Below are 139,614 nucleotides of genomic sequence, written 5' to 3' on the forward strand. Positions count from 1 at the left end.
AAATATGTTAAAGCTTTTGGCAATAGATAAGACTGCTTCTTTCTTTCATGTGCATAAAGCCCACAAATTGTCATATCAGATGTGAGGCATGACAAGAGTCTTCTGTGTAAATAAGAGAGAATGAAAACACAGAAACTCCCTCCATACTTTCTGGAAAATTCAGTATTAAGCTGCCTTGAGACCCAAAACCTAGTGGCTTCTTAGTGCAGGAATTACCTGTATGCAGGTTCAGCAGCTTGCTACCAGGCAAGCAAGTGCTTCCATAAAGACAGATTCTCAGACCCTTATAGATGATATTTACATATTCAATGAACAGATGTGAATTTTAAGTTCACAAATACTCTGTACATTGTCCAGTCATGGGTAATTGAAGTTAGGACTGCCAGCCATCGCTCTTACTGCTCTCCCATTTCTCAATAACCTAATTTGACTAGAACTACCAGTCATCACAGCTGAACTCCAGCCTTATTTTGCCTGAATCTGACAGTCACAGCCCCCTGGAAGTGTTTATAGCTTTGAAAGATCACTTTAGCACATCAGCAGCTGAAGTAGCTCCCTTTCTCCCGACATACTCTGACAGCAGCACCTGAGCTGGAACAGGAGTACTTGGGTAGCCACATGGAGATACCATTTCACATTGCCAGCATTGTCAGAGCAGTGTGGAGAATCTGGAAGTGGTGAAGAAAGGGACACCAGCCAAGGAAGTTGTGATGTTTTTAAGTCATTTGCACAAAATCCAGCACAAAGCTGTAGACAGTGATGTTCCATCCAAATACATCATCCCTTGATGTCCTTCTTCTCTGAACTCCTTTCTGTGGCTGGGAAGACACCAGGTGGGAAACTAAATTAAAATTATCTTTTTCATTTGTCCTCAGAAATTCTCTTTTATATTAAGGCTATTTGAACTTCTTGAGGTACTGTTTCATCAACAGAGCAACAAACCTGGTTCTCTTTAGGTGCACATAGGAGATTGATGCAGTTTTATTGGATTCAGCTTTTAGTTCTTCAAAGCAGTGATATCCAGAGCCTGGTACTCTCTTAGGCATCAACCAAAACCAAAACATCAGCTTCTTCTGCTCTTTCCCTGCTGAGTTATCCCTCGAGATCTGTGACCCATTCTGCCATTTAGCAGGAGGACTCCCATTTCTGGAGTATTTCTATTGTGCCTCTAAGTTCTCCTGGTACTTCTGAGAGGAGACTTGCTCCAGTGTCTATTGTTGGTTCTGGAAGCACCTGGTGGCTTTTCACTGCATCTCCAGCAACAGCTGAGACAGAGGCACTGAACAACACTGGCTTGGAAGTAGTCGTTGTTTTAAGGCATTCCCTTTGGGATAAGGCAGTGGGGAAGTTGAATGGAGAAAACAAGAGGAAGAGGAGAAGAAGAGGAGAAAAATAGAGAAAAGAGAAAGAAAAAAAAGAGAAAAAAGAGACAAAAGAAACAGGGAAAAAGAGAAAAAGAGAAAAAGAAAGAGAAAAAGAGAAAAAGAGAAAAAGAAAGAGAAAAAGAGAAAAAGAGAAAAAGAGAAAAAGAGAAAAAGAGAAAAAGAGAAAAAGAGAAAAAGAGAAAAAGAGAAAAAGAGAAAAAGAGAAAAAGAGAAAAAGAGAAAAAGAGAAAGGAAAAGCCCCCTTTGGTCATTTGACTTTTGGTCATTAAATACTACTTGCATTTTTAAAAATCCTGAATAAATGAAGTCCTGGAACCAGATGGGTAGTGCATTTTCCTCTTCCACACACATAGCTATTTCTTCACTGCCTGATGTGCATGTGCATATGGTTCTGCTGATACTGCAACATGTAGGGATTTGTCAACTTTTTTTCCCTCAAACACATGACAAAACTAAGAGGGTAATCAAACAAACAATCAAGAGGAAAGGAGAGTTTATTTTTAATAATTTTTCATCCTATCCAAACAAAAATCTGCTTGGCTTATTTTGGTTCTCTTCTGTAGTGTGTTGTTTTGTTCTTCAAAATGTTCTGCAAGAATGAGAACAAGAAAACCAAACCAAAGCAAGAAACTGCACAGACCTTCTCCTTGATAGATCTCAGTGTCACAAGGAAGTAAAAATTGCCAGCAGTTCCTTTTCAGCCATGAGCTATGTACCTGCAGAGCATAGCTAAATCTCAGATAGGGCTTATTGGTCTATAGTGTCTCCAACACAGAAAGAAACAAGTGGTGCTTTCTTTCCAGACTTTGAACATCTCACTGCCTGGCAGCAGAATGCACCCAAGCCTGCATCCAGGTCAGGAAAAAAGAAATCTAGAAATATAGACTAAAATAGACTAATTTCTGCAGTTAAATTTGAATCTGAAAAAGTGAACAAGCAAGGGGAAAGGATGAAGTACTGGGATCCATTTCTTTAGATGATGTACGTGGTATGTCTTTGGTGAGCTTACATCAATTTCCTGATATCCAAGTGATGAATAGGTCATTTGTTTAATTGGATGACCGTGTTCAGAATATTTTTTGTTAAAAGAGAGAATATGTACATAGTTCTGCCTGGCACACACTACAACAGAGACTTTGATCCTGCTGTTCTTTTTACATCCTTAGTAAAATGTCTGTTGACTTCTGGGCAGAGCATCTGTATGCAGTACAGTAGATCTTACATGAAGTTCCTCTCATTCTGTTTCACTTCAACAGCTTTTCCACCTCACCTTTTGCAAATTGCCTTTTTTTCCCCTGCCCCCATTAAGCTAAGCCGTATAAAGCAATACAGAACCTGCCTCTAAACTGTGATCTCACTGAGATACATATGAAGACCTTCCTCAGTGGAACTGTGCTGTAATTTGCAATGACCCTCCATTACACCACTCAGAAGTTGTATTTTTTGCAACTTCAAAGTTCTTTCCCTGTGCTCCTTCAAGCTTACCTCCCCCTCACCTAAAATTCCTCCTTAAAAGCATATAACTGCTTCAAGTGGAAACTATGTATCTTTAATTAACTGCCCTATTCATTTATCTTCTGAGTAGCTTCTTCATTCCTCTCCAGCTGCACTGCTGCAATTTAAAGATTAGTAATTGTAAAACATCCATCACATGCAAAGGGAGCTGTCCCTAACTGTTAACAAGAACAAAGTGGCCACAGCCTGTCCTTTTTTCAGAGCTAAGAACCAAAATTATTGTGCCAAGATAAACAGAGAGAAAGGTCAGGAGGGAGTTATCCCTCCCTTATGGTTTCAGTGGTCTGGGCAGCAATATGCTGTTTAGGGTCTGGTTTTCACACTGGGATGGGCAGAACAGGTCCTCTCCATCCAGGACCTGCCCTACTACCTCCTGTCTTGCCTGCCCTGGGGAGGCCCCACTTTTCCCGGGACATCTGGCTCACACTGTGCCCTGACAATATCCAAGCTGACATTTTTGCCTGCTTTTTCTTCAGTTTCAAGTGTAACAGTCTAAAATCATTCATCCAGTTAAATAAATTGCCCACTGGGCATTTTTACAACAAGGATACAAAAGCAGAGTCAGCAAAGACATGTCACAGGGCAAAGTATGTCACTGGAAGAATTGATTTGTTTCCCCGCATCTCATCCTCCCTTTTGTCTCTCTTCTGCCTTTTCTTTGGCTCTTGCAATTCAAAATCATCTTTGTTCTAGATAAATCACAGTGGAAACTACTAGAGAAACAACATTACTTTGATGTTGCAAGCACTGAAGGAAAATGGTAATACAATTTCCGTTTCTTCACATGCCAGTCAATCCTTTTTAGATCTCTAATGACACTTCAGTGAATAGCAGCTGTGAGCACTGTACTCACCCAAGCCCACCATCCCCACTGTCTGCTGATCAGCTGGTGATGGGCAACAGAGAGACTTCTCTGAAATGACTCAGCCAGCAAAAGTTGGAGACCAATCAGACAAAGAAGCACAAAACACCATTTCAAGATCCGTGGTTGAATGTGCCATTACAGTACCATATAATGAATAGGTAGTCTTTCTGTGAAACCATTTCACTGTTTAATTCACTACATGGGATTTGTTATATTTAACCATTATCCAGAACATGTCAGTGTAAGTTTTACAATATTGCAGGTAATAGCTATACTAGGCACAACTCAGGATAGTGCAAACTCAACACTGCTACTCAGGTAGGGAAGTTTCTCATTCAGCTTTCTTGTTCCAAGCGTGCAGGTACAATCTTATGTTGTATGCTTTTATGTTGTTGTTATGTTATGTTGTATGTTATGTTATATGCTTTTAAGGCATACATCCTTCCCATCACAGGATGCCACTGAGCTCCCTGGCTGTGCAAGTGAAGCACAGCCACAAAAGCACCTTTCCCACTTCCGAATTGTTTTAACTTAGTTATGAGAAAACCAGATTATGGTGCTCTTCCCCGTGAATCTTTCTGTACAGACACAGCCAGAGTTAACTCTCAGCAGCTCTCAGCCTTAGAGCAGGTTGCAAAGCCTGGACCTTTACATGTTTTCTAGGCACCAAAGGCACGTTTGTTCTGCAGGCTTGTTGAAGTGAGTTGGGGGAAGCCTTGCTAGAGCAGAGCTACTCAAGAAAGTGTTTAAGTACTTCCATTGCTGCTTTTACTTCAGGTTCTAAAAGGTTATGCTTCCCTTTGGTCTGGCATTACAATGAATTATACTAATCAGCATACTATTCATTTTACTTAAAGCAGTAATATTTTAACAGAGGCAGTTATTTTAATTAGTGAGGGAGAGCTATCTTAAAGCACATAGTGTAAAAATAAATGGCATTATAAATGTAAAGAGCAGTTAGTAATGAGCAACAGAATATGAGCTATAGATTAAAAAAAAAAAAGCCCATGCACAGAAAGAACAGATAATGCAAACACAGTGCCAAGTAAGGTTCAAACTTTGTCCTCATTTTTAAAATGATAATGGGGTAGCTCAGTGTGTGGAAGGAGCCTTTTATGGTTCCTGCTCTAGGTCTTACAAAATTAGATCACATTTTTCCGCTAGTGTTTTTTTACAGTTGCAGCACAGAATAAAATATCACAATAAACGTTCAGGTTAAACATCCTGTATTGGTTTAGAGAATGCATATATATAATTATTACATAGTTGGTTGTACCACAGTTATGACACTAATAGCTTAGTAAGAAACATTTCCTTTTGCTTCCAGCCAGGCACACATCTGGTAGATTCTTTAATGTTTTCTCTTCTACTTACATATGCTTTTGTGTGGCAAAAAGATACTACAGAGCATAAAGCCAAAAAAAGCCTTTTCTTCTCAGGAGAACAGTTGGACATTCAGAGGGTAAACAAAAGCATTGCTAAAGACTTATTTTGGTGTGCCACAGGATTGTGTTTTCTGTTAAGACAACTTTGGGACTCCAGTCAATGAGAATAAAGTGACAAAAGGTGTAGCACTGCTGAGTCAGGAAGGATCACTCTTCTTAAAGAACTATTACTGAATCTCAGCAGCTCCAGGAGACAATATACCATTTTTATACGTGGCATGTTTCCACGGCTTCTGTCTCACTGGGGTCATTGAGCTGCTGCAGCACACTTCAGAGGAGACTGGTCATCATCCCCACTGTCTTAAAACATAAATCCAGAAGGCAGCCGGGATGACAGGGCAGGGTGACAAAGTTGTGTTTGCTCCATGCTGCCTGATCAGGAGGAGGAAGTGGGATCTTCTACAGGCAGCTTAAAGCATCTTCACAGTCACAGGCATTGGTCATTGTGGGCAAATTCAACTACCATGACCTCTGCCGGAGAAGCAATACAATTAAACACGAGCAGTCCAGGTGTTTCATGGAAAGCACTGATGGCAACTTCCTGACACAGGTGGCAGGGGATCCCACAAGGAATGGTGTGCTGTTTGACCTTATTCTAGCAAAAAGGCTAGGCCTTGGAGGTGTGGGGGCTGGGGGAAGCCTTGGGTGCAGTGTCCATGAGCTTGTGGAGCTCAGTATCAAGCAAGGAGGAAATAACAGTGAGTCAGATTTCAGCATGGATTTCAGGAGAAATAAATGGGGATCTTCTTGGAAGAATTCCATGGGAACCTGCCCAGTGTGAAAGAGGGGTTCAAGAAAGCAGGGTGGTATTCAAGACTCAGTTCCTTCAGGGTAAGAACAATGTACCTCGATGAGCAAAAAGTCAGGGAAATGGGGCAAGACCCCTGCTTGGATTATCATGAAAATCCTGTCATTACTCAAGCATAAGCAGGAAATGCAACAGAGGTGGAAGCTATGGGACAAGTAACACAATTTGTGACACCAAGCATTAAGGAGTCCCAGTGATAAATCATGAAATTCTAGATTGCTTCAAGTTCTTGAACATCTTGAACTTCTCTAAAACACCCCCAAAAGAACCCCAAACAAACAACAGCATAATCTTTCCCCAGAAAAACTCCACAAAATCCAAACCACAAAACGACCATCTAATTAAACATCCAACAATGAAACACATAAACAAACAAACACACCAAAAACCAAACCCAGAAACCCTGGGAACTCTCAGTCCCATAGTCCTTCCCATCTGATTCATCTGCAGGCTCCAGAACTGTCTCAAATCCCTTTGTACTGTCACAAGCTCTCAGAACTATTACATCTTTTTCCCTTCTGAAGGAAAGGCTAAGCCTCAGCACTGTTAGCTACCACATGGATTTCTGTTCATAAACATGACAGTGCTTGGGGGATAGCAGGCTGCACACAACAGCTGCTACCTGACTTGCCCCATCTGTCTTAATGATTCCCTACCCTGGACCTGTCAGGACCCAACTGCATAGCATCTGTTCTGGGCTCCCAAAAAGGATCAAGCTGAACCTTCTTCCAGGTAGCCTTTCTTCTTAAAGGACATCACCAGGTATTCCTGTTATTTCTTCCCTTTCCTTCAAGGCACCCATAGTTTAATACAAAATAATAATAAAATACAAAATAAAGCTGTTTTTAATCAGATGAGGCTTTCACACAGTGATGGGCAGTGACACATATGCAACTCCTAGATGATTTCACCCCATCCTGCAGGCCCACCTCTGCCTCCCACCTTCTATGTGGTTATGCTGTTGAACTCCTTGAACCCAGTGAACTCTCCTCCCAGACAGAAAACCACAATTCTCCACCTGGGAAAATCACAGCCCTCCTCCCTTCCAGGCTCATAAGGCTTACTCTCAGCTTGTTCATTTTCACAATGACCTGACTTTGTTGCTGTAGTGAGTTGTTTTTCAAGGACCACGAAGTTCAAAGCTAGATGCCTTCTCTTAGGCAGCTTTTCCCTCCACATAGCACAGACCTAACACATGTAACATTACAACATAGTTACTTACCTTAAAGGCTGGCAGCTTTGCTTATTTCTGAGCTGTGCTAACAAGCCCTCTAATAAAATCATCAGCAGTTGTGAAGTCCCAGGTGGATAATCACACATATCTCTCTTAATATAAAATTATACAGAAAGAAGAGATTTGTTGATTTTTAAGATTGTATGATTTACGCACGTGAAATCTCTTCATCACACTGCTTTAAGGAAAAAAATCAATATTGTACAACACTTCCAAGATTTTATAGACTTGTTGAGGAAGCAGTGCCTACAGCCTTCTTGGTTACTGTGAAATAGTATCTTCAGTTTACAGAGTCAATCTTGCTATCCTTGCATCTTTTATCATTTATACATAAACAAAACTGTCTGAGTGTGAACAAATCTGTGAGACTGGCTTGTGCCACTCTCAAAAGTGGTTGCTGTTAAGGCAGTTCCAAACAAAATTTTTCTGTGGTAATTAACTTCCAGGACAACATAAATCTATCAGCAGATACAAGAGACCATATGGGTCTAAGAATAGACTTTATTTCTCCTGTCCAGGATATGTAGGACATAATTTTTGAAATTTTATGCCTCCATGAATATGCACCAAAAGGAAAAAATAACTATGCCAAATTTGAAAATGAAATTTCATCTGTTTTTTAATATTTATGCTAGACATTATGAAAAACTAGAAAACAGTCATGACAAAAGTAATGTTTAATTTATAGTAGATAAACAGTAAAAGTAATTTAATCTAGAAATCTCATTACAATATACATATTAAAGTATCAATTTATGTTATTATTATTATTAACATAATTTTGAATATAGTACTATATAATAATACACTATAATTTATAATAATATATAAATTAATACTGAGGCTAATTATTATTAATATATTTTTGAATATTAATTTAGTGATTATTTCCTTTTGGCTGAAGTATGTATATCTTGAGGTGATTTCACACCCTTTCAACCTTATCTGAAGGAACACGAAGAACAGTTTCTCCTTTCCTTCCAGCAAAAGAATTTGCACCACTAGATGGCCACCTAAAGCAATCCTCTATGAAAATGACACTATGCATGGCGTCTGCTTGGAAATGCCTTCAAAACATTTATTTTAAATCCATGCTATGAATCTGAACCCATCATGGTTCTTTTAAACAAACATGTCAACACCTGAAAACTATTACATATATTTTGATTTAGAAAAAGAATTCAAAACTATAGCTGTTTCTAAAGTTCTCAACACAGCAGTTGAATTTTTTCTAAAGACAAATACCCTTAGAACTGTCTGAATACAAAGAAATGATTTAAGAAAGAGAAACTGAAAAAATACTAGTATGGAAAAACATCTATTTTTTTTAGAGTTGCAATAATATCTGTAATTGAAATATCCAGGGAGATATGTCACAAAATGAGTGTGACTTGAATTCTCCAGTGAACATTTGCAGTTTCCTGGCAATTAACTTAGTAGTTATTGTTTTATATGATTCAGAACTAATGCAAAACTCCTAATAATGCCAAAAAATGTCATTTTTCCAGTGTGCGTTTTTACACCAATTTAGACTTATTGTAATTTCCATAAAAGATTATAAACAATTATATCCACTGGAAACCCTAATATACGATCCATTTCAATGTGAAATAGAGCTAAGGTGTCATACACTGCTTCAGTATTTACATTTGTCTTTATCTCAATAGGAGATTTTGATTACTATGTGATTATTGTAGTTCAAATGAGTGGTTCATGGAGGGAAGCAGGCTAATAGCAAATGAATTCAGATTGTTCTCAAAATTCTACATCTGAGAGCAACTTCAGGTGTTTTTACTTCAGACCTACACATATAACTATAACTAAAGTAGTGAAGCACTAATAACAGTTCTTAGAACTGGGCATTCAGTACTAGGAGAGGGTGAATACATCCCTAATATAAACTGAAAACTTGCTACATTTATTTGTGCCTGTGATTGTATCCCTTGTGACCACCAAAGCATATATTTACAAATAATCAGACCACAGAATTGTACAGAAAAATTATAACTGTATGCAAACATTGGGAAACAAATCATAAGTGTCCAATATGGATGCTGCAATAGCTGTGAATATTTTCAGTATGATGTTAGACAGTAGGAGCTGTATTTAGTAAAGGAAGAGAATCAGAAGTCTTGCCATCTTAACAGGAAGTTTTATGCAGTAAGAACTAAACCACAGAATTTAAAACTAGGAAAGGCTCACAAAAAGCATGCTGCTGTACAGCCTGCACACAACAAGCATAACAACAAATTAAGCAAAATAATTTGGAACAACCCCCCATATATATTGACAAATCATTCTTCTGAATACTGAGAGTAGGAAACAGAATAGAAAAGAAAGTCCTTGCTTATTCAAACTAGTTATTTTTACAAGAAATTTACTCAGCAAAATGAGTACATTTTAAACTAGTTTTAAGTAAACATTTTATGAATGAGAAAGTATATAGAGTCAAGCTGATAACAGAGAGCAGAGCTCAGAAATCTCCAGGCCTCTGTCTATAACAGTATTGTCACATATTTTATCTATCTGAACGCTACTCTAATTTTTAGGATGGAATATCCATTGTTCATAAACCATTATATATTTTTTACAAGATAAGAAATTATGTCAGGCATATGATATTTTAGACTCAAATTTCCAGTGGATAGTGTACATATGTTTTAGCTTACTTTAAATAGATGGATAGATTGTAAATAACTTAAAAACTCATTTGCCTTGTTACATTTCTACACTATTCCTTGAGGCATATGAGAACTCAAAGGAAAGACAAAGTCACCAAGGCTTCCTCAGTATTTTCCCACTAGACTGATTGAGAACTTAACAAGTACTCAGCTACTCCCCTTTCTGCTATCTTATTCAAAGCTATGTGATTCCATGAAATATTAGAGATGAGTACATGATAATTTATTAGGGACATATTTCAGGGAAGTTAGGCAAACAGCCATCCCCTCAAAAGTCAGCAAAATAATGCAAATCCAGGAGTCCCAAGGCCTTGGAGTGAGACATGTTTGTCACAGTGGAGTTCCGGGACCTCTCGTCCGGATTGGCTGAGTCGAGCATGGTGGAATAAATAGGGAAAGGTACATTGGAGTGCCCAAAGATAGATTTTAATGTTCACAGAGACCTCATGGTCTGAGGGGCTGCTTCCAAAGCCCTGGGGCCATGGTTAACTTCACAATGTGTAGGGGTACCTGAGGGCAGAGGTACAATTGCGAATGAGGACCAGGGACATGACCTATCATGGAGTGACTCCACCAGCATCCCTCCAGCACCCTGCCTCCCAAGGCCTCAGGTTTATTACCTCCGTGTCAGGAGCCCAGTCCAAGGTATTACCCATCCCAGCTAATTCAGTTCCCACACAAATTAGCAGGGAAAGAGATGGAAAATAAGATATTCCGCTATACAGGATGTAAAAAGATCTTGTCTGAGTGCTCTTGCAGGGTGGAAATCCTGCTGGTGCACTCAACAGGCATAGACCTTGGAGACACAGGCCAAGGGCTGTGTCAGGAAGACAGACTGATTTGAGCCAAATTATAAATGTAAGACCTGGGGCAGGCTCTCTGCCCTTGTATGAGTTTTAGGACTAAAGTACAAATGGAAGAGGTAAAGCACGACAGATGAAGCTCTTCCTCTCATGTCCTGAAGAGGCAAGTGATGAAAAAGAATGACCAAATCTCTCCTCTTTCTACACACCTGCCAATAGAAGTGTGATGCTCATTAACTCAGCAGGTGTAAAATTTGTTAATGAACAACCCCACCCTGAACATTTGCCACTAGACAGACAGCCTCTACCTGCTCTGCCAAAAGTCCTTCCCCTGGTAATGCAGATAAGAGCTTTAGAAGAAAGAAAGCCCGTGAATACAGAATTTTCAAGCCAGTTTTACACATTTAGGTGGAGGTGATGTGATATCTAGGAGCTAAAGATAAGTATTAAAGTCCTGCCTGTAGCATCTCATGTACAGAATGAAAACAACTGTTTCATGAGATAATAAGGCATTAGCAGTTGCAGGGTACACAGATTTCAAGAGCACATTAAAGAGCTATCTTAAAAGAAACCATATGAGAATAGTCAAGTATAAAATATGTTAGAATTGACAAAGATTGGGCATTTGTGTTGAAAGCAAATTGGTTAAAGAAATTTTACCATTTTCTATTTTCTATAGTCTGTCTATAAAAAAATGCTTTTTTTTTTCTTATCTTTTCCTTTCATTGCTACAAACCCATAAAGTGTCTGAAGCTACAGAGTCTGTCACTGTAGGTATGTATCTCTTTCTCACTCTCTCCCTCTCTCCATATAAATGTGTGTGTGCAATCACAAGTATCAAACTAAATACTTAAACATACAATGATGAAATATGTGCAGTTATTTACATAAGCACTACTGCCCACATATTTAGAAATAAATTTTACTTGGCACATCTTTGGGAAGTTAAACCATCCAGAAAGCAGGGTGATTTCAGCTGTATTGTTACAAAGAAATTTCCTGTTTACTGCTGAATGTACAGACCTCTTCAGTTCATCATGAGCACTACCTGGCCAATTTACCATAGTATCAGTACTTTAGTAAATTTTTTTTTCAGGAAATTTCAGTGGTAATTCAAAGAGAATAATGTTCATGACAAAAATGCAAATACAGGCTTATACAGCATAGATTCCTGTTTCTCTCCTATTGGTTCCTTGATTTATGAGATTGCATGCGTGCATCCATCAGTTTTCGCAGTCCAGTTTACTGAGGAGAAAAAACCTTCCCTCCTTATCCAAAAACATTAATACCTAAGCCTCCCACCAACTCCAGTGTTGAAATTCTACCACCCTAGAGGAGTGTTGAGCTCACACAGTCTAAGTTGCTAATTTTCCCCCACAGTGAATATGGTGCATGACCCCTTTATTCTCACATCATCACCTGTAAAACGGGATGATATGTAAATTTATGGCTGCTCTTGAACTAATGCATTCTTACTGTGATGGAAAGGGAACACTAAATTTAACATTTTCTTTTGCTACCAAGACTTTAAAATATGCCAGGAAGGGAATTTTCCTTGAGGAGTGAAAGAAGGGATCTTACATTCATATAGACTTTTCTAAAATACAGATGGTGAATTCCACTTGGCAAATGTAAAATAAGCTGCATGGCTGCATAAACTTGTGTATGACAGTCAGATAAAAGAGAATATTTGTGGAGCTGACTTTGATTGCTTATACTGTTAAATTGCATGTCTGTCCTCTGTAAGATAATATTTTTCAGTAAATAACTGCAAAGTAAACTTATCTTCATCCTTCAGAATGTGCTTTAAAATTTTCCTTTGTTACAAGAAGCTTGACGACAGTTGTTAGGATGCTGATGATCTGAGACTATTGACTGTCAGGCTGACTGGCATTGTCAAAGTGTTCCTCATTCCACCAGTCTGTCCTTTTCCATCTGCTGCATCTCACTTCCTATGGCACTCCTAAGAGCAGGGACAGATTCTATATTTTCAGACATACAGCACTGAGAACAATTGTAGCTACTAAAGAAAAGCAGGAAAAGAAGGGGGGAAAAAGGTATATCAGCTAAAATCCAAGAAATCTTTGTGGGACAAAAAAAAATTAAAAAATTTTACACTAAGTCAACAGAGAGACAGGGACATCATCATTCTTGGAATAGCAGAGAAAAATAACTACCTGGCTGATTTTTTTTGTGAAATATTTAGTTCACTTACATAAAGAGAAACTTCTTTTTGTGTCACTTATTTGAGAGTGTTTGAGGCCAGCGTGACCCCTGGTAATATCTTCATTCTCCATCAGCAGAGAAGGATGACCAAGCACTTGACTGGGATAAGTAACTATTAACCTGCTAGGAAGAAAGCACTGACAAGCAAAGTGCAGCACTGTAACTGCCTTGTTTGCAATCTCTAATACAGGAGTGGGAGGCTGAAGCTGACATTCCAGTGCAGAAACATTGCTTGTCTTTGCAAAGCAGAAACTCATTTCATGTGTTGGATCCATCCTATGGATCCATCCTGTTAGGTCTTTCTTCTCACTGAGGAGAAACGGATAAGAAACATGACTGAGATAATATTGCTTCTGAAAATATCTTTGCAACTGTCCTCTGTGAAAACATCTGTGAAAACATGTGTCCTCCTCTGATTCAAATCCACACTACAAGCAGCTCAGTTCAGATGCTGGCACGGTAGAGGCCAGACTGCCAGTCCTTCCAAAGGCACAGGGGCATCATGTGCAGAAACATGACATTTTTCCTACTGACCTTTCTGCAAAGCAAAAAGCACCATGGGACTACACCTTGACTGTCAAATCCATTGTAACTTGATCAGTTAAATCAAATTTAAATCAAAATTAAATCAAACAAATAAAGATGGAAATGAAGAACACATTTGCATGGCAAGTGATACTCCATTAATGTGAACACTATTTAAAAATTAAGACAATGACAATTTGTTAAAGCTTTTGTTGAGAGATAAACCCTACCCTCAAACCTTTGATTTTGACATTCTACTTACCTGAAACCATTTATTCATGGGCATATGATATTGACTCTGACTTTTAACTTACTTCAGTGCTATTAGTACTGTAAGGAGCCCTTTGGGTTAGTGTTCCTTTAATTGTCAATTCACAATTTTTTCTCAAATAATAGGGCTCCTTTTTATTACTGGACATAAGAGGATGATTTCTTTGTTGCTAGACAACTGATGTAAAATAATTACTTTTTAATTGGCTAATTGGATTCTTGTTGATGAATTATTATGGCAGTAGTAGAGGATTTTTTTTTTTAGCAGCAAAACAACATATTTTTGCTTTCATTTAGATGTGAGAAATGAGGAATATAAGGTGTCTTGTAAACATTTGAAATGGTGGCAGTGAGGTCAGTGTTTGAGGCAGTGTAAATTATTAATTATTAATGTGTAGGGTCTGACTCTGCCTCTCAAACTGTAGACAGATCTAGTTACTTTGACAATAATTCACAAGCAAGATTCCCATCCTACTTTGCCATAATACATGATATTTTGAGATTCTACAACACTCCGAAAGATTATTTGAAACTTCCCAAGATAAATGAAACTGCACCATGGTTTATCCCCAGCATGTTCCCCAGAATGTATTCCCTCATTCCCCCACCTGCAGGATCAGGGAGAAATCAGCAGTGGAAGAGCTGCAGATCTCATGGGTTGAGATAGACAGTTTATATTATGGAAAGCAAAAGCCTCGCACACAAGCAAAGCAACGCAAGGAATGAATTCACTGCTTCCCGCGGCTGAGCAGGTGTTCAGCCATTTCCAGCAGAGCAGGGCCCCATCCACTAATGGTGACTTGGGAGGTCAAACCCCATCAGTCCAAACATTCCCCCTTTGCTTGCTCTTCCCCCAATTTTATACACTGGCATTACACTGTAATGCCACATGGGCTGGACTATCCCTCTGGTCAGCTTGGGGCCACCTGTCCTGGCTGTGTCCAGCCTCTGCCACCACAAGGCTGGCAGTGTAAAAATCAGGAAAGGCCTTGGGTCTGTGCAATCCCAGTTTAACAACAACAACAACAATAAAAACAACCTCTTTATAATATGAATTCTGTGTTCAGAAAAAATCTGAAACACAACCTGTACCTGCCACTCTGAATAAAATTATATCTACCCCAGCTAAAACCAATAAAAATTGTTAACTCCCGACCCATTTCCCTGATAAGTAATATTTTCAAAAATCTACATAATTATGGGGGTTGACTCCTGAATTTTCAAGAAGAGATAACTTGCCTAAAGCACAAAATAAAGATGCAATTTTATTTATTTATGATAAAATATAGCTAAATGTGCAAAGAAAGCAAATAAATTTCTACCTGATTATTACTATGTCAAAACACTCGATTCAATTTTGTGACAAAAGACAATTTGATTTTCACAGTTTTGGGAACCAAATTTTTTGCCATGTCTGTCTTGAAAAATGGTATTATCATATTAATTTAATTTAAGTCATAAGACAAGCAAAGAGGACAGAAGGCAGGTATGGGGAACTTGCTGTGGAACCTGAGGAAAAAGAAATCGTATAATCTCAGAAAGTGAGGTCAGGCTTCATGGGAAGATGATGGAGCCATTCAACTTGATGGCATTTTCAACTTGGGTGAAACGATGGCAGTTATCAAAACAGTAAAGTCAACAGAAGTAATTTCTGAAACTAAGAAGTAACAGCTCAACTCATTCATAGTTTAACATGAAAAGTTTTTATGGGTGGGATCCAGCTATAATAACCCAGTGATGAGAAGACTGAGGAAGCAATATTTATGAGGAAACCAGGAGAAAACCAGGAAACATGCAAAATAATCATTCATTAACAGTAAAAAGACCGATTCAAAGAGAGTGTACACAGTTCTTTTATAGACATAACTTTGGAAGAAAAACAAAACAAATGCTGTAAGAAAAATTACTAAGGTGTAAGAAAAAAATGAAACAGGCAGCTGGAAATTCAAGAACTAAATTTCATACTTTCACAGTATGAAATTTCTTCCAATTACTTGATCAAAAATTATGAGGTAGCTACCAAGACACTAACTGTATGTGAGTAGAGTATTTTACCTCCCAAAGACTCAAAAACCAGGCCAGATTCTCTCTTGCATTACACCTCGTTTACAACATCCAAGTTGCTGAAAGCTTCCACTATATCAGCTTCTAGAAATACTCTGAAAGAGAAGGAATATATGTAATGGTACTGAGGCATTCTAAGGGCTTCTTGTCACCTCAGCTCATGGGCTGTAACTTGTGAAGGAAGGAATATGTAATATCTTGGTGCAAGAGACAGCCTTGGACCATCAGCTCCAAAAATTATCTTCTCTTACTGCTGCAGGTGACTGATCATATTTTTCTGTTTTCCCAAGAACACAGAAGTCTTCATGACATCCTTTTAGATGAAAAAAAATATTAGTATTTCAGGTGAATGCCTTTGGCTGAAGTTATAAATAGAAATCAGAGAAAATAAAGAAGGAAAAATATCTTAGTAACACTGCTTTATTATAGGAATAGAATAAATGAAATGCCTATCTATATGTGGAAAGAGCACATTATAATTCAGGAAGGGACATTACAAAGTACTGCTATAACACTTTGGCTTCCCTAGAGCTTCAGTAAGGGCATTGCCACAATATTTTCCTCCTGGGCAAAGCATGAATTTTGTTTCAAATCTTTTTGCACACTATGTCCCACTCTAAAAATCTTTCTTCTTCAATCAGTTGGGTGTGTTTGAGGGCTGCTGAATAATTTTGGCATCAGAAAAAGTTTACAGGGCCACAAACAGAGGTGGAAGACAATATTCAGATGAAAGGTGTCTACACTTACACAATACTATTCAGCATGCCTTCATGATTTTGCTCTGCTCACTCAAAGGATGATTCTAAACCAGTAGTAAAGTTCTATTTTCAAACTGCTATGAACCATTCCATGGAGGTGTTTAGAAGAATTCACCCACTCATAATACAAGAGTCTGATTAAGAAGCAACAGATTAATTATAACAATTCATTCCAATCTGACTTGGAGACCTAAGAAATCATAACAGTATCACAAAGATTCATAAGTAAAATTAATAAGGCAGGTTGGCAACACTTGCTTTTTATATTAGTTTTAATTTTATTACTTCAAATATAATGACCATATAGAATGCATTAACAATATCAGAACAGCTAGGATGCTTCAGTTTATCTGTATTTGAATATTAAATATTATTCACTATGATGGGAACAGCTTGGTTTTGGTAATAAATCAATAGGGTTTCAGTGAGGCAGCTTAAGCTCATTTACTAAGTGAGCAGTAAATTCCCTCAGATTGTTGCTTTGGCTTCCTGTGTGAAGTTAGACTGGTTTGACATTAGAGAACCATTAAACCACAACCTCCTGTTTGTACAGAGAGTCCCTACCATGGACTCCTGTTGGGCAGCTGGACTATTCACTATGCCAGCTGACTCAAGATACTGTAGTTGCACCAATGCACTCAGGTGCTGCATCAAACCCTTTTGAGGCAGTAATTTCACTTCCCCTATTCAAAGTGTGAGAACGTGTAACCACAAAGTAAATCAAAAGTCTAATTTGCAAACATCAGCTCTTCGCTATTCCTCAGATACCTCTGGGGCTGCTGCAGCTTCTCGGTGTTAGAGGGCTGGTGACTATCAGAAGGTGGTAAACTTCTGGAACTGTTGTTTTCATGGGAGCCATCCTCTTATGTGTAAGAAAGAATTGTTTTTCCCTCTTAACATTTGACAACCCCAAGAAAAGGTTTCGGAATGATTGAATTCGGGTTATGTCATCCATCCCATGGAAAGAGGAATGAATACATAAATCAACATCTACTTTCACCAGAATCTGTATTACCTTTTTCAGTTATGGGTCAGTCACTGTGTTCTAAATTGACCTACTGAGATCATGTCCATCTTTCACTGATTTTGGGGCACCTACTGAGCAACTGAGCTATGTGCCACTTCTGTTTTAGGTGCTACAAAATCCTGGGAGAATAGAAGGAATTTGTACTGTTTCTTTAAATTAGGTTGTGCTATGTTGCATAGAATGAAATTCAGGAGGAGGTGACATAGAACTAAGGAGAGAGAAGTGTAACCAATCATCTTGTCATAGATGCTACTGACTTGCAGCAATGCTAAATATATGTCTCAGTCATCTGGGTTCTAGATCTAATTATATACTCCATCCAAAAATTGCAGCCTTTTTATCTGGACTAAAAGGGCTAGACTGACAAAGTTAGAAAAAGCTTTTAAGGAATAACAGCAAAAAAACCCCAAACAACAAAACAAAAAACCTTCCACCCAAAACAACAAAAAACCTACACTCCCCCTCCCCCAACCAACCAACTATATAAACCCTAAAAATCCACCAAGACCCTCATCAAAACCAAAAAACCATTATAGAATTCTCTCTTCCCTTTAATGATTGACAGCAATATGACCAATATATTAAAAATAGAATTGATCTTCTACAATAAAGACAATTGTATTTTTCTACGGTTACTATTTGGGAAGGCAAAATAATGACATGAGGATAAAATAAAGATATGAGACTCTGAGCCTTCAGGGGAGGGCATATAGCAAAGATTCATTAGAAACACACTCCTTTTATACAGCACTTTGGTACAATGAGTATGATTGGCCATTTAGAGCAATACCCCTTGACTTGTTACTTCCAAGGAAATAACAAGGTGGAAAAACACCACCTTTTGCTAATAGTTTTTCACCTTTTGAGGATTGTTTGGATTCTTCCTTATGATTTCCCAGGCCAGAGTGAGAAACTTGTGTACTTGACTTTCCCACAGGCTCAAGCTAGTGCCAGAATCCTGAAAATCTCTTATTTCACCACATTTCACCACAAATGTTCCCACATTTTCCTCTTGTAAAATTTTAACTTTTTTCATCTAAATAGAATGTCGATCTGTACCAGTCTTCAGTCACATTGGTAGTTTTCCTAGAGTGCAGTGGAAATTCTTAACTTTTTCAAGTTGACAATTATTTACACACCAAGAACAGAAGGAAAAGGGAGGAAAAAATCTTTCTGCATGAAAGACACTAATATGGCACTATTTAAATGAGTAACATAGAGTACATAGGTTTTTACCAGCAAGATATAAAAGGTTTATTATTACACTTCTATTCTTGTCAGATAAGTGATACTGTTTAATTTACAAAGACACATTTCAGAGATAGCACATTGAGCATTAAAAAATAGATTAATCATCACTGACGTGACAGAGGCAGCCAATTAATTTTTGGAGATTTTTAATACTTTGAAGTTTGGGAAAGAAGCCTCTGCTCAAAGAAGCAAGCAAACAAGGTAAATGATTTATATTTAACTAAAAATTCTTAAAAGGCTATATAGCTATATAGGTTAGATTTCTCACACCCTTCAAGCACTACTCTCATGGATACTCAGGATGCAGGAAACAGTTCAACTTTCCCAAAGTGAAGGTGGTCAATCTTACTTAATTCTTACTAGAAATTTTCCATTTTTCTACAGCACAACACATATCTCATCATATGGATCGTGGTGTTCACCCTTCATTGGCTGCTTTCCCTTGGGCAGCTTATTGCTAGACTGGATATAAGCATCTACCTTTTTAATGAGAAAAAAATAATCTTAATATCTATAAATAATTTATCTGCATCCGACCAAAAGAACACAATGTCTCTAATGTACATCTGCTTTCAGATCAACTGGTAGAGCTGGCATACAGTCAAGCCTTTTTTCCTTGGTTGGACAGTTAGTTCAAACAAATTGCTAGTTCATGTAAAGGCACTCCAAGGCTTTAATATTCATGGTCTTTCTATGCACTGGGTGTGGTGATGTCAGTATAAAACATGTTTAACAATCAACAGGCAATCCATTCTGTACCAGGTTTTTGTATGGAAAGGTACCTATTGAAGAACTGAGAGGAAATAGGATTTAATAATAAAGGAAACCTGTAGCAATGTGCTACGACCAGGTCCCTAAGGCTGCCTGTGTGTTCAGGTCTGGGGCACGATGCCACTAGAAAGCTGACGAGAAGGATGTCATTGGGACGGGTTCTTGTTTGGGTATCCAAAAGCTTTATTGCCTCCAGCGGGGTTTAGGGACAACGACAAGGATAGGCTGAGGGTCCAGGGTTGTATACGGGTAAGAAGGGGAGGATCAGCTGGTGAAGGTCCAATGGGAATAGGTAAAAGTGGTGCAGAGGTGGGGTTAGGGCCAGGAACAACCAATAGGAAAGCAGGGACACCAAACAAGGACCAGAAGGAATCAGAGGAAGGGAGAACATCCTGGGGATTAACTATAAATGGCAAACAGGGGTAGAAGAGGGATTACATCAATTTGGTGAAACAACAGAACATCGAACCTTGAGAACTCTTTACATGTGTCAGCAAAGGTCCATGGGAAGAAGGCTCTTCTCACCACAACATCGAGGGGTGTCTCTCCTTTCCTGCTTCGGCCCCTCCAGGGCAGAGGTCTCTGTATAGCAGACCCATGGGCCTCCATAGAAATCCTGTAGTGAAGAGAGTTACTGCTGGAACAATTCGTCTTTAGCACCACTGAGAATTTCAGCTCTATCAAAAGTTCACTATCGCACTAAACTCACATGACTTTGTGAAAAGATCTGGTCAAAAATGAGGATTCAAAAAGAAAACAACTCTTTCATTGTCTGAAAAATTTCTGACTGTTTATATTGAAGTCTTATGACAACTTTGAAAGCCAAGAAAAAAAGCCTTTTTTATTTCAGACATTTTTCTTTCAGCTGTCTCAAAGCAAAGACTATGTTAATAGCTGATCTACCAGCACTGACTGCCTGAATATACACTTTCTGTGAGAGTTTGTAATCTCTTGAGGGTAATTTATACAGAAGGCTTGCCAGAAATCCTTATGACTATCTTCTTTGTGTTTACATCATTTTGAGTTATTATTCTTATACCTTTGCTCCCTCTAGCAGGCAAGCAATACACCATAGAGATGTTTAAGCACCACCTGTCTTTCTAGGTTCAGTGTTCATTATTTACTGCAGGCTTCCAAAGTACAAAGCAATGTGGGCATAATTATAGAGAAATATCTATTAAATGTCAAACTTCTTTGACAGATACAACAAAAAATAAAAATAAAGGTGTTTAGGGTGTGAGAGAAAGAGAAGAAAGCATTTTTATTGACATAGGAAATGTTGAAAGAGCTGGTCAGTATTTATACTTGCCATGGTCATTCTCTTCCTGTCTTTTTTATGCTTCTTCATTCCTTTGATCAGCCTCTCACATTTGTTTATCTGTGTGTAATCACACTGTATACTTTCAAACGAAATTTGTGTGAACCACACATTTGCTTTGGGAGAAACACAGGGAACTGTGTCAGGGTTTAGGAATGGTATTCCCAAATTTACTACTCTAAAACCACACTGCTTGCTCACTTCTTCCCTCTGCAACTGGAAGTGCAATGGTCAAAGACAATATTGAGATAAGAGCAATTTCCTGGAAACAGCAGTGAGATAACAGTACCAGAAAAAATGTCAACAAAAAACGGTATAAGACATAGAAGTTATGCACAGAGAAATCCCCTGAGAATAAACAAATACCACATGGCTTTGTATGCTATGGTATTTTCCCCACCAGAAGGAGCACTCTCCTTTGAAGGTGGGTGAGAGTTCCCTGGGTTTGTCTTTGCTTGAGGCAGGACTAATCCAAACCGTCCTCCCTAACACATTTCTCACCACAGGGACTTTATCCTCTTCTGCAGCCTATGGAGGTTTTGACTGGGAAGTGTCAACTCATTTGATGTTGACCAGCAAGGCAGCCTTTGCTAAATGTACATCCCATTGCTTTCAAGGTGGTTTTCCATTGTTTTTCAACAGTCCATTCAATTTTCCTAGAGACTGGTGCTGGATAGGGAATAATATAAACCCTGTATCATACTTAATCCTGTGCTCTCTGGCCCAGGTGTCTATGGGCTGTTTTTGAAATGAGTTCCACTGTCAGAATCAATTCTCTTGGGGGAGCCATGTCTCCAGAAGACTTGCTTCTCAAGGCATAGCATGGTGTTCCAGGCAGTGGTGTGAGGCACAGGGTTTGTCTTCAGCCATCCAGTGCTTGTTTTCCCACTGTCAACACATTTACACTTTCCTTGGCAGGTCTGCAGAGTGTGATGTGACCAATCTGCCAGGACTCCCTTATTCATGTTTCAACCATCATCTCCCATACCACAGAGGCTTTAATCACTTGGTGTACTTGATTGCAGCACATGTTTTACAGTTATGAAGAACTAAGAGATGATGTCCCTGGTTAAGCCCACCCCTCGATCAGAAGCCCACTGAATGTTGTATCTCTTCCCTGAAGATCAGAGGGTTCATGGGCTCACTTAGTGAAAAATAATTCATCACTTTGCTGCCAGGCCGGGTCCTCATGTTAATCTTGGCAGCCCAACCTACCTGTCCAGTGCTACAATGTTCTTCAGTAGCCCAGTTCTAAAGTGAATCTATATGATGTACTTTTACAGCCAGATTCTCTACCAAGGCAGCATTGTCTTGCCACAATCCACCAGCCCAGACGGGTTCCCTCTGCACTGCCACCCCAAATGCACAGAACATTTCCCATCATACACAGGTCAGTGTAGAGGTAGAGTTCAGGCATTTCCTTTGTCCACCTATATTCAAAACCAGCTTTTACCTCTGAACCTGATTCTATCAACCTTTTCTCTTGGTAGGTTCTGTGACTCATCATGTAGGACTCCCTACAGCAGCTTTCCACTTTTTATATAGCCCTATAATTTGGCAGAAAATGACAGTGAAGAGAGGCTATCACTTTTCATTTTCTGGTAGCTGGTTATATGGTGGGGCCCCTCAGTACATGTCACCCTCCTCCTCCTGTGATGATGATAGTCCAAATCTTTGCCATTGGACCAGTTTGTGGTGTCTTCCAAGCTCCCTGCATGATTGAGATTTCCTGTCCAGGTTTGCTCTGTGATCAGAGTGTTCCACTTACTGCACATCTCATCAGTGGTGTGGTGTATAGAGAGCACTTTCTCTTTGAACAATCACCCCAGCACTGGTAGTTAGGGTGCCAGGAGGAGCTGTGCTTCAGTGCCAATCACTTCTGAGGCAGTTTGAGCCCTTTCATAGGCTGCCAGGATCTCTTTTTCAGTCAGGGTATAGCTGACTTCAGATCCTCTGTAAGGCCAACTCCAGAACCCCAGGAGTCATTATCGGTGATGAAGGGAGACAGGGACAACTGACTCAGTGATTGATCAGAATCTAATTTTACTGTGGGCTACATGAGCTTATATACCATTCTAGGAAAGCTAATAATTTTTACTAAAATGGTTGAGTTAAACATCTGTCGTGGTTTTAAAGCAGTAACTAAAAAAAATTACTTATTTCTTGCTGTGAGATATGGATTAGAACAAGAGCAAAACAGGGTTAAAACTTAAAAGGAATAAAGAAAGTTTATTAACAAAACTACAAGAATAAAAACACCAGAATAAACTTTCAGAATACTCTTTTATCCCCCACTACCTGACTATTCTTTGGTACATGTGACAACATAGAGACAGAAAAACTTTAGAACTTTGGTGGTTAAAACAGTCCTAATTCTTGCTAGAGTCTTTTCATCAGCTTTTGCAGAGAAACAGAAGTCTTCTCCTGATAATTTATGGAGTTTCTCACGAGAAAACTATTTTTGTTATAGTTTTCTATTTTTCTGATGCCAGCTGCCTGGAAATTCTGTCATCAGAGTTCACTCCTCTCATTTCACATCACTCTGATGTGTCTATGGGCCATGAGTCTAGGGATGTCATTTTAAGGATGAGTTATTCAAAGGCAAAAGTTCTCTTCATCTGCCTCTGTGAGCTTCGCTAGAAAACAGTTTTCTCATTGCCCCCCAAGGCTTCAAATCTTCGCTTCACTCTGTTCCAGCACTTCACTGTATTACAATTACTCTCTTTTTTGCTCAAAATCCACACTTTGAACACACTATTCTTCCCAATATACTCTGTCATGAATTAAAGGAGTTTTTTCAAGACATTATTGTCCATCTCCATAGCTTTAACAGAAAAGTATTTCAGCTTATTAAAGCATCTCCCTATTCTCTATCTTTTCTGAAGCTTAATTCTTTTCTTTACTGTCTCTGATAGTTTATAAAATCTCTTTACATGTTGATTACTCTCTCTTTCTCTCTCTGGAAAAAAGGATTAATCTGCAAGTCTCATCTGGGTAATGAAAGGGTTAAAATCTGGCCCAGCCTTTGTAGATGGTTCTGTGATCTCTGCTGGAGCAGCAGCTGGAGTTGTCTGCGATGGAAGATTCTTCATGGCTGCTCTACAGAGTGTGGTCGCTGTCTCAGCCCGCCGCAGGTCAAGAGCTTTTTTCCTTTCTTTACTTGGCAGTCTCTGGTGAATTCTGTCACAGCAAAAACTGCAGCCAAGCCAGGGACTGGCCTGGCCTGGCCAGAGCCCAGGGTGAAGCCCCGCAGGCCCCATCTCCCGGCCGGGAGCCACAGCAGGCCCAGCCCAGCCCCTGCCCGGGCCACATGGTCTGGGCAGGGGAACGGGAGGCCAGCTGGAGCTCTGTTACCTTTCACAGCCAGGAAACAAAGAGACAAAGAAATTCCCAGGCTTAGGTCTTAATGTGGTGTTCACAGGTTGATCTCACTTTTCAATGGTCAAAACTGCTGTCAGTTCTTAGAAATGACCGATAATTGGTCAGGAGAAAAGACTCCCATCAGTCACCAGCAGCTTCAACTTCCATAGCTCTCAAAAATATCTTAAAGGTAAAGTCACCCCATGACAACATCATACAAACATACAAGCATATGTGCATATTTCAACACTGATTCAATCTTCTCCCTGCAGCCAGGCTTGATTCAATCTCCTTAGCTCTATTAGTTCCTGCCAAGGCATCCTGGCTATCAGATCTCTTAGTCCAAGGTGCTTTCTGATTTCACCATAAGTCATCCTCAAGGTACATCTTTCCAGAGTGTCCAGGAAGGACCATTCTTCCTGGCTGCAGCACAGAGCAAATTTTTCACAACTTGTCCTGTCCTGACTGGCCCAAGTGATACAGTTTGAACAACTTCCTCTTTAATTTGTTCAAAAGCTTATTGTTGTTCAAGACCCCACCCAAAATAATTCTTCTTTCAGTCAGTCTTTCAGGTCACTTTATGTGGTTTACCATCTACCTGTATTCTGGAATATGCATCCTCCAAGTCTAAGGATTCCATTAAATCATCATAAATTTGAAAGCTTTGATAAGTAAGCATTGTTTATATGTCTTCCATACCCAAGGTTATTTTATCCTTTTGAAACAGTGGTGATTTTGTTTTGAAGACTTGGTTAATATAAAGTATTGAAGTCTCATACTTCTTTTGTATATTTTTAAATCAGGACAGCAGGCAAAGAAAGGTTTTGGTGTGAAACTGTTAAGCTTACCCAGAAGATCTAGTGTTATGATAGGACTAAGTCATTTAAACCTTTGATTGTGGCAGAGTGGGTCTTTTCCTGAGTATTCCAAAACCAGAAGAGTTTTTATAGTAATACATCATATTTTACTTCAATAGATATTAAAATAGTAATTTTTTTTAGTCTACAGAAAATAGTGTAAGTATAAAAAAGGATTTAAAATTGTCTTACTGCTACCACTATTTCATTGCAAGGCACTTACATTTTTCAAGATTCTTTTTCTCAGTCTCTGCTCACTGACTGTAAATTGTAACTCAGGTTATTGCCAAACTTGTTGTTTCTTCAAGTCCCTAGGAAACATCTCTCTTTTAACATTACAGAATGTTCATACTGGGTCATGCTCAAAGCATGTTTTTATTTTACTTGCCTAAAGGCAATAGGCTTAGAAAAAATATTCAAGAATAGGGGAAGCATGTGGTGGTATTTACCCCATATGCAACCCAAGCTCCAGTCACATGTAATACTGGGACTTCCAGAAATAACTTCTCTATATTCAGCAACTCTCAAATGACTTTTCTGCTATGCATTTGAACTCTTGAACCCCATTGTAAACTGCCAGCATCTACAGCTTCCTGCAAGAAAAGAATTCCTCAGGTTCACCATAACTGTGAAGATCTGTGTCCTGTGTTTAGTTTCCCACAAATTGCAGGCTCTATTTAGTATTGTCTGTGAGAATAGAATACTGGAAAAGGATTGTGTCCTATTCTTCTTCACTTGCCCCTTTAAAAATTGATAGTCCTAGTGTACTTTGTTGCTCCTCATGAAGACATTATTCCAAACCTTTGCTTATTCTTGCTGATTTTTGCTGATTTTTTCAGTTCTGTTACACAGTTTCTAAGGGAACAACATACAAGATGGAGTAAACTATAGATTTTCACGGTAACTTACATTCCCTTCTAGTTTGTTTCTTTTCTTGAGTAATTCCTGGCATTATTTTTGTTTTTCTCCTGCTGATTAAGCACTAAGTTGAGTTTGTAATAGTTGCTTGAAAATACCAAGGTTTCACACAAGCAGTTATGGTTTGCTCAGATAATGTTAAATAGGAAATTCAGGCTGTTTTTATCTGCGTGAATCAGTTCTCAATTACCTATGTTAAATTTAATCTATTTTGTTGCCTTCTGAAATCCACATGTTTTTCATAAGTTTGTCCCCACATACAATTACAAATCAGCTTGTCATTCTTTGGTTTTTCTAGGTCAGTTGTGACTCAGCTAAGCAGCACAGAAAAGTCTGGAGCTGCTTACAGGCTTTAAGAGTCCTTGTTGAACTAACTTATACCTTTCATGTGCTGAGGTTGACTTCATTAACCAGATATCCTTTCTTCATTTCATAATTAGGCTCCATCAGCAAAAGAGTCAGACTAACCAAAACCATTCCATAGATTCACATGACAAATTACAAAGCGATGTTGGCTCTTTTCCTAAATATTCGACTCCATGTACATTACTTCTATCCTTCATCCAATGTGGATATCAGGGCATCTACAGCTTAACTATAGATGAGATCCCTTCAATCTCTCCAATAACCCTTTCAAAAATTGCCAGCACTTCAGCCTCATTCCCTTCCTTGAGTACGAAAGGAGTTTAGCACAAGACTGCATCACTCACAGTCATCACTCACTTCTCCTTCCCCCCACTCTTCTGTAAATCTATTGAGCAATTTGCGTGTTCTCCAGTGAAAATTGCTGGCATTTACCTTGGCCATGTACTGCTCCAAATCAGTCATGCAGCATCAGGCTGTCCAAGCAATAGCCATCCTTCTCTGCCTGTTGGCACTGCCTTTCTCTCTGGAAGCTTCTCTTCCCCTCAGGCGTACTCAGGTAATCACTGGGAATGAGGAATCATCTCCCTGGCCAGGAACACCCATGTGCTCTAATGATGCTGAGCTTGGCCTTGCAAACTGTCTACATAAAATAAATCAGAAGCAAACGGTTTGCTGCCCAATTACAGGTGCTGTTTGGTGTTCTTAATCATTCAAGCCAGCTCCTTGGGAAGGAATACAATAGAGTATGTAAGTCATGTGAGGCTCACCTGATTGATTTATATCTGTCTAACAACCTGAACAGGAATTCAGAGGAACAAGAACAATGTCCAATCCTTTCTAAGATGAGGCATTTCTCTTCTATGTTTTTTTTGGTTGTCTTTCTACTCTTCAAGTACAACCTCCTATTGGCAGTGTGTTTTACCTTCCAGGCCTTTGGAAATGTTCTCAGGTATTCAAATGACACTTGAAATTTCTGTGCACAAGTCTGAATCAAAACACAAGGAAAATGACGCAAGGATTAAGTGGCAATGTGTGTTTTTGAGGCTATCCAAAACAGCTGTTACTTTGTTGTTAGTTAGATGTCCTGGTTTAGGGCAAATCTGGGTGAAAACCTTCAAATGGGGTCCCTCCAGAAAGCAAATTCAAGCAGCTCCTCCCTCAGCTGGTTCAGGAAAATATTTCCTTGGAGAAAAGTGGAAAAGATTGTTTATTTAACTAGCAAAGTATCCACAAGCATAAAAAAATGAATAATACTAAACAATAAAACCTCTCACTGTTCGATGAGATGGCAAATCCAGAAAAGTCCTTTCCATGGGGTGTAGCTGGGCTCACTCCGGTTCTCATCAGTCCCTCCGGTGCTGGAAAGTGCCGAGGCCCAGGCCCCGGTGGGCCACAGGCGTGAGCTCCTGGGGTTTGGCTGGGTGTTCAGTCCAGAGCAGGTTTGAACACATCCAAGGAAAAAGGGGAAAAAACAGTCCAGGGAACTTCCCTGCCTCAGCGAGCTAAAAACTAACTAAGAGCAGAGGAGAGCTCTGTCCTGCTGTCTGTCCATGCTGCAGACACCACAGCCCAGGAGCAGGATGGGGGACAGTGAGGGCTCTTTCTGAACACAAACTGTGGCTTCTTCTTCCCCCCTTCCCTCTCAGAGCTGGTCTTAGAGGTGCAGAACTTAATGTGTCACATAAACAAGGTGACTGGGGATACAAGCATCATAAAGTCACCTCAGGACATTAGGACAACAAAATAGTAAATTTAGACAATACAGATACAAATTTACTTAGCAAATTTATAGATAATACCTGTCTCTGCTTTTAGTGGAGGGATTGTTTTCTGGGGGACAAACTATAATTCAGGATGGTACTTAATATCTTCAGTCTGAAGATGAGATGGAAAAAAATGGATCTTTCATCCACAGAGAAAAACTAAATCCATCAGAAGTGCTGAACTACACAAATACAGAATATTGAATATCTGAGGCAGCTGCTTGTGGGAATGAGTCATGAGGTATCCTGTGGGATACACAGTGAAGGAATGCTCAAGAGATGTGGCATGAGTTATGTGGTGCAGGGATTACTGGGGCCATGATGTCCTGCTGCTGGGGGGACAGGTAATCAGGCAGGGGCTGGCTGACCCTTAGCGCTGCGATCACACAGGTGGAAGAGGGCGTGGTGCTAAGGTGCCACGGTTCTGTCCCATCCTTGTGCAAGACCTACTGCTTTGTAATGTCTCCTTGTGTTACTTTTGATGTCCAACATTTATAGGTGCAGTGGCTGCTCTCCAACACTTATGGCATCATTAACAGTATACCTGTCTATAGTCTCACCTTCACTTCTCCCGAAAGTATGAATCAGTATTTGAGATCCTTCATGGCAAAGGATAAGACTACAGCCACTTTGCAGACAAGTCAATGGCCTTGGTCCTCTTTCAGCTAAGCAGGGACACTTCTTTGGTAAGATTTGCATCCCTGGCTGAGAGAAAACTCAGGATCACTCCTACATAGTGCTATCTAACAAGGTGATCTAGCAAGACTTTATTATCTACTAGTTCATTAAACTTCAGTATTTGTGTATTTATCATTGTAAAAGATCTTGAAATCCAACAGAGTTAGACTGTCATAAAACCACAGACAGTCAGTTAGACAGATAAACCACACTACTGGTGAGTCTGGGAGTGTGAATGTGACCAGCCTGGTAGTGTGACACACTATTGGTGCATCTGAGATCTTGTTGGACCTGAGCAGATTTACAGTGCCAAACTCTAAACTGATTAGTCATTATCAAAGATTAATCCCAGCTGCACCCAGTCATTCTGATCTCTGAGATCACTTAGAACACTGGGGGTTGTTATTCTGCCATATTCCTATACCTTTTAGAGAACTATTGGTCCTCTATTGCCTGTAGCATTTAGTATTACTTTTAGAGGAGTATTGCAAACATGATGAGGATGCAATATCCTCCTGATGCAAAAGATGCAAGGTATACTCTGGAAGGCAGAATCAAAAGCAGAGATATTAATATTAAGCAATCATTTCGCTGTGCTGCCTTAGCTATAATACTTTATTTTGGCATGAGTTCCACACTTCCAGAAAGATTGTGGACCAGCTGAAGAGAGTGCAGGGGAAACAAGAGGCATGATATTAGATCTAAAATAGGATTGAGCAAATTCTGGCTGTTTAACCTGGAAGGGAAGACTTCTAGGAGAAGAGTGGTAACAATATTCAGATTCATAAGAAGTCATTGCAAGAAGGAAGGGGATTTTTTACCTATTTCTTCCTGTCAATGCTGTATAAGACAAACATAATAAGGTTAAATCACAAAAAGTCAGATTCATGTCAGATGTTATGAAACATTTTTAGGAACAAGGGTGGTGAAGGACTGTAACTGATTGCCTAGAGAAGTTTAGAGAAATTCAGGAAGAACCTTTCAGAGGGATAGAATGGATGACCTCTTAAGATCCCTTCAAACTTGCAAGTTCCTCATTTACTTTCCTAAAGACAATGAGTTCTGCTAGGGATGAACATAGGATACCATTGATTCACTGACATAAATCTTTACACAATTTGATTTTTTATCTGTATTTTGAATTTCTAGGTCAAGATTCTACCTCCAGTTCTCTCAAAGAAAAATAGTCAATAAATATAATTCTTTCCAGTGCCAGTCAAAAAACCTTTTTGTTTATTTTGAGTTGCTAGCCCTAAAGTTCTTCCTGTATCCTTACTTCCTCCCTTCACCTTACTGTAAGAAATTTTAAAACTTCTTACACTTTTTAAAAAAAAAAAATTAAAAATTTTAAATGTGTTCCATGTGATTCACCTTATTTGCTGACCTCATTATTATTGACTTCATAAAAAAAGCTTTGATGATGAAAAAGAAAAGGACCTGCATTATATCCAAATGAAATGGTGTATCTACTCCTGTGTTACTCAGGCCTGGATTTTAATGTGTGCCTTAATCTGTACTTGCAGGACTTTCAATATAACAGAAATAACACTACTGAAATAAAATAGGAGAGTGCAAACTTCCGCTTCTTCATTGCAGCATTCTGCCTTTTTAGATTTTCATCCCAATAACTTTAATTGAACATTCCCTATGAAGACTGAGAAAGTGAATACCTTCCATACACAGGTTTTGTTGGTTTGTCAGCACACAAACAGTATGATGTCTAATTTAGACTTCAGCAGGAATTGAAAGGTGTTCTACAACAGCAGTACTTGCTGTCTTCCAGGTTCATGTGTTTCTTTTCTGTGTCATCAGCATGAAAGAAACCTCTGACTGCAAATTCATCAGCTTTCTATCAACATGCTAAATTATTATGTCTAAATACTGCAAACATCAGAATAAGTTCCTTGGAAAAAAAATTGCTTGTGCTGAGTTGATGTATCTACTTCTGTTTAATTTCTATATAATTTTATATATAGATTTTAAAACCAAGTTATTTTCTAAACAGTACAGGAAGAGCTTTAGATAGAACATAATGAACTGGACAAACTCCTAGAAGAAGAGAGAAAGAGCACTTCAGAGAAATGATGAAAAGATAAGACAAAAAAATTCTGCAAGAAAACCAAATGCTATGAGTTGCCTCTCAAAAATAAAGATGAAGATCTCATAAATCAAGAGCAGCCAACCATTATATTTTGCCACAGGCAGCATTCTAATGCCTATGTTTAATTTGATTCTGGTATTTTCAGTGTATGTGAAAAAAAGCAAATCTGTTTTTTTTTGTTTTGTTTCTTTTTTTGCAACCAGTGCCTGGTTGTACTTTCTTTGTAAACCTACAGCAAGAGACTTGTAGTGTGAGACCACTGGCCATGAGGAGGCCTTTTGTTCAAGGCCTGGAGCAACAGCAGGTGTTGCTGAACTGGCAATACAGATGCCAGTCATTTCCTTTCATAGTCTAAATCCAGATCCTTTTGGTATGATGGAATGTATTTGTAGTGCCCTCCAGAAATCCACACTCCAAAACAGCTCTAAAAGTTATGGGCAGCCCCAACAGCTGTGAAATAATGCAGGGATTTATATTATCTTCTTCTGTGAGTCCTGAGAAACTATTGTCATGGCCCTGTGGAAAGTGTAAATCATGCCTCAGTTGTACTCTAGATCTTGGCTGTAAAGTTCTTGTTCACTGTCTCAACATGTGCAGGAATACAGTTCTTAGTTCTTGTGAAAATCAAAGCTTCCAATTCCAGCATCCTCAAGTGCAAAATAAAGCCTCCATCCATCACCTGCCTTTTGGTCCAACAAAATAGAAATTGTTAATATTTTCCTCATTTGCTCTCAGAACAATGAACCAAGGCAATTTGTTAATCTTCCATATTTATTTTGGGCTTGCTGAGGTTTGTGTACCTAGGCCTCATTTGGATTCTAAGCTAAGCTTGGCAAGAGTTCATTTAAAGGTCTACAGCATCAGTTATTATCTAATCACAAAAAAATGTTGATGCAATCACCAATTTTTTTCCTACTTTCTTCAGAAGGGTCTGTAAGAGCCTGAGACGAGAGATGTGGGACATCAGGTGGCTCTTCAAAATGCTGTTTGTTGTCTAGAGGGTTTCACAGCATTCATGGATTGTGGGTAACAGAGCCACACCTAAAGCTGCCAGCTCCAGCTTATAGGCAAACCTGAAGCCCCTCTAGTTCTGGTTACAATGCATTATATATTTTCCTTTGCTGAGCATCCTAATATATAACAACCAATCGGCATCACACACAATACTTTTACTATTACCTATAGCTTATCATAACTACTATCATTACCATATTATGGTCATTACTATCCAGCCACATGAGTTAGTGTGTTACAGTTTAAGCTTAAAGTGTTTTTTTCTGTTTTCTTGCAGTGGAAAATTCTTAGACCTTTTTTCTGCTTGCTACATTGGCATGTTTGTTTGCCTGTGGTATCCTCTGCTTTTCCTAAGACCCATTTCTGCTTGGTAAAAACATATTTTTGTTTGTGGTCAACATATAGCCATAAAACCTCCTTCCAATTCAACTTAACCTTTGCTTTCATGGTTGTCCAGTTGTCCAGTAATGACTGGCTCAGTAATTCATAATTTAGACATCTATTATTATTCTATATAAAAATTTGCTTTCATCTCTATTCCACTTTCAGGTTCTGCTTTCAGAGAGCTTTCTGCCAAGCATTCATATCTGTGAAACTTTCTTGCCAAACTTTAATCTTTCCCAAAAAGGGTCAATAAAGCTACCTCAACAAGAGATCTGGCTAGAGTGCATTTTCCCCTGTTTTCCTGTACTATAGTTAGTATTTCTTGCAGTTAACTTTTGACTTACGATCACACAGTGTACTTAATTTCATAATTTATAAATAGAAGTAGTTTTTGCTCATTACTAAACAATTAAACATTAATGAGTTGTAAATCATTTATAAAAAGCATTTAAGAGATATGTCATACAAAGAGCAGAAATGTCAGTTAAACCCCCTCTTTATCACAGGAAATTTTAGAAATGAAGCTGACTTTAATATCTGTCAAGTACTCTAGAAATTAATTCAAACATCAGCAGTTCTTGAAAGGATGACATTCTTAGGTCTTCGCTATAGTGAACTAGAGATGTAAGATTCTTCAAATCTGATCAGTTTCTCCCTGACAGCAAGTGGCCTTACTTCCTCAAGCTGAATGCCACTGCAAATTTTGTATGTGATCACACTCTTTCATTACTTGATGATCCAGTTTTCTCCCAGCATGGGGCATCTGAGATAAATGAAGTGGTTTATACTTTCCTAATAAACTTCCTGTATTTCCTAACATATTTCACGTGACTCAACATAATGCTACCCTGGTACCTTGCAGAGATTCATATCCTGCAGTAGGAGAATTATTTTCACAGGTCTGTGCAATCTAAGGTGCTCTCAAAGGCTGTGAGGAAAGCCTAGGAATTATTATAAACCAGGCAAGGTGCAGCAACTTTGCAGCATTCACAGTGCTCCTGTCACCATCTGCTTCCATTGTTACAGCACAGCACGACTCTGGCAGAAGTCAGTCCATGTCATACACTAACACTAGCAGCTGTCCCAAGCTTTGTCTTGAGGCACAGAGCGAAAATCTTCTGTGGCCAGGATGAGCACAAAGGACTTCATGCTGACTGATTCAATTATTATAACACCAATCCCTCTGTGAAAATCCCAGCGGGACATGTTTGTAATGCTACGAAACACAGCTAACACATTCACCTAGTTTTTTCCAATCCTGCAATTTTCCTTCCTCAGAGCCCTGGCCACCAGAATTATATTAAAACAATGTCTAAGGGGTGAGAGAAAATAAACTTTTACACCACAGTGCCACCACAGTGACAGAGACAGTGGCATTTGGTTTGGTCTTAGAGGAAAACTCATGTCCTCTGATAAGAGTTCTCCTTGTTAGTATCAATCAGCATTACATCAAAACAATCAACCCTTTAGAAAATTGCCATCAGCAATTCTGCTTCTGTTATGCATAGCATAACATGCATATGCTGTGCATGTTATGCATAGTAGGAGTGCCACTTAACAAGAACTGAGTGCTTCACCTTGGTGCTGCTCCTGCACTGATACACCTTATCATCTTTGCTCTCAGGGATGAAGGGGAAATATTTGTTTGTCACGTTCTGAATCTCAGTGTTGAGAAGGTTCTTTTTCTTATGTATTCAGTTCCGATTCACTCTATAAATAACAGACAGAGCACCTGAGGTTTAAAGCACTTTTGAAAACTCGGGATTATAATGTTAGTGGTTTTAAGTTCTGGCAGAGTATGCACTTTTGCATTCTTGTTTATTAACATCAAAGCTAACTTTGAAATGTCAAATTCCTTACTAGAAATTCAAGATATTCATTGAGTTTTACAAATGCCACCGGTGATTTTCTTACTTCTGAGCAGGCTGCAATTTTCTTAGTGAGGTATCAGATTTGAAGGATCATTTAGCTTCAGTATTATTTACGAGCACTTATAAAGCTCCTAGCTAAGGAAAAAAAAACCAATCTGTATTTCTTTCTGCTGTACTCCTTCCGTATTTCCTCTCATTATCTGGGAAAAAAACAAAACAACAGACAACAATATTTTAACTGTCAGTTAAAAAAGGGATAAATATGTTCTGTGGAAGCTGGTATGGTCTGTTTGTTTTCTTGGCTACATATCCAGACACATCTACAGCTATGGAGCTTTCCCTTTGTGATGAATATCTATAGATGTGCTGTTCTTCTGTTCTCGCAAGTTACCCCAGAAGATCTCATCATTTCAGTAAGTCTACTTCAGCAATATGAAGAAGCCACAAAATCTGAAATTTTACTCCTGTAGAATTAAAATGGACAGGCCTTTTACTTTTCAAATATTTCTCAGAGGCCTACTTTTCTTCATTTTTTCTCACTTCTAACATGGCTGGAGCAACTACTCTGCTCATGTTTCAGACTGAAATGAAAATGAACTGGCCCAAAATCAGCTGTGCAGCCCTTTGGTTGCAGCACCTGCTGGGAAAAGAGGTCATTAAGTCTCCTGAAGGGACAATCGAACTCTAACCCCTGTCACTTTAATCCCCACTTTAGCCTGACTTTAGCCATCATGGTACTTAAGGCTCAGAAGCCTCACAGTTTTGACTAAAAACTATGTCCCAGGTCCAGGAAAGTTTTCAAGCAAATGTTTTTTATAAACTCTGTCTGCGAAGAGTTGAGGACCTAGCAACCTCTTTGACTGTGATGGAAGATCCACTTGGGAAAAGCTCTCCAGCATTGAGAGCTTCCATGTATTTATAGCAGATCACACAGAAACAACTGTGTTACAGTTCAAATCTGCTTCCCGGCCTCCCTTGTTAGCTATATTGTTCTGGACACATTGGAGACAACTGCTGTAGAGTAATCCATTATATGTAGTGATTATATGACTTTAACAACCAGCAGGAATTACACATTCACAGTGGTTCAGACTCACAGGAGAGCTCTTGATGAGGGCTGTGGTTTGGGAGACTCAGAGCCCCAAATGAGTGGAGTAAGGCAATTCTCTTGGAAATGGAACAACAGCTCCATTGTATTAGCAGCTTGCTGTGATAAAACAAAACTAAATCAAAAACTAGCAATAACATCAAGGGCACAAACACTAGTTCAGCATTTCTGCCCACGTGACTTTCTGTTCCCTGGAAAGGCACAGTGTCATCTGGTGGTAGCAGGTTGGAGATTATCTACTGTGAAACACCATATCTTTTATGTGCTCTCTGGCATTTCTCTTTGACTCACTCGAAGTCACAGTGACTCAAATATATTTGCTTTTATTATCCTTGCTTCCCCAGCTTTAGTGCCATTCAATACTCCATCTCTCTTAACTGTTGGCCTCAAACACAAACACGAATTTGTTCTACCACAGTTCATCATGCTCATACTTGTTTCCCAACAAACTTCCTACAGGCTTCAAAATCTCTGTTGAAATACTGCATTTTGGGAAATAGGTAATTCAGTATTTTATCTGGTGAACCTGTGGTCACTTATACAAAATTTTAACAGGCTTGTATCAACCTCCAACCTTATTTTAAGCCAGATTCTGTTCTACCATCAGTGTTTTCAGTCTTCAAGTGTTCATTGCTCTGCAGGAAAGCCATTTTTCTGCAGCTGCCACTAAAGAAAATAAAGGTTTTGCTTAAATCTGTGTAAGGAATACACTCCCCCAAAAAATTGTCTTATATGATATAGCTTTTTGAAACCCTCTTCATGGATTACAGCACTTACTTATAGAGCTGTTCACGAAAAAAGGCCAGTATTATTTTGAGGAAGAACTTGAAGGCTTAATGAAATACCTAATACTTCTTTATTTTCAAGCTTACTCTACAGTCTTGATTTCCTTTTTGTTTTTAGAAAAATCAGCCCATTTCATGAAAAGTTTTTAATGAACAAAAATAACATATTCATGGGGAAAGATACTTGCTTTTACTTGGTGCCCATCATCTGGTATTTTTATTGTTGATACATATAGTTTTTGTTCCCAACTGTAGATAAACATCTCCGGCACTTTCAAGCTAACTATTTGCATGTATAACCACAAAATCACTCATTTTGCATGTTTAAAAGTAGATTTAATGTCTATAAAGTTCATAGAATTATTTAAAAACAAATTATATATAATGTATAAGATATATGGTATGACTATAAATAAAAAGAACAAATTTGCAAGGTATTTCTACATAAACATTCCTTTTAATATATTATACATTAAATTAACATTTATGTATATATATATATGAATATGTTCCATTATTGCTTTTTTGGTATCTGAAGAATTGATCTAAGGCTGTCTAAAATTATGCTTTAAAACATTTAATCCATATAAAGGCTGTCCAAATTGTCATTTTGGTACTAGTAAGTAACTCATTTTTTTTAAGCACTTGGAATGTCTTCAGTCGGACAGGCTCAATATAAAACCAAATTCAATTCAATTTAATTTTTAATATATCTGTATAAATCCCTGTGAGGTCCTATTATAATTCTTTCCTCCAGCATAAATTCTTCCTCCTCCTTAGAAAGGTCTGCAACTGTATTACAAAGTCACATATTTTAAGTACTGTCTCATGGCACAGTTTTAAAGTCTATTGGGTGACTGACTGTTCCTCTCTCCCAGCTGCAACACTGACATTATAAACGTTGACATTTCAGTGATAGATGAATCTGCACAGATCAAAACACAAATATGGGGCATTTCCAGTTAGCCTGCTAAATCCCAATAAAAGCAATTTTCTGTATCTGGAGGCACAGTTGTGGATTAGTAGCTCATGGAGAAATGTAAAAGGTGAATTTTACATAGAGGATGACTACAGACTGCTGGGAACAGGTCATTCACCTTTTCCAGGGATTTACCGATATGCTTACTAATTATCAAATAAATGTGGTTTTTAAGTGTAAGTTTTCTTCAGTGATGTTTTTATGCTAGATAAGTAGCATTTTATCTGCTACAGAGCCTTTACTACACTGCAGAGAGAAATTAAATAAGAGTTGGTGCCTTCATTCTAGGAATGCTGTTAATCTATCTTTGTATATAAATACAAACATTCACTTGAAAATCTTAGTGCTTTAAGGTTTTTAAAATGAAAAGTGTCAATCAGTATGACATACCATGAGAAGTATTTTGCTTTTATTTATAGCATACTTTGAAACAAATCATCTGCAGGTGTAAATATGTCAGTGCAGTCAATGGAGCTATATGGATTTACAGTCCCTGATGATCTGTCCCTGTGATTTGAAATCACTTCTAGCGAAGAATAACTAGAGAGTCTGGGTTAAAAAGTAAGAGGAGGGTTTCTTTAGTAGTGACAACTGGCTGTAACTTGTCAAATTCATATGGATTCTGCTGAAGTGTAAGAACAGCAGGACATAATAAATTGTTCAAAAAAAACCCCAGAAAAAAATCCGTTTGACTTTGTACAGGTTGCAAGATGGAAGAATCTTATTCTGCATTTTTTAAAAAAAATTATTCAAGTTTGGATAATGTTGCACAAGAACTGAGGACTAGAGAAGAGATATATATCATTTTTCATACACTGGAAGGTCTGAGTATGTCAGGAGTATTCACAGCAGCGTTGTGAGAAGTCAGATTATTCTGCTAAGAAATAAACTGTTGAAATATTTTCCAAATCTCTTTCCAATACTCAGTCTTTTAAGAAGGAGAGCATGCTTGTTTCACTCTCCTTCATCATTGATAATAAAAATCTGTCTTTAGATTTATGTTACAAACAAAGGAATAATTTCTTGACTTTATCTGCAACATATCGGTTCATAAGGTATATTGCCTGGAGTAGACAACTAACAAAAGGTAATTTTCATGGCATTCAAAACGTTCTCATCAGTCTCTCAACTTGAGAAGATTTCTGTTTTATGTGTAAGTTTTAAAGAGCTTTCAAGACAGTATTCAATAATTTAGTCTCTAGCACTTCATAAAAGATTAAGCAACAAAGTTTCTGTACTGTCTCACTAGAGCTACAACAGCATTGTAAGTGTCAAAAGAAATGTTTTTATAGATTCAAAATATTGTCTATAAAGCACATCAGACCCTATATCATTCACACACAGTAAATTGGAGAAAAATGGCTGCAACCATGTGGTTGCATAACTTATTCCAGTTAGCTAGTTATCTTACTTATTTCAGCAGAGAATTTATTACTTACTCTAATTTTAAGGAGTAAACTTCCCAGAGGAGTTGCTTCAGTAAACAGATTAAGCATCAAAGCAGAAAGGGCAAAGCTGATACAATTTTTCACAACCTAGATTAGAGTATTTGAGATAAAAGTTCTGATAATCAACACTATGGATTGTAGTACATAATCAATATTTGTGTCTTACTCTAATAGTGAAAAAGACAATGCAATTAGATAAGAATTAGGGACGCAGGAGCAAGAAGGTATAGATGGAATGTGAAATTGTTAGAGGAAAGCAAACATTTAAGAAGGCATTTTTTTCTGCAAGGATGATCATGATGTAATTCATTGTTAATCTGTTATTATTACAGCTTTCTATTTCTATTACTATTCTTTTTCTATTACTAACAGGATAAAGGCAAAAATTTTGATCGTATCAGTTTAATGCCATGAATCTCATTTATCAATTTTAAATTAGTTAGTCTTTTATTTCTAACTGAATAACAAAATACAATTTCCCCCAGTAAGCAGGGCAGTAGGAAGCAGGGACAGATGGAAGAAGCAGAGATTCTCTCTCACAAGACACTGGAAAGAGTAACGATATGCACAAAAGGAGTTGCAGAGGGATACAGCCAAAGTGAAGAGATATTTTTACTCGTTTCAGTTTAAGACCCTATTTTTGTGTGGATGCTTGATCTGTGGTCCTTTTATTGTGGCACCAGTCACAATCCTGTCCCCATGGTGTTAGTACAAGGTAGGTCTCAGGTAAGCATAGAAAATCATGAGTGTTTATGTCGATGAGGTGCATTTTGGACACTGCAGACAGAACATAGTGATTATATTTACACCAAATGGCAAAAAAAACATTAGACACATTTTTTTATCCCAGTTCACAAAAAGCAGTGCAGTGGTAAGTGCATCCACTCAACCCACCCACAGCAGACTACAAATCAATAGAAATCTTAAACCAGCCGTGATGGTGTAATCAGTGCCCAGGGTGTTGTCCATCAGCAGCTTTGTGTCAATAGGTGTGAATTACCTGGTTTCTTCTGCACTATATGGCCTCTTGAAAAGGTGATTCCTAGAAGATATCTTTGGGGAAAGACATTTTAGAAATCTAATTTAATTTCAGATCCTAAAGGTAGTCAAGTTCACTGCAGATAGCTTTCTCCATTGGAGATGTACCTTGTAAAAAATTGCTATTGCTTTTAGTATTTGGTGTCCAGATTCACGAGTTGTCTCATGTTCATCCATTGCACAACATAAAAGAAACATTAAAAACAGTGCTACAAATACTATATCAAAATAAACTGTTCACAGCAAAACTAATTCATAACTAAGTCTTTAAAACAGAAAATCCTAAATTACTCTTCTATCCCTCCAAAACCCAGAATTACTTGGAATTAATGAAGGTAGAGGGTGGTGCTAATTTGTGGGTTTTGGGGTTTTTTTGTTTTTTTTGTTTTTTTGGGTTTTTTTTTTTTTTGCTTTGACATAATGCAAACAAAGCCCAGGCTAGTGTATGTTCTCCTAAACCTTCTCTTTACAAATAGCCCAGGCTGCTTGAATGACATATAAAATAACCAGCTGGCATACAAAGGTATTTCAAGCCTTAAAATTTGTATCTCACTGGAATAAACACACTGAGGTGCTGAGCATGCCCAGAGAAGGGAAACAGAGCTGGGGAAGGGTCTGGAGCATAAGTCTGATGAGGAGTTGCTGTGGCAGCTGTGGGGGCTCAGCCTGGAGAAAAGGAGGCTCAGGCTTGACCTTATTGCCCTCTACAGCTGCCTGAGAGGAGGTTGGAGTGAGGCTGGGTCAGACTCTTCTTTCAAGTAACAAATGGCAGGAAAAACACAAAAGGCCTCAAGTTGTACCAGAGGAAGTTTACAGCAGGTATTAGGCAAATTTTTCTTTACAGAAAGGTGGTCAAGCCCAGAAACAGGCTGCCCAGGGAAATGACAGAGTTGCTGTCCCTTGAGGGACTTACGAGATGCATGGATGTGGTTCACAGGGATATGGTCCAGTGGAAGAACTTGCAGTGTCACATTTTATGGCTGAGTTCAATAGTCCTAAGGTCCTTTTGAACATAAATTATTTTATGATTCTATGATTTGATGATTTTAGCTTAATATCTAAAAATAGAAAAAATACTGAACTACTGAGACAGTTTGGGATAAATTAACAGCAGATATAAACTTTGTAGGCCTCTATATTTATAATTAACGTTTTGACTTGAAGGAAGTGATGAGATTTATATATCTGCCTTGGATACATCAGAGGGAGATTGTCTTCCTGACCAAGGATCATATGGCTTGTTTCACTGAACATTGGTTTATTTTTCCTCACCATAAATATTGACTTTGTCTTCCCCTTGTTCCACATTAATGTATTCCATCAATAAATAATGATATGCATCTCAAAAGAAGTCAACATCTACTTACTAAAATTGTTTTCCTTGTACCATAATAATCAAAAATACTTTTTATTCAGGATGAAAACAACATGATTATGGCTCTTCATAGGACAATAAAAGATTCTTTTTATTTCCTATTCCACTTTACTATGACTACTGGTCAGAGCTTTTCTGGTAAAAGGAATGTAATAAAAAGAGACAAATCCTTTTCACAGTTCTTTGTTCAAAACTTATCAGAGCTGCTTTGGGCTACCATATAAGTATTCATTGTATAAAGATGAAGCCAGTGGAAAAGAAGGGGAAAAGATGGGTCTCAGTTCTTTTCAACATAAATTAGCAGAGAATTTATTCATTTATAGAACTCAGTATCTAGTTTTCATTGCCTAATTCATGTTATATATGTGGAGGTTGGAACAAAGCCACTCTAAATAAACAGAATTTGGATGTATAATTCAGCGATCATGTGTAAAGTGCATGAGGAGGAAGCAACAGCCTGAGGAGAGCTCAGATTGATATTTTAGGCACTTATTAAGTAACAATAGATGCAGTCTGGTTACGCTATTTTTAGACTGTAATCTGAGCTTTGAGCTATAAGTGCTACCAACCACTGGAAAATAAACTGTAATGAAAAATGTCACCTTGCAGAAGAGAGGTGGAATGGCATAAAAAAGATGCAGGCAGTTAGCTGGCACATTTAAATAATTTTATTTGCAGCAGCATATAATCTAAGAGAATGGATCATCTGCAAAATACACATAGTAATGCTACTGATGTGGAAAACCAAATACTGTAGACCATATCACGACAGAAGGGCCTAATGAAACAGATGATAATAACAGAATAAGTAGGTTAAAGAATGTATTTTTGCACTGAATTACATGGATATGGAAAGAAAGATAAACTTAATAAACTTAATATACTAGTTCTTTTTCTTTAAATGGTATTCAAGAGATGTACCTACATTTTATCTTCTTTTGTTTTTTCAGTATTCAGAAATAAATCCTTTGGTTTAATATTTTACCAAATCCAGCTAATTACTTTCTGTAGCACTTACAAGACTTTTGTCCTTCATATTAGACTCTCTTTATCAGAAGAGAACTCTGGATCAGATTTTTAGGACAGAGTAATTTCTGTGTCTGGTGTGACAGGCTGTTTCGTTTCAAATCTAACTATATTGTTTGGAGATACAAGGAGTGTGACTGCAGTAGTGCTTCAGTCCTTGTGGATACCTTGTTCAAATAATCTTCCAATTGCAACAGGTAGAAATACAGTTTTTTGGAAAACTTCACCCTGTATTTCAGTTGCTGGGGAGTTTGTGTGTGTCAGTGTCATTTCGGTATCTAAAAAAAACCCAACAAAATCTCAAAAGAGAAAGCTCAACAACAAAAACAACAACAACAACAAAAAACCCTCAATAACAATAATTTTTAATTTAACAGAGAAAAAGGAACACAAAGAGTACCACTCTTATTCATACAAATGGTTGGTTTAACACACATTGAACAAATAGATACATAAACTGGCTATGATAAATGCTTGTGCTGTATGCGGTTATTTATTATGTGTTCCATTACATAAATTGGTTGCAGAATTATAACAAATGTTCTTTATTAATCTTACCTTCCCTGTGGCTGGAGAATGACTTCAGGCAATTATCTTCAGTGTGGAACTCAATTCCATTATTGTTGACAGGCAGAAGAGGCTGAGCAGCTTCCTCATCCAGCACAGACAGCTCAAGTCCTCCTGCTTCTGCTTTTTGGCATCCTGCATCTCATCTTGCCTTTGTGTGTTGGCATGGTGTACCAAAGCATTTCTTTATCATACTACTGCCTCTAGTTCAGACATTTTTGAGAATGCAGATTCAAGATAAAACAGTCAGAAATTAAAGAACTTAATAGTCCTTATTTTTACAATATATAAATTACAAGACAAAAGAAAATTTGCTTTGTGACAGAACTTTCACCATGTCTTGAATGTGGCTGAGTTTTCAGTTGTATTTTTTGTCCCTATTTCACTTTAAATTTCCCTGTGGAAATCCTTTATTAGAAGAAATCTGGACTGAAGGAGTGGGGTGCAGTGTGCATAAAAGATAAACCTCTCAGAACTTCCATTCCTATTTGCATTGGTTAGATAAGAACTAAGGTAAGACCACAATGCTATTCTATATTATTTGGATGTGTAAATTATGTGGTTAAAGATATAATAGCCCTGCTTCACAGGCCCTAAACCTGTGCCAAGCTTACTGAATGCAATTCCACGGACATGAATGAATTTCTGATTAAGGCTTTGTGAGAAGAAGATATTTTTCTGCAACTTTAACCTGGTCTAGAAGGGTGAGACTGTCACAAATTCTCAATGTTCAATTCTCAACTCACAAGGATAATACAAATTAAAATCCTGGGGATTTCCTCCCCTTTTTCTCTGAAGAATTTATTAGAACAAGTTCCATGGCCACTGTTGTCAGGCTACAAGAAGGACCACTTACCTGCTTTTTTCTTCCATAATAATATTTGGTATTTTTCTGAGGTAAATAACTATGAAAGCAAATTAATTTTGCAATTGCAAGAGGAAAGAAGATGAAACTGCTAAGGAAGACCTATTTTCTAAGTGAAGAAAAATGTAACTGGAAACTGGCACATGCTTAGCACACTTTTTAAAATGCCATTTTTAATGCTGCTGCTGTTTCTTTTGAGCTGCGCAGCTCTGCGAGTGCAAGCAAGCTGCAACCTCTGTGTCACCCTTGGTGCTGCCTAAAGCAAAGAGGCTCTTCCTGCTCCCAGATGCCAGCCTGAGAGACACAGCCAAAGGACACTCCAAGGCATGGCTCACACCCGTGCTGAAAACACAGCTAAGGACTCTGTGGTAAGAGCTCCAGCAGCTGGGCATTGAAGTTCTGTGCAGGGGAAATACCTCTTAAGATAACCAGCTCTGTTGCCTCCCCAGTGAAAGGACACAAGAATGGCAGTGCTTGGTACTTTTACCAAGATGGCAACCAGCTTGTTTGATGGAATTTTAAAATAAAATTAACTCTTGGTACAGAAGTATTGTGGGAAAAGCAATTAAGCCCACACATTGTCTTAGAGATGAGTGAAATTTCACTCTCAGGGGATACAAAATCCCAATATATAATAAAATCCAACAGATGCTTCATACATTCTTTTGCTTATATGTTTTTTCATTTATGATAGAATGTTTTACTTTATGGTAATGTTTTCTACCTGATCATGTAGAAGGTGTCCATGCTCATTGGTAGATGATCTTTAAGGTCTCTTCCTACCTAAACCATTTTATGTTTCTATCATTTATATTATAGAAAGATAAAAAAATGGAAAACTTTAGACACCTGATGGTTTAGTAGACAGTTTTGTGTACACCCCTCTGACTCATTTTCTAACCTTTTTCTTGTAACTGTAATTGAAAATTCAATATTAAACATATCCAGCAGTGCATTCTTTTGAAATGCCACTTGTCTCATGGCCTCTTGGCTTAAAGAAGACTAGAAGCCCTCAAATACTGGGTAACATTTAGTAGTGCCACTGCGTTCTCACACTTCTGTTGCAGTGTGACAGTGTAGGAACTTCAGTGGCAAAGTAACCTTGAGTATCTCCAATATATTCTACAGTATTCTACAGATCAATATATATATATTTATACATGTATATATTATATGTATATTATTGTAGTGGTTTAGATTTGCCAATTTCATTTCTTGGCTAATGCACTAAATAAATGTTGTGGTTTTAAAGCAGCAAGTAAAAAATCGCTAGAAAACTTATTTTTTTGCTGGGAGATGTGGATTAGAACAAGAGCAAAACAGGTTTAAATTTTAAAAGGAATAAAGAAAGTTTATTAACAAAAACTACAAGAATAAGAAACTAGAATAAAACTTCTAGAACAACCCTTCTCTCCCTCACTGTCTAACTATTTCTTTATTCACATGACAACTAGAGACAAAAAAAATCTTTGGTAGTTAAAACAGTCTCAATTTTTGCTATAATCTTTTCATCAGTTTTTGTAGAGAAACAGAAGTCTTCTTCTAATTTATGGAGTTTTTCACAAGAAAAATGATTTCTTTTATAGTTTTTTTATTTCTCTGATGCCAGCTGCCTGGAAATTTTGCTATCAGTTCACTCTTCTTATTTTACATCACTTTGAGGTGTATTATGGGTCAAATGAGTCTGGGGATGTAATTTTTAAGGATGAGTTATTTAAAGGCAAAAGTTTTCTTCATTTGTTTTTGTGAACCTCTCTGGAAACAGAAGGTTTTTCTTTGCCTTTTAAAGGCCACAAATCTTCAACTATTACTTTTTTCTCTCTGTTCCAGTATCTCACAGTATCACAACCACTTCTCTATTTGTTCAAAATCTACACTTTGAAACACTTTATTCTTCTTAATATACTCTGTCATGAATTAAAGCAGTTTCTTTTTAGAACACTATTGTCTATCTTCATAGCTTTAACAGAAAAATATTTCAGCTTATTAAAGTATCTTCTTATTCTCTTTTCTCTTTCTAACACTTAATTCTTTTTACTGTCTTTGATGGGTTTATGGTGTTTTCTTACATGTTGATAATTTTTTCTCTCTCTCTGGGAAAAAAGAATTCATCTACAAGTCTCATTTAGGTAGTAAAAGAGTTAAAGTCTTGGAAAGCTGCAGATGTTCATGGAGTCAGGTTTCAGTTCAGCAGTAAAAACTACAGACCAAGCCAGGTTTCTCCCCCCTCACTTTCTGCAGCCTTGTCTGGCCTGGCTGGGGGGAGGAGGAGACCTAGACAGAGCCAGTTACCTCATCAGAAGCTGGAAACCAAAGAGAACAAGAAATTCCTGGACTTACATCTTAAAGTAGGTTTTCACAGGTTGATCTCACTTTTCAATAGTTAAAATTACTGCCAGTTCTTAGAAATGGCTATTAATTAGTCAAGAGAAAAAACTCTCATCAGCCTCCAGCAGTTTTAATTTCCCTAGCTCTCAAAGCTAACCTTAAAAGTATAAAACTTGATATATATATATATAAAGCAGAAGATTAAGAATACTGGTATCATAAAGTCTCTTAAGGACAATTATACATATTGATTATACATATTGATATTCTACAATATCAACATATCTGTCTATTCCAGGTGTCTGCAATTAATATCTTAAAATACTTAACTACCAGAATGTAGTTATTTAGTTAGTTATATATATATGTATCTATATATGTATCTATATATATCTATAACTATACTATATGTTAGTATATATATATGTATCTTACCTTATGTTTCCTTGTTCAGGCATAGTGAATGCCATTTGTATTTTATGTAGTTGTAAAAGATCAGCTAAGTGAATATATGTCAGTAAATGGAGGGAAATGAGGAGATTCCAGAAGTTAGTTTTTATAGATTCAAAGCAATGAGATATTTATGTGACACTGACCTATGAGGTAGAAGAGTCTGAAGTGGAAGTGGTGCAAATATACAAGGAGTACCTCTGGAAAGAGAAAGGCCCTTTCAGTAGCACCAGTTCTGTGTTCCATCCTTTCAGTCTGCTCCTCCTGCTTATCCAACAATCTCATTTCAGGTACATTTTATTTTTTTTTTCCACTAGAGTTTTCCTTTGGACCATCTCTATTCCACAGGACAATCACCATGGCCTCGCCATTATATATGGCAGCATGGAAAAAATTAATAGTAGGAATGTTAAAGAGGTGAAATGACAGGGGAAAATAGATAATTTAATGTTACCTTCTGCCATGATTTATCCTTCAAAATTCCCTAGTTAAAAAAGGAATACCAGTACAACTGTGAAGCTGACCAAAGTCAGCTTTGCAGGAGAATAGCCTAAGAACACAAACCATTCATTCTAGGTAAGGTGAGTCTTAGAAACCTGTTAATTTCTTCAGATAAGGAGATGGTAAAATTTACTTAAGAATTATCCCTCAGTTTTTCTGTTCTTCATTATGTTGTAACTAAAAACATTACAAAACTCTATTACAAAATGTGTAATTTATTTACATAAAAATATATAGAATAAACTGCCTCATATCAATGAATTTCAGTGGGAACACCAAGAGATAAAATAAATTCTGTAAAAATAAATTAAAAAGTTGTGTTCAGAATCACATGACATGGTTACCTTGAGGCGAGCTGGTGTTTGAATTTAGAGCATATCACTTATTTCACTAATATCACCTGGACATACATTCACCATGTAAGAGGAAGAGGGTGGATTGCAAAACTCAGTGGAAACGGTGTCTACCCAAATGAGCTTACTGCCAGGCTCAAGCCAATGGTATTGCCTGTCTGAATTCTTTGGTCTGAATGGATACTGCACTGAGCTTAAAGTTATTAGGTTTTAATATTCATGATGCATTGAAGGGAGAAAATCAAAGCCTAGCAGCTGTTAGATGTCCAACACATGCAGATGGATCCAGTGTGGTAGTGAAGAAAGGTACAGAGCCATGTGCACAGCCTCTAACTCCTCAGTGGAGCTCCTTCAGCACCTGGAATTTTGACAAGGCTTTGAAAAGTGATATCAGTTCCAGTTCACATAATTGAAAACAGCAATTCTGAAAAGTGGCAGGTGACCATAGGAGCTTAGAGGCAACCACTAAGAAATAAAAGCTTGTCTGGTTCCTCTAAAATCCTGCCCCCGGGCAGTCATTTATTATAAGTTCACTTCCCTATACAGGAGACTCAAATCAGAAATTTGTATGATCAGGAATGCAAAGCAAGAAATTGGAGCCATGCTTGGCAATTGTGAGATCTGAGGAATGGTAAAATGTGCATCTTTGCTTAAACAGATACATTTGTCATGTACTGTTAAGCAGCTTATCACTGCTGGCTCACCTTTCATCAGATATCTCTATTGTTTACCCAGCACATGTAATTTTGCCTTACTTTTATTTCGTCAGTTGATTCTTTTTTTTAAAAGGGTCCTTTTTCTTTTTTTTGTGTAGTCACAAGCTGGATTCAATTGGTGTACACACTCTGGTCTTCATCCCACATAGTCTTAAATCCACCAGTGTGTCTTCAGGCAGAGAATGGTGGGTGCCTGCATGAGAAGCTGCTTTCCCTCAAGGTAAATTAACAAGAAGTGCAGTGACCCCTGTAATGTTTTACCTTTAGACCATATCTTTAAATGCAACGTTTTTCCAAATACCACAGCTGATTCTCCTTTTCTGCTAAAGAAAACTCCAACATTAATTCTGGCATTGAGATTTCTTACCTCAAAAGAACCAAAAAAGGACACTTTATCTACTTCCTGCTCTGTGAAGACTAAAGTGACTGCAGCTGAGGGCTCTGTCCCCTCTTCATGCAGGTAGCCCCCCTAATCTGGGGGCTGAATGCTGTCACAGGTTACTCCAGGCCTCCTGAGCTGAAGAGTCCTCTGGGAAGAAGACATTCCCAGTGAAGGATTATATCCATTTTATGATCTCCATGGCACAAGAAAATACATCTGTGAAACCAGTTTGATTCTCAGTCCTGCACTGTTATTCTCTATATTTTATGGTTTGCTTTTATAAAATGCATTTACAGACCTTGTTATGTACAAATAATGAATTCTCTGATATACACTTTTTCTACCACGAGGGAAGCAGATACTCCTCTTAGGATTATGGGTATATCTGCTCAGTTTTCTAGAAAGAGGTTTTAGTTCATAATAACTCCACTTTGTCAATATTACCCTAGAGCCCAGACTTGCACTTTAAATTGAGCACTTTATCCTGTAGTGAAATGATATTTTACTCATATCCAGGCAATTTCAGGGATATTTGGTGAGCCATACTCCATGCTTTTAGTGGGTTCACATGAAAGGATAAGTCTGATGTATAAACCTTTTCTGCGTGCTTCTCAGTGCAGCTCTATATATTATATTCCTGAAGTGCTCATAGAAAAGGGAAATCACATTTCCAGACTTTAAAGAAACTACACTTGTTCTTTTATAAACAATTTTGTATCATGTTTTAAGAGAAATTCAGCTTTAACATCAGAGCAAAAAATTAAAATACACTTTCCAGAGGATTGTACTGATCTTTTTATTTTCAGGATGCATTTAATTTATTATTTTTTCTATGATGTCAAAGTACAGAGGAAGGATTAAGAAGGTAAAGAGAGCAAAAATTTATTAAATACCTGAGGAAGACATGGACAAACTTGTGTTGCAGACAACAGAACATAAGGGAGACAAGAGGAAAATAAAGTTAATACCTCTGAAGAATTCTGTAAAAGAACACCTTCATGTTAGCATTGTTATAAAAAATCTCTTCTATCATTAGGAAAACTTTTGGGCTGTTAGTTTTTGATAAACACACAGATGCTACAGGAAAGGAGCCATGTACATATATTTTTTATTCTCAGTCTAATATGTGATTAAAACGTACTCAAATACCAGTCAAGACCAAAAGCACATTACCTCTGAAGTAATGTTCTTTTTCATCCACAATTTTAAGCATTAGGCCTTTCCAATTTACTTGAGGTATTTCCAAGTTATCTACCGCTATGCTGCTTAAGTGCCAATATCTGATGTTTCCTTTTGCTGTAAATTGATTCTTTGTACCTAGTCAGATGTGTGAACCTTCCCACTGTGCTTCTAAATACACTGAGAAATCACGTGAGCACTCATGACTGGCACAGGCAGCAAAAAATGTCAATCACTCTCAAAATGTAAGGAAGCAAACTGGTGCCTCCATTTTTGCTCTTCAGTCTCTGCAGGAAGATTAGATGGGGACTGCTGCTCAGCCCTGAAAACATCCACACTGCTCAGATGAAGCAAAAAAAGGCCTGTTCCGCTTAGCTTTAACCTTCTCGTCATTTGCCCCACTTTTTCCCATTCTGTCTTCTTCTTATAAAGGCATTTTTTTATTGCATCTTGAAAAATGCCAGGTCTTTAGGGGATGTTGCTTATTTGTGCTCAGATTTGAAGGAGGGTTTTCTTTACTTTCACTACCTCTTAGTAGGACTGATTTTGAAATATTACCGGTATTGTGACAGTTTACTTACGTAAATACAATCTTCTGAAAAATCACTATTTCTTCTCATTGAAGGTAACATTTTAGATTAATAAGAAATTACAATCTCTGAGTAATAAACTCAAGGTTAATTCTGCTATCCACTATTATCATCTGAAGCATGGTGATAATTCTTAATTTTGAGGACTTACAGGGGTTATTTTTTTGTTTGTTTGTTTGTTTGTTTGTTTGGTACTGTATAGAGAGTTATGTGATAAATTTGGCTGATTTATTTTACTGGGTGGACTTGGAGCCCCTAATTAATACAAAATATCCTTGTAGTCTATAGTTTTCTAAGAAGTTATTTAGAATGAGGAACTGCTGAAATAGGCTTTTTCTAGCCAAACTCTGATAGGGTAGAGACACCATAAGCAATAATATTCTCTAAAAATAAAAACAATGTTATAGTCACAATGAATATATTTGACATGACAAGCAGTCTGAGATTGTCACAGTATAAATTACATATATATGTGTATAATATATATTTATATATTTAAATGATATTTTATATATATATTATATATATATAAACAAGCATTTGTACTATTACTGCTACTTTTTCTGGAAAAAATAATTTTCTGAAATAAAAAGACAAATTATTTTTCCTGCACTGAAACTTTAGGAACCCAAGGAATATGCCAGGTTTTCTCAGATTTCAGTCCTAGCAATTCAACATTTGGGCCTCCATGCTGTAAGCTTACATCTCTTAAGACTCAATGGCAAGAATTATTTTAGCTCATGATTGACACTTTGCTTTAATTTTTTTAATTTTTTAATTAAATTGCCAAGATATGGGAGAAACCAGGCAATGGGGTATTTTTAGAGCTGAGGAGAACCCACCTTTGTTTAGTACAAATGGATCAGTTAGAGGGAGCAATAACTGAGTGTACAAACAGGCTTTTTTATGGGATGCTTGACAAATCTTCTGCCAAATTGGATAAATGTGATCAAAAGAAATAATCTTTGCTGACTAAGAAACTCTCAAGTTTTGAAAATTATAAAACTGAGACTAAAAACAGAGATGTGGAAAGTTCTGTGGCATTCCACAAAAGCCAGCCTTCAGTGCCAGAAAGAATGGATCAGACATCACTTTGCTAGATATAATAGCTCTTCTTTTTATTTTCAGGGTCTGTACTGAGGTGAACTGGAAATTTTGCCTGAATATTCATAACTGTGGCATATTGGAAAAAATAATTCAATAGCCTTCAGAAAGTTTCAACCACTCAAGGTATTAAATGTCCAGAGAGTGAACTAGAACAGAACATGAAGGTTAAAAGAAACAATGAAATAAATTACCAACAATGGCTTTTGGGATTCAGTTCTACTTGTGAGATAGGATGGTGGTTTACAACCAGCTGAACAGGTCAGCTCAGGTTTCTTCTCTTGTGTGGACACAGAAAGAAGTCAAGTTTATGGATTAGGATTTCCTGGTGGATAAACAGAACAAAAGCACACTTTGGCCCTCAGAAGGCTACAGCTTTAAACCTACATGCATGACCTGCTGTGAATCTTTTCGATAGAAAACTTTCCATGGCTGTGGTGTCATCCAGTAAAAATGTGTTTCTGTATGCATCTCCTTTTTTTATTAAACCAAATCAGGAGTTTTGAATTTGTTTTGTGATGTCAGGTCTACTTCTGGGTTTGTGAATGTCTGCACATGAATGCATTTCTTTGTGTACCTGTATCCATGAGCTCTTCCAGGTTTGCACATGAACAGATCTATGATTAAAATCTTTTTTCTCACAGAAACTAAAAAAAAATAATAAAATAATAATATTAATAATAATAATAATTATCCCACAATTATATATTTTACCCTGATTAATATCTGTGCTCTCTGAAGCAAATAATTTGACCACATTTTTATCTTCTAATTTCTCTAAATATATAATTGTTTGAGTCAGTAACAGAAGAAAAATTAAAGCATTTGGAATCAGATGTATTTCAGACTGAACAGAATAGAATAGATAGACAGATTTCTGACTACTACATGGAGGGTGTTAGCCATGCAGTCACCTTTAAGTAGATATTAATTCAAATTTTCCACCCTAAAGAAATATTACCAGCCAGATGCCACATAACTCTGAACAAGGGAATTGCTCATTTACACAGTAACATCAAAACTGAAAGAAAAAAGTAGTAATTTTCATATGCAATACTCAGTATCATCTTTGATTAAAATTGATCTTCGTTTAAATTATTTAAATAAGGTAGCTGTACTTTGATCATGAAAGCTCATTTTCAGAGTGAAGACTGCATTCCAGTCTTGATGCCCTAATTAAATATGATGGCCTGAATTAGCATTCATCTATTCACTGTATTTGTCACATCTCAACCAAAAATATATCACACCTTAAACCACCCTGACCTCTCACTCCTAGAGCTGGGAAGTCTCACAGGAGTTCAGAAAGAGAATTCAACAGTTCAACCACAACTTATTTGTGATAAAGCCTGCAATATTTGTATGAAAAGCACCAGCAATACCAGAACAGGGTATAACACATATATATCACAACGTTTAATTTTGAAACCTTAAGTGCAAGTGCACATGAACTTCCACAGCAGAGTGGAGTTTAAGGACTGTCTGTTCAGTATGCAGTGCTGGCAGTCAGTTTTTCTTGAAAAACTACTTCTAGAGTTTAGCTGGAACTTGGCTGTTAGATTCCACTGAAGCTTGTGTCAGTGAATCCTGAGTGGTTAACAGGCCATGGAAAAGCCTGCCATCTCTTTTACTCTTTAGTTTTACTAACTTAGCTCTTACTGAGTAACACCTGGCCCCAGAAAAAACTCTCTGGCAAGAAACTCAGCAGATATGCAAAAGACCACGGGAGAATACCAAGTCAGAGTATCAAGGGCCACAAAATAGTACTTAGTTCTGAAAAATATCTGATTTTGAAATAAAATAATTTTCATGCAATGCAGTAGACTATCAACCTGCAATAAAAACATACATAAAAAATAAGGCAGAAACACTAATTATAAAACAATATGCTAAAACATTATTTAAGGCTTTATAGTGATTGATTTTGGAATTTGTTATAGAGATACAGGCATGGTGACAAATAGGTTTTGTTCCACTGAATAGTGAGTTCACATGACTGCCCTGGCAGCAGGAGAATGTGTGAAGTTACCATTATCAGCACGTGTGCTGTGACTGCTGTCTAATATACTGCTTCCCCCAACAGCTTCATTTAAGCAGGTGAAAATGCAAGCTGGCAATAAAAGACATGAAATTCAAATAATTTCAAAGTCCCAAATCTGAAAACAGAAGAAGATGTGGGGAATATTTGTCTTCCTAAGAGCTCATGAAGAAGAAAGATGGAGGAATATACTTATGTCTGATCTTGAACCACTTTCTCAGATAATGGGTATTCTTTAATTTCATGAGCGAATAAAGAGAATTCTTTTCTCATATGGAAAGCTAGAAAGGTGTTAAGCACTTCTTCCCAACAGTGTGGAGGAAAAACTGTCATTCTGTGAAAAACTTGGGGTTTGTTTTCACTGAAAAATAAACACAGAAACAAAATCCCCTGCAAATAATATCTAATGAATTCATTAAAAGAAAAAATTAAAAGCATTAATTTGTATTTGCTATAAAAAAATCTCATCATAAACACTGGAGCATCAAGTTTTAATTTTTAATAACTACCTGAGATTTTTCTCCTACCAGAAAAAGTTTTGAAAGTATTTAGGGGTTTTAGCTTTATGTGAAACAATCAGGATGAAATACTATATATACTATTCGTGATATAAACTATAGCTTCAATGTATCTGAAAAATAAATACAAAAAAAGTAACATTATTCTGCACATATTGATCCCAAATGCATGAAAGTTCTGAGACTGAGCCATTATTTCCTTAGGTTAAATCTGGCTGTACATTCTTCCTGAACTCCACAAGTCTTTGGGCTGTGAGACTCTAAATTCTATTTAATCTCTTCTATAGACAGCAGAGCAGTGGTAATGATGCCACAGGTAACATATCCATTCAGATACCTAGGAAAAACACCAAGTGAGAATCATACTTGATTTAGAATCAAGAAATGTACAATGCAGGATATTATCTTCTGTAAATTGACATCCAAGATCTGCCACAGCTCCAGTTCTATTCCACTCCTGAAAAAAATTAGATAATACTGCACACTATGTGAATCTTGTCAGAATTTGGATTTGCAGAAGTGGGAGCAGAGGAGGATGGAAACATTTATCTCATTATCTTTAAGGGGTAACCCTGGAAAAGACCAATAGTATTGAGCATTCCTGGTAGGGAATCCTTTATGTTATACAACCAGTATCTCAGAACAACATATTAATACAAATTCTAGAAAACAAATTGACAAGGTGAGTTCATCTTGTTGTCAGTTGTTTTAGCAATTGGTCATCTTATAAACATTATATATGAAAGCTACTGATACAGCAAGACTTCAAAAATGTATTAGAAAAAAAGGAATTTTACTATGTTCTTACAAAAGCTTGATAATTAAATGCAGTAGGTTCATCCAGAAGAAATTTGGCAGATGATATTGGAATCTTCCCAGCCTTGATACCATGCAGAGATTCATGATACCTAACAGTGAAAAAAGATAGAGCACCTAATTAGAAGACATTACAGTAGACATACTGTGTATGAATTTTATGTCATTTTTGATGTTTGGGACCCTGGAAGTGCTCTACTGTACCTATATTTATAGGTTTCATTTACTTCCCTGGCATTTACCCAGTAAGAGCAGTATTCGATTTAAGAGATTTCTTACAGACAAGAGCAGCTTTTTCTTCAAAGTTAAATGCCAGAACCTACCTGCCCATAAAGAGCTTTGGGTTCAGCCAGTCAGGCCATGTATAATTTTCCATCAATGCTACCCTCTTCTGGAGTTTGTACACTGAGAAAACACAGATCTAAGAAAGTCTACGTTGCAACAACTTTACACCACAGTCACACTATCCTTTTGATGATTCTGATATCCTTTTGATGATTCTGACACCAGGTGCTGTCACCACCTAGATGAAATCAAGCCCTGTTCATATCGTAATGATTTTGAGTGTTGGAATTAATTTTTGGTTTGCACATTCAAGAAGAATTTATGATTTACATCTAAACTAAACTACTAATGTCTTCTAATGCCATTTTATTGCATTTTGTGCTTTGGTTAAAATTGGGCATTAAGGATATTTTTCTGATTTATAATTTTTTTTTCTGTAGATTTTCTACAGAACTTCTAAAAATTGTAAGATATTTTTTCCCTCTTATTTGCTATAAAGTTGTAAGGTGAAACACTGAACAAGTTCACACATTAGGAGCATCTAGAGGTCTGAATATTTTGGTTACTGAGATTTGAAGGGAAGAAATAATTTGACTCCCATACTCATTTGTTAAGAGAATTAAAACATGTAGAAATTCATGCATGATTGATAGAAACCAGAGGGTAATCTGTGAGAAGGATTGTCAAAGGAGGGAAGGGGAAGGGAGGGGAGGGGAGTAAATCTCTCTCAAGTGATAAGTGCAAGTTCACTATTGCATATGTCTGCAGTACACAAAATCATAGAGCATTAGATGATGATTAGAACATCATTTAAATGTACCAGCTCTTCTCCACTTGTTCCTACCTACAAATATATGTGGCTATTAATCCTTTATCAATCTTTCTGTATCAGTAATTACATGAAAATGAAGAAAGTTATTTTTGCTGTAGATTCTCTTTTCTCTTCTTTGGCCATGTTTATCAATGAGAAAATGGAACAATAAGATGACTTTTTATAAGTCAGTGTCCTAGCTTCAATATACCAGTGGTGAAAGTGACAAGAATCTTCCTTGAGATTAAGGCATAAAATGCCAGCTGGTGGCTTACAATATTTCTCCATAAATTCAGTTTCCATTGGCAGTTCAGTTTTTGACATCTTTTTATGCTATCAGAATGAAAGTCAGTGGACAATAAAGGCAGAGCCAGAAGGTCACAAGCAAACTTCTCAGCAGCACTGAGAAGAGAATAGCATTAGTTGATTTCAGATGAGTATCTTACTCCTGTGCTTTCAATGTGTCTCTAATATAATTTCAAACCTGAATTCTTCATCTGAAAATAGATCTTTGGGGTGAATTTGGAATTAACCTGTTTAAAGACCTAGACTTCTACTGAACACCAATGTGGATTTATTAGCTTTGTTCAGGCAGAAACCTTAACATTTTATGTAACAGTTTTTCTTTTTCCTGGGACAATGGGCCTTAACTGAATTAATCAAAGCTAATCATCACTAAAGGTGATGAAAAATGAAATCATAGCATCGAAGGCATATACCAACAGAAACGCATAGTCCTGCCCAGAGACAGGGAGAGAGTGAATGTAAAAATCAATGGCTGGATTATACCTGGTTCTATCACCAGTCAATGTGGCTTCAGAGGAAAGCAGAAGATTCATAAGCTTCTTGTAAAAAGGACTGTTACTATTTCTATCAAAGCTCCTCTAGCATTCACCAGGCAATCAACACAGAAGCAGGATAGGATTATAAAGGGGGCATCCCTTTATAAACCCCAGAAGAGCTGCCTGGAGAATGGACAGTGAAGCATACTGTCCAGTAATCCTCTGCACATTGCACACTGGACTTCCTTTTAGTACAAAAGGGTGTTTACAAGAAAGATGGGGACAAACTCTTTATCAGAAACTCTTTATTCTAACAAGAAGCAATGGTTTTAAGTTACAAGTGTTTAGATTCCAACTTGCTATAAGGAATACCTTTTTTTACAATGGGGTGAAACATTAGCACTGGATGCCCAGAGAACTGGCAAATGCCCCATTCCTGGAGACATTCAAGGTCACAGGAGAGGGGAACACTGAGCAATCTGATCTGGTTGAAGCTGATGGATGACCTTTAAAGGTCTCTTCAAGCCAAACCACTCCACAGATCCCTAACGAGATACAATATTTCTCTGAAATGGCTTGGTGCAGTGAGGCGTCATATTACCCTTTACTATTAAAGATTATTCAACCTGTCTCTAAGTTTGGGTATTTGGGAGACAACACATTATCGCTTTAATTTTTGCATTGCTATCAGGAAAACACTGTGGTATTTTAAAATATGTCTGCATTTTGTATATGGCAAATTGTCAACTTTGTAAGTGACAGCACACCAATGTAGTCAGTGTGAACCTCAGAACAAAATTGCTGGTAAGCATCCACGCAGAGATGAACTCTTTCTTGAGACACTAAATTGGCTGTGTTTCAGATAAATTATTTGAGGATGTGCTTAGGCTAAAACATTATCTAGCTTGGAGAGCCTCTTGTCATTGAGCCCATGTGCAAACACAACCTCTTTCCAGATAAAATAGGTGAGATTTCAAGGTGAGATTCCATTAATTCAAGGTTATGCCAATCTCAAAAGCTTTCTTTTCACACCACTCAGTTGGGAATGGTAGGAATTTATAATCCTTTTTATTCATGTATTTCCTCTCTCCTCATATAATGACTAAATAGTTAATTCAGATTAAATTAAACATAATTCAAATAAAGCTTTAAAAATTGGAGTTAACATTTGGTCAACATATAGAAGGTTAATGGTATTTTGACATGAAATGATGCAGTGCAAGGTAAGCCTCCCTAAATATATTCAGCACAGCGAGTCTCTTTAGACTTGGTGGGAAGAAGGTGGTAGTGCAATAAGCATGGGGTGAGGTAGGAGAGCATCTGACACTGTAGCCTGGCACAAAATGTAGCAGAGACTCCATTCCCTTGTTCTGGGGAAGATCTCACAGATTTATAACAAAATCTTGAGTAAACACCAGGGACATTTTGTGCCAAATCCCAGCATTCCAAAGCAGGGCACTCCTCAAGCAATGAGCAGAGGGTCAGGAATCTTCACTCTTTTTCCACTGAGTTCCATTATTCATGTACTCCTTTCAGTTGAGAGCCTTGTCTTGATGAGAGTAATCCAGCCCTGAGACTGGTATCCAAAATATTACAGAGACTCAATGATTTGGAGGTAAATTCCTTCCTCACCCTCCTGCATGAAGATGACAGAGACAGGCTTCCTACCTGAGGGCTTGAGCTAGAGTATTATACTAAAATCAGAAGAACCCAGCCTCCTCTTCCAGCTGTGAAAGTGATAAGGACTGCTCTATTTGATGCCCACAATGCTGTGTGTAACAGATTATCCTGAATACAATTAACAAGTAAGGTACTTCTAGAGACTTCCGTGTGTGCTTGTTCTTTTCCCTCAGAGAAGTGGGATCCCACCTCATCAGTGGAATATTTCTGAGCTTGAGCCCCAGGCCATCCTAAAGCAAGTAGGGACAATGGTTGATTTGAAGTATCTTGGGCCAGGAGAAGGAGATTGCACAAAACCAAGCTATTTTGATTGAGAATTTCATCAAATTATTGAATTGATGTGGTGATTTGGAAGCTGCTACTCGTCAACAGGTATCTGTCTATAGCGTGTTACAAATAATAACAGGACCAGAGAGAATGACATAAAAAACAGCCATAAAAACTGGTGTTCAAGTCACCTATTATTTGCCTGGCACAATGCTGAAAGGTTAGCTTCCATTTTAAGCAACCTGAAACTTTGATGAAACATGTATGAGTTATCCCACACGATGCATATTTTATAACAACAATATAATTTAATTAAGGTGTCATGAGATGACTATTCAGATGCCACAAAGGATGAGAGAAATGCAGGTATAGCCTGTATTTTTCAGTACTGAACACACAAATTTACACTCATCTTTATTCTTCATTTTTGTGTAGCTTCAACAAGACGTAACTACAAAATGAAAACCAGAATGAAAATATATACCCATAAAATAGAAATAAAAATTAAGTGTGCCAAAATTTAGGGGTCATACCACATTACAAATAAAATTCATCTAATGGTCAATGCTTCTTGTTGCTGTAAGGTGTTTATATACTATAACAAGCAAGCAGAAGGATCATGTTTCTTGCCTACACTTGGAAATTTCTCTTTAACGTGTAGACATTCACCAGACCTGTGTTGAATTTTCTAGATGTGCTGCACTCAGATGTTCCTTCTCTCTATCAGATAACTCTGCACTGGGGTATTTGGATGTTTTCATGGCTCACCAGATCAAAGTGGCATATAGAAGCCTCCAATGGGGCAAAATCATTATCTGCAAAGTTTACACTAAACAGAGGTTTTCATTTCTTTAGCCACCAGGCAAGTGCTGTTTGATCAGCTCAGATGTAGTGAAAATGGCTCCTGCCAATGAACTAAACCGCTGTGGGATTGCCCCAGTTTACAGACTGTGATTAATCTTGATCTTTGATAAAAATCTGATCGTTTCCATGAAAGCATGCTAAGCTTGTTCACTGTTTGTATGAAGAATGTAGGATTTTTTTTTTATTGATTAAATACAGAGGAAGTAACTTTATTGATCTGAGAGAGTTTACATCTAAGAACAATGGCCCTCACTCCCTGTGGCCTCTTCCCTACAACTGAACTAACTGCTCAGGAGATTATTTCAATTTTTGCCTTCCAGCAGAAGGATTCTATGGAGTTAAATTAAGTCTTCCTGACTTTCCTAAAGAAAACAGCATCTTTGGTGAATTTTCTTCCTGTAAATTTCACAGCAGTCATCAAAGCTGGCTACTGCTTGTGCTTTGCCTAGTTATTCAGAATTGTGTTCACTAGGCACACTGAAGGACATGAGGCTTTATTTTTGTTCCACTGCTACTGATCACTGAAGATAGGTAATAATTAGCTGAATTAACCTAGTGGGCATACAAATGTGGATGGCTAGCTTTCATTCCATGATAAGAATTGAAGAGTGGATTTGCTATACTAAACAGAGTATAATGTTGAAATTTAAATAGAGTTGTCCACTAATAGCTCCTCTAAGAAAACTCTGATTCCTTGAACATTTAAATATTTGCACTTCAATGTGAAGTATTCACCACATTAAAACTAACAGAACTATGCTTTGAAGACTTTGAAGAGAATTACTTTTCATGTGCCAATAAAAGTCTGATGCATATTCTGATTTTAAATAAAACAAATAAATAAAATAAATTAATAATAAATTAAATAAACAAATAAATAAAAACAAAGTATTGATATCTTAGTGCCTAGAACTTTCTGTTGTGTAGTTGGTATTAATCTCTATGAGACATTACCAGCTCTCAGGATTGTTTTTAGAAAGGTGGATTAAAAAAAGTGAAAAGTGGCAGGGAACATGTACTGAAATTATCTTAGTGTTGTCTCTGCCATTAAATTTCAGCCTTTGTGAAATGATAAGTTTATAATCAGCTCTATGTAAAATTAGTTTATCTGATTTATATGATTCCTATCACAAACAGAAGTGTGTTGTGCTTATCACCAAATCTGTTGTCTGCCCAATACTCACACAGCAGAAAATTATTGGAAGAACATCCCTGTATGCAAGCTCCTACATATGAAATACTGGTTTGCAATGAGAAAAACTGTCAAATACACAGTCATCCAGACATACTCTCTATTTCAATTCCAAATATATTAAAGAAGCGTATTCAGAAGAAACAACGAGAGCATTTGGAGCATCACCTGGGACTATAAGAATTCTCCCTATGAGAAACCCAAACCAGATTTTTGTATTAGATGGTTTTCAGCAGTTAAGTGTATTTATACTGTAAATAGTCATCATATGTGGGTAAAAGATTCCCCCTCAATATGAAGTACCAGCACAAAAACCTCACAGTGTCAGGCTTCGTTGATGAAAACAAAATTTTTGTTGTGCTTTGGCATGAATTACAGTAAGATAGGTTATCTTGTAAATATAAAGACATGCAGTATTTTATTAAAAAACCAATAATTAAAAGGGCCTCCTTGTAGGGCCCTCAGGCTTCTGTTTTTGTCAGCAGTTTTTTAAGATATACAGAAGAAAGTTCTTAGCAAGCACCTGCTACTTGCTTGGGCATCCTGTCAACTCTTTTTCTTGAGCCATTGTACAACTAGAAGTTAATAAGCATGCTGAGACACATAGCTTATTTTAAACTTAATACATTCATTAAGTATGTCAAGGAAGAGGAGGGAGCTTGTGTGATGTTACCTCCTGCAAGAAAGATCAGAACCTTAATGAAAGAAAACTTTGACATAACTTACCTGATACTTGGAAAGCAATAAATAACAGACTGTATTGTGCAAAAATCATGTTTTTGCTTTGAGTAAGCTTTCTGTACTTAGCAGTAACAATTTTTTCCCTGTGTTCTCCTATGGTGCAATTGCTGGCCCTAGAGTGGTCATTTTCCATATAGTAAATGACACTAAATTCCTTTTTTAACTTTTCAATAGAAAGTGAAAATTTCTAATTGATTGAGGTACAAATCTGATGTCCTGCAAAAAGGAGTAATTTCTTTATTTGACATGTAAGAATTAAAGGGAAGTGCAAGTCCTAGCAGTGCAACATTGAATCTATCATTCCCCAGTCCTAGGATACCATTTCTAGCTAGTAATCTGTAAAGCTGCTTTGCATTCCAGACCTGATCTTTAGCTCAACTGAAAAGCTATTATTCTTCACTTGCTTTCCATCATATTTTCACAAGATAACAAAATTCAAACAAGATAACAAAATTTAATATGATTATCATAATTTACACGTGTACTTCAGATTCTATCATTACATTTACATTTTTGTTTTAATGTAATTAAATACATCTTAAACAGCTTGGAAATAAATTAATTTCCCTCTTTCCCTTAAAAGGATTGCTATTCTGCCTAACAGTGCCAGGTGTTTTATTTATACATTGTAGACAATTTATGCTTTAAACTACCAAGTTTTAAGAGGGTTAGCTTCTTAGTTGTTACAGGCTTTGACCCTTGACGGATTCATTTTTCTTAGATTCATTTCTTGACTCATTTCTCTTTGCTGACTGTGATATTTTTGGGACTAGAGGCGATATCTTCACATCAAGCATTACGACAAGACATTCTGTGAAACTGACTCATAATTCAGACGTAACTAATCATACATTTGATTTCACTTTTGGAACCCTCCCCAGTAGCATTAGTGATTTTAACAGTCAGAACAGCTTTACTGTAAGGCTGATGCTCTCAACTGTGATAGAGTGACAGCTGAATTCTGGGACATTTGTGTATCTAAATGGAAAGGGTAGGTACCCGTCTTCTTCTAACAAGACTGGTATATACAAACTGAGTGGGGTGGTGGACGTGCTGGAGGAAGGGGATGTCACCCAGAGGAACAGTGACAGGGCTGAGAGGGACCTGTGTGAATTTCATGAAGTTCAGCAGGTCCATGTTCAAGGTCCTGGACCTGGATCACTTTTGTTAAGGTTCAGGTTTACAGCTGGGTTTGATCTTAAGGGTTTTTCCCAACCTAAATGAGTCTGTGACTCTATGATACGATTTGTCTCTTTTGTCCTAATTCCAAACTGTATTTGTACTGTTGTTTTGCCAGAGTTTTTATATTTTTTTTCTGATCAATTTGGAGAGCTACATCTTCAGCTCTACACTAACCACTAGTTCTAAAATCTATTTAGATTTTGGCAGAGAACCTGCTGTGGGACTGTGTGTCCACAGAAAGATTCTGTATTCATTTCCCAAGTCATTTACATACCATGTATTAGTATGCTGCAATGCTTGAATAGCTTCAGGTAAATCTGTCTGTGCATTTTGGCAATGTATACAGTTGATTATTTCACCAGACTCTCCATTAGAGTATGGTTTTCAAGCTTTCATAGTGGTAAAAATACTTAAAAAATCCAAGTGTCAAAGTATTGCCAGAGTCTACAGTAACCATTATCCATTTTCAGTAATAATATCACACTCTCAGTTCAAAATTGTCTTTTATGTCCAGACCTTTTGCTATTTCCTTAATTCCTAATGAGAAAACTAGAAATGTTTACTTTCTAAATTGTGTCTTAAATTCAACTATATATATTTTTAGAGGCAGAAAACTGGCAGAGAGTCCACGGGCTATTATTTAGGTTTGAATTGGGGTTTTTGTTTAGATTTCAGAAGCAGGCAGAAGATAATTTGTCTGAGTCCTTGTTCAGTGCTAAAGCATAAAAGAGAATGAGTCAAAACAGCTAAAATGTCCCTTTTTGTCTCTCTGCTATGCAGCACATTTTTTCATCATTCATGAGACCTTCTCCCTTCTTCCTAAGAAAGTTCTTCACAGCTCAAGTGGCCTTTCAGAGCATGGTTCCTCATCCAGCCCCTTGCATTTTTGTCACTTTATACTTTTCATCCCCCTTTTGCAGTTCTGCAAAGAAAGCAGCAACAGAGTTGAAGCAACAACTTCAAGCACACGCTTGAGCTAGGAGGAACTTCAGTCATGAGCAACACTGCTCCAGGAGGATGTGATCTGGAGAATCAGGAGCTACACCAGCACAGAATGAAAAATGAGGTTCACTCTCCTGGTAAAATTCAAAAGTTTAATAAAGGACAATAGGAGACAAAGGTAATAAAGCAAAGTTTAGTGGCTGGGTGTTTGGCACTCAGCCAAGAGCACACCTGCTACTTCTGGGACACCCTTTACACACCTTTTCTGTTGCATCAGCCTACTGCATATTCATAAACAATCATGCACATTTAAACTTTTCTCCAAACTAGTTTATATGTTCCAAGAACTGTTTAGCATGGCTCCTCCTCATTTAGAGCATGCACATTTCTTGGCTGTGGTTTTAGTCTGTTCTTATTATCACCTCCAGCCTGGGTTTTGGTCCATGTTTTTTTCAGATGGTAGGTGCTGATAGTTGGCATATCAGTAGCAGGGTCTTCATCACACGTTCATTGGATGTTATCCAAGCAAGCAGGCAGTTCAATTACCACAGGTATAACTATATCAGCCATTTCACTAGAATGTCTAAGTTTAGTTAACAGAAATAAAAACTATATCTTTATAGCAAGGTTACTTTAACATTATACATATAGCATCCATTTTAATAATTGCAAAAAGCCAATATTATAATATTGTATTATTATAATATAACAGGAAGGCACCTGAGGTCACAGTCTCCAGCTTAACCATAGCTTATCTGTAAGCGCACGAAATCCACTCTCAAACTCGAGGTGTGAGCATGTTAAAATCCTTTCATGCAGCTCCAGGCAGGCACCTGTGTCAGAAGCCAGGCTACAACAGCTACAGCTGACAAGTAATGGTTTCTTACAGTGTCTCTCAGCTGACTCCAGCTGTGAGTGCAGCTCCTTCTGCTTCCATCCCTTTCAGCGCCAATTCTGACTCGTTAACTTCAAATGAGCAGTGTTTTGTGCTATACTGGAGCACAGCACCTTTGTTGCTGTTAATCACAGACCCTGAGCAGAGCATAGGACTGGGTCCTTCCCTCTGTCTCAGGCCAAAACACTGTGACTTTAAGCTGAGTTGTTAACTCTTCACAGAGGCTGAAAGGAAGGAGCACTCACGTCCCATCAGGTCTGAGGTATGTCAGCTTCTGTGTCTCTCTTTCAATTACAGGAGAGACACAGAACCACTGTTCCCACCGAGGATGGGGCAGGTGAGAAGCTGTGTTTGCCAGCTTCAGCCAGGATCAGTGATAGAGTACATGGATGACCTTAAGTGAGTGGCTAAAATGTTTTTTTTCAACACTACTGTGAGGGATAATAAACGGGCAGCACTTATGCAATCAGGTCACTACCCATAGGTGGGAGGTTTCTTGCTTCTCACATTGAAGATACAAGTGTTTTCTATCTCATCTGAAAATAAGTAGAAATGCTCACACTGCCTCTAATTAACCCGTTTGGAGATTCACATTTACAAAACAAGAATTCTTTCATCATTTACTTTACCTTGAAATGGCAGGAATGAGAAGATCAGTCTTGGGACATACACACAGCCCTGATAACTACAGTAATCAGTCAAAATGCAGCATTACTTCTGAGTATTCTCTAATGTTGGGGTATTGAAGGTCACAGTTGAATCTGGACTGACAAAACCAGGCAGACATGCTGTGGATATATGAAAATGTTTGTATTGCTATATTTTGCAATATTTCAGTCAAAATAATATTTTAATCACAGTGTACCATCAGAATATTTTCTAATTTCATTTTCTCTGATCTTAATGCACCACAAAGTTTTCTCCTAAATCCTGCCCTCCTGTGGTCAAATGAAGATCCTAGTAACCAAGTTATTATTTCTCCTCTTTTACCCTTGCTCAAATTTTATATACGGCTCTTTTACCTCTCTGTGTGGTGAGTTCCCAGGTCCAAAGAGGGTATGACCACTGACTGTAAGCTGAATTAAATAGAAATCACCCAGACAATGCACTACAGTGAAAAAGCAAAAAATTGGAAAGAACATTTGTTTCAGCTTCCACTCCTACATCTTGTCATGGAGATAGTATCTTGAAGTTCTTATTATTTCTACCTCCTAGAACATAGGTATGGCTATTTGGATGCAAAGTTTACTACTAGAAATACTTAAGAACTATATTTGCAACAGGATGAAGCCAAGACATAGAAACTTTTGCAGTCATATTTTTCCAGTGGGGAAATAACTGGCAAGCTCCAGTGACAGCTGGTGGAGTCTGCTGCACATGTTAATTAATAAAATCATGACGACTAAGCAAATAAAAGAGGCAAGAGAATATACACTCTGGCCTGACTTAAGCAATTACCACAGTCCCACGTTCTGGGGCTGCACCTTGCTGCAAGTGTGACAATCACAGCTTCAGAGATGGAACACAAATTGGGGTCCCCAGGGGCTGCAAGAGGCCATGGAACACATTGAGTAAAAGAGAAGTGTCTGACAGCAGAGCAGAGCTATAAGGAGTTACACGAGTCTTTTCTCAGCAGGACTCAGTCTCACACAGGGGAGTTTTCATACCTGAAGCTTTTAATGAGTGTTTTATCCTGAGCAGGCTCTGACTAAATGATCATTATGGTTTTAGACTGCAAATAAAAATAATACTAATAATAAAAAGTATTTTGTCAGGTTCACACACTTTCTTCCTTTCTGTCAAACCATTAAAACTGAATATATGCAAAGTGAGGAAAAATAATAGACCTAATGGATTCATAATGTCTGCCTACTGGACCTTTCCCTGACTTTGCAGCTTGAACATGTAGAAAAAGTCCTATGAAATGCATCTGGAAAAAGCCATGGAGCCCTTAGAGTTTTTAGTAATGCATTTTGCAGAATGCATAGTCAATGTCTAATGCTCTTTCCCTTAATTACAGGGTATGTTGTATTAGTCATTTTCAAGTGAAAAAAGCCATACACAGAGAATGAGAATTCATTCTGAAACTCTTTTGTAGGCAAATTTTAAATCATTCTTACAGCTGGCCAATCACTAACTGATAAATGTGCAATTTCTAGCTCAAATCACGTGATAAAATACAACAAACTCAGCTTAATACTCCTTAATTAAGGATGTTAAATTACTAGCATGCATTCCTCAGCTGGTGTGGTTATTTGAATGGAGTGGGGGAATTATTTTACTGAGGTGCTGAAATAGCAAATAACATACAATGTGAATTCATAAAATTGCATGAGTAGCATCTTCATATTTGTCTTTTGGGCCTGTTGTCAGAAATTCATTTTCAAGAGGAGACTGCAACCCATATTAGTGGATTTTTAGATTTTACTACATAACAAAATCTCTTCACTAATACATAAATAGCTAATTCCCTAATGAGTTCAATGGATAATAACTAGTTACAGCTAGTTACATGGCTCCCCTCACCCCACCCCTCGACAGACCCAGATGACATGTTCATAGCCAGGAGATTGTCTCTTCTGGCCTTACACAAAACAAAGGGCAAACCCTGGCAGCAGGATTGACAAATGGCCTGAGCAATAAGGGAGCTGCATGATGTAAAAAGGAATTTTCATCAAGAAGAAGGAGATCATGAAGTCCAAAGGGTATCCCAATTTGGATAAAGAGATATTAAAAGTGATAGCCAGAGACAATGTGAAAGGACTTCAGTCTACCACTGTTCTATTTTCTCATACCTAGAGATAACTGAAGACTTCTGAGCAGCTGCAAAAGAGGAAAAAACAAGCCTTACATATTTTTTTTGGATTTTAGCCATCAAAGAGCATGACTAGAGCATGTCTCAGAGATGACACAATTTCAAATGGGTGCTCAGGCTACTGCCAGTCACCTGTCTAAGCCTCCATACTGTGACTGCTGAGCCACTAATAACTCAGCTGAGCATCTGGAGAGAGTTTGCACCACATCTCTTGAGGAGAAAGCACCACTTTACGTTAAAACACTGTCCTGTTAACAGCAGTGCTTCAGGAACACCTGCACAAACGTCGCAGATGTCTGACTCTGCAGGTGGAGAGAACAGGTGGAGGCAATATTTTCATTGCTCTACCAAGCTATATTGCTCCTGCTTTACAGTCAGAGCTGTGAGTGAGATGGTTTTCTACCTTTCTGAAACTGCAATGTGGCGCTGTTCATTCTGCATATGTGAATATGATGTATATTTATTATAAAAAAAAATCACTAAATTCTTATGATGACAATTTACAACTATTTACTTGCACTGCTAACTTCTATTTCATTAAAAATTGAAAATTCATATTACTGAACTAGTCAGATACATACTGATTACATGATTACAGGAGACACAACTATTTTTTGATAAAATATTAATTGTAGCTGGCATATCACATAAAAACAAAATTGATAGAACATCATAATATATATTAAGTGTGAGATTAAATCCCTCTTCATGATAAGATAAAATTTACTTTTTTTTTAAAAAAAAAGTACTTCTGAAGGGTTTCCTGATGTTAAAATTATCAGTCAAACACAGAAGATGCACTAGTTAGACATCCTTATTGCCAGTCAGCCATTAATCAAAATTACCAATCTCTGGCTCAAAAGAAAAAGTAGAAGTATTTGTATTTCTACAAAGCTATATAGGCTTCTCCACACTTAATGTAGGGGAATTAGCAAATGCTTCTTCTGGCCTTTTCAACCCCTTCATACCTGGAGGACATTTCCCACTGTTGAAATTAGAAAGTGGAGTGTTCTGAGAAGAGGACCCAGTCCCTTGCAATTGCATCTTGAAGGACTGTGTGTTTGCTTATTTTGTGAAATACAATTTATTTATAAGTAATTCTTCATGTACTTTAGTTAATGGATTTTATGAGTCCTGAATGACCTTTCTGGGTTTTGTTTGACTTGTGTAGCTTCTACAGGTCACTGCTGCATATCAGCAGGAAAAATGGTTCAGACCACTACGCTGTTTCAGCTGATCCGTGGTAACTTTCTCGACACATATGAAAAAGAAGGGCCTTTTTTCCCTGAGATCCCTCTGAATTTTTTGCTGTCTAGGTAGACTCACATAGATCCTGAAAAGGAGAACATGGGTCACACAAGCAGCATGAACAGACTGGGCTGAGTGGCCATGATGACAAAACGATGAACATTAACCATGACCTCTGATGCCAATTTCTTTAATTCCGTGGACCTGCTTAATGAGATTTTTCATGAATAAAATTAATTTTTGCCCTATTCTGTCAGCTTCCAGCACTAAAGTGCGTACAATTTTGTCAGATTTTGTTTATATTTGCAACAAAGGGGATCAGAACCTTAATGAATGTCCTCATTGGTAAGTCTGGGAAGCACAAAAGAGCTAAGACAACGGCTGCGTCCACTTTTAGTTATGTTTAGAAATTATGCATGAGATACTTCTAAAATAAATAAATGGAAATCCATCCAGCCAAAGAAGGAATTTTACCAAGATAAGGGTTTTGAATGCCATCCAGTCAGCCCCAGCAACATGAAACCAAAACAGTTAACAACCAGCTTCATTCATTCATTATGCTCAAAAACTACCTTTCTTATTCTCTGAAGCTGAGACTGCTGACCTCAATATGGCAATGGCAGGTGGCTGTACTGACAAATACAGCAGGTGGCTGTACAAGACATTTACTTGCAAATTTTTTCCCTTTTCAGTCTGAGAGAGACCTAAATGGAATCATTGCTGCTACGAGCAACTTTCTGTAAAGTGTATCCTTTCTCACACTGCAGCAGGTCAGCTGTTTCTGGTTTCCAGCCCAAAAGAAACCTCCAACTATGGGCCATGACTTTTTCATACAAACCAAAAATACTGAAAGAATAGAGGGGCAAGATAGAGTATCCTCATCAACATTAGGAAAAAATAGTAGTGAGAGTTTTTGGTCTTTTTGATTGACATATGGTCAGAAAACCCACTTCCCTATCAATCAAAAAATCCATGAAGCATTTTATCTCCACTGAGGTATAAGAGATCCTAAAGACTGGGGAAGAAGGCAAACTTACAAGTTCCTTAATACTGAGTGGTCTACAGTTCAGGTGCCACCCTGAAGTTACCAAACCCAGTGGTACTGGACAGACTGCACACCAGAACAGCCTCAGCAGAGCACAGAGCAGCAAAATGATGCTGTATCCCCTAACATGTATCCCTTACATGGCAAACACATCCGTACTGCCTTGGTCACACCATCAGTCATGTCAGGGAGCACAGTCTTCAGCCTGTTCTGTGAAAGGAAATGACTAGAGGACATGAAATCCAGCTGCTCCTTGAGACCTTTTCCATGCTTCCCATGCTTTTGGCTGGGGACGATCTGTCATATCATCTGTGGCAACCATATTATTTATTAGTTTTTCTTCTTGCCCTCAAAAATGTCCTGTTTTTTAAAAGTAATTGGCAGAAAAAAAACTCTGAACACATTTGATAGCCTTCCAGACATGGGTGCCAAAGAACTTCAATCAAATAAATTAATCTTTATTTTTTATAGGCAAAGGAAAAACACCCACTTTGGTTGAAAGTTGTATGTCGTAACTCTGAAGCTTCTTTTAGGATTTTCTCTGCTCTAATTTTTGTTTTGAATTTGTTTTTTTGAATTGAAGCAGTAGAAATGAACATTCTCACAAGAATCCTATTTCTCTGCAGGTATGTTCAAGAGCCAATCCCCAGGAAACAAGATTACTTGATAAACAGATACATATGGAATGGTAATTAGGTTTTTTGAAGGATCCTAAGGGGATGCCATGGTACATGATGTCTCATGGTACAAGCCAATTCAAATTATGTTGGATTCAGTTCAATCATGATGGAAGGATCTAATATCTGCATAAAGTGCTGCTTTTAAACATGAAGTAAAGGAGCTGGCACTTTAATGATCACCAAAATGCAGGACCCCCCTCCCCTCACCAAATGTTTACTGTCTTTACAGTCTTGTGGCTAAATTTGGAGACAAATTTATAAGGAAACCTGAAAAATTATTGTTGGAATTGTGCTTCTCATGTGGGAGAAATCCTACCCTGAAGCACTCCTTCAGCTGCATGAAACCTTCCACAGGACTGCCAGGTAATCAGCATTAATATGCTGTGCATTTGGAATAAAACATGATCATCTGAAGAGGAGAACTGTCTGTCCCAGTGTGTAAAAAGCAGCCTTTCCACACCACAGTACAATGTAAAATTAATTTATCTTTTTAAGCTATTTCACCTCAAACAAGCAGCAAGATATTGGACAAAAAAGCTCTGATCTGTGTGAAACCACTGCTCAGAGCTGTTTAACCAAACCCACCTCACAATGGCAGAATCACCACCAAAGGTATTGTCTTCTGTGATATGACTTCAGGGCCTCAAGGAGGCTGATGTGGATAGCAGGTAGGATAAAGGTGAACCACAAAAACAGATAACACCACAATAACAATGTTTTCAGCTCTGCACTGAGGCATTTTCTTCTCATGTGTGTGATTGATTTCAACACTGATTGATAAAGTTTCCTTTATCGTTGACACAGAAATGTAAGGATTTTGCATGTTATTGTGAATACTTTACAAATATGTATTTAGCAAATACAGCTAGAGACGTAGGCCTGCCACAGGTTATAAATACATTTTTTAAAAGTGATTTGGAGATAAGACACAATTATATCATCTAACAATAAAATGGATAAGCTAGACTGACATTTCCTCCTGGAGAGCCATTCTCTTTTGAAAGATACATCAAGCTCTTCCTTGACTGGTGCACTGCATTTGTTTCTCTATTTCTGAGCTCCAAGAAAGTCTTTTTTATGAGTATACTCTTTCATTCTCACTGGAATTCTCATTTCTAGTAGGGATTATGAAACCAGAAACAATCTTACACTTTCCCATAACATGCAGATATGCAACCATAGTTACAAGAACAGTGAATGTCTTCTCTATTCTGTGTTAACAATGCCTGTGGCAGAAGTTTGTATGCATCTTTACTTTATTGACATTTTATGCCCCAAAAGTGAAATGATCCAGTGCAAAAATCACAGCTCTAACTTCATCAGAGCCTAAGAACTTCATCCAGCCATGAAATCTGATGGAATCTCATTTTATTTGGACAAGGCACACACAGAAAGCTCTTGCTTGATTGATCAAGACACACAGAAATATACTCTGCATATAAAATTGTTATTATAAGATAGTAAACATCTTGGCAGACCTCTGGGAATATCTTTCAGGCACAAGGCCAGATGTGTAACCTTCAGCCCTCACTCGCATGAAGTGCTGTGTTCTAACTATTACATCCCTAAAGAGGAATGGAAATTGCTTTTATTAAAATTTCTCTATAATTGTTAATGGAGTGATCCACACTATTGAAGAGTTCATGCTGATCAGCTTCAAAACCGGCTGAACTGTAGAAAGAGATGAAGAATTGGGATTTTGAGGCACTGTTCTATGTCTGTGTATGTGAACATGTACAGAAGATATGGACCAGAATCACAGAATCAGATTTAAAAAAAAATCAGGGGCACATCAGCCAATGACCTGAACCCACATTAATATAAGTTTTGGTAGTAGACAAACATACAGAGAGGTGTATTCCAAAGCCACAAAAAAATGCACATTTAACAACCTTTTCTAGCTAAAGAAAATTAATACTAAAAAGTTATTCTAAATCTGAAGTGCTTTCAAAGTTGAGATTCTATATATGTAAATTAAATATTGATAGACCCTATCTCCCATGTGTAAAAAAAATCCTCTTACTTCAGTATTATAATATAATACTGAATATAATGCTTGTCTACAGTAGATATATTACAGTCTAGTGGTGATATCGTGCATGAGGAAAGCAGGACTCTGAAGTTAATTATGAGGTGGGAAAACATCTTTGCCTGATACCCAAAGTCAGTGATAAAATTGCCTGAATTACCTGTACCAAAGAGGTTTATAAATTCTCTCACAGTTACCTAAACAGTGTTACAGCTTATCTATGGCAGGCTTTTACAAAACAGTAAGCAAAAGAGATGACTGTGCACACTTTCTTCAGTCTCTAATCCTGCAGGTGGCAAGCAAGAAACTGAAGTGCAGACATCAAAGAGCACCCTGAGGTAAGCCAGAAGGCAACCTGGTGCACTGGGATCAGTGGAGCTGAGGTCTGGAGGAATCAAAGCTAATGAAGAGCTTTTCCAGCTGCAAAGATTTTGCTGGAATAACTGAATTAAACTTTCCAGGGGAGAAGGCTGGCTATACAGAGAAGACCAGGAAGAATCTTAACCCCAGAAATAGTAGCTATTGGATTTTACCCTAACAAAAAATCATTTACACACTACAGTCATTATAAAAGAGAAAATAAGTATTTAAGGCTGCTTTATAGTACTGGGATACATGATGTTGGAGTGAAATTTGAGTACTCAAGGCCCTGGTTCTTATAACACATCATATCTTGATCAACTAGATGCATGAATCTGAAATACACTCCTGAAAAATTAAATCATTATTTTTCCCCCATGACATTTCATTTTTACATTTACCTACTAATAGGTATGTATCTATCAACTTACAGAAAAAAAAATCTAAGAATTTTAATTTTATGTAGAATAAACACACTACATTTTTAACTTATGCTGTATGTGTAAGAATGTGACACTTCAGTTATGGCTTTTGTGCACATATAATCAAAATCTCATGTCTTCCTAGCCAGCAACAGAACAGCTTACTTCAACTTGTGCATGATGTATTGCTACTGTCCCATCTTTCACATATTTAGGAAGGCTACTAATAAAAATGCTATATTTTCCAGACTGAAAGACTGTACATTAGTAGTGGAATGTGAGATGTTAGAATGCATCTATGAAAAAAGAAGAAATTGCTCTAATACCTAAAGCTTCATTGTCTTGCTGAAGGATGCACGACAGAAATATTGTGACAGAGATGATCTTAATAATTTCAAAAGTTACCTTTTGAAATAAGCCTAAATATTCCATGTATGTAGACAGTGACCAAAGAAGAAGACAGATTTAAGCATTTTTTTAAGAAACTTCATTATATACTACACCAAAATGTGTAAGTTCTGCAACAAGAAAATTCAATGCCCCTGTTACTACACTGCTCCTTTCATTTGTTGACTGCATCTTATAAAGAAATCAAGAGACAGGTATTCCTTTTGTATCATCAAATATGTGTCTCCAATCAGATCTTGCTTTTTCACCTCAAGTAAGAAGGCTGACAGAGTCAGAGGATGATGTTAATGGGTATAGTGTGAGCAGAGTCAATATTCCTGGAAGTAGAAGAGATAAGAGAAAACTGCAATGGTCATAAATCTGAGAAAATAAATGAGTCTAAGGATGAGCACCTTGCATTTCTCCTGAATTATCACAACAATTTGTCCCTATATAACAAGTCACAGGTTGAGAATAAGTAATGACCACATTCAATGATTCAAGCCTTTGTGCTGGTTTCACAGCTGCTGGGCAGGGGAAGCCATTGACTCGTGGCCTGCTGAGGCCAAGCCTGGCTGCTATTAAAAAACCTGAAAACCTAAACCATGTTACATCTGCTTTCCTCATCTCCTCTAGTTTGTCTCACCTACAATCTGAAAATAAACTAAAATCAGTGAGCTTAAAGGCAGAAATGCTGGGGGTGAGGAGCAACAAACATCTAGCTTATACTGAAAATAAACAGAGGGAGAGGAAACCTGACGGAAATAAGCAGGAGTCAGGAATTCTAAAATAATTCTGAAATTTGGAAAATGAAAACACACACACACACACAAAGGGAAGATAGTTTCCTAAAATACCCAGTCCAAAGTAATGGCATTCATAATGTTTCGTTTCAACTTGGCAATTTGGTTTTATGCAGCTAAAGCTTTTAAACATACCAGAGCAGAAGAGAAAAAGTAAGTATCATCACCTTAATTATTCACACTATGCACACCTTGCTGCCTGTCCAAACAGAGATGATTTTCATGAAACTTGCAAGGGAAGGTTTAAATAGAAATAGGGAGTTGTTAAAAAAAAAAATAAATATTTCATTTACTTCTAGGCAGAGAATACATACTTTATCAAAAAAACCCAAACAGCCAAGAGATAAGGTCACCTGAAAAAAAAAAAAGTAAAAAATATGTTTTTAAAAATGGTCTTTTATTTTATGCATTTTCTACTATAAGAGGGAGCAAAGTAGATGAAGTCAATGGTCAAGTTTTTATTACCCCACTGACAGCAGAAAATGACTGACCAAGTGAAATGAAAGAAAACTTGATCAGAAGAGAAGTGCTGCATTTAAACACTTAATTTAAGTGCTGCAGTAGCCATAGAGAATGTGTACAGCAGGGGAAAAGTGGAGACTTTGTGAGAATGTCAAATCCTGTAGAAGAAAACAAACTTGGTTACAGCTGCCATGAACTGCAGTCCAATGACTGGGGAATCCAGTTCATAGGAATTATCAGGTTATTGTATTATGTGTTGATATAACACTGCTGGAGGACAGAGGTTAATCATCCTCCTGCTATCAGTTTGTACACTGGATGCACACCTCCCCTCCCAAGGGAGTGCTAAATACCAGAGACTTTCTGATCTTTTTCCTTCCTACTAGTTGGTCAGTTTGAAAAGCTAATTTTGCTTGAACTTCCACATGCTGGCTTTGTGAAAGTTTATGTTTTTTAGCAGGAGCACAGCCTTCCCAAATGAAATCACAGAAACTCTCTCCTTACCCCAGCACTGTCTTGCTCTCTGCTGAATATTCTCTATACAGTTAGTTTTCTGTAGCTTGCTTTCTCCTGAGGCAAGAATCTGACCATAAAAGGTAGCTGTTCCATCATGAGTCTATATTTAAGGAAAATTATTGAAGACAAGAACAAAAAAGGAAGTATGATATCCACCTCACATTAATTTTAGCCTTTTTTCAAATATCTAACCAAATAGCCCACCTAATGCAGTCATAATGAATACCAGCACTCAGTACCTGTTTCATATTAATTTTGATTACTACAAACCATACTTGCTGGCCAGAAATTATGACGTGCCTGAAGAGAAGATGTGGAAATTTAAAAGCACAAACAGATTCCAGGAAATGGTCTCTGCTTTATAGTGAAACAAACTGATGCGTTCTGTCAATTCATTTTGCAGAGAATTACAGGTTCTAAAAACTGCCTCTGCTGAGTGCTGCCCAGGTGAACATAGCTGGCAATACATTTTCCTAGGATCAGTTCCTCCAGATATGGGAAAGATTATCTGAGGCACTACACTGAAACTCAAATACTTGCACACCAACATGGGGAGAATTTGAATACAACGCTGGAGTTTTTGTCTCTGTATCAAAGAGTATAATTTCAATTCTTCCCTGGGGAAATAGAGAAAAAGATGTCTGGGCTGAATTTCTTTCCTTACACATTAGTCCACCAGACTGCTTAAAGAAAGAACACAGAGGGAACAGAGTGAGCTGCTGGGATTATCATTCTTCAGGTAGTTTGGATTTATACTTAGTTTTCTTATTTAAATGACATTAGCCATGGCAAATTTTCAAGTTTCCACTCCTAAATTATACACTCTTAATTTCTTCTCCTCACAGAATGTTTTCTTACTTTCTAAATAGCAAGCATGATCCATTATTTCCAGCCTAGACCTTCCAGTAATAGAGAAAATGCTTTTGAAGAATTTCAAGTCTCAGTAGCCAGAGGCCAAGAAGAGAAACTTTGCTGTCCATCCTTTCTGAAAAATATAGCAGAAAACAATACATGAAATTTAAAATCAAACTATGAGTGTCTGAAGGATGGTCATCCTGTGGAAAACATGATAATAATAAACCATAGTTTATAAACCTAGTAAAAGGTTTAACTTTTCACACATTTCATTGACATTAGTGTTTTTCTGTAAACATAGTGATTAACTTCATTTTTGCCAAAGCACAGCTTATGTTGGCACTATTGCCCTCACTGTAAAAATTGTACAGGACTTATCAATTGATACAAAAACTATTTCCATATCCAAAGTTATTTTTCTATTCCAGCATTTCTGTTTGTCCTAGAGTAAAATAAATGGCTTGCACAAGCAAAACAGCTTTGCCATGCTCTCATGGCTACAATTCAGGGTCGTAACCAACCCTGTAGACAGCTGCTTGACTTTCACTGCAGTGACTCTTAGTTTTGAGTCTCTGCTTTAGAAGAAAACATCAATCCCATCTTGAAGTGGCACCAGAAATTGCAGACAGCAATGGAGCTTTCCCTGGCTCATCCTTTGCTGCTTCAAACATTGAGAAACATTTGTGCGGAATGCATCTACAAAGACTTGAATATTTGACTCTACAGCTGAAAGTTATCTTTACAGAACTTATTTGCAACAGAGGCTCTAACCTTGAGGAAATACCCCACCACTTGAGTAGTTAGGCAGGCCACAGAGCATGAAGAAAAGAGAGAGAAATGCAGATGACCAGAATGGTTTTTAGATTCAGGATCTATGTGACCAGTGACAAATGAAGACAGCATTAATTAGATGTTAGGAATGAAATTCTCTGTTGGTTTTAGAATGTACGGAGTTTTTCTGACAGTGCAGGAGTAAGAACTGCTGCAGAACTTTTAGTGTGCTCTTCATCACTGCCATCAATCCTGCAAAGGTTCATACCTTTCAAAACCTTTAACACATACCTCTACTTAAAACAGTTCAGCCCAGATGCTTCAATTACACCCAGCAACAAAGCACTTCAAAATGCTTTCTTAGTTTTAATGCACTGGAGGATTTTGGGAAGCTTGCAGCATTATTTGAAATTCTAACCATGTATTTTCAAAGACTGGGGGTAGCAAAAGACAAGAAGTGTGAGGTATGCCAAAATATGTTTCAAATTTCTGCCTGACCTTGGTCTATGTGAATTCATTACCAAGCAAACATTTCCTACATCCCTTTTTCTAACAACTATGAACGGCCAAGGAATATAACAAAAAATACAGTTGATCTCTGATGAGTTCAGACTACTAAAAACTCATATCTTCTTTTCAACATGAAAGTAATTTACACCAGAGGTGATAGTGGCAGTAAGGTACTTGTAGCTGGTATTTATTGTGCTTGTGGTTTTTTTATGGCTTTGATCACAAAAATAAAATTTATAAATGTACTAGATTTTGGGCAGCAGTGGTTTAAAACAACAATTAAATGAGCTGCCATATTTATGAGAGCACTATCTCGAATATAAGTTAACATTAGCATTCATACATACACAAAACCTATGGAGAATAACATTAGACTTTCAAATAATGCAGGGATTTTTATATCTAATGTCAAGTTTGAATGGCTATTTCTTTTAACTGTTTCAGTTTCATTAATAATGTAAGTTTCAATCTAACTGGGTTAGATTAACTGGTTTTTGTTAGAACAGGACTATATTGTTTATATAAAATAATCCATTTGAAATATCCATATCCAAAATCTCAATGGCTGTTCACATATACTTTGTATGGTGTAAATGTTTTGTTATTTTAAAATATTTGCTTGCATAGTTGTGTAATGCTCCTTTAACTTAAGGAAATCAGTTATGTTGCATTTTAACTACACTTATAGCATCAAAACCTCTCTTTTAAAATACAAACTCACTTCTCAGAAGAGTTTTCTGTTCTCCCTCTGCAGAAATGAAAAAATACATGAAAGACTGATTTTTGCAAACTTTGTTTAATAATGGAATGGACAAAGGGAACACAGAAAATCTAGCCTGTAATATACAAGTCAGTTGTATGTAACCAATAAAGAATTCAGTAATTTCAACTGCATCTTCTGATGTTCTGATGAAATCCTTCATCCCTGTGTACTTAATATTCTGGATGTTCCTAAGAAGAGGGCTGGTAACATTGCCAGACTTTTTCCTGTTTTATTTCAAACTTCCACAAAGGATTTTATGCTGGCTTTTGCTGGGGTAGAGTTAATCCTCTTCACCATGGATGATGAGGGTGCTATCACTCTCTGCAAGTTTCTTCCTGAGCTTACTTAGAGCAATAACAGTGCACTTGCATGAATGCAAGCACTAAAAGCATATTCTTAGAATGCAATATAAAGAGCTCTTTGTAGTGCACCATACAAACAGGGCATCAGTCCTAAATGAATCCTATTTAGGTCAGCTTGGGGTCTTAGCATAACTTCTCAGGGGTAGCACATCATGAAGGCACCAGCTTATTTCATACAAGTGTTTGACTTGTGGTGACAGTGATTCTGAGGTTCCTGTTTGTTAAATATAAATGAAAAATCTGCAAAAGTTTGGGGTTGCAATTACAATCGATATTGTAACATGTTTTACTTATTCACCATCTGCAGAAGTGGGGCTCAGCCAGGTGTAGAGACCAGTTATCAGTGTGTTTGAGCAGAATTAGGAGCAGTATGAAAAATAAAACAACAAAGCAAAGTGTTCAGTGTTATGATATGTATTTCGCACATTGAATATATGGCCTAAAAAGAGTAGATCAGAAATATGTGAGTGAAATTAAATATTGGAGAAAAGAAAATGGAGTGTCATAAACTGAAGGCTCTTCTCTCTGCATTCACAATGTCTTTAGCAGCTCTGAAACTTTGCCAAGAGTTATCTCCAATGTAGTACAGTCTGCTGATTGGCTCAAGCTAGGTTTTAAGAGAAGACCAAGAGAAAACTGGATCTTTTGTCTTGAGGATCAGGCTTTACTCCAGCTTTCATGTCAGATCTCCAGGGGTAATACGAACTCTCTATAGGGGTGTGAATTTAAATTTTTTTAATTTATTTTTTGTCTAAGCCTCTAAAGCCAACAGCAATAGAGAGAAATAGAGATAAAAATGGTAAAAATAGACATCTTTCTTTCACAAAAGAAGCATGAACACAATGAATGTGATAGCATTCATTTCCATTTAATACCAGATTAAATGGAAAATTTCCATAATAAATAAATAAATAGATAAACCATAAATAAATTTCCATCCTGAAATTTCCATCATAAAATTTTCATGATGTAGACATGGCCATTAGCTATAGACACATGTACCACACTCAGATATGCCTGGACAGTTTTAAAATATTTGTCTGCATCAAACCTACAAGCAGGGAGCAACAGCAAAAAAAGGACTTCTGCTAAGGAACTGGTAAAGATTTATATTCATTTCCTTACCATAGATTCAGCTGTGTCAAAACTCACTTAACATGCATGGACCCAGCAGAGTAGAGAAAGTGAGTCCCAGGACCATGGATCCAGCAGCCAAGAGTCTGGCACTGAGGGACTCAGGAGAGAGGAGGAGCTGTGCTGGGCTATGCTACAACCAGGTGTGTTTATTTTCCACTGGGATGGATGCTCGAAGAAGCTCTGATGGATCTGCATCCAGCCTCAGACGTGCAGTGACTCTGAGGCTTTATCTTCAAGGACACAGATGTGTGCCTTCCTGGGCTCACTAGACTCAACAGAAGTCTGTGCTCTTAACAAATTTGTGGGAAATTACAGCACATGAGACAAACTTTAAGATACTGACCAAGTTATAGACTTTGTCTTTTCCTACCAGCTGCAAAAATTCTGCTTAAAACGCTTATTTCGTTTATCAGTATTCTCTGCCTATATATTCAGATTTTAATGAAATGTAATAACATCTGGAGTTTCTACAGTTCTTGGTCCCTATTATAAAAATTAATTGAAGGACTTCTTCCTAACAGAAGTAAACAAGAACTGACATTAATTCATATGATGCTTTCTCACTTAGAAATAACAAGTTTTTGTATAGCTACACTTATTATGATTTTAAAATACAGTAATAGAATTTTACCTCTTAAAATAACCCCTTTTCAGTATTGCAACAAAATAACAGTTATAATGTAAAGCAACATAGCATTACATTAGTGATAATAAAATTTAATCCATTACTTTTAATGTCATATGAAGGAGGTATAACAAACTGCATGAGACAGAAGAAAATAAGATTAAAAAAGGGCAAGTCTAGGCAATCCCAAATTGTTACTAATTGTTACTAATGGCAGCTCTAATTTTATCCACTGACATAAATGTATTATCATAAAACGTTGCCACGTGATGCAAGGCAGGATGACACTGTGGCACTGTGCTAACACAGCCCAGCACACTCATGCTGACACACACCCCCTTAAAGCTGACATTTGCCAGACAAATGCAAATCTTCCCTCCACCACCATGCTCCAAAACAACCCTCTCTCCTGTTTCTACCACTCCTCTATGATTGCCTACCTGCACATATGACCTGGGAAAATGAAAAGCTCTGCTCAAATACCTCCTCAGATAACATTGCCCTCAGCACAAAAGCATGTTCAAAAACAGTAATATACTTCAAGAGGAAGAAAGAAATTTTATGTCTTAGCACTGTGAGGTATAAAATACACTGGCAGCTCAAAGAGCTAGCACATCATTTAGGCAGACTCCCTACTCTTCCTCAGGACAGAAACATGGCAAGAATACCCCCTCTGAATTCTTATGCCAGTGACAGCAGCAGGAGGTTGTTTGTTAAAGCTGCTTGCATGACAGAGAAGGTTTAGATTGCCTATTAGGAAAAATTTATTCAATAAAATGCTTGTCAAGCACTGGAACAGGCTGTCCAGGGACATGGTTGAGTCACTCTCCCTAGGGGTGTTTAAAAGACCCATAGATGTGGTGCTTAGGGACATGGTTTAGTGATGGATTTGGAAGTACTGAGTTAACAGCTGTACTCAATGGTCTTAAGGGCCTTTTCCAACTAATAATTCAATAATTCTGTGATCATTGCAGGCAGCAGCTTTTCCTAGCACAACTCAACATAATGTGTAATTAGTTCAAAGTCCTTTAAAGAAGAAGAAAGGTGAATTTGGGTGATGTAGCATCTGGTCCTAAATTTTTGAATAGGTTGGAAAGAAGTACTGAGGAAGTCAGAAAATACTTCCATGAGGCCTGGACATCATATTGCTAATATCACTGGAACTCCTCTCAGAGTAAAAATTCAAGGCCAGGTAAACAGTGGTAGAACAGTAAAGTCACTCATTGTACAAGAATCTTAAAAATAACAACAATAACAATAACAACAACAACAACAACAGCAACAATTGTAGTTTAGTAATTAAATACCTTGTACTTTCTGTTTATGAAAAAGTATAAGCACCCTAATTTTGAAAACATTGCCTCAGTACCCATTTGTCAATTAAAACATGTGAACAGCCTAAAAGCTATTGATCACACAGACTTCTCTATTTTAAGTATAAACAAAGCAAGTTACCATATGAATCTTTGATGTATCAAAGACAAAGTGAAATTTGACTTAAATCCCCTGCTAGTACATCTAGAGATAATTTTAATGACAACAGTGTTAAATGCTGTAACTAGGCCATATTAATAAAATTTTCACAAAGGCCAGAGAACTAAGAAGCAGACTGGGTGTTTAACAACTCCTTCCAACACAAGCACTAATTGAAAGACTGACTATTAAAATTATATATTATCCAGATGAAGCAAATTTAAATGTTACCCAAATAAAACTGATTACGTACATTAGAAACATGGAATGGAATTGTCAACTAATGAAATAAAATATCACCAAAAACATATACAACAAAAGCTTCATTCATTCTACTAGCAGTGAATAATGTACGTGCAGTACTAGTGAAATTCTAACACATTACTAACCTAAAGGAGAGAAATTTCAAATGTTTCTCTTTCAGATCCTCAGATTATAGTAATTTTCTAAAGACTTTCCCTACTGAAGTGTTCAGTGAATTGTCTCCATCATTTTTAATAAAAAGGAAACTCCTTTGATAATAGAAAAAACATGGTGATTTTGAGGTTACACTTCTTAAATGAAAGAGGAAGATCAGAACAAGATTGTCTTGGATATTGCTTGCTATTTCACCTCTGTCTGTTCTGTACACTCCTGTCCAGGTCTAATATCCTTTCAGATGACTTCAGAATTACAAATACACTATTTGATGTTTTTCTTCAAGTGTCTATTACCTGAAACACCCTGGGAACTCCCAGAGTGTCCCTGAAACACCATGCCAAGCTTTTGTTTAGGAAGAGCCTTCCTTCTTAAGAACTGAGGCATGACTTTCTATTCAAGGAAATGCAGAGTGTTGTGAATGAGCCTCTGAGAAATCAGAAGCCATGGTCTGAAGCACTGTACTTTCCACTGCTGCTGTGTTTCTTCTTAGTGTGCAAATTTCTCTGTTGTGGGTGCGTGTGTTTTCTCAATAGAGCCCATGGAACCTGCAGTAACTGAATTAACCCTAAACACTACAGTTATTCATTGCCTAGGAGAATTGAAAAGCACAGGCTTTTGGCACTGGTAACCATGCCTCCATCTACTAAATAATGTCGAATCCACTTGATGTCACTAAAAGCAAGAAACTTACTATAGCAGGAGAGGAAGTAAATATAAAATGAATAATATTTTTGCTTGACAGAAAAGACACAGCAGATTCTATTCCTTTCTTTTTCCTCATATATGACATTTTTGCTCTTTCCCTTCCTTCTTTCCACCTGAGAAATATAAGCAACTCTTCCAGTGCACAAAGAGAGCAAACAAATTTCCCAAGACTTGTGACAAAGCCTTGCACATTATCTTTTATCCGGCAAAATTTTATTTGTGGCTTATAGAGGGACCTCAGAACCTGAGCAGAATGAGATATCTTATCTTGGCAGGGGAAAAATATACCCTCAGAGCTTACTGATATTAAAACAAGCAGTAGCAGTTTAAATTAATTTACCCATGTCTCCAATTTTGTTTTCTTCCTGCTACAAAATTAAAGAAATTGCTATCATATCCTTAAACAATAATTTATAAAGAGATCTAAGCTCAGTTTTTAAGAGATAAGCAATGGAGAAGTGATAACCAGTCCTTGGTATCTTTTGACTCTCATCTTTGTTTTCCAATAGAGAAAAAAAAAATTACTCTCTGTAATGAGTTTTTTCCCTCCTACCAGCCCTCAGTGGTATCCAGGGAAAACAGTAAATTAAGTGTTGTTCCTGTGAATTATTGAGCATTTCCAACCTGGCTGAGGAAAAAGAGATTTATGCTATGAAACTACGGCTCTTTGCAGCTTGTCTTTACTGTATAAATTGTCTGACACAATAAGATATGTCTCTCAACCTTTCCCTCCCTGTTATATAGCCTATAAAGGTCACAAGAGCTAAATCCAAACAGAATGGCATGGAGAAATGTCTCTATAGCTGAATGACTACGAGCTGACTATAACAGCAGCACTTTAATAATACAAAATACAATTACTCAGGCTATATAGCCAGTATACTATGTCTCAACATGAAGCAAAGAAATAAGCTTCAAATTAGATTCTGTTTGCTGCATGAGAATTTTAGTTTTATTTTGGATGAGAGAAAGTAGTCAGCCTTTGTTTGTCTCCTTCATTTTACTCTAGAAGGAAAATGTTTGGGTCTGATGTAATTCCAATTGCAAAATCTTCTCTATCAAACCAAGTGTTAAATCCTGATATGGATTATATAATTGTGCTAGATCACAGGGCACAATGAGAGTAATTAAACTATGAGATTACTCAGGCCATAGTACATAGTAATTATGCACTACCTCAAAATCCCTTTTGACAAGGACTTCTGTATTTCTATGAAGTTTTGGAGACTATTTTTTCTTATTTAACAGCATAAAGCTAGAATAATGTTGCTAATGCCAGAAGAGATAATGCCAGAAGAGACAACACAAATTGATATATGCCAGGAGAGGGACTGGCTCCCCCATGCTGAGTGCCTTAGAGTCAGTCATAGAACCAGAGAATGGCTTGGATTGGAAGGGACATGAAAAATTCAGTTCCAACACCTCTGCTGTGGGCAGAGACCTTTCACTAGACTAGGTAATCCATCAGAGATCCATCCAGCCTGGCACTGAACACTTCCACAGTGTTCAGTGGGGCATCAACAGCTTCTCTGGGTGCCTTACCACCCTCACAGAAAGGGATGTCCTCTTAATATCTGATTCAAATCTACTCTGTCAATTGCCTTTCCCCTTGTCCTGTCACTACATCCTCTTGTAAAAAATATTTTCTTTCTTGTGAGCTCCCTTCAGGGACTGGTAGGCCACAATGAGGTCATCTCAAAGCCTTCTCTTCTCCAGGCTGAACAATCCCCATTTTCTCAGCCTTTCCCCATAGGAGAGGAGCTCCCTCCCTCTGATCACCTTGGTGTCCCTCCTCTGCACTCTCTCCAGCAGCTCCATGTCCTTCCTGTGCTGGGACCCCAGGGCTGGAGGCAGCCCTGCAGGTGGGGTCTCACCAGAGCGGGGCAGAGGGGCAGAATCCCCTCCCTGCCTCCCCTGCTGCCCACGGGGCTCTGGATGCAGCCCAGGACACACTTGGCTCTCTGGGCTGGGAGTGCCCATGGCTGGCTCATGTCCAGCTCTCACCCCCAGCACCCCCAAGTCCTTCTGGGCAGGGCTGCTCTGGATCTGTTCATGCCCAGCCTGGGCTGGCACCAGGGATTGCCCTGACCCAGGTGCAGCACCAGCACCTGGCCCTGTTAAACCCCAGGAGATTTCCCTGGCCCAGTGCTCGAGCTTGTCCAGGATGGCATCCCATCCCTCAGGAGTGTCATCTGCACCACTCAGCTTGGTGTCATCTGCAGATGTGTATACTTGGTGAAATTGTGCATCAGTGTGTTGGAATGGCAACATGCACTTTCCTCAGATGTGAGTGATGATACAAGGTCTGAGGATACCAGAGTTAAATTTAAGCTTTATCCTTGGCTGTGTCAGAGGCACTGATTTCTTGTTTAAAGAACTTGACATCTGTTAGCTGAAATGTACTACAAGATGCGCAAATGATGCGCTGAAGCTTAGCTAATCTCAGATGTGCTAATTAAAATAGAAGAGGTGCATAAAATATTTCAAAAAGATTTGATATCCTGAGCACAAAACAGTGTTAATAGGGTGGCAATCCTGGTGTCCAAGCAGCACAGACAGCACAGCTCTCCATGCAACCAAAACTATGAGGTGTAGGTGGGGGTGGGAGGGTGGGGGCAGGCAAGGAGGGAAATGTTCTTAAAATATTCTATTTTTTCTCCTAGAAAAATTTTTCCATATCAACACTTAAACATGGCGTGGGGTATGTTAAACTCACAAAGATGTTTTAATGGCACACAAAATACCTTTTCTTTTGTTGCTTGTTATTGCTCCCAACCTACATGCACACCTGATTTAATGGTACTGTAAAGGTTGAATAGTTACATGCTTCACAAATAACACATTAAACTACAGTTCTGGAGGAGAAATAGCATAAAAATCACAACCCTTTTTAGAAGAAATCTTTAACCCCTAAAATAAAACAAGTATAAAATCAAGAAAACTATTCTGTGTTCTAAAAATGTATGCACCCTGTTAAATAGTTAGGAATTATATCACAAAACCAACCCAGATTATAGCACCTACCCTGCTTTTGCTGAAAGTCTTTAAGAATAATGTACTCAGGCTTCCAAAGAGGAAATAACAATAACGGACTGTACTGAGGGTGTCACAAGTGGACATAGAAAGCCCTCCAGACACAAAGTTTAACACAACTTTGAATTTACTTCCTCAGTTGAGTAGTAGTGTTCTGTTTTGGTTTGGTTTGACTTTTTTTGGTATGTTTTTTGGTGGCTATTGTTCATTGGTGGGTTTGTTGGGGTTTTTTAATGATATGCTTATATGTTGAATAAGAGAAGCCAAATTTTGAACAAGCAAATAGGGAAAAATACACACACACACAAAAAATTAGCCACAGTATTAGCTATACCTTAACTAACCACTCATCTTGCTGTGAGACCACTGGCAGGAACAGTTTTCCTATACCATTTATAATTGCACATTGACTTTGACTAAATATTTTTTTTAGAATACTGCACATATACCACTGCTTTCTTTCTCCTTGTATATAGATGTTTGGATTTATTTCAGCAGAAAATGAGATTCACAGAAATCAGAACCAGAAAGGACACTGAATTGTACTTTTAGACTGGTCTTCCACATGCATGTGCATATATATGCAGCATGGCCAAAAATTTTCCTGGGTGAGAGTTTAGTTATTGCCATCACCTAGAAAGATTAAAGCAAAAAAAAAAAAAAACCAAACCCAAAAAACAACTCAGTCTACAGCTTTATGAAATAATTTAATTGGAAGAGAAATAAAGATAATGATCTAATAAAGGTTTTTTCATGTTTAATTTCTATTATCTTGTATAAAATATATTTCTATTATCTTGTATAAAAATAGATTTCTTTCTCTTTTTCTCTAAGGAAAACATTGGTTTTCCACACAAAGAAGTAATGTTACAGCATAAACATATGTTCAAATCTTCCATGAATACACATTCACCAAATGCACATCCACAAGTTATTTTCAACTGAAAACCTTCAAAATTTCTCTGATTCTTACATCTCTGCAAGGTTCTAAGTAACTTTATCAAGGGGAACTTTATTTGCAGATTCAAAAATATTTTGTGGGACAATTTTTTTTGCCTTTACCTTCAGAATTGCTCAGACTGAGACAGATTTTCAAAATCTGTCCACAGGCCAGTTTCCCTCAGGATTAGCCTTCCATTCTCTTGCAACCTTTAAGCAATGAATATTGCCCTGCACAATCTCTTCCAATAAATATAAATAAATATAAACATAAATATATAAATATAACAACATAAATCACAAAAGCAAGGCACTAACATATCCTGGAAAAGCAAAGATTAATTCTGTTGCATGGAATGACCTGTTCTGCTCATGTTTAGAAAAAAAAAAATGTTTAAATAGATAAATTAATTCCCCAAAATGTTACCTTTTTATGGGAGAAACAATAAAATTTTACATCTTTATCTATTTAAACCTCAAGAGGTTTTTATTCCACAAAAATCCTGAAATAATGAGCATATTTAGTTTAAAAGAAGAATTAATTTTTGCTGCAAGTGTTGTCATGGTGAGTAGACCATGAATTAACTAAAAAATAAAGGTGTTCACATTCATTGACAGATCTGAGTCAAAAATAAGGTGGACTGTGGGAGGTGGGGACATGGCTATATATATTTTGGCCTGCAGCTGGATTGCTGAATTAAAGTTAATATTAAAATAAGTCTTGTGAGAGTAGCAAAAATTGAAAATACAATTAATGGAAAGCCCTGACTGTAGAACTTACATTGTCCGCCTGAAATTTTGATAAGCCATATTTTTGTTCCCAGTAGAAAGCTTTCTTATGTTTCAAACATTTTGAGCAACCAAGGCCTTAAGGAATATTTCCCTAGTATTGATTCAACTGTACTAATTGTGCTTATGGCAGTGTTGCCTAATCAGTTCGGGGTCTCCCTTTTCTTTCATTTGGGATGCTTGAAAATACCTCCTGGTGCTGCTGTTTGACATACCTTCAGTGAAGCTGAGTTCTTTTTTCTTCTCAAATGGACTACTGCTGAGCAAACAGGTCTTTTTCTCTCTCTTGCTTGCTTTCATGTGTGATAGGAAAGAAATAATGCAAGATGATAGATATCAGATTTATAATTAACTCTATTTTTTTTTCTTAACAGGGAGAGAAATCATCTGAAGTTGTCCTTTCCTTATAGGGCAAAACCAATTAGCTTTCATATAAAATTACAATAAGGATAAGGAAGTTTTTTTCCCTTCAACAGGGATGAGCTCAAAGCAGGCATGCACTGGGTAATGCAGCTTCAGTTGTCGTGCATTTTGTTGATTATTTTGCAAATGTTTTCCCCTGTCTTCAGTGTAGCTGGGGAAACCAAACAAAGGGGCAATTTTCCACAATTACAAGTTTATTTAAAGGGGAAAAAGGCAGGAGTAGTACCACAAACATATTCCAAAAGACATCCACACATTCTGTCTATCAGGGAGTCTCCTCTAAACCTGCTTGCTTTTATATCTGAACTCCGTTTCAAATTCTATTTTTGCTCTTTGTCCACTCATTTAATCCTTCTACTCATTATTTAATTAGTAAGAATTTGGGGGTCTACATTGCTGGAGATCTGAACATCTATTGAAATACTTCAAAGCACAACATTCAGCAGAGGGACAGCTTTCTCAAAATAAAATATTAATGACGAGGAAAACACCTGTGAGTTAAAAAAGAAACCAAAAAATATGCAAACATTTGAGCAGATGAGATACATCATGCACAGGTTAGAAGTCTTAAACTTATGTAATAATAATAGATTCTTCCAGGAAGAAGAAGTGGCAAGGTGTAATAATGGCTAGGCAATTAGTTCCTGTGTGTCAGCATCATCTCAGATCCATTTTAAGAAGCTGTACAAGCTAGGATAATCCTTCAATGTGGTGGTGTATTAATATTATTACTGTATGCCAGGTTAATAGATACTTGACCACATAATGGAGTTATGCTTGTCACAGGTGTTCTATAGGATACTGCCCCTAATATATATGTAAAAATAAAAAATGCTGTATGCTGTCAGAGATATCCTGAAGATCTCCTGGAGAGTGTCTATGAATTTAAGACCCATATTGTGTTTACCTTGATTCATTACATAATTTATGTTACCTGTGGAGTAGCATTTTATCCAAAATCCTTATAAAGCCATCATAATCTTGCCCTTAAAGGGGAAAAGTATTTGAATATATTTGAAGAGACTTCAGAAAATTACTCAAGTGTTTTAGTAAAATTCAAATCAAGCTATGAACAATTTTCAATTTACATACCATTGATAACCAGTTTTACTTTATAACCCACACATCCATCCCTTGTTTCAGAGCTGCAGATGCTCCTCATTTAGCTCAAAACATTTTAATGATATTTCTAGATGATATGCCAAACAGAAAATCAGGGCCTACAAAAGGTACTCATAAAAAACATATTTCCCCAAGACTGAAAGCAGCAAATTGCATTCCACAGAAAGTGAAAGCATCTCCAAGGTCAAAAGGGACGTCTTGCACTCATACACTTCAGGCTGACTGAAATTAACAAAGCTGGAGGCTAAACAGAAAAGAGAATGACACAATACCTGTTACAGAGACCACAGAAATTAGAAAATACTTCAGAATTTGTTTTACCCCAGCAAGAGAAATTTTCATGGGAATGCTTGAAGACAAAGCAATAAGCTTTGGCATTAGTTCTAAGCAAGCACCGATTCAATACAGAAGAATTTATTTCATTATAAATTAAAGTAAGGAGTTCTTGCTCTTATGTAAAGGATCATTCATCCCTTAATGAAAACACCTTAATTGTCAAAGTATTCTCCAAAGGAAGAAAGGTCCATTATTACCCCTGCACACCTGGAAAAATATATCACGTGGAGAAAAATTTTGGCAGACATTTTCAGAAGCTAAAATTAATCAAGGGTTCTTACACAGTTCAGCAAAAGTCCTGCACCTCCTGCTCAGTACACTTTTACTTGCTCTGCCTTTACTACAGGCAGAAGGTTACCACACTGGTCTGGGAATTTTTATATCTGTTTACATCTGGTCTCAGTGCAGAAAAATGGCCCAATGGCTTCTGTAGTCCTTAGCAGGCCAGACAAGTTTCCTGATTCCACTGATGTCTTGCCTCAGGATCTCACCCAAGACATCTGGGAGAAGACAGCATTGAGGCTTTGAGCATTATGCCCTAGCCCTGATTTGAACCTGAATTTCACTATGAGTCTCCAAAATGCTGTATTAATTCAGACTGGATACTAGCCCCGTTGATTTATAGGGAAAAAAAATAGAGGAAGGTCAAAGTCAAAAGTCACTATAATATGATCATCTCAGCCCTGGTGCTGAAATATTTCTTTCTCCCCAGAAAGAAGTTTTTAGCAGGTCAGGAAACACCGATGAAACTGGCAGCGGCCACTATGGTGACACACCTAGCTTTTGAAATTTGCCTTCATTACAGGAGATTTTTCACATGTAAGAGAAATAACCAGACAAAATTGACTGCTATTCACTGTTTTCCACATTCTCCTCCAAACCACGTGCATTATCTGTAGATTCTGTAGATGAGATATACTCATCACATGCTGTTACATAATCCATATGGGTACGTTTTATTTTGCTTAGGAAATATGAAAAATTACATGTGAAAAATTCTGAAGACAGACAAGGATGTATGAAACCAGAACACTCCAGTTTCTTCAGACAGCATATTGCAAACAGTTAGCCTTGAAGATATTTTAAAAAGCCCAAACAACGAACAAGCACAAAATCTTTCAAGACTAGGTACTAGCACCCCCATTACTACACTTGGTCCTTGTAACAGAAATTACATAAATCCTGTGGTGATTTCTGTGCTTCATAAGGATTATGCCATCACAACACCATGAAATATGAGGAATACTTCCATAGAAGACAATATTAGGCTTGGCACATGATGACGCTAAGCATTACCATTGCTCCTATTAGACCCTAGGATGTTTTTGAACATTTAAAATTTCATTATCATAAACAACACTATAGTGATGTGTGGCAGCCCAGGGGCATACCAGCAGGGCAGTCATACCTCAGCCCTGGAGGGGCAGAAGCAGATGGGAAGAGACACCCCTCTAGGATAGAGTAAGAAAGGGCCTCCCTTCCATGGGCCTTTGCAGTTATATTAATGTCTTGTTAAGTCTGTTCCCTCATTGGTTTGTAAATTATGTCACCCTGGTTCTGCCCCTATTTACCATTGTTGCACCCTTTCTAGGATGTTCTGCCTTCCCTCAATCCCCACTGGCACTACTTTGCCACAGTGCTCTGCCCCTGCCATCCTACTGTTTCCCCAGATTCCCATCACTCCCCTGCACTGCTTTACCCTATCCCTATGGGCCCTTGGCCCTCAGATCCACCCCTTCTGTCCTGTATTTAACCCTCAGTGCAGTTCTCTCTTTCCATCCCTGAACCCATTCAAAGCTATTCCCGTCCGTGGACCCCTGTTCTTACTCCTGTCTTTGGATACCCAAATGAGAACCCTTCCCTTCGTCAGTCCATCAGCCTTTTTCAGCAGTGTGGTCTGAGCCCTGAAAGTGCAGGTTGCTCTCAAGGCCGTGCTGTTGCACACCTCAGCAGTGTCAATGTCCTCATGAGTTTAAGAAAATTAGGAAATTAAGATTTGAACTAGAATAGGAGCAGCTCATGAGAAAACTTAAAGAAATGAAAAAGAATTTACGGTAGAAGCAATGTAGGACTAAGTGTGCTTAGTTAAACTCAAGCCTATACAGGTCCTGCTTGCGAAGGGAATACGATCTAGCCAACAATTGCCAAGATGAAATGCATGGTCCAAGACTACATATATCATTCTTCTTGCCTTAAGCTGTATTTGTAGAAGGAGATAAGGAGGATGGACTACTGTGAAAAAGAAAGAAGTGTGTATACACCTGCAAGCAAGGGATCTGAACTGTGTCCAAGAGAAGCAGGAGACCTCCCAACAGGACACAGTGGAAAAGTTTAAGCCCAAGGAAAAGAAAGATTTCATTCAAAAGACCCTAGACCCATTTCAAAAAAAGAACTGAGCATGCCCAGAGTGGCATGGAGCTCATTACCATATGAGACCAGAGGAGGCGGAGTCAGGCAATGAATATGTATTGGGCTCATTGTGTAATCTATGCATATGTAATACTTTGAGGAATAAATAGGGAATAAGAGGAGTGGGGGGATCTTTGGGAGATGGCTCTGGCGTGTCACCCAGCCATAATAAAGCGTACCACTTTCTAAGTTTAAACAGTTGGAGAGTCCTTTGCCCATGATTTCACTGCTTCATGTGGCGACCCAGGTGGTCCCTCCTCTGCTCAGCTGTGAGACCAGCCCCAGGGGGGACATCTGAGGCGTGCCCCGGGATCTTCCCAGAGACCTCCACTCCCTGGAGGCTGTTCGCCACAGGAGTAGACAAGGACCATCAGAATTACAGACAAAATGGTATGTTTAACTAATTTAGGGGGAAAATTAGTATCTCACCTGTAAGGCGTATGCATGGTTAAAGGCTGGTTGGTAAATCACAGAAGTTCTGTGTTCCACTGAGAGCCTGTGTAGTGTTTGCAAGCGACAGGAATTTGGTTGCCAGCTAAAGGATTTGCTGTGCCAAGAGGGCCCACTAGCAGTTTCTGGGGGTGAAACAGCAAATTCTGCTTATTATTGCTGCTATTTTGTGGTTGTGGTATTTAGTTGTGTTCTGGTTGAGAGAGTTTGTGTGAGTGACTGAGTTGTGCTTCCCTGTGTTGTGGTTTATTTGTGGGGCAATATTGCCATTTTGTGGTGAAAGTTATCATTGTGTTTACTGTGTTGGTTTTTTTACTGTGTTTAATGTGTTAAGTTTGTGCTGTCCTGTATGTCTGTTTTGGAAGTCTAGTGGCTGTTTTGTAGTGGGTTAATTTGTAGAAAGAAACATCTAATCCCCAAGACCTAAGATGTTTTTGAATAGAACAGCTGAAATAAATAAAAAAAAAAAAAAACCAACAAAAAACCCCAAAATCAAACCAAGTATAGTGGAGGTTGGCTGCCCAAAGGGCATGTGAAGACCCATGTGAACCCTGGGTCTGTTTTTGCTGTACCAAGTGTAAGGAACTGTGGTATAGACCAACATTTCAGTAGAGACTGCCTCTGGAGTCACTTTGTCACTTGTGTTATTCAGAGGAAACAAAAGCTACTCTGAAAGTTATGAGAGTTTTGTTAATAACTAGCTGGGAGAAATAGAGAGGTAGCAGAATATTTAGAAGCTGGCAAAAGGAGTTTCTGTTGACCACACGGGGTGGCCACTGGCAAGTTTAAGAGTAACTTGAACAGAAACCAAGTTATTATTGCATTATTCTGTTACTGTAATTTTTACTGTTCTAAATGTTCTGTATAAGTTAGATTTAAAAGCTTTTGTATTCATTTTCGCAGTAACACTGCTAAAAGGCATAATTACAACAGGTCAGTGGTTTTGTGGTTGATGGTTTCAGCTCAAACTGAGTGAGTTTCTGAGTGGGGAGGGGGGGCAGTGGGCCTTTGTAAGGCAAAAGGACGGAGCTGCAGAACAAGTCTACTTAGAAATATACTCAGATTTAGCAGTTCCTCATTTAGTCCTCAACTAAGAACAACTTTCAGTTGAGAAGGAACTTAGAAATCGCAATATACAGGGACAAAGAGGAGAAATTCTCTGTTTTATGTGTGAACTAAAAATTCAAATTTTTGTTAGGAAGCAAGGTGGTATTCAGCCTGGGTTCTCCTCCAGTGTAAGCAGTGTAAAAGAAGTGGTATTTTATACCTAATAGGCAAAGACCTAAATGTTCCAGGTGTACCCCAGAGCTGCCACAGTATTGGGACTTAGCTCATGCTAAATGTGAAATAGTAAACTTAATCTGTAAAAAGAGCCATTTGGTCCCCATTGGAATATTGTTCAAAGACAACTGAGAAAAAGTAAAAGACCAGTAAACAAAGGTTTGGATGGAAATTAAAAAAGAAAAGAGAAAAAAGAGAAGAAAGAGCAAAACCAGGTGAAATTTCTTGTTGATATAAGGGTAACATATTCAGTTTTAAATAAAGCTTTAATAAAGAAGAAAATTATATTATAAATAAGGAGCCACTGTCCCAGCTGAAAAGGCTTATTTTTATAAACTATTAAATTATAAATTGAGAAAGCAAATAAGTATATATAAATTCTTATATATGTTTAACTCATTATATGTATTCCTGGGAAGGAATCTACTTGAACAATTAAATGCAGCAATTAGATTTGAAAAAAGGGAAATTACTTGGGAGGTAGATGCTCAACAATACATACTTTTAGTTGATGTTCCCATAGAAGGAGAAATCAGTAAAGACATCATAGGCCAAGTGCACTCTGGAATGTGAGCCACTGAGAAGTCAGAAAGAGCTAAAAGTACATTACTGGTAAAAGTAAAGCTTGAAGAGGAATAATGACTGGTAAGAATAAAACAATATGCTTTAAAGAAAGAAAATAGGAAAGGAATTCAACCAGTAATATAAAAACTTTTGCAATAGGGTTTACTAAAGGAATGTGAATTTGATTTTAATACTCTTATATTACTGGTCCAGAAACCTGATGGAACATACAGAGTAGTCCAGGATTTGAGAGTTGTCAATAGTAGAGAATTTATATCCTGTAATAGCGAAACAGTATTAATGCCAGAACTAACCTGGTTTTGATTTGAAAGATATTTGCCTCCCTCTCCATGAAGCCAGGCAAAAGCTATTTATTTGTCTTTGAATAAGAAAATCTTAGCAGACAATGGGCCCAGCTCATTTGCACTGTGCTGCCTCAAAGATTTTCTCACCCTTGCTGAAGACCTCGAGTTTTGGGAAACTCCACCCAGGAAGGGAAAACTGCTACAATATGCAGATGACATCCTGATTGTCACTAAGACAGAAGATACTTGCATGGCCTAGATGGTGAGTCTCTTAACTTTTTGGGGCTCCAAAGGTACCGAGCGTCTAAGAAGGAAGCCCAGGTAATGCAACTGGAAGTCACTTACTTCGGGTACAAAGAACTCTGATCCAAGCCTGAAAGGAGGCTATATGCCAAACACTGAAGCCACAGATTGTAAAAAATAAAATGAGAACCTTTCTGGGAATAACCAAGTGATGTTGCCTTTAAATTTCTAATTATGGACTGCACATTAAACCCCTGTACACACTAATCAACTCTAAACAGAAGCATTTGTAGTAAAAAGAGCAACAGCTTAATGAAATAGTGAGATCAAGACCTTCTTCAGTGATTGAAACTATCATGATAACAACTTTCAAAAAAAAGCAGAAAAAGATCCAAACCAGTAACATCAAAGACTATTTTATTAACTTTATGTATGGATTCTTTTTCCAAATTTTGCTCTTTCAAATGTGGTTGTTAGAAGAGGGTTCTTGTGGTCAGTGCAAACTTTGAGCTCTGAAAACTGCTCTAATCTGACTGCCAGATGAGGCAGATTCATTCAAACAAACAAGCTTTGCCAGAAGTCACTTTTTTCTTACTCTCCCTGTTTCAAAACAAGCCTCAGCACCTGTATCTGACAATTCCTTCCTGATTCTCATATTCCAGCTTGACACTGTTCAACTTTCTTTATATTTCTTCTTTTTTTCATGATTCCTTTCATCACATGCTCATTCCAAATTTACTTTGCCTGTAAAAACATGATCTCCAGTGATATTTTCATACACTTTTGCTTTAAAATCTGTGGGTTTCTGAACCCCAGGAAACACATTCGATAGGTAACATTTGCATGAACACTAGACAAGTAACACTTATGAAGGTGTTCTGTGTAACTGGCATTTTTGGAAGGTAACTCAAGCTGTTATAGGAAATTATTCAAGAGATTAACATTTTCTGTATTTGAAGAAAAACTCTGAGAAGAAAAAAAGGATTAAAAAATATTTTCCTTTTGAAAGCACCTTAAAGTTTTAACTTGGAATTTTCAAACTGAAAGAACTTTTCAAGTGTCCTACATAATTTTTATTTTTTTGTAATTTCTGAATCAGACACAGGTGTTATCAATATAGTTGATATAAATATAGTTGATTTTTTTTTTTATTTCATGGTTTTCATCTCAGCAGATTTAATTATTTTTGTTCAAGAACAGTATGTGTTTTAATGGCAGAAGTCTAGAAATCTTAGAATGTTTCTATCAGATTTTGTCCCAGGGGCTCAAAAACACATATTACTCTGAGATTTTATTGTTAGCAAATTAAATTACCAAAACAACTTCTCATTTAAAATGTAAATCTTCCCTGTTCTAATAGGTATAAGAGTCCTTTCAAGACAAGTGTATTTATAGCATCAACCAGTGAGTAGAGGCAGACCAGTCTCTTTTTTAAGTAGAATAAAAAACTTCAAATTCCTATAATTAGGAAACTAACTGGATAGATTTTCAAAATTTCTAAGTATTCTTTTTTCATGAGGAAGAAGATGATAGAGAACAGGGTATTTTATTTTTCTCTTCTGAAAATCTTGCATTTTTGATTTCAAATTTGAAAAGCTCACTTCTAAAGCATTCTTATGTTAAATGAGAATAAATTCAAATATGACCCAGAGAAATATGGGCAAGCCCTTCAATCACAGTCCGGGAAGGCAGAGAGGTCTAAGGTAAAGAGAATCAAAAGGTATCTCTCATTTTACAAGCAAGTCATCAGCTAAAAAATGTTAGGAATCTGTATCCCAGTTGTACTTCAGTCAGTGCTATATTAATTTGTCTGGCTGAGCACCTGGTTCAGTGTGGGATAACCAGGTTATCTCAGAACAAGCCTCTCTCCATACAGAGGTCTTCAGGTCACACTAGTTCAGCACTTTACTTTGTCTTCAGTAAAGTTGTTTAAATGCAGAAGTTTCCTCTAATGGAACTATTCATCTTCTGACATAATTTTGTATGGGGTAAAGCTGTCTCTACAAGCAGTTGAATGTAGTTGGATGAATTCTGTCCTCTGTGAACTTCTACAGTGAATAAAGGACTTCATTCTCTGGCCTCTATACAGAACCTTAGGTGTGGGGTGAAGCAAATGACAATGAAGTGTCAGTTAGATGTGAATTCTTGTGTTAGCCTTGCATGAACAGGAGAAAATAATAACTTCTATGGCTTTTCAGAAATTCAGTAGAAACCATGAGAGAAGATTGAGATTATACCAAGGAAAGAAAATAAGAAGAAATAAGGAACGCATGGGCATACATGCACTACAGACACTCTTGAGAATTGTAAAAAAGATTTGTATTCCTCTCTAACAATGCCTTCCTTCTGACGTGAACATTCTCAAAAAGTTTGATACAGTCCAGACTTATTCTATATGTAATATTTGTGTGGCATTGTTGGGCAACTAAACAGACTTAATTTTTTATCTTTGAGCCTGTATTTTTCAAAGCTGTAAAGTTTTGTAAAAATCAGTCTAGACAAACTGCCACATGGTTATGAATTTTCATAGGAACTCATCACTGCACAAATAAGCCCTTTATAATGGTGCAGAAAGCAGTACAGTACAGTAGAGCCAACCCTTCCAGTACCTGGGGAGAATCCCAACACATGAAAAGCAGTCTGTTCCAGTTTTCTGTTTTTCTTGTTGCTTAAGGACAGCACTGCTGCTGTCTTCCTCTCATGAAGACTCTGCTGAAAAAAGAGCATCTTCAAAGTAAATTGAACTTTTGGACAAGCCCTGTCACCAGAGGCTGCTGAAGGCAGCTCTGGTCAGCCAGGGTTATATTTCGTAACCAAGGCAAATGCCAAGTGTGCCCAGCCCCACAGCATATTCAGCACTGCTAGGAATTTCTGTCATGACAGCTATGCCACTATTTCATGGACTAGCAGTAGAACTGGGGCTGGTCATTCTACCAGACATAATGCCTTCAACAGCTTATTTTCTTTCAGCCCTGAAACATCGTAAAATACGTAGGTCAGGTGACATCTAGAGATGTAATCATACAGTGTTTTGGGTTTCTTTAAAGTCAGATAACACTTTACATACATACTATTAGCTGGAACTTAATCTGACTCTGTATTGCAGGGGATTTTATAAGCATAGATAATGTAGAAGATTTTATGGAAAGAAAATTGCAAGCCTTTCCTTACAGAAGCATCTGCTCTACATTTCCTGTTTCGTAGATGACACACAATCCAAATGAACCCCTGCATGCATTAAGTGCATTCAGTCCTTTTGTTTAACCACTCAGCTATTGCTGTATATATACAGCATATATAATATACAGATTATCTCATAGCCCTCAAGTCACGAAGCACAAATTACCGAGTGACTGCAGAGCCACTTGCTGAGATGCTAGACTGCAGATTGACTGTAACTGTGTCAGACAGACAGCACCATTTCCTCCAAATCCCTTCAGGGGGTTCTCCCAACAAAGGAAAATGGTTTTGAAGTTTTGCTTTTACCTGCTTGCTGCCAAGGAAGCTTGTAATAAAATTCATGCTGTTAACCCATGTTAGAGCTGGAGCCTGCAAGCTGTGAGCCAATGGTGCTTATAAACTAGATGAACTCTGATGAGTAAAATGAATATGTGCAAGTATATGCACACCTGCAATAGATTAACTATTTTAAGGTAATTACTCCATCAACTTCTCTAAATTTTTATCCAAGCAAGACAGCTTAAATTTATTTCTCCTTCAAAATTGTTGTAAATAGTGTGCACAGATTCAAAACTTGAGCTTTTAAGTAGACAACTCATCTAACTGCCAATTTTCAAATAGAGCTGTCTGTCTAGGTGTGCAGATTTCTCTTATTATTTCCTGAGTATCTGTGACTCCTTCCACATTGCTGAGAAAGTTTTGAGGCCAGCTGATATCAAAACATGCAGGCCAATATTTTCAAAGGAAATTCTGTCACAAACCCCCAAAGGAGCTATGCAGCTGGTTCTCTATGCAGCCTCTTAACAAGGTTTTCCATTACATTTTCCATAATCGTGCTTCTACCTTTATATATACACACCTGATTGTAATTTGTTATTATTTTGGAAATATATTTTCCTTTAATGCATTTTTAAAAATATAAACAGCTATTAATGTTCTGTAAACATGTACTATCCAACTCAAAATCTTGCCTGACTGAAAAAAACTTCCAAAATAAGCCATGATCTAAAATGTAATTCACATGGCTTGTCTGCTTTGCAGCAATGACCTGTGATTTAGAATTGCATGCATGGAAATACAAAAAGGAATGTAAACTTCACCTTTAAAAACCCCAAAACAAGGAAAATATTATTTGAATTCCTTGTTACAATGTCTCCCATCAGCAGTTTTCCTTTCCCCTTTCCAGACCTGTTGTCATTTTTCATGGTACACCTCTAATTCACTCAAATTGTAGCCCCCAGAAAAACCTGGCCAAGAAATTTCCAAGAGAATAGCTTTTTACTAAAAAAATATTGAAACACTGAACCCAGAAGTTTTCACAGATGCACTTTATTTTCAACAAACTTCTACAAGATGACTGCCTGCTTTGAGCCTTCTCAATTATTGTGCTACAAGGAAGCCTGACCATGCAGATGAGCCCCCAGCTGCGCTCTTCAGGTAGTCCAGACTCCCAAAGTCAAGACCCCCAAAGGGCCCCCATCTCTGTCTGAAGTGTCTGTTTCAGATGACTGCTTTGGCAGAAGGAGGAAGGGAGCCTGCGGCCCTGAAAGCTGACATTTGAAATGTTCTCTCAGGGCTTTCCACCACCCCACCACACACTCTGGTGGCAATTTTACACTTGAAGAGTCCCTGGGAGACAAATTCAGTCAAAGGTCTGCAAGCTACTGGGATTGCTTTTTTTTAAATGTTGTTCAGTGTAGTTTTCTTAAAAATCAAGCCAGAATAGTTCCTTCTGTGGAAAAATTCAAAGTGTCTTTTTTTCTCCTGAGTCAATACTCAAGCTTTCTTATGGCATTAAGCTTCCTTTGAGAGGGAAATTTAAAGCTTTGAAATGCCATTCTCCAGAGATAATCTGACATTCAGGGAATAAGATGTTACACCATGACTGTTTTCCAGACAGACCTAACTATAAATTTCTATGTGGTAGCTCAGTAATCCAAATCTCAGTGTTTATTAAGAAGCTAATTTTAGCATGTGAACAAATAGGAAGTTATTTCAAATTTAAAACCATATTAAGAATGGTTTTGGCAAGTAATTATATGATACTGATTCCATTCACACCTATTTCATATACAATGAATAGAATTCCCACTATTTATAACAGAAGCTCCCACTATTTATGCATATTTATGCACTGCTCTTAGTAATATGCAAACGGTAATTCATCAGACCCTTCTGACAGCCTATCTAATCATGTATGACAGCTACTGTTTGCACAAAAAACTATGGTGTCTGGGCCAGACTCCTTTCTCAGCAGTCCCAGTGGATGTCTAATGTGTCCCATGTATAATTTTTTAGGTAGATAAATTCCAGATTATATACCACCATGCCTTTAGGAAGTTGAAAGGACGGAGTCGAAGCAAACTGCACTGCTACTTCTTCCCTTTCCTGGCTTTCTGGGAAGCTTCTTGTTCTCTAAGGTTCCATGAATGTTTTCTTTTTTCTGTTTACATGACACACTCTGTTAAGGTATTTAAAAGCTTCATCTAGGTCTTGTGCTATTTCCCTTCCCAAACTTCAAAGGCTGTTTCATTGTAAGATCAACTGTTTTGCTGAGAGACTAATTTGAGCAAAAGACTGATTATCTGCCACAGTAAACTTCATAACCTGGCTCCTCTGTTTTTAAATTACAGGTTAAGAAAAAATGGAATTTTAAATAAATTTAAAATTTAAAAGAAATTTAAAAATTCTGGAATTCCAGTATGAATTTCCTGAATGTGTTAAATGTCCTGCCATAAAATATTTCCAAAATAGAGCAAACAGTTCTCCTAACACTCTAAAAAGTTGGTTAGATAATTTCTGAATAAGAGGAGTGTCCCTCTATTAATAATTAATTATTAATTTATCTTTGACAAACTTATCCAGTTTTCCCTGCAGCCCACACATGCATGCATATTAACAGTGCACTCTGTGGACATCCACCTCTTCCTATTTTAAATCTTGTGTATTATAAAGTCATCTGCTTTTGGCAGGCTCTTGTACAAAAAGTGAATAAAAGTAAGTCCCCAAATCATAATGTACCTCTTTTTGCCACTTTTGATGAAATGGCTTTGTTTTAAAATATCCTTAGGCCCCCTTTTCCTTCTGCTTCCAAAGGAAAATCCTTATTCTATTCTTATTATTTTTCATACAGAAGCAGTTCCATATTTTTGTGTCTTCCAGAAAATCTTTGTGTAGTTCTTCTAATTTAGTATTTACCACTCCTAAGAAGAGGGAACAAATACTGTAGAGTTTTCAAAGCATAACTATACAACTTTATAACCTCATGTGACAATCATCTACCTGCATTTTCCTAATAATTCCCTCTACACAGTTTGCCCTCTCTCTTTATCATTTGGAAATGTAATTTGCCATTTGATTACCCATTGTCTGTATATGTCTTCAAAGTCAGCCTTTGTATTTACTTCACTGATTCATTCATTGTTGTCATGGAGTTACTTTACCTTTAAGGGAGTTGGAGTTGCTGGGAACTGCCTGGAGTCTTTTCTCCTGACCAATTCTCGGTCATTGCTGGGAATTGACAGCAGTTTAGGCCATTGAAAAGTGGGATCAACTTGTGAACCCTACCTTAAAAATGTAAAAGCAGAGCTCTCTGGGTTCTCTTTGTTTCCTGGCTGTGGAGGGTGGTGGAGCTCCAGGCCTCCCGTCCCTGCCCAGGCCATGCGGCCGGGCGGGGATGGGGCCGGGCCTGCCCCGTCTCCCGGCCGGGAGATGGGGGGGCCTGGGGAAGGTTTTCCTCGGGCCCCGGGCCGGGCCGATCTCTGGCTCGGCTGCAGGTTTTGCTGTAACTAATTCACTAGAAACTGCCCAGTGAAGAAAGAGAGAGGCCCTGGACTTGCAGCGGGCTGGAGCAGCGACCACACGCTCCAGAGCAGCCATGAGGAACTTCCCATCGCAGACGGCTCCAGCTCCTGTTCGGCAGAGATCCCCAAACCATCTACAAAAGCCTGGGCAAGATGTTAACTCTTTCATTACCCAGATGAGACTTGCGGATTAATCTTTTTATCCAGAGAGAGAGAGAGAGATCAACATGAAAAGAGACTTTATAAACTACCGGTGACAGGAAAGAAAAGAAGCTTCAGGAAAGGTAGAGAATTAAGAAGATGCTTTAATTAAGCTGAAATATCTCCCTGTTAAAACTATGGAGATGGACAATGAAGTCCTGAAAAGAACTCCTTTAATTCATGATATAAGATCTAGAGAGGAATAGTGTTCAAAGTGTAAATGTGAGTAAAGAGTAATTATGGTATAGTGAAGTGCTGGGAGATTTGAAGCCTTGAGAGGCAATGAGAAAACTGTTTTCTGGTGAAGCTCACAGAAACAGATGAAGAAGACTTTTATTGCCTTTGAATAACTTATCCTTAAAAATGCTATCTCTAGACTCATGGCCCATACACACTTCGGAGTGATGTGAAAATGGGAGGAGTGAACTCTAATAATAGCAGCTCTGAGCAGCTAACATTAGGGCAATAGAAAACTATAACAAAAATAGTTTTCTTGTGAGAAACTCCATAAATTAACAGGAAGAAACTTCTGTTTCTCTATAAAGACTGGTGAAAAGACTAGCAAGAATTGGGACTGTTTTAACCATCAAAGTTCCAGAGTTTTTGTCTCTGTTGTCATGTGAACAAGGGAATACTGGGTAGATAGGGGATGGAAAGGTTTTTCTGGAAGTTTATTCTGGTGTTTTTATTGTGGTTTGTCAATAAACTTTCTTTTTTTTCCCTTTTAAGTTGTATGCCTGTTTTGCTCTTGTTCTAATCCATATCTCACAGCAAAAAGTAAGTAATTTTCTTAGTTATTGGTTTAAAACCACAACAATTGTCATCAGTAAACTTTGTCCCTTTCCCATTCATCCCTTTCCCTTGGTTATTTATGGATGAAGTTGGCCCAATGCATATACTGTGAGGCCCTGCTGCCAACCTTCCCTCTCTGAGGATACTGAAGAGTTACTTCAACTCTCTTCTTTCCATCTTATAAGCCAGTTATTTAAAAATATGATGGTCTTCCCCCTTATGCTATGACAGCTGAATTGCTCGAAGACTCTTTGAGTAAGGATCTTGTCAAATAACTTCAAGAAATCGAAGCAGAGTGTATCCACTTCAGATCCCCTGTGTATGTGCTTACAGTCTTCTTCAAAGAGCTACAATAGATTTTTCCAGAGCAAAATCTGCTAAACTCTTGCTTAGTGTCTAATATTTATTCATATGAATGATATTTTTTTTTACAGAAGAAGAGTTAGTAATATTTTTTGTACAAGTAGTCTATCATTACCGTGTCTCCTCAAACCTCCCTTAAAAACTAACATTGCATTAATCATCTTCTAATTCTGTGACACTAATGCAGTTTCACTAATCAGGAAACTACATATTACAGATTACTAGCTTACCTACTTGAGTTTTTAGATCCCTTCAACTCTGAACAAATTTACATGATGTTTACTACTCATTTTAGTGACTTATTCTATACTGGTTCTCGTAACAATCCAATTTGAAAACATTTGATGCTGTGGTACATCTGCAAAAAATGGGTTCTGGTGCAGAAAACAAGGTCTTTCAAGATGTCCCCCTTTTATACAAAAAAGAAAGGTTGGGTTTTTTTATTGCTTTTTCTGGGTTTCTTCACATTTGTCACCTGAAACCATTTTTTTGGTTTTTTTTTTGTTTTTGTGAAGGAGACAGACACTATTTTGAGTGCTTTATTGACTGAGAACAGCTTCATGATAAACTTCCCTTGAGTCCAAGTGCTTTCTAAGCTGCGCTAACAACAAAAACCTTTTGCCACTGGAAATATATAAAACCATAAAAAATACCCAACCAACAAACCAATGAACCAACTAACCAAACAAATGAAAAAAACAACCTCCCCAAAAAACCCTCAAGACACATGAACTTATCTTGATCAAAGTATCACTCTGGTTTACATTTGAATGGTCCCACTTTCTCAACAGATGTAAGATTGCACACTGCACTTTCCTGGCAGTATCGTTTGCCTATGATAGGTTTTGCATGGACAAAATCAAACTGCACTGGCCTGCCAGTATCACTGATTGAGAAAAGTGAATGCAGGAAGGTTCCCAAATACCCAAGGAGCTACCTTTCAAAATTTTGACCTAAAACTTCTTATACCATTATTTGTCAGGTCAGAGACATAAGCAGGGACTAGGTATTTAATTAATTTCCAGTCTGAAACCTCCTAAACAACTGCTTGAGTAAAACTTACCAGCTTGATAGTCCTATGGTTTCTTCTGTGGCCATTTCATCAACAAGAAGCCAGACCAACCACTTAAAACCATCCAGCTTCCTCTCAGCTGTGTTGCCAGCAGTATGCACTTTCAAAAACCCTAAAAACATTTTGGATGGGCAAAAAAACAGAAGGTCTGCTTCACCAACTTTCCTAATATGACTTCACACATCAGCTGCATTACAACACACGGTTTGAATCCCAAAGCTATGGAAGCAATTTTCAAATGACAATAAAAGAAAAAAAAGAAAAAAAAAGAAAAAAAACAAAAAACCAAAACCATCTTCAGTGTTGTAGGTATGTCAAGCCGCTCAGACAAAATATGAAACGATTCTTATGGGCCAGACACATCAGCTGCAATCAATACAGGATGCTCACCAAAACTGTCAAAATATTGTCTTTTCCCCTTCTGACAGCCCTGTGTGCCTCTGAATGTATAGAAGTATCTGTCTGTCAAATGCCTCAGTGTTCACTATTTCTGTGAAGATTATAGTTATTTGTAGTCCTTACATGTAGAATGTTGGTCTCTGCTCAGTGTTCAAATGAGTCTCAGAAACCTTGGTTTGTCTCTGCTGATGCATGACACAATAGTGCAGGTTTTCAAGAGCCATGGTATCAACCTGCATGACTCTGTCTGTGAATCTGCTGAAAGTGATAACAGTTTGCTCTTATCAGTTGTATCCTCAGCTTGCAGACACGATGAAGAAATTCTTTGATTTATTTCTCATTGTTTTCCATCATCACCTCTGTATGGCCAGCACTACTATCAGCAATGAAGAGAGATGGGGACAACTGACTTGGTGATCAGAATCTGATTTTACTGTGGGCTACATAAGCTTATATACTATTCTAGGAAGGCTACAATTATTGGGTTAAACATCATACAAACATACAAATGTATGAATATTTCAACATTGATTCAATCTTGTCCCTGTTGCCAGACCTGACTTAATCTTCTTGCAATCTTTAAAGCTATATTTGTTCCTGCCAAGGCATCCTGGCTATCAGATCTCTTATACTAGTCAAGTCCAAAGTACTTTCTGACTCCACGATACACTGCCACTGAGAGGAGAATTCAGATCCCCTCACCCCTACCACACACAGCCTTATCCTCCAAATCCTTCCAGCTTGCTTGATCAGCGTAGAGAACAAATATTGAGGAAAAGAGTTGAGAAACTGTTCTTAAATTTGCTGAGAGAGAGACAATGAAAGGACAGGAAGTGCTTTCTAAGCAGAGATCCATTGCATCAGATTTTATTCAGAAGCTGATGTTTCCATTTGATCTGTCCACTACCAGAAATGAGAGTAATTAGCTTCCTCTTTTGATAGGACACTGCAGAAGCTTTAGTTGCTCTAACTATTGTGCCATTCACTCATTTACTATCTGCTGATTGTTTAAAGCAGCACAAGGGGCTGCCAAGGACAATAACATAACTGGTGCATGAAGCAGCTCTTCTTCTCATTCAGAACCGTAACCAAAGATGGTAATCATTATTAGCAGTGAGGCCCTGATACTGCAAAGCCTCTGTGCACAGAAGTTGTCATAGATGGGGCTAATTCCGGTGGGAAACTTTAAGCACACATGAGGTATAAAGCATCAGGAAAATTCTATAGCTTGTGTCAAAGCTCTAGTAGGGCTCCTACATGGTAAAAATCTCCAGCCAGTACTGAAACAGAAAAATTCTCACATCCCAGTTGGTAGTTGAAAAAATTCATTTTTTCACCTGCATATTTTTATACACCCACCACCTCCTTACAGAACCTTCATCTTTTTCTTGACAGAGAAAATTAAGGATTAGGCTAGATAATTAGAATTAATTTGATCTTCATCCAAAGAACATTAAAATACCACCTCTTTCAAGATTGCAGACTTGCAAGTCTTCGTCTTACATAACCTGTGGCATGTATGTCTACTGCTACTTTTCTCAGAAAACTTTAATGTGTTTGCAGGGTAACAAGTGAAAACACACAAAAAAAGAGATTTTTTTTTAAATTACAAAAAAATTCCTTTACACCTTTTATGTACAATAGATATCTATTAAGATTGAAAGATACAACATTATGAAAACGTCCCTCTAAAATGAAAAAAAGAAATTACTATAAATTAACAACGAATGATGTGAAATCAGGTACAACTAGGCTTCGACAAACAGATGTCTCCAAAATAACAAAATTAATATTGCAACCAAATATCACATAAGGAGAAAAAAAATCAAACAATCTTTCTCACAGCTTAGAAATTTACTAGGATCACATGACTGAAGGAAAGAAGTAGTCATGTGAAATAAAGTCATCATTACTTTTCAAGATGATGAATGTCCATAACTTGCAAAGCTTTACTGTTGCAAGGACCACATATCCTTTTGAGCAGTTGCATTACATTTAGCAGACTGTTCATAGGAATATTTGCAGGAGCAGGCCCTATAGTAATTTCAAAATAAGACTATTTCACTCACAGGAAGCTATATGGAAAACTCCCTTTAATATGCCTCAAAGTCCCCAAATATTTTATTTGTAGTGAATTTCCAATTCACTGTGGTCATCACAGTAGCCCTAAGATTTATTCTTAATTAGTGAATAATCAATCGTTCATTGATATTTGACATTTAATAAATGTTTAATTGTGCTTAAATTACATGCTTCTATAATGTTTAAGTATTTAACATTAATAGGCTTGCCAACAATTGATTTCCTTCAAACTGTTAACTATCAAGCCCTTCATCAAACAAATCACCAGCAGTAAAATAAGAGAACAGGCCAACTTCCTAGCATATCTTCACTGCAAGATCACGTGCATCTATAAGGCAACTGTGTGGTTGAAAAAAATCCATTTTCCCATTCTGCTGTCATTTTTGGAAACAAATACACTAGAGACAGTTTAACCACAGGGGTCTCTCACTTTTCATGGTGGCAGTCTCTGCAGAGGTACAGAAGAAATTTCTAAAGGTTCAGCTACTGCGCTCGACCATTAAACCTCTGAGTCACCAAGGAAAACACAAAAGCATTGTCAGTGGCAGGTGTGAGACGGAAAAAAACCCACTTGAAATATAAGAGAGGATAAAAAGAAAATCCTGCACAGGTACATCACCCCTGGTCAGGTAAAAATACCAGCAGAATGGATGATAAAGCAAGATTTGAAAAGCTGCTTTCCCTGTGAGAAACCCAGCTCATTTATTTTTACTGGAAAGCTCACACTTCAGTTTGTTACAACTTACAGTATTAAAAGCCCAGTATGGCTACAAGCTCAGAAATAAGAGTAAGAAAAAGTTCAGACAAGTCACAGGCTTAACAAACTCTCTGGCTCCTGGTTTTGAACACATTTCACCTACTGTATATCAAAGAGAAGATGACATGTTTCATTCAAGTGGCTGTTCAAAAGGTGGCAAAATTAACTTTGTCCTAAAGGTGCCATGAAGAATATATAGACATAAATAACATCAGCAATTAAATGGTTTGGTATTTATTAGATGCTCAAAGTTGTTCCTGAGGAGTATTTGTAATACAAATGTATTTTTACAATGACAAAAACAAGACGTCTTTGTCAAAGGAAAAGAGTACACCAGGCAGATTCGGAATTCAGCTTGCATCTCCATACCAAAAATTCACCAATTGCAGCCTTTTAATGAAAGATGTGAAAATTTAAATCTTTTAGGTTATCTTGGTTTGGAGGACAGATGTCTGCTAGGTGTGAAAAACGAGGGTCACATAATTTTTATAGAATTTAAAAGTTTAATAAAAAAGACAATTAGGAGAAAAAAATAAAGTATACAGAAACAGCTGTGTGTCTGCATTCAGCCAAGAGAGCACACCTTCCTAACAAAGGATTGTCCCTTAAAAACAGAACCCTACTACATATCCATAAATTCTCATACATATTCATACATTCTCCTTAGGATCTTTGGAGTTCTTCTGTTTAGTTTTCTCTTGCCCCCTTCCCAATAGATCAATCTTCTTGGCACCATTGAGATTTACATTCCCTGATACCAGAAATGCAACAAATTCCTCCCCCAGAGTTCTGGTCACTGCTGTCTTCATCTGGGTAAGACAATTTACAAATGCAGGAGTTCTCTAGCTATTTTTTTTCCTCAGTCTTTGGGTTATATGAGCAAAAGCAGTTTTTATTTTAATACTATGCCATAGCTTAACATATATATATTATATTACTATTTCTTATTTTCATCAATAACAGAAATAAAGAAAACTATATTAATACAACAAAACTTCTCATTCTTATACACATAACATTCATTTTAATATTTGTGAAAAGCCAACAATATAAAATGTATCAATAACATAGGGAAGGCAGGAACCTCTACTGGAATGAAAATGTAGGCCCTCTCCCTCTGAATTATTATAATTCTGAAATCAAGAGGCTCTCAGGCAGAGATCTGGGGATAGGAATAACAGTTCTTTACTAGTATTTATAACAAGGCAAACAAACAACAATAACTACAGCATTAGCAAGAAAACAGAACCAGGGACCCCGTGACAGCTTTCTTGGCTGAGACAGGAAGGGATGGAGGAGAGGCTTTGTTTCACAAACCCCTTGGGCAGTCAGTCCCGGTGCTCCTGCAGGGCTCTGAGGAACAGTCGGCTGGAACAGCAGGGATGAGCTGAGATCCTGGGCCGGTGGCTGAGGTGGATCAGCAGCTTTGTGGCGGTGCCTGGCACTGCAGGATGTCCCGGCAGGGCAGGGGGTGTGTGGGTCCCGTAGACAAAGAAGAAGAGGAAGAAGAAGAAGCAACTCCGTCTGGGTTATGGTGAATTTTTCTCCAAGCAGCAGCAGCAGCTCCGAGTGTGTGATGCTCTGAAACCTAAGAAAAAACATCTAGCCCTCCAGCTGTCCCTACCCTTGCTTTTTCCTGCCTCCCTCCCTCCCTGGGCCCAGCTGAACTCTCTGTGTTTCTCACAGAGAGAAACCAGCACTCAGGTTTCCCTGCAGCTGATGGGTAAAAATTCCATAGGCGAGAATGAACAAAAAGGACACCTAGCTCCCAACATTGGTCTGTGACCTTTTGATATATCTGAGACAATATGGTATAAATATCCAGATTTCCACATCCTCAGTAGGCATATTTCCCAGTTTATAGACTGATAAATTTCAGACTGTCTGTCTCTGTACAGATAAGATTAATATTTTAAGAACTAAATGAGAGTAAAGTAAACAAAAATTATGGTGAAAGGCTTACCCTTACTTATCAACAGTTCTAACTTCCACCAAAATAATTTTAGATCTTAGGTCTTAGGAGAGATACCAAACTTTACACACTTGAGAAGCTGTCTTGCTTTTGTTTGTCTTAACCCAATCAAAAGGTATAGATGGAACGTTGCTCTGCTTGCAGCATGTTTGGTGGCAATTTAAGTGTGACTAAAGGGTTCTCTCTACTCTGAAGGCTTTACTCTGAAGTGAGACTAAAAGAGGGTCAAAGAGGGATTTTAGCATATGCTGCGTTATGGTAATTTTTCATATACATAAAGGCCATTGCAGAAAATGTCTTTAAAAATCATACTGGTTCCTGTAACATGGGATGTGAACTTCCTCCAGGGTCAATACAAGGGAAATGACAGAATAAGGAAAACTCTTGGGCAGGTAATCTCCTTTGATACTGAACAGTAATGGCTCTTGACTCACTGGCAATTCATACACACACAGGGGGGCCCATAGACTAACCTCCATCCTCACAGACTAATCTTCTCCATCCTCTTATCCTCTCTCCTACCTCAAAGGTACACTAAGCTTGATAATGATACTAAATGGAGAGGAGATGTTTACTCCCTCTAAGGCAGGGAGACCTCAGCAAATTGGAGAGCTGGGCAGTCACCAAGTATATAGAGTTCAACAAGGGAAAGTACTGGATTCTGCACCTGGGATGGGCCAACACTGAATTTATGGACAGACCAGAGAATGAGAGCCTGGAGAGCAGTGCCATGGAAAGGGACCTGGGGGTCCTGATCAATGGCAAATTGAACATGAGTCTTGGCAGACAGGAGGGCCAACCCTGTCCTGGGTGGCATCATGCCCAGCACCACCAGCAAGGTGAGGGAGAGGATTGTGCTGCTCTATTTTGCACTTGAGTCCCGGAGGCAGTTTTGGATGCCTCACTGTAGGAAAGATCTACAGCTATTAGAGAGAGTCCAAAAAGAGGGCTACAACCCTTGGTAAGTTCACCATTGTCAATTTCAAGTTTCTGTGTCCAGTGAGACAGAGTTGTAACTACCCAAAGGCAGAGCTAGGAGCTGCTTGCAGGCTGTGTCCTTCTAAACAGTTTTGCTTCAAATAAGTTTCACCTTCTCTGAATTAATTTTCTGAATTAACTTGGATTTTATTCTGGTGAGGAACATTTAAAGAATTTTTTACCTGTAATATTAAATTGAGAACAATCTGTCACTTAATGTAATTCTCGAGCACTTAGATGAGTCCAAATTAAACAAACCAAGTTTTTCTTGCACGTGTTAATTTTTTCTTACCTGAAATTGACTACTTTCCATCAGTGTATTTATATTTGCACACTACTAATATAACAACAACCATAAGAAGATTTAATAAAACACCTGCGTAAGTGTGTTGATTGCAGGATTATGACAAAAGCAACACACGTGATGCACGGACATAGTAGATTGCTATCCAAACCATAAAATATTATTTGCAGCCAGAGGCTTTTAGCTAAAAGAAAGGTAAATCAAGAGGTTTGTAATGTGGAGACACTCTGAAGTCCACAGACAAAGCATACACAATAAATATGCTAGTAAGAGTTGCAGTATATGTGAAGATCACTGTTGGTAAATTATTAAAAAAATTAAAAATGACAACAATTCTTTATTATACCAGATGTCTGTAATTGGTAAAAAATCATTTTCAACAGGGAAAAAGCCACTATTTTTGAAAACAGCTAGAACAGAATGGAAAGAGACTAGTTTAGAATAGACCAGACCATTTCAGTTTTACATGACCTACAATGATCTTCTATCACCATCTGAAGGATTCAGGACTCATCAAAAGTTCAGGTGCGTTATTAAGGACATTGTCCAAATGTCTCTTAGACATTGACAGACACCAGACATTGACCACCTTCTATGAAGCCTGTTCCAGTTGCTTCACCCTCTTATGGGTAAAGAAATGCTTCTCAATATCAATTCTGAACCTTCCTTAGTTCAGCTTTGAACTGTTACTTGATGTCCTGTCACTGGATCCCCAGGAGAAGAGGTCAGCACCTCTACAGTAGCATTGGTTTCTCTTGTTTAACTCAGTTCTCAACATACCAGTGTAAAAAAGCAGCCTGGAAATAGGGGTTTCTTTATGCCTTCAAAACTCAGCCCAGTTTGGTTTCCTTTGCTGCAAAATCTGAATTGCCTCAGAAGCATGTTTCTCTCCTGTCCTACATAGTTTTTTTCTGGGCTGCATTAGTTGTTTGAAATGTCATAATGGAATTTTACAAAGTGTCTGAACACAGTGATCCTTGCCTACATTAATTTGGCTTTGTAATTTTTCTTTGCAGCCTCACTACAGTGTCATATCCTACTGGAAAATCCTCCATCATACACTGTTTGATAGAGGTAAAGCTAGCATGGAAATGACCCTGGAACAGGATTCTTAGAGTTAGGGATATCTTCTTGGCTGAAATCTAAACCTCCAGGCAGTTATGCTTCAGTGTTCAGTTGTGGTAACTTCCAGAATCATGCTAGAGGTGCAAAAGCAAATGTCCCTTTGCTAGTCATGCTGATGACAAAACAGAGGTCATGTGAGACAAATGTGCCTCCACACAGTGTCCTCTGCATGTGTGCACTAAATAGGTGATGTAAGGAAGTGAACTGCCTCAGTCCAAGCTGCCTCAGTCCAAGCTGCCAAGGAAGCAATACAGAACAGTCCTGAGCCTACACCCAGGGTGGTGAGCTTGACAAGCCTCACTGAAGCTCCATTTTAGCCTACACAACTGAATTGCGTTTGCACAGAATTGAAGCATGGGAAGGAGAATTGTAAGAGAGGTTCAAAGCATAGCCTGCATGCACATATGAGCTGAGGTAACCATGCCTTCCTGTTAAAAATTTGGCAATAGGAGCCATTCATTTTTCTGCTCTCAAACAAATTCATAGAGATCTCCTTACTTTCTACACCTTCCGTCACACTGGTTAGAAATAAATCCGTCAAGGTTTCTCTGAGCTAAAACAGGTCTTAGAGTAAAATGATTTGATTCGTTGATTGATGTTATTCTTCATTTGTGAAAGTCCAGACAAACATGGAAGTCCCTGGATCTTTGCACAGTAAGTATTTATCTGAATACCTAAACCAGCTCTCTGTTGTGATCCTGTTTGCAAAGGTTTCAGTCTACCAAGGAAAACCAGTGTGAATTAGATGACTTGTAATGCAAAGTGAACAGTGAATACTTACTCTTCTGTATGCTCAAGAGTATGGAGACTACATCTGAAAACTTTCAAGTGATAATGTTTATTGGCCAGTAGCTGTTGCATTCACAGTAGCTCTGACTGATATTCTGAAGAATTTTATCTCTAAGAACAGTGCAAAAGTAAATGAGTTTTATTTTAAATGAAGAATTCAAGAAGTTTCTTTTCACTATTCAATCAACAAATTACCAGTTCATGGCAATAGCTTCATAGTGATATCATTGTTCTGATAAGTTTTATTAAAATCAGAAACTAATTTCAGAAATAGGAATTTTTGATGTTTCAATTAAGAACCTGTTCTTCAGGTAGATTGCAAAAAACATGTCTTTGTTAAGCAAACACATCTTTCAGCAGAAGAGGGAGATAAAACACACATTGGCAAGATACAAATCTGGGTTTCCTTTATCAGGTTTTCTTTTATAATTTATAGACAACCTTAAGGAAGTATGAAAAGTCTTAGTATACAATTCTTGTTAAACAACTACTTGGAAGGCATACTGAAAACGTGATTTATAGAGGAGGAAGAATAATGAAGCCAGGTTTACAGGTGGCATTAAGGAGAACAACATGGTAACACTGCTGTCATAAGACACACATTTTTAAGTATTTTTATTCAGGTTGTGTCTGCAAACCATTTTGAAAACTTTCAGGCTTTTATAGCCTGACTACTATAAATTCAGGCTTTCAGCAGGCCCAGAAAAAGCAGTCAAAAATATTTTTCAGTTCTTGATGTTGACCCATTATTGCAAAATTACTTGGTACTGCTTGAAATGGGCTGAAGCTTCCAGTTCAAATCCTGTGCTTCCAGAGGTTAGGGACCCCTGATGCAAACTGACTATGAAGACTGTTAGTTATGTTTAGCAACATGCATTGCAGATGAAGTAAACACAAAAGGTCACTGCCAAATATTCAGGACAATTCCTTTTATATACTAAATATATAAAATAAAGAAGGCCAAGACAAAAGCGTATCTGGAGATACTATCTTGAAAACTGTTGAAAAATAGTTCAGAGTTCTACCTTCTTTTGCCATTTGAAAAGCACTCTCCAGCTGGTTAAAAGTTTTGGCTCAGCTGGGGAAGACTGCTCTGTTTCTCTGTCCCATTCCCAACTCTGGCAATAGTTTTGGTAAATTTTGTTGCTGAGGGAAGAGCTGTAAATAGTACCAGAATACCTTTTTCCTACACATACAGGGTAGTCCCAAGTTAACTTACTATATTAAACAAACATATAGTTTGGTTTTGCCAGCTTTTTTGTGGATTAAAGTGTGTGCTTTACCAGCAAGCTTTCATATTTCAAGTGCCTTAGCCCCTTTTTCTACTTATTCCACAATTATTATTAGCAATTTGCTAATTATTAGACTAGTAAGAGAAGAATGGAGATTTTAAACAGAGGTGGGGGAGAAGCAGATGCTCAAGCTTCACAAGTTCCAGTTTAATACAGATGAAAAACGGTTTGGTACCATGGTAGCATGGAATGGTTTGGTTTGGTTTGGTTTGGTTTGGTTTGGTTTGGTTTGGTTTGGTTTGGTTTGGAAGGGACTTTAAAGATTTCTCAGTTCCAACATCTCTGCCATGGTCAATGACACCTTTGACAATCCCAGTTTGCCCAAAGCCCCATCCAACCTGGCCTTGAACATTTCAGGGATGGGTCATCTGTAGCTTCTCTGGGCAACCTGTACCAGGGCCTCACCACCCTCACAGGGAAGAATTTCTTCCTAATATCTAATGTAAACCTGTTCTCTTTCAGAGTGAAGGTATTCCCCCTTGTCCTGTCACTACATGCCCTTGTAAATAGTCTCTCTCCTTTTTTTGTGCAGAATCCCTTCAGGTACTGGAAGGCCACAATTAGGTCACAACAAAGATTTCTCTGTTCCAAGACAGATCCCAATCTCTGAATTGATTGCTGAATGGCTGAACAATCCCAATTCCCTCAGCCTATAAGCCTTCCTTACAGCAAAATACACACAGCCATGCTAGTCATCGTATGAAATTACCACATAAAGCAAGAAGTTCAAGTACTTATAGATTTGTACAGATATTCAGAAAAGGGATTATAGACAGCAATACAGTTTGAGTCAACAATGTGCCTTGGAAACCAGGATGGCCAGACATGTCCTGGGGGCATCAAGCATGGCATTGCCAGCTGGAAAAGAGAGGGGAGTGTCCCACTGCTCTGGGCTGGGGCAGCCTCAGCTCCAGTGCTGGGGGAAGTTCTGGGTGCTACAAAATGAGAAAGACATTAGGCTGTCAGAGATTGTCCAAAGAAGGGACACAGAGATGTTGAAGGGCCTTGAGGTGAAGCCATATGAGGAGTGACTGAGGGCTTTTTGTCTGTTCAGCCTGGAGGAGACTGAGGGGAGACCCCACTGGGGTCTGCAACTTCTCTGTTGTAAAGGGAAGATGAGGGGCAGGCCCTGATCTCTCCTCTGGGGTGATCAGTGACAGGACCCAAGGGAATGGCCTGAAGTTGTGTCAGGGAGGTTTAGGTTATCGGGTAAAGGTTCTTTCCTTTTCTGACGGTGTTTGGGCACTGGAACAGGCCCCCCAGGACAGTGGTCACAGCACCAGGCTGACGGAGTGCGAGAAGCGTTCACAATGCTTGCAGGCACAGAGTGGGATTCTTGGGGTGTCCTGTGCAGGGCCAGAAACTGGACTCAATAATCCTGATGGGTCCGCATATTTTATGATTCTATGATTGAGATAACTGTAAAATATGTGCAATTCAAACTAATACAAAGTTTGAAGTTTTCCCCATCACCTGCAAGTGAACTTTTTGCATTTATTTCAGTGGACTTTAAAAAGTCCAAAATGCTAGAAATTACGGTTTCTATTACATAAAGCAGATAGTAACTTAGAAATTCAAGACTTAAAATAATAATTAACTCTGAAAGTTTTTACATGGATGTTTTTGCATTCCATCTTCTTTCAAAAAAAAAAAAGTGAAATACTGTAGATTTTTGTCAATAGTTAAGAAAACAACTGTTTCTCTCTTCATCCTAGATGTAAATGCTTATCAGTCAATTAAAAAAATATCAAAGGTATTAATTTTCTCATAAAATACACTTTTTTTATTTTTAAAGAAAGATAAAAATAAATTTTAGTTTTAAAGACACTTTAAAAATTTAAGCCCAGGCATATGGAGTACAAGATTGCAACTCCTAACATTTTTATTTTTTTTCTCATCTATCAGAAGAAATTAAATTAAACCAGTTTGCATCTATGGTTTTAAACATCATTACAATTCATCTTAATAATGAAGTTAAAATTAAAATAAAGAAGGCAGAATTTAAAGAAATAAAAACAACGATCAACCCTCAACCATAAGCCTTTTCCCCTGGATGTGTTAATCCAAGAAAAATGGATAAAAGTGGATCTATGAGATATATTTAAAATGAACTTGAGGTATCAAGAGCATAGATGTCACTGGATTAATGAAACACAAGACTGTATACATTCTGCAGACACATTTTCAAAAGAAACAAATGTGTGTTTTCTAAACAAAACACAAAGATAACAAAATCTAAGAACTAAAATATGAAATTTTGTAACAATTGTATTAATAACCATATGTTGAAAATATCTGGTTCCAATGAAGCCTTTTTATTCATTTATCTGCAGAGAGATTAAAGTATAGTGCAGAGGTCAATAAGGGCATCTGATCTATCCAGGCATAAATGCTTCAATGAGTTTACTTGCATTCACTGACCTTGATCAGAAATGGTGCTGATAGCTTTCAGTTCTTGCAGTATGTGACAGACACCATACAGCATTAGGCCTGTTGTCTCCTCTTCCCTTGGAATGTGCATTAAGCTTATTAGGAATGTTTTAGATCACAAATGAAGTCCTTTAGGAGAAAAACTTTGTCACATCCCAGCTATGACAACAATGGTGACAATACTGGGTAGTGCTGTAAAGCAGAACGAAGAGTGCTGGTTGTTTCTACAGCTGTCAGGAAGGATCCCCATCTTGCTAGCTTTTTACCTTGACTGATCTCAATTTTTGTAGCATTGAATCATTTTAAACGTTCTGCATGCTTTAAACAGGCCCGTGAAAAAAAAACCCCACATGTACACTCTGCCTTGCTGAAGAGTGTGAACAGCAAGGAGTCTGACCCTAGGAGGTATTTCCACTTGCTCTTCTGCCCTTACAGCCTAGAAGAAATTTTGTCAGCTACAACAAAACCAGCAGGGATAACAGAAGCAAAAGTTTATATTTGCTAGAGGGAAATTGCCCTCTCATAATTTTCTCCACAGATCCTTTCTGCCTGAGAGCTGCAGGGTTACAAAGTGACTGAGTCAGCCCAGCTAAATCTGAAATTACAAACTCCAGAGAGGGGCATGCTATGGACAAGACAACACCAGGGACAATCACTGGAACTGCAGTACACTTTCTGTGCTTCCTACTGATTTTTGCAGCAATGTCACGTACAGAAGCAACACAAAAACTTGAGTTTAACCCCACTGGAAAAACACAGAGATCTACAACGCTTTTCAGTCATCATACAAGTGCTTGTTTTATCACCTCCTCACTGTCTGATTGTCCCAGAAGCTGCTGCGCAGTTAAAGACTGTCGACAGTATTCCCACTTACTCCCCCACTCACTTCCCCACTTTACACCTCTTTCCAACAATGACCTTACTCTCTTTCCAAGTCTCATTCTGTAATAACAGTTCCTTTCACTATGCATGACAGGTAGAATCTCTGTGGAATTTCTTGCTTCTGAATTGTTTGGATGCTACAAGCATCAAAAAAACCCCTCTAACAATTTTAGGAAAGAATAATCCATGCAGTCTATAAACACCATGGGACCAAATTTAGGAAATCGCTGAGTTGAATTGCTGAAGACCAGAAAAATACATAAGGGTAAGCATTTTTATCCTTATTCCTCATACTCTTCCCCATTCAAAAGTGACTGGCTATTCTCTGAAACAGAATAAATTGAAGGATGGATCCTCAATTTGACTGGGGCCAGTTGCTTTTCTTTTTGCCTGTGACTTCCTGAATTGTTGCTTACTGTTAGTGATGAAAGCAGAATCAAGATAAGTGAAAAGTTTAGCTGCAAACTGTGCTCATAAATGACCACTGTTTGAATTGTCTTCCCTGGCTAGCAGTTTAGGTATAATACTGTCGCTGCTTTTGCTAAGACATTAAGTGCTTCACAACTGTATGGTTTACTTTAGTGATACGTATGCCCAGCAACTAGAAGGGAACCCAATCTGATTCTCACATCTAGCAGTCATTATACTACAAACAAAAAATATGACTGTAAAACTTTTGTTGTTGTTGTAGTTCACCAAGGTGAACTTCTATTTTTTTTCTTCTGAGTCCCCCTAGAAACTGAAAATAGAACTTCAAGAAACACAGATCACGGGTTTAGCCAGTTTCCCTCTTGAGAAGATAAGCAGGCTCTAATGGCCCTCTTTGAAACGTCTTCCATCCTTTTAGATTCTCTACTTGTTCACTGTACTTCTTACTTCTTTGTGGTTTGTTTCGCAGAGTGGATGCTTGGAAGAGATCTGCAAATCAATGAAACATGTAGGCGTATAAAAAATTGCTTCCTTTAAAAACCCTATTCTGTCTTCTTTTTTTTTTTTTTTCCTTCATATAGAACTTTTCTTGGCATTTTCAACTTTACAAAAGTAAACTGGAGACATTTTTTCTCTGATTAGTTTATTTCAAATTATTTTTTTTTCTAATCCATTTTGCCTACAGCAAAATACTGCCTGAAAGATTTGAAGAGGCGTAGCAGAGCCCAAGCTGTTAGTCAGAAGAGTACATCTCAGTGGACTGAGAGGCTGGGTTTTGATGGAACTGGCATAATGAATAGAGATTTCCCTACAGATCAGGTATTCATTTGCAGTAAATATCCAGTGTATTGGTCTTTGCAACTGTTTGTCAACACTGCAAGAGCAGAAACTCTCAGTAAATAGAGAATAAAGGACTGCACATATTGAGGACTGTGTCAGAAGTGCTCATGCATAGCAAAAGGAAAAAAAAAGATGCTGCTTCATATTTACCAAACTTTGCTAAGTGGATCGCCATAATTTTATCACAATTTCCCACTAACTTCATATTCGCATTTTAAGCCGTCTAAAAGGAAGAAGAGAGGATACACCCCATGACTGCAGGGAATTGTGATTTTCAACAGAGGGATCACTTAATCTTTTCATTCATCTTTTTCCAGGCAGTTAAGCATGACAAATAAAGCAACAGCAGTGCGTGAATCTCTTTCATGGGAACTGGTTTATTGCTATTAATTCCTTTGAAATGTTTGAATGGTACTTCTAAATGTATTATCAGAATATTTAAGGACATATATAAGACTAATGAGAAGTGATGCTGTTCTGGACACTTTAGAACATAAACATTTAATTCTTAATTAGAATCACAGAATTAATTAGGTTAGATATCTGAGGTCATCAAGTCCAACCTTTGATTGAATGCCACCATGTCAACTACACCAGGGCAGTGAGTGCCTCATCCAGTCTTCCCTTAACCCCCTCTGGGGACAGGGACTTCACCACCTCCCTGGGAAGCCTATTCTAATGTCTAATCACCCTTTCCAGGAAGAAATTTCTCCTAATGCCTGACCTAAATCTCACCTGGTCCAGTTTGAGATGAAGTCCCCTCATCCTCTCTAGATCCCTGGGAGAAGAGATCAACCCTCATCTGGCCACAGTCTTCTTCCAGTTGTGGAGTACTCCTTTTCTCCCTCAGCTGTGCCTCAATAGACTTGGGTTCCAGACCCTCCCTCAGTTCTGTTTCTTTCCCTGAACTCTCTCCAGCATCAATATCCTTCCAGAATTTAAGGGCTTAGAATTGGACACAGGATTCAAGGAGTGGCCACACTGGCATTCAGCACAGGGAAAGAATCATTTCCCTGCTCCTGCTGCTCCATTATTGCTGCCACAGGCCAGAATGCCCTTGGTCTTCTTGATCACCTGGGCACAGCTGGCTTGTTTTCAGACACTGCTGACCAGCACTCACATGTCCTTTTCAACCAGGCAGCATTCCAGCCACTCTTCCCTAGCCTGTAATGCTGCAGGGGTTGTTGTGGGCTGGGGTTGTTTTTATCCTGACATTTCTCTCAGCAGTGTTATGACTGCCCAACCAGAACAGCCATCAGTGGGCTGGATTAGTTCAGAGTCTTATGGTAGTATCCCTTTACTCCAGGGGGGTAGCAGACTGCCCTGTGGGCTGGGTCTGGTCAGCACAGAGAGTCCTCAGTTCCCCTGAAAAGGGAATCACCCACTACAGCCTTCTTTTCCTGTTACCTGTAGTAATCATCCATCTAGTTGCCAGAGCTCATCTGGGAGACCCTTCATACAGACCATCTTCTCCACTGCCATCTGCCTGACCCCTAACTTCCAGGGCCTCACACCAATTTTCTAAGGGCTCCTGGGAAGGCAAGGGAGACTGGGAGTCTCCTCTCCTTTTACCTCTGTGAGTGGGGACCTGTCTCCATTCATCACTTTCAGGTCTCCTCCTTCAATCTGACGGCAGGAGGGTCGGGGCTCCTCCAATCTGCTGAGTTTACAACCACTACATTTCTCTCAGGGATGGAAGGGTGCGATTATCTTTCTCACTCCCTGACACTCCTCAGTCTCTCCACCTCCACTTCAAGCTCTGCCACCAGTCAAAGCAGATCATCTCTTGTTCACACTGCACAGAGGTGAGTTTTCCATTGTATTCCCGTGCCAACACCGAGTTTGAGCGCTCCCTGCAGCCACAGACCTGGGCAGCTGCTGCTTCTTGGAGAGCTCTGTCTAGGTCACCGTGCTACTGCTAGCAAAGACTTTCAATCATTTGTAAAACACTGCTGGGTCTATTCAAGTCAGTTCCAAAGGCAGAGGGCACACAGCTCCCCTTGTAATGATCACTTTTCCTGGTACTAACAGATGTTTAATCTGTGGCAAAGTGTCATGCTCGAGTCTTCCAGAAAAGCTGTATCCAGAATTATTCACCTTCAACCTAAAGAATTCAATAAGGAGAATAGAATAAAACCAAGTAATCAGCCAGCTAATATTTATGCTTCAGCAGGCTTTGGGTTTTCTCCAGGCTACCAGAAGCGAGGAAGATGGTGGTGCAGGAAGGAAGTCATTCCCATATAATTACTGAAGCCTGGGCTCTGTATGACCTAATGTTGTTTCAGAATATCTAGTTACCATCACATTTCTAATCTTAGGAGAGCAGGGTGCTCTGCTTGACTGGTAGCTGGCTCAGCGTGAGCAATTCTGACTTGAGCACATAAAAGCTATTGTAATATAAATATCCAATAGCTTTGATTTGATAGCTATGCTGCCCGTGTATAAAATAACCAAAGTTCTGTATTCACACTCCCAGTAAAAAAAAAAAAATTGTTAATTCATAATAACTAAGGGCCTGCTTAATGGAACAGAGCTGATTATTCAGTGAAAATTTACTTTTCTTAACAAACCCAAAGAAATACAAGCTCTGCTTTGTAGTACAGCCATGATTTCAGACATAGTATTTTAAAACATTATATATAGTGCAGTTCAACACCTTCCAAGAAGCAGTAGTAGTCTTTTCTGTAATAGTAGCAACAACCACTGTGGCAAAAATGATTTGAATATTTCTGTTTCACACTTGGAAAGGGCTTGTATGCCTAAAAACCTCTGCTTCTGGTTATATTGTTTTTTTTCTAATAAAATATTTTTCCCTATAAGTCTCACCTGCTTTATAATCTTTTTGATATTCACTAACAGGTTATTAGTCTTACGGATTTTAATCTACATTTTCAACGCAAAATACCAGGTCAATCGCAACATGATAAAAAAGACAAAAGAAGGCAAAGAAAGGTAGCAAGAATGGGTTCCCATCTATATGTTATTTGGAGTTTTAAAGACAACATCTATACATTTGTACATATTCATGTATGTGTATAAAAAAATGTGACTTAACTCCTTAAATCTTTGATCCTGTGGGCAGAAAGAGTGGGAAAAAAGAAGTCCTTATGGATAGTGGGACCAAGAATTTGAATCCAGTGAACTATGAGAGGTTTTATTGCTTTCCACTGCTCAACGGATATATATCTTTTACTATGAATGGCCAGAAATTATGAAAAACCCTCAACACACAATATAGTGATTGTTCATAAAGAGAGAATTTTCTAGATTTTCTGTTCTGCAGACAGTTAATCTGACATTAAATCAACATGCCTGTATTCAGTTGTTTAATCCCTTGATTTACATTTAGAAAATATAATAACACTACCAGAAAGAAGTAATAATGGTGTTTATCTTGCTACACGCGAATGATTTCTGCATGTGCATGAGAGTCTGATGTGATTTTGATTTTTCATTCATTGCTAGGGATTTTAGAGTTTTTAATTCACTATTGTTTTCAATCTCAGCAGAAACACTGAAATATATTATCTGCCTTTAAAGTGTGAAGTATTTGCAATGCTACTTATGATTGTATTGAGCAAAATGTAGGGTTGTTTATTTTCCCTGAATAAATTAAGGTATGTGATCAATGGGTGAGCAAGAGAAAAACAGTCAAAGAAGGAAAGGAACAGGAAGAAAAATTCCAAAAATTCCCAGAGTTCCTCCTCAGTCTACCCTAAGTATGAAGTTTTACAAATAAGAAAAGTTTATAAATGTATCTGAAAATATCAAATTGAATGTCATTTGGTCAACATTAATTTGAGTGAAAACCATATTTCTCTGTATCTGAGTTATTTATGCCTTTAAAATAACATTCTGAAGAAACAAGCAATGTTACTTTCAGCAAATATTTGTTTTTATTGCTAAACTGATAACAGTAGTTTGTGATGTAATTAGGTTGTTCTTCCTGCAGGGATGTAAACACTTACTGGGTTTTGTACTTTATAGGCTTGAAAATCAATGATGGAACATCAAGTATGTGAGTTATTTATTGATTTTAATTCAAGTTTTCTTGTAACTCATGTCCCTATATTTTTAAATCACTTACAAATTTACTTATTAAAATAAATCATAGTTTTGCAAAATGAACATATATGTATATATGTTTTGGGCAACTACATAAATTATATGGTAAGCAAAATTTTATGTTGAAAATAATATCTTTTCATTTCTATGATTACAGATATTTAAGCACATGTATTAAGCATTATTCTTCTGTTTACCGTACATTCTAGAATTGTATTATTTTTTTACTTTAGCTGTTGTTTTGTGTTATCAAAAGTAGCAATTGACACTGATTATCAAGTTGTATTGGCTTGGAATTATTAACAGTATTAAAAATATTATGTTTAGGCATATTCTTTAACTTTTGTTTGAATTTACCTACCATCTGCAAGAGAGACATACATGCAGAATATATTCTGGAATGAAAGCTGAAGTATTAGTCTTTCATCTTTTGTTTTGTTTTGTTATAAGCTTATGTCAATAAATCCAATTCATTATCTGAAGCTAGTCTTCATAGTTCATTATTCTTAAAATAAAGACCACAAATAATGAGTATAATTTATCTGGAATTTTAGACAGAAAAGAATGAGTTTGCTGGGCTGCTGTTGTGTTGGATTATGTCCTCAGGTATGTTGTTGAAAGTTAAATAATACATTGAAAGATGGAGAGTACTAAATAATTCAGGCTTGCAGGGTATGAGTTTTCTTATGTTAAGCAAGAGATCATTCTTTGAACAGAAAGTTGTAACTGGAATAAAAATAAAGAACCTTTTATTTTAGTCAATAAAAACAATTCATTAAGTTTCCAAATTAGCTATCATACCTGTATGCTAGATAAATATTCAGACAGCTCTTAAAAAATGCATTATGTATGCATTATGTCTTATGCATCAACACATGAACAAACACAGGAAAAGATAATATATTATTTATTTTCTGACATACTTGAATTACAAAATACTTATGAGAGAATTTACCTTCTTTATAATTTGATCAAGTAGCATTATATTGCTTAAATATAATTTCTTCAAGACCTTTGAACCACTCTGCACTTTTTTTATGAATTCAATGTCATATCCCTGCCTTGGTTTGCAACTCAGATAAAATAAAATATTTAGATAGTTAACTGCAGCAATAATGTTTATATTTCTATTTCTGAATAAACAAAAACATTCAATATTGTACCTAAAATATTATTTTATCCTTTTAGAGATATAGGAACGATATCTCTAAATTCTATATTCTCTAGGAATATAGGAAATACAGTAATGGTAGATGGCTGAATAATTATTTTGTTCAACATAACACCTGAGAACTCTTCAGAGTGGACTTCCCGTACCTGAGAAGCCAGGGGCCCCAAGTGTTGGGCCATGTTTAGCCACACTGTTAACCCTTTAGCACATAGCTCTATTTGGATGTTTCCCTGTTGTCAGTGGATCAGAGAGCTCCTGGACAAAGCTGAGGGACTAGGACATGACAGGATTAATTCCCATGTATCTTGGTGTGAGCAGTGTTTTACAGTCTGATTTTTTGATCAGACAATGACCTCTGCTTTTTACTTTCACAGCACTTGAGTGTCATGCACACTTTCAGCATCTGCAGCCCTTTGGAGATGATCCTGTGGCATTTTTAGTTACTAGGTTCACATGCTGATCCATGCAGTCCATGTTGTCTTGTCCCAGTTAGCTACCAGTAACAATATAATCTTTAATTCAACATTACTGAAATATTGATTAGCTTTCTGCAAAATTTTTTATTAGCCTTTAAGGTGTCTCACCGATATCCACAGCCAGGCTTCAAATTCTGGGTTTAAGCTTCTGTTTCTTCCAAATTTTGTTTTCTGTTTATACTTTCCTGCTTAATATTTTAGGGTAATACCTGAATATCTGTAATTTTTTCCAATATTTTTCCACCCATCTGGCAAAAATAATACTAAATATTTCACTCCCACATGCTTTGCTTAACTTCTAGGAGGCAAAGTTATTTAAACATGCTTACCCAAATCAAGTGTCATAACTTTCAGTCCAGTGCATAAAAAATTTCCCATTAGCAATTCAGAAAGCACACTTTTCTAGACTAGTGTTGTGTGGAAGTTGGCCCTGCTGGGATGCAGAGCCAGGAAGACTTCACCCCTGAAGCACCTGAAGGTGTTAATTTCAAGCCCTGGGAGACATTTGTTAGGCTAGGGCAAGCTTGAGGGACCCACCCATCATCCTATAGTGTTATTAAGTTATGCTGATTGGTCCAAGTTCTGCTTCCCTATTGGTTACTTGTTTCCCCTCTATGGTTATGTTTCTAGAAGGTTCTTCCCCCAAGTGTATGCATTGTTACTTCCCCTTGATTTCTTGTCTTTCAGAGTCTGTCCCTATATGTGTATGGTTCATGGGCCTCATCCCTATTTTATTTTCCTCTTAAGTTCTTCTGTTTTCAGGCACTCCATCGAACCCACCCTTTTTATTTGTGCCTCGGTTGCCCCGGTGTCAGGGGACGCTAAATTTTTAAGGATTGTCACAGCCGCCCTCTCTGCAGCAATTGGTACCCAAAGAGGCACCTTGACACAGGGTTCCCTGTGTCAGTCATGTCAGCTGGATGAGCTGACATGGAGGCCAGTGCTCCCCAGGATTGTTGTTACAGTGCCAGGTCTGGCAGATTGCATCTTTGACAGAGACGGACCCTGGCCAGAGCGGCAAGGATTATGACAGGTGCACCTGCGGCAGAAAGCAGGAGGGTTGGGGATGCACAGGACATTAATTGCCCATTTTTGCCACTGTGGAGTAAAAGTTGTCCCTGATTCCCATAATTGATTTGGGGTGTTCCAGTGGCTGTTCTCCCTAAGATGGAGAGAGAGGAAAGCAGGCAGTCACGTGTCCCAGGTAGAAAAGAGCACATATGGATGTTTTAAATAAATGCTTTGTGATCATGATAAGGAATTTTCACAAAATGAACTAAAATAATTGTTGAGGTAGATTTCTAAAAATTTCCTTGATGCCTCCACTGATGAAATTTATAGCACTGAATTCTGGGACTCTGTGGGAGTTAAATTATACTAACATTCGATCAAGAGGGATCCCATCGCACCCCACATGCTCCCTCCAGGAGCCTCCACCAGCAAGCACCATGTTGAGAAAACGATCTATAGATTCCCCCTAACCTGAAACCTCCTTCGGATTCTAACTGCTGAATCTTCCACGATGGTCCAAGGTGATGCTGACCACACCATCTTGGAGCATCGTGCCCTGGAGACCCAAGATGGAAGGAGCCATAATCTGGCTCAGGAGTCCAACCATCCTCCCGCCATCTTAGCTCCTCCACTTCCTGCTGCCACAACTGACTCTTCCATCCCAAATCAACCCCCAGACTCCACCTCCTCAACCACAGATCACACCCCTAATACTTATCAGTCCACCTCTTCCTCTACCCTAGGCCATGCCTCTGGAACTCCACCCTGGAAGCCCACTATTTTAGATCAAGGCCCTTCCACTCCATCTGATAACAAAATGGCAGTGCCCTTGGCCTCACCCTCCTGTAATGACCAGGTCCCCATGGTCCAGGCCATCAAACCCTACTGTTACCATATCACAAACTCAAGTTCTCTTCCCTCAAGTTATCTTTCCTCCCTGGAAAAGGGTTTATACTGCCCAGATCCATCCTTGTCTCCAAAAGACCCCTGGGACAAGGCAAGGAGAGATGCAGTCCAGAGTGGAAACTGGCAGTTAGTTTCTAATTTCATCATTGCCCTGGTGCATTATGAGAGAAGGGTGGCAAATTCCAGGTATGAGCCCACAACTTATGGGGAGGTTAAAGAACTGTGCAAGGCCACGAGAGACCATGGGAGGGATTTGTCCTACTCTAACAACTTGGTGAGGGCTGCATTTACTGTGCGTGTTTTAACCCACCATGATTTAAAACATCTTATGACAATGCTTCTATCACCCACTGAATACACCTCGTGGGAGGAGAGATAGAAGCGCTTACTAAACCAATGAATTACCAAATACACTGATCATGAGGCAAGGGCAGAATTAACTATTAACCATCTTGCCAGTGAGGGAACCACAGAGCCAGCCAGATGATCAGGTGGCTGTAGAAGTAGGGTCTTGCGTTTGGAAGACATCGGGATGTAACAGAAAGTTAATACCCCCCCGCCCCCCCCGTTAGTATGGCAATGACTTCTGCAATTAGCCAATAGCACCTAGCTGTGATGAAAGCAGATGGGAGTAGCACAGTGACCCCAGGTTATAAAATGTCAAATTCTCCTGCAATAAACGCCATTTCTGCCATCCATCACATTGATGCCTTGTGTGCAGAGGGACCGAATGGCCTGGGTATTGGTCACCGTGCTGGCTCCTGAACCAGGGTGTCTCCCTTGCTTGAAAGGCTACATTTAGTGCCGAAAACCCGGGAAAATTCGAAAAGCGGGATTCAAATCCAGAAAGCGAGGGTTGCCTGGAATACAGGAGCAGCGGTCAGGATCTGCTGGACCAGTCCTGGTGAGGGAGACGTCCCTGCATCCTGAACAAAGATGGAATCATTGATAAAGGTTGTATCTGAATTACATAAACAGTGGGGGGTAGATTGCAAATCTAAGGATTTTACGCTTGCTATCACAAGGCTTTTGCATATTGCTGTTATAGAGCAACCAGTGGACATTCTCCACTCTGAGGTGTGGGAGAAATGTACCAGAGCTCTCGCTAATGAAACTATAGGTTCTGGTAATATGAAACATTTTAAGTCTTGTGGGTAATGCTCCAAGTGGCCTGGGCTTTGGTCACCGTGCTGGCTCCTGAACCAGGGTGTCTGCCTTGCTTAAAAGACAACAGGTGGCAAACATACCCCAGCAAGTGCTAGAAGATATTAAAGAAATGGCACAAAAGGCATTGGTCCAAGTGCCTGATGGCAACACCCCCCACCTGGATTATGTAAATATTAGACAGGAGCCTGGAGAACCCTATATGAAATTTGTTGACTGCATTAAGCAGACTTTAGAAAAGCAAGACCAGGATGATAAAACCAGAAATGAACTGCTAAGAGCATTGGGGGTAGCCAATGCCAATCCAGAATGCAAGAGAGTGTTATGCATTAAGCCATCAGAACCAAAGCCCGCCCTCCTGCAAATGAGCAAGGCCTGCAACTGCATTGGGACCAGTGTGCATACAACTGCAGTAGAAGCCCAGGCCCTCAGACACAGAGTTGCAGAAGCCCTAGAGGCCATGCAGTTTCCTTTTGAAGGGCCTCGGTGACATCTGTGAGGCCCAAGCACGTTTTCAATGTGCCCAACAAGGACATTCTAGAAAGGACTGTCCACAGAGGGGAGGAGGCTATCTGGCTCCTGGTAGAGGTCAATATCAGGCTGGAAAAAGTTATCTGAAAGGCAATCATCCCAGATCACATTTAAAACCACCAACAGAGCGTGAGGCAGCTTCACACTATGACACACATGTGTCCAAGCTGACAATACCAACCATCACAGCCCAGGCAATCATCAGTGACCATGCAGCACCGACCTCCAATGCCTTATCTCCCAATTACCAACTACCTTACCACCAGGAGCCAAACTGGAGTTGGTAAGTGCACAACCCATCACATTAATTGACCTTAAAACTGTACAGTTCGGGCCCAAAGACTGGCCCTGTGATTTGTTAATTATAGGAAACTGCCGAGCCAAAATGGAGGGATTCTTTATTTTACCGTCACTGCTCTCAGTAACCTCCCAACAAGAAATCACAGTATTGGTAATGTCTCCTGATACACCCTGGTTAATCCCTGTTACCCCAGGGACTAATCATTGCATAGGCCATACTGCTTCTAGAACAGGACATGGCAACACCTCTGAAGTGATGTGGACACAAATAATCAGCCATGATTGACCAGACAGCCCTACATGTACACCTCTACACTGGACTTTAACCACGAAAATATTATTTTAACAGGTCTCATGGACACAGGAGCAGATGTTATCGTTATGCTTCAATCCTTGTGACCTCCTAACTGGGCTCTTATAACAGCCACAGGGATACTCTCTGGAATCAGGGGAGACTGTGTCAGTTTCTGGAGTGTGGAATTAATCAAAATTAAAGGACCTGACAACTGCATTGCCACAACAAGACCATTTGTGGTAAGGACTAAAACAGACACACCAATAATTCTGTGGGGTAGAGATATTCTAAAGCAATGGGGGATCTGCCTACAGAGGGATTTTTGATCTGGGGCATTGAGCAGTGCAACCGTCTCAAATTAACCTGGAAAACTGATAACTCTGTATGGGGGATCAATGGCCCCTCCCAGAAGGGAAATCAGCTGTGCTAAATTCTCTAGTCACAGAGCAGCTTGAGAAGGACACTTAACACCACCCACCAGCCCTTGGAATACCCCCATTTTTGTCATACGGAAAAGCAGTAACAGATGGCAGCTCCTACATGACCTCAGAAAGATCAGGGAGGTCATGGAGGACATTAGCGCTCTCCAACCAGGTCTCCCTTTGCCCACCATGATTCCCAGAGACTGGCATTTGACCATTATTGATTGGGAGGACTGTTTTTTCAACATCTCTTTACACGCGGAGATGCACCCCATTTTGCCTTTTCGGTTCCTACTACTAGCAGGCAAGCTCCTCTTTGGAGATATCACTGGACTGTGCTCCCCCAGGGTATGGAAAACAGTCCCACTGTATGCCAGTGGTTTGTGGCTAAAATCTTAACACTGCTCCATGAGATTCATCTACAGATCATCATTTATCATTTCATGGACGACATCCTGCTCGCCGCTAAAGACACCTTCACACTGGATGCGGCATTGGCGGATACCATTGGTGCCATCCAGCAGGCAGGACTAATCGCCTCAGAAGAAAAAGTACAAGGGGTTGCTCCATGGAAATACTTAAGATTTCTTCACAAACCATACAGCCACAGCCTCTACGGCTGTATGAGAACCCCCAGACCTTACATGTTAAGCAGAAGCTCCTGGGTACCATCACCTGGGTAAGTCGTGTGTTGGGGATCTCAAACACAGACCTGGAGGCATTATTCACTTTGCTGAAAGGAGACCCAGTTTTGGATGCCCAGAAGCCTGATGACAGAGGCAAAAGACGCACTAAATAAGGTATCACGAGCCATACAAACTTGCCAGGCACACCAAACAGACCATCTGATGCCTTTTCTGTTTGTAATTTTGGGAAAAGGTGTGGAGGCTCTGGAGCCTGTCAGGGAGATACCAAAACACTGGTTTCCTGGTTTCTATTACCCTGGAAATCCCAACCTTTGGCTCCTTGCTTCTGGGTGAGGTGAAAGACTCAGAAGGAACAAAGTTACTTGTTTTTTATGTAAATCATCTAAGTTATGTCACCCTTTAGATCCTTCTCCAGTTCCAGAATGTTCTCAGTTCTCAGCTCCCCATTGGCTTCCCATTCCCACTTTGCCCCACATCCCTGTTGGCCATTGCTGCTTTCCCCACTTTTGGACCACCTAAGCCCTTACACCATTGGCCCTCCATCCCATGCTCCACCCCCCTGCACCCCATATTTAACCCTGTTCCTGCCCTTATCCTGGTTCTTCATCCCTAGACCCTCCTGCAATAAAAACCCTTGCTGGAACACTACATGAAGACCCTTCCTGCTCTTTCCCTCATGGCCTATTGTTCCTATCTGGAATGTGTGTCAGTGCCCACCTGCTGTCTGCATGTTCACCTGAATCCTTGGAAGTCAGAGACGGGTTTTGGGGCAGTGAATGCTGCAGTTTGCCTGGGCCTGCACCGCCACAAAAAGGACCCCAACCTTATGGTTTAGTTTTCCAGTGGAATCCTAAGTTGTCCAACCCCTTGTTAATTTTGGAATGGGCTTTCCTTTCCCACCAACCAGGTAAAACAATCTCTGCGCAGCCTGAAATGATGGCTCAGCTAATCTTGAAGGCCAGATGTCAATTCCTCTCCTTGGCTGGAAAAGATTTATCCGTTATATTTTTGCCTTTAACCTCTTCCCATTTAAATTGGCTTCTGCAGCAATCAGAGCACCTTCAAATTGCCTTAGAAAATTATACTGGTCAAATTTGTATCCATTATCCAAAACATAAACTGCTGCATTCTAATTTTAATTTGATCCCTAAACCTTTAAAAAGCGATCAACCCCTTAAAGTCCTTACATTGTTCACAGATGGATCAGGAAAATCACATAAATCAGGAATAACCTGGCAAGACCTAAAACTAATAATTGGCAATCAGACATGGAAATTGTTAAAAGCTTTCCTCAAATTGAAGAATTGGCTGCAGTTGCAAGAGTGTTTTCTACATTTCCTTGCCCTTTCAATTTGGTTACCGATTCAGCATATGTAGCAGGAATTGTCGAAAGGGTTGAAAATTCCTTTCTAAAAGAAGTCACTAATGATTAGTTGTATTCTTTGCTTAAAAATTTGATTTTCCTTCTCTCTCAAAGGCGGCACTCTTACTTTACAATGCACAACCATTTGTTCCCACACGTCCCTGCCCAGACCATTAACAAAAAAAAGGAACACTCAGGCAGATACACTTGTCTTCCAGGGACAAAAGAGAAAAATCACAACTCTGCAGGGGTTTTTATATGGGGAAGGTCCAGGGGGAGGTTACAAGATTTTAACCAATCAGGGGAAGACTGGGGAGGAGCACAAGGTGGGTTTTATGTTCCACAAAACAATGGGGAAACACAGGGGAGGGGACAGTCTACACAATCCAATGGAGCATCACAGATCAAGGGATTTCCAAGGCCGGATCAGGTACATAAGGGGGATTGACAAGGGACTTTCTGGAAAAAAGGGCTGGCATAAAGGGAAATTGACAGGTAATGGGAGGGGAAACAGGGAACTTTCTGGACAAGGGGTGGGTCTGTAGAAGATAGACATCTGAGTGAGAATATACAGTTTAACAATACAGGTGGGGAACTGAACAAACCATTTGCAAACAAAATACATTACAGCATAACCTAACACACCACCACACTATACCACTGGCATTCCCCACTCCCTCATAATGTTGAGAGAGCTCATGGTTCTGTCAAACGTCTTTTGGATTGACAGAAAGGGGCAGTAGAGACCCTGTCAACTATAGTTAAACTAACATGTTTTTAATTTTTTAAAAAATTTATTTATGGAACCTAATCCCCCTATTATTAGACATTTCTTTAACACATCTCAGGATCTATTCAAAGAAAGGCCACCAGAATAAAAAATCCAGAAACAAGCCAGATCCTAGGCTATTTCCATTAATTACCTGGTGGAGAGGATATGCTTGTGTCTCCACAGGTAAAGGACTTTTGTGGATTTCAGAAAAAAACTTCAAGCCTTACCTACAGCTACTGAACAAGGATCCACCAGAGGGACCCCCCAGGCTTGCCGCAGGATGAGAGACACCAGGCTGCAGAGACACCTGGACCAGACAACTTTCCCAAAGATGACCTGAGAGAAGCTCCTACTTATTTCCCTCAGCCTGTTTGCAAGCTAGATCCTTGCTCGGGTAGTCCCACAGCCAATGTCTGATTAACCCTGACAAAAGCCATAAATCAAAACACCATGTCCCTGTCTATTGCTAGCCCTGGTGAACCCTTTTCCATCTGTTTAGTGGGGTTACCTATGGATGAGTGGCTGTTGACTGAGGATGCCATCTGTAGTATGCAAGGTGATAACCCCAATGGCAAATGGAAACACAGCCCTGCCCATGCCTGGGACTCCTAGGCCCAAAAGCTCCTGCATGCACCACTCAAACCTCAGGAGTACAAGAAATTCTTGGGTCAGTAACAAATGGATTATTGTATAAAATTTTATTATTGGCCAAGATGGAAGAAAGAGGAAAGACCCAAAATTGCAAAAGACAGAAAAACAGTCAGACAGGATGTATCCCCATACCATCCTGCTTATAAAAATTGGAGGCAGTGGTGTAATTACACCTCTCCCATAACCTCGTGGTCCAGTAGTACCCACTTCAACTGCCACAGGGTATGTTTCTCATTTGTGGGATAGAGTATGGCTCGGTATCCCCTCATTCATCAGCGGTGTACCTTGTAGCCTGGGGAGGCTTTGCTGGCCAATATTAAAATTATTCACAACAAGACCAAAAAGCTCCACACATTATTTTGAAGCTGACTGCAATTGCTTATTGGAGTAAGAGCAAGGTAATATCAGCCTCCCTGTTGTTACCTTGGGTACCTCCCCTTGTTACCTGTACCTGCAGCCAAAGCTCTAGGACAATTGTATTAACCTTGGTGTCTGCTAAGTAAATAAACCAACATTACCTCCTTAGCATGAAGTGGCCTGTTGTCAGATGTCAATACAGTAATACATGCCATCTTGCAGATATAGATATAGAAAATAGATTTTCTTCTTCTGGCACGTGGCTGTGAAGACTTCAAGGGGATGTGCTGTATGAACCTGTTCAGCCACAGGAAGTCAATCCTGTGACTGAGAACCCAGTCAAGTGAACCCGTTCTCTTGACATCCTGTCAAGAGAACCCAGATGCTGAGGGAAGGGTTCAAGAAGCTTCAGGAAGAGGATGGAGTCTGGTTCAACAGACTATTCTAGTTGGGGACTAAAGGGTTGGGTGTTGTCAATAGTTAAGACAACTATTGTTAAGACAGGGTTATTACTTGTTATGATTATTGTTGTTGTACTATTGGTTGTTCCTTGTTTGTTTGGATGCTTTTATAGTTTTGCAAAGGTCTCTCAGCTGTTTGTATTGTTAAGCAAGAGGTTTAATTTTTTAATAAGCAGAAAGGGGGAGATGTGGGAGTCAGCCCTGCTGGGATGCAGGGCCAGAAAGACTTAACCTCTGAAGCCCCAGTTATTAATTTCAAGCCCTGGTAAACATTTTCTAGGACAGGGTTAGCTTGAGAGACCTACCCATTATCCCATAGTGTTATTATGTTAAGTTAAGCTGATTAGTCCAAGTTCTGCTCCCTTATTGGTTACTTGTTTCCCTTCTATGGTTATGTTTCTAGAAAGTTCTTCCTACAAGTGTATGTATTGTTACTTCCCCTTGATTTCTTGTCTTTTGGAGTCTGTCCCTATACGTGACCCTATACTATTAAAGTTCTTTTATTTTCGGGCACTCAACTGAACCTGCTTCTTTTATTTGTGCCTCGGTTGCCCTGGTGTCAGGGGACCCTAAATTCTTAAGGAACGCCCTCACCACAACAGTGTTGTTTGATAAGACAGCAGGAAAGAAGCTATTTTCTGATTTAAATGTAGTTTATCTTCTTTGACAGTTTTTTTCCCAGTTAAAAAAAAATGTCTTGGAAAATACTGTCTTCTCAAATTCAACACAGATTGTGGTAGGCAGATAAGTATCTAAATATTATTGATCTCATAACTTTTTCTGTTCATCAGGGTCAATTAGCAGAAATTAATTCACAGGGTAAAACACACACCACAAAGTTAAGGCTTGAATTTAAAGTGTTGCCTGTATGCCACTGACAAACTATAGAGAAATTTTGCCTATGCTGATGATGAATCTTCAAGGTGCAAAAATACTTCTATCAAGGAAAGGATCTCCAAAAATCAATATAATCTTCTTGTAATGGCCATGATGACTATTTCAAGCAATGTTCTGGTGCACGAATCAGATTCATGCAAATGTCCCTTTCAGTCTTCTTCCCCTTCCCCACCCTCCTCTACTCACAGTGAAATTAATTCTTAATCAATTAAATTAAGAATGACACATAATTCTGAGATGGTGCATTTCTTAGCGCTCTAAAAGCATCCAGTGACAATTAATAACATTAAGAACTAGACCCAAATAAATGAATTGTTTTTTCTGATAAATGTTGCTCAATTTTTTTATACTTTAAGTATCAAAGATCAGATTAAAAGCAGCAAATAACAGCTGCATAACCATTATTGTTTGTTTGGGTTTTTTTCCCAAGTAAACTATCAGTCTGCAGACTGATAGTTTTCATTGATGTATTTGCAGTAAGTATTTGCAGTATATACCGTATATATTTTTCTTATGCTGACTTATATGTACTTACCTCTGCTTCAGATTAATCTTCAAATTATTCTGTGCATGTTTGGTCACACACCTGACATTCAGCTATTGCATATTTTAAGACTTGTGGGAGCTCTACTGCAACGGGCTAGTGCTGCCTGCTTTTCTCCCAGCTAGAAGCTGCTGGAATTCATTAAAGCTGCACTACCAGATAAATGCAGCTATGCCCTGCATGCTGGTGCATTTGGTTCCCAGGACATCTGCACTTCTTCTTCTTACTGATGGTGCTCACACCAAAAGGGGTATTGCATATCTGGCTTTGAATAGGGTTTCATGAACTACTTTAGGGCCACTGAAGGTGTCAAACAGCGTTGCCTGTTTTTTCTGGTGCAGATAGCAAAGTGTTTTAGAGGGAAATGCTGATGCTGCTGTTGTATCTGTTAGATGTTTTATACCTGAAGTCACTCATCAGATAGGGCATTCATGGGTTACAGGAAATACATCTTGGTTAAGGATCAACTGATCAATGAATAGTCACTGAGGTTTATTATTGTTAGGTATACCTAATCAAGAGCATGATGTTGAGCACGGTTTTCAGAGAATGAGAGCTGCAGCTGAGAGCTTGCAGTTTGGTGATGGGGTAAAGGGACTGTGGAAGCTGTTCCCATACTACACAATGCCAGGAACTCAGTTTTATTGTGATTTGATAGAGATGATAAAACACAGTCAGTCAAAATGAATCAGGATTCCTCTTGCTCCCCAGATTGACTGAGAGGAGCAAAGGACACACTTGTTTTCCCTAAAAAGCTCTTAAGCCTGGTGGTAGCCTATGAATAGCAGAGCAGCCCTTGGTTCAGTCTGCCTCACTGCTATTTTCTGTAAAAGACAGTGCATAAATACAAATGTTTACATTTTCATTGTTTTTTTAGTTAGCTACTTGCTTAAATATACCTGAAACATATTATTGACATGCTGGCAATAACAGCTGAAAGAGGACTAGTTTCCCTAATAACTTACTGAACAAGATAGGGATCTCTCCTAGAAAAAGACTGCAAAATTTACCCTAAAATATAAAATGATATTGTTAAATTGTCACAAGGTTTTATTTTTTGTGTTGTATTTGTAATTTCTTTCTAACTCTGTTAAACTTCATGGCCAATGAAGGGTCTAATTTTATATGCAGTGAAAGTCTTGGCTCTGAGTTTATAGATTGTCTTCCTCAAAGGGTCCTCTTCCAAATCAGAATTTCAAATAGGTTCACATTAAAGACAGAATTCAAACTGGTGAGTCTTCCTGTAATTAACTGTGATAACACAGGGGATGTGGAATGCCCTTTAAATCATAGCTGTAGGCATGCAGCTGTCTTTCTGGGGCATACCATGGTTCAGTCACTGTAGTATGTATTATGATTTAACAGACCAAAAAACATTTTCGAGAGATTGACATATGATGTGGCAAAATTCAATCAGCTGAGAAAATAACCAGCTCTTCTCGAGCTTTTTAAAAGCATCAGCAGCTGTGTTGACATTACTAGAGTTTGGCTTAAAGGTTACAAATTTGAATTTTGCTAGCCACAAGTGAGGTCTAAAAAGACATAGGAATAGCCAATCAACTTCCACCTAGTATTTCACAGACTGATGCACTAAGGTAAAAAAGAGTTCTAATCAGTGATTACAGAAAAATGGTTCCTTTGCCTTCCAGCTTCCTCCTCCACTGCTTACAACAGGCTGCCCTCAGCTTGTGCTTCAGCCTTATCAAATCTGTATGGTTTCTCCATTCAGAATAAATAACAGCCTACAAGATGAACTTGCAATTAAAATTATAGGTGAACTTGTTTATTTAATCAAAGAAGCACACAGCTGTAACAATAAAATTTGCAAATACCATCCACAGGGAGAGCTAGACAGTATGCTGAGGATTTATAAGAGAACATAAAGAGTTCTCACAAGAGAAAGTATATGTGGTTTCCTGAGCACTGCAGAGAGAACTTCACAAGATGGGAGAGGGCTGGTAGCAGAAAAAAACATTGTCAATGGTAGATGGATTAATTTGCCATAACCCACTGCCTCATGAAAGCCAGGGAACAACTGCAATGTTGGAATTGCCTTGAGGTTCTTGCCCTAATGAGGAACTGTGGAAAAAGTTTCTTGCCTGTGTTTTCCTCAAGGGAATACTTCACCCTCTAATGCTTTGGGAGGTTGAAAAGACAAAGACTGATAATGTCTGACTCAAATTTAGATTCACAGGTAACAAAGCCAAAGCTAAGCCTGTTTTTTCTACCACATTTGGACTGCAGTCTTAATTGTATTTATTTGTAATTTCCAGAAAAGACTTCTGAAGAGGTCTGTGTTCTGTTGCACGCTTATATATGGGATTATAAACACTGAAGCAATAAAGTTTTCCTTAGAGAGAGGTCAGACAAATGAATAGAAAAAAATCACAGTGAGAATTGTCTTCCTGAGACACTCCTGAGGTTGCTTTTTCTAGCCTGAGATAGTCAGGCACGACACTTTCCACAGTCACTGTGTTACTGCCTTAAAAGAAGCAATGTTGAGGATTGGTCTGCCCACCCATCTGTGTGATTTTGTTTTTCCTAAATCAGGAGGACATCCTGCATCTTTAAGATAGCACTAGTCTCTGACCTAAAGTTCACATTGCTGTGGAGAAAGAGAAGAAAGAAAGAAAGAAAGAAAGAAAGAAAGAAAGAAAGAAAGAAAGAAAGAAAGAAAGAAAGAAAGAAAGAAAGAAAGAAAGAAAGAAAGAAAGAAAGAAAGAAAGAAAGAAAGAAAGAAAGAAAGAAAGAAAGAAAGAAAGAAAGAAAGAAAGAAAGAAAGAAAGAAAGAAAGAAAGAAAGAAAGAAAGAAAGAAAGAAAGAAAGAAAGAAAGAAAGAAAGAAAGAAAGAAAGAGAGAGAAAGAAAGAGAGAAAGAAAGAGAGAAAGAAAGAGAGAAAGAAAGAGAGAAAGAAAGAAAGAAAGAAAGGATTAAAATGTTGTAGATACTGTGCCATTCAGATAGTCAATTCAGAAGAATATCAAAAATTAGTTTTCTCCTTTATTTTCTTTATTTTATTCACTTCAGGTCGACAGTTCCAGAAGTATTTAACAGTAGGCTATCTTTTCTTTTGTTTCCCTTCTTCTTTTTTGTTTTTTGAATCTCTTATACCCTTTTTATTCATTTAAATGCTGTCATAGTTATGATTAATTGCAACAATATGCACTTTTTCCTCTATTGCAGAATGTTTTTAATGTTAAGAGAAGCTCAGCTGGAACAACAAGAATTCAACTATGTATTTCCAGTATTTATTTGAATAGAGTTATGCCTTTTAATGACAATTTTCAGAAAAATTGGACATCTGTATGGAAAAAAGTAGTATTTGCATAATAATGCAAAGAAATTAAGCATTATTTTGCAATCATAATGTTTGGAGCACCTAAGAAAAGGGTACATGAAATAAGCTTTCCAAAACACACCAATTTGTACCTAAACAGTTTGAACAAATCCTTTTTAGAGAACCATAAAGAAATATTTCTGTTGTTTTCCACTTCCTAACGTGTCAAGAATAACAACCTATGGGTTTTTTTTAAACCTTTATTTGGCTTCAGTTTAATATGTGGCAACTTGTTGGTGTTTTTTCTTTGTTTGTTGGTTTGGTTTGCTTTGATTTTTTTGTTGTTGTTTGCTTGGTTTAGGATTCTTCATGGGACTTTTAAAACTGAAATAATAGGACTTGACAAAGCAAAGCATAACTAATAGAAAATGTTGCAACTCTGGATGAATAAATAGATCAGTTTCTTAAAGGGTAAGACAAGGCCTGTAATGCATTATCCATTACTGTTCTATTATCTCTTACAATCTATCATTGTGACAAAAATACAAGCTCTCTTCATTTTTCTGAGCTGCAGACAATTTCTACACCTAGTGAAATGTAGTTCACAGCTTAATCTGTGCAAACTGCAAGCACTGCAGAACAGGGAATCAAATGTTGGTATCACAGAGAAGACTAGTAAAAAATTACAGGAGGTTCCATAATATTTATAATGTTTGAAAATTGAAAACTTTAGTGGGAAAGATTGTAAATGCAGGTGAATGGAACTGCAATCTAGGTGCAGAGACTTGTCAGCACAGAGGTGTTCAGCTGCTTCCCTGTAACCCCCGTCCTTGAGGAGAGGTGGGAGTCCCTCTGCTATCTCCAAATGCACCGTTCCTTTTATCTATTAACAGGGGTACAATATGAGCTGAATGCTCCTTGGCTTGACAAAAATGTGAGGAACCCTTTAATTTTCACGTTTTTTATCCCTTACACTCTTAGCAATTTTCATATCACTGAACGACTGTAGAAGAAGCAGGTGAAAAGAGCTGTGGAAGACAGAGGGTATCTGTGTGATAGAAGGGAACTAAGAAAGAATTTGGGGAAAGATGACAATCGTATTTCAGACAGAAAGGGGCGGGGGGAAAAATTATCCCACTGAAATTTTCTTTAAATTTCTATGTTCCTTCTTATTGGGACACTAAAATTCATCTTTTGTCTTGCATGACACATCCAATTCATCACATATGTGTCTGTGTGTTCACAAAAATACTCCCACATGCATGAATGCAGGTGAACTCACTTCCTACTTGGTATCTCAATTATTATCATCATTAAATATCCCAGTGTGAATTACAAACAATTCTATAATTTCATAAAATGAAGCCAATGCTTTTCATAAATTGATACCAAAAGTCTCAGCCAAGAACAACTGTTAATAAAAAAAGACATTACTGTGTTAAATATTTTATCATAGTTTATAGGGTTCCTAATTTTCCTTGATGGTCTCTTTCACTTGCTCATAAGTTATTTTTACTTTTATTACAGGCTCAGTTTTTAAAAAATCTGAAGCACAAAATTTCTGAAGCACTGAAAACCGTATTGATTCAAAATCTGACATTTCAGCCTCTTGCTTTAAAGTATTTGTGATCCAGGTATTCAGGAATATTTAAATGCATAAAGATGTATCACAGTCTGGAAAGTATTGAGGTATAAATGTAGAACTGGAGCATAAGCTGTGAAATAGGCAGCTATCACACATGCATTTCTGTCAGTTCTATCATGGATTGCTAATTGCTTTTGAAATCTAGTCCTGTAGTCCTAAACCTAGGGTTTGTTTATTTTGTTTAAAGAATCTTCCCAAGGGAAGCACAGTTACAGTATATCTCCACAGACCACAAATATGTAATACATGACATTGTGATTCTCATTCTTAGTTCAAAATAGGTATTTTTAAATTTACTACTTTTAGTTTGTTAAAAATCAACAACCTTACAGATTAGGTTTCCCTTTAAATTTTTACCACAAAAACAGAGATGCCAGACTGCTGTGCAGTGAGTGACTTACAAGCTACTAGCAGAGCATTGGTATAAACAAGATAATAGGCATTTGTCCTCTCAGGTCAATTTTTACTGTATTCATCAGTTCTAAATCAAATCAAAACATTCTAGTTAGATTGTATGACAGTGGTTTCAATGGATAAAGAAACTATTTCATATTTGTTGCTGTGGTTTGCAAATTTAAAACAAAACATACTCTCATGGCAAGTATATTTCCATACACAGAGG

At 38.1% G+C, this 139,614-nt stretch overlaps 2 long non-coding RNA genes across 3 annotated transcripts; one reads left to right on the top strand and one right to left on the bottom strand.

The window, feature by feature from the left end:
* Positions 1-45,588: 45,588 nt before the first annotated feature.
* LOC111940830 (uncharacterized) lies at positions 45,589-63,333 on the top strand. Of its 2 annotated transcripts, none has more exons than XR_002869725.2 (3): positions 45,589-45,797; positions 47,896-48,017; positions 51,077-51,725. It is a non-coding gene; the product is annotated as an uncharacterized LOC111940830 (long non-coding RNA). The 2 variants fall into 2 exon arrangements; XR_015280596.1 differs by lacking the exon at positions 51,077-51,725 and adding an exon at positions 63,149-63,333 and having other exon boundaries at positions 45,592-45,797.
* LOC147648087 (uncharacterized) lies at positions 53,695-97,048 on the bottom strand. The gene is made up of 3 exons (XR_015280597.1): positions 96,957-97,048; positions 54,417-54,516; positions 53,695-53,945 (listed from the first exon to the last, which is right to left on the bottom strand). It is a non-coding gene; the product is annotated as an uncharacterized LOC147648087 (long non-coding RNA).
* Between the last annotated feature and the right edge of the window lie 42,566 nt (positions 97,049-139,614).

The sequence above is a fragment of the Cyanistes caeruleus genome, chromosome Z (genome assembly GCF_971803275.1).
Source record: "Cyanistes caeruleus chromosome Z, bCyaCae1.hap1.1, whole genome shotgun sequence".
NCBI lineage: Eukaryota > Metazoa > Chordata > Aves > Passeriformes > Paridae > Cyanistes > Cyanistes caeruleus.